This window comes from Diadema setosum, chromosome 17, assembly GCF_964275005.1.
Source record: "Diadema setosum chromosome 17, eeDiaSeto1, whole genome shotgun sequence".
In the NCBI taxonomy this organism is placed as follows: Eukaryota; Metazoa; Echinodermata; class Echinoidea; order Diadematoida; family Diadematidae; genus Diadema; species Diadema setosum.
Window position 1 is genome coordinate 29720979 of NC_092701.1, and position 117388 is coordinate 29838366.

At 39.1% G+C, this 117388-nt stretch overlaps 2 protein-coding genes and 1 non-coding gene across 3 annotated transcripts; 2 read left to right on the forward strand and 1 right to left on the reverse strand.

The window, feature by feature from the left end:
• Positions 1-8793: 8793 nt before the first annotated feature.
• LOC140240976 (serine/threonine-protein kinase N2-like) lies at positions 8794-91995 on the reverse strand. Its single transcript, XM_072320750.1, has 19 exons — positions 91592-91995; positions 86468-86780; positions 62630-62938; positions 36081-36247; positions 32178-32315; positions 28328-28550; positions 25600-25709; positions 23638-23781; positions 21359-21434; positions 17269-17522; positions 16317-16471; positions 15740-15895; positions 14598-14774; positions 13755-13817; positions 12923-13142; positions 12033-12140; positions 11243-11323; positions 10614-10673; positions 8794-9609 (listed from the first exon to the last, which is right to left on the reverse strand). The coding sequence occupies exons 1-19, from the start codon at positions 91622-91624 to the stop codon at positions 9466-9468; spliced, it is 2931 nt and encodes a 976-aa protein (XP_072176851.1). The 5' UTR covers positions 91625-91995; the 3' UTR covers positions 8794-9465.
• A 5665-nt stretch (positions 91996-97660) lies between these two features.
• Positions 97661-97734, forward strand: Trnan-guu (transfer RNA asparagine (anticodon GUU)). The gene has a single exon. It is a non-coding gene; the product is annotated as a tRNA-Asn (tRNA).
• A 1646-nt stretch (positions 97735-99380) lies between these two features.
• On the forward strand, positions 99381-110029 carry LOC140240582 (uncharacterized). Its single transcript, XM_072320342.1, has 6 exons — positions 99381-99512; positions 105230-106150; positions 106753-106841; positions 107095-107289; positions 108448-108517; positions 109659-110029. The coding sequence occupies exons 1-6, from the start codon at positions 99381-99383 to the stop codon at positions 109806-109808; spliced, it is 1557 nt and encodes a 518-aa protein (XP_072176443.1). The 3' UTR covers positions 109809-110029.
• The last annotated feature ends 7359 nt before the right edge of the window (positions 110030-117388 follow it).

Below are 117388 nucleotides of genomic sequence, written 5' to 3' on the forward strand. Positions count from 1 at the left end.
CTCTCTCTGTTGCTGAAATGAACATGCATGCATTTTGCATGACGATATAATGGACTATGTATGGAGTACTGTAAAACATGATATTTTCATGGCATGCAATTTTCGCGAAATTGGAGGCGATGGCCTTTTTCGCGGCATGAAATTTTCGCGAGTTGCCTCTAACATTCAGTGCATATAGTGTAGACAAGAGCTTTCTCGTGCATTTTAATTTCGCGACTCTTGGCTTTCGCGAAATTAAAATGCATGTGAAACATTCCTCGTTTTACAGTATCCAACAAGTTTTTTCTCGATGTTCAACTTGAGTGATGTTTGGTATTTTTTTCTTCCCACCACAACCTCTTCCTATGTACAAGATGTGTTTAAGATGAATTTGACTAGACAGATTATCACTATCATAACCTTTTATTATTATCCCCGTCGTTGTTGTCTTTGTCGTCATCATCTTCAGTATCATCATCATCGTCGTCATAACCATCGCCATCACTTTCGTCATACCACCCCCACAATGCTCATCATCATAATCATCATCAAGAACACACTTCCTCCCCTTCATCATCGTAATCGTCATCTCCGTCATTATCAGTATCCTGTGAGCCCACTGATGTTGTGTAGATAATCAGATGTATTTTAGTGGGCATCACTTTGGCAGAATATGAGATTCCCCCACCCCTAGATTGCTGACTGTAGAAAAAACAAAACAAAACACAACAACAAAAGTGTGACCAGTGGGAACTCATGCAATATATATTTTCGTTTCGAAGACTTGGGTATGTATATAGAAATATTATCAGCGTCATCTGTGTTATACAGTATATACATGCTTGGATATTTTGTGTGAAACTTGACTGTCGGCCGTCACTGTGAATTACATGCCAAATATGTGATCAAATGTATCATACACTTTAACTGTGGTGAAATATATTTATACTGAATGTCGGCACTGCGTGTATGAGATGTAAAACAGAAGTGAAGATAGGGTTTGTATGAAACCGATGCAATGTATAGGCCTACTATTATTTTGGGTGTATGCTCTTTCAGCTCAAACAATGTGTGTACACATACGCCCTGAGAGTCTTTGCATAAGTGTGTATATCTGTGTCTTGTTCGAGATCTTCAGAATCATGGTAGATATTGGAGATAGTCACCTGATGACAAGCAAAAAAGCAAAAATGGATGGTCTTTATCGAAAGAGATGTGTACATAGGTCTATACGGAGTTTGAGGGCCCGTCTGGTTCTGAAGTGATGCAGTCGGATTATTTTATATAGGGCGCTTTGTGTCACACATATTCAATGTATTGCTAGGTGAGATCTTATATTTTCAGAAGTGGCAACATCAAAGTGTATTCTGCTATGCTTTGAACGTACTTCATGTTGTATGTGTGTGTTTGCAAGGACAGTGTAAAAGGGTTGCCATGGTTTCTTGAAAATAATCCAGTGGAAGAGGAGAAGAAGCAGCTGTAACAGTTTGTGTGTTATGATTGCCTCTTCACTGTATGTTGTGAAGGTCTTGGCAGCACAGGAATATAGTCAGTGATGTGTTTTATCAATGGTGGTTGTAGATCACCTTTGTGCAAGTGACATTTCATGTTCATTGGAGCCTGCCCTTGAGGCACATAAGAAAACCAGTGCAGTTTATAGTAGACAAGGCTAAGTGCATGCCGTACTACATACAGACAAACAGATGCACACACCTACACTAAATTTATGAAATGTGTCATGACTCAAATGCTATCATTTAAATACATCTGTATGCATGTTGTACATGAGCCTGGCTAAGTTTGAATGAAATATATCTAAAATGCAAACTGGTTTCAATTGGCCTGTTTTCACCTGACATTGTATGTGACAACTGTAGTCATCATTGTGAACTTTAATGCCAAATTTGTCTTTATTAGGTTGTCTGATTGAAGGAAATGAATTAAAGGATAGGTTCAGATCATATGAATGCTTCTTTCAGTAAATGTGTTGTGATCATTCAGTGCTTTTACACTTGTGTTCTGTAATATGTATCTTGGATGTACACTCTCTTTCATTGCACAGAATGTCGGCGAATATATATTGCACTGTACTTGGTGCATAGATATAACTTGGGGCCCTGCGAAGTAGAACTGTACGTAGCAATTGCTTGCCGAGAGTTATCGGCCCCTGCTCCAACTTGACCTATCAGAATAGAAGATTAGACGATTAGAGATTTGTTGCAATGTGTAGCAGATGATTGCTATGTTTTTACATTGTGGAGACTAGTTTTCAGTCATGTACCACCTCCAAGTCCTCAAGAATTCGCTTCAAATTCATTCTATCTTTTAATCCTTGTTTTATGTGACTGCGTCTCACATTGGGCCAAACAATATGCTTTCTAGCGGTTCTGGATTTGATTTGAATTGTTCTTTTTTTTTATACTTCGTGTACATTTTTGTTTTGATGTTTTGTTTGAAATGCCTTTCTCTGCTTTATGATGCTGGTTTTGATTTCAAGGAATTGTGTTGCAAATATTTCGTTGTGTATTTTTATTTATTTATACCGTATGTTGATTTCCAAACAGGCATTAAATGCTGGCAAATGCTGAACTGTACATCTTGCATCCTGTGTCTCATTTGCTGTAGATAAACTTATCCATACAGATTCACAGTCGAGTAGCTCACGGCTGCATGTATAACCATGTAGTTACAAACTGGTGGCTTCGATCTGGATAATAGCGCAATACAGATGCCTACAGGCATATAATAATGGCAAGGCCCCTCATGCTGGTCAAGCAGTGGCTACCCTGGATAGATAAGACATTACATGTACTTTGTTGTTGTTGTTGTTGTTATTGTTGTTGTTGTTTGTTGTTGCTGATGATGTTGCTGTTGTTGTTGTTATCACAGAGTATTTATTACAGACAAAGATAAATAAACTTGTAAACTTGCCAACATCTATTTTTATAACCCAGGGTACAGGGCTAAAATTAAAAAATAACAAACAATTTAACAAAATGGCCAAATTTTAGTTGTACACTGGGGTACTTAATACCGCATCAAGTATTGAGAATACTAAATCTAGTCATTCACAGATTTCTACTTCCTTCGTTTACTTTAAACCCTATTTCTTTTCTGTTTTCATAGCTTCATATCTACATAATACACTGTACACTCTGACAGCATGTAGGACTATATGTGCCGCTCTCATTTTTTTTTTTTTTTTTTTTTTTTTAACTAGAAACACTAATGCCTGTTAAACAGGGCCTTTACTGTGTGCCAAGAGTGATTGGCACAGACAAGGGTTTTGGCTAATTTCATTGACTTATGCCACGACATCTAAGCCCTTGCAACCCCAATACAGTGTTGAATACACTTTAGAAAGAATTGACTTGACATTCCTTTTTTTTTTCTCTCTCTCTCTCTCTCTTTTTTTAATACACATGGTTGATTAACAGTATTTCCATTTATTTGGTTCATTAAGAATAGCAAACAGCTGGTAATTCTTATATACAACTATTTAAACGTAGAGTTAACAGAAAACAACATGACGCCCCCTGAACCCAAACGGGATGAGCTTTGTAAAAAAAGAAAGTACATTTTCACAATCACTTGTACTGGTTTACACTTTGATATTTTTTTTTTCTGGGTTTTCAATGTGGATGTCACTTTTATACTTTCCTTCCATGTCAATAAGAGCAAATATCAAAACTTTTTTTTTCTTCTTCTTCTTCTTTCTCGTCTTCTTACTGTGAAACCCGTGAGGTACTAAAGTGAGCTCACCTGGTCACCTCGTTGCTCAAACTATAAAACAGAAACTTTGATTTTTTGGATGACTATTCAAACAGCAGCAGCAACAATGACAACACACACACACACACACACATACATACGTACACACACATACACATACATACACACACACACACACACACACACACACACACACAGACACACACACACACAGGCACAGACTCACATAACACACACACACACATAAGAGAGGATCCAAGAGTACTCGCTCTTCTTGTAAGGATACATTACAAAATTTTAATTTCACATCTCTCTTTTTTTTTATACAAGGAAAAAAAGAAGAAATGATTTTCAGTACAAATGCCTAGGGGATTCACCCTCCGTGAAAGGAGATTATCTATTACATATCTGCATTTTACAGACACATACTCTGGACAAGAAATATTTTTATATTTACAATATATATGCAAAAAAAAAAATGAATGCAAATTCAAATGTTTAAATCGGTTCCTACACCAACATTTCATATCTGCACACTCATTCATATATGCTTGTTTCTTCTATGCTGTGTTCTCAATATACATGGTAACCGAAAATATGAATAACACAACAAAATTGAATACAATTTTTCAATAAATAGTGGAACCACACCGCTACAGAATATCGATAGAGCCACTGCCATTTACTTTGACATAGTTGTGATTTGTGCAACTCATCTTTCTTTATTAAGTTGGGACGTGTGGAATCGAGAAATATGAGTATAACTATAATATGCAAAATGACATTCCATTCCACAACTATCATATGCAATAAAATAGGAATGAATAGGGGGAAAAAAAGAAGAATGAATACCCAAGCTACAATTTTAGCTAATAGCCTTCATAGCATTACAAGGAAAGATGTATTTTGAATCTGCAAGTGAATAGAGAAATACACATTGGTCCTTGTCGCAATGTCTCATAATAACAGATTGCCGAAAGTGTGACATCATAGCCATTCGTTGCCATGGAAACTGATTCTACGCAATCTCACTTAGCCTGAATATCTGCAAACACAACGGTTGCTAACCATACTCGTACCCAGACCGCCTGCCCTGAGCCATGTGAAAGGATAACCTGTTTGCACCAGCACTGAGCTACAAGGTAGAGTATTAACACAAGACTGTGACATCATTACTTCTGTACTCCGACTGGCCTTTTCTCTAGTGAAAACGGAAGAAAAAATAAGAAGCAATCTCGTGCCGTGGCCTCCACGAGGAAGCAACCTCAAAGCGCACATATTGAGCAGGCGGAGGTGAGTTTACGGAATACAGGGTAAGTCAGGAGCTGGAGAAATGTTTCTCTTCCGCTTATCTTTGCAGTGTGGACAGCAGGGTATACAAACAAGCAGGTTTCTCTCTGTGGTTTACATTGGTTCTTCTCATGATCCACCATACACTATTAAGCAGACCGCTGTGAAACGTATACACTATGGCCTGAATTCTCAAAGGTGGAATAACTTTATTACACCGCTTATTCCGCCGATTTATTATGCCTCTTATGCAAATCAGGCCCTCATGACGTAAAATGACACAATTTTTTTTCCCCGGAATCTATTGTCAAAGGTGGAATAACTTATTCCCCAGAATAACTATTTCGCGGAATAGTTATTCCAGCTTTGAGAATTCGGGCCTATGGCTTCAATACATGTCATGTCTGAATACCTCCAACAGATTGACACGACCCCCCCCCCCCCTGCAAAACCCCCCCCAAAAAAAAAACAAACAAACAAACAAACAAACAAACAACCAAACAAAACAAAACAATTCGCACAAGATCTGATCGCTACCTTGGAAAAAACAACTCTTGAATATCTACTTTTTGTACATGAATGCACAAATTATTGCCAGATGTTGATTTTTTTTCTTTCTATGATAGACATTTTGCAGTATTCATCACATGCTGACCACGCTTGCTTACGTAGACTTTAATAGGTACATATGAAATCAAAATCAGTAAATAGTCTATGACTGGTGGATACTCACACACAAAATTGATAATGGTTTTACTCCGAACCTTTTACAGATACTTTTCTATTCAATTTCTGCATTGCCCCTTAAAGGCTTGACGCAGTGTAGCAGAAAGAGTATAATACTGGTCCCCCCCCCCCCCCCCCCCCCTCAAAATGTCCATTACAGTTCATGCATGATGGTGCAGTTACACCTACAAATATCAAACAATAGGTTGGAGGATACTTGCTAAAAATTGCAGGTGAAAAAGCAAGGGTATTTTTTTTTTTTCCTGTACAAATTCATAAATCCTCATTTCCCTTGGCCTATCAAATCAACATTTGTACCAAGAAATGCATGGAGGCCAATAGTGGGGTAACATTTGCGTATATATCATTAATTCATTGGTGGGTGCTAGTACTGTCAAAAGGCTACAAAAAGGACTTGACTCCATATATTCATCACTTAGATTATTTTAAAAAAAATGGAAAAAGAAGAAGAAATCTGAAGACTCAACGTCTTTCTGGTGCTCTCTGGACATGACATACGAAGCTGAACAAGAGAAACAGATTTAACAGGGCTGCAGAATTCTCTTCACATTGCAGTCTCTTGTGCAAATGCTTGATACAATATCCATAGTCGGAATATACTAGACATATAAAAAACAAAACATGTCGCCATGTGAGAATAAGAGGGGTCAGCGACCTCCTCTCTCTCTCTCTCTCTCTCTCTACACACAAACATTGTACTGAGGATTCTGTTTTTACACTCTGGTGTGCTAATACTATTTCATCGTTTGCTGGAGATGAATTGAGGTGGTTCGCCATTTATACGTATCATCATCGTCATCAATATCACTAGCCACAAAGAGTGGCTTACATAATAGTGTGTTTAATGGAGGGAAACACCATCTAGCTATGGCCCGCAAAAAATGTGACAGCACAATCACAGTCGCACATTTTTACAGTTTTTGTGTGAACCATGCATATACAACAAATTCACACAGCCCCATAAATACCTTTAAATTCTTCTCTTGTTACCTGCAGGACATGAACAAATGTACAAAAATAATGGAAACTTTTCGTCTGCTACAAAACACTTGCATTTCCTTGTATCTCCCGTTTCTTCACACCTTTCTATACATGTAAGAGTACTGGCAAGTTTGGAGGGATATATAATAATATTATATATATATATGTATATGTGTGTGTGTGTGTGTGTGAGTGTGTATCTATGTGCAAATATAGAAAAACAGAGGACAATGTATGACGGAACTCACACAATCTTCAAATATCAAAGAATTTATGCCTCTAGGCCCAATGTATACACACAACTCCACCAACCAACAGACTGAAAAAAAAAAAATAAAAAAAATTGATATGTACGAAAGGCCTGGAATTGACCTCGGTTGACCCCTATGTTGTGAGAATGCACCGTGCTTAGTGTAATCGCTGCTACAAGCGGCTTCCGACACCAAAGCCCACGTACCAAAGTCTGTGTAACGGAACAGCACACAGCTAGAAACAGACGAGGCATTGTTCTGAATGGTCCATTATTGCCATATACCGCACACACGTTCTAAATTGTGCATACCTGCAAAATAAGGCAACAAAACCCCAAAAAGTTGACCATGTAGGTTCATGACATCTAAAAAAACATGGATTTGAACAAATCAAGAGTTTTTTCTTTTTTATTTTTTGACCACTTGTTAATTTTTCCAGAAAATGAAATCTTCTCAAATCCTCACATTATCTCATTACGCTTAAGTGATGAACAACACATGTCACCTACATTGAATGAGAATGCTGTCATCACTTGTAATCTTGTGGTCCTCTTTGGTCCAGTTTGGGGCAGGAGACTAAACAGTCGCAACCTTGTGCGTGAATGTTCCAGGGACGTAAGTGTAAAAATATTTTCATTTCAAGACTGAAATTTCAAGCTGTAACAAAGAAATTCCTGCTTGGATGCAGGTGGGTGGATATGTCCTATCCTACTCACATTCCAAAACAAAGATTTGAAGCTGAAAGCTATTATAGAAATTCCCTCTCTGCTACAAGCAACTAGCATCTGCCCTGTTCACATTTCAAAATTAAGATTTAAAGCTCAAAACGAAGTTTAAAGCTAAGAAATTCTCTCTCTGATACAAGTGGATAGCCCCTGTACCATTCACATTTCAAAACAAAGATTTAAAGCTTAAAACTAAGAAATTTTCTCTTTGATACAGGTGAATAGCACCTGTCCTGTTCATATTAAAAAAAGAATTGAAGCTCAAAGCTAAGAAATTAACTCTCTGATACATGTGGATAGTGTGGATAGTGTCTGTCCTATCCACATTTCAAAACAAAGATTTGGAGCTTAAAATTAAGAAATAACTCTCTGATACAGTTTGACAGCACCTGCCCCATTCACATTTCAGAACATCAGACCTTAAGCTGCAATGCACATGTTCCTTCCCCTGATACAGGCAGCTTACTCCCATCCTGTGTACATGGAAGCAAATTGGGTGACCCAGTGAGCATATATCTTTGGTTTGTACGAAATGCCCCAGGCAGTACCCTCTACACTTTTCTTTCCCTCATGTTAACCTTCTACAAGCACCCTCCTAGGAATAGATAGCACCGACTACATGCGTCACACATATCAGAGTAACAAAACAAGAAACAAGGAAAAGTGAATATTTAAAAAAAGAAAGAAAACAAATTATAAGTGTGAATTTGCAGCAGTTAGGAGGGCACCAAAGGACGTTCAACAACTCGAAGATGAAGCAATGGCTACAGCAACATACATTCTTGGATAATTTATTTTGTCATGTTTCTGGGCACGTATTTCCTATGATGCTCTACTACAGAAGAATGCACATGGGGCCAGTCTTTGTAAAAATTCCCCATCTACTTGAGAAGAAGAAATCTACCTTGGATAGTTCTGCAGTGTCACATACAATACTAGTAATATTATACCCTTATTGGCTAGATGGAGAAAAGTATGCATATCCACTGCAAAGTAATATCCATCCTTTGTTCAATCTTGTTGCAGGATCCAAACATAACTGCACCAGTGTTGTCTGCCTACATACACGGACTGCCAAACTTTGGTTTTGGCGCTTTGCGGAACAGACTCTTCTGCGAGAGGAAGACGCATAGTGCAGCCTCGGCGAACTTGAAGGGGCAGGTCTGCGCAGATGTGATTCATTCCCAGATGTGAGCTGGCGCGGAGTGGAGGGGTTGTTGGGTCCATACTCGTCAGACACATCGCGGCACCACAGGGCACTGAGAAAGTTCGGACGTCATCTCTCCTAAAAACAGGGACGCATGGGAGGAGGGGGCGAGTTCTTCCCTCGCCAAGCTCTTTAGACCTTGTCACGTTTCCATGACAACATGATGCACCTGTCACGTGTGGAAAAGACGAGGATCACACACACACACGCCTCCTTGATGGATGACAGCTTCTTGAAACTGATTGAATGTCTCAACATGCATTTGCTATGCCCCTGTCACTGGCACACACTTTCACTGACTTATCATCGGCAGAGGCAGCACTAAAGTGAGACCTCTCCCTGTTCATTGAAGTTACTGAAAAAAAGAAGAAAAGAAAAGCAGAAGAGAGATGTCTCTGAGCTGGAAGCATATTTTGTTCACACAAAGTTGTTCAGACGTCCTCTATACAGACACGTCTTCCCAATACCACTTCTCCTCCCGAGTTCTCATCTGCAAGTTCATCATCCCTTCTTTAATAGTATCTTTTCTCTTTTGGGGGTTCATCGTAGTACTTTAGCACCAATCAGCGATGTAGTTGAAATCCTTAAAACACTCCTGCTCCTTGTCGGTCAGCGGCCTCGGGTCCTTGGCTGGCGTCAGGACAGGGTGCTCTGATGTGAACTCCTCGTCAAAGTTGCTCACGTCCTCTGGGTTTTTCTACACGGCACAACACAAAAACACAATTAAGAAAAGACATAAAGAGATCACTGTCCAATCACAAAAATCAATATTTCTGCCACATGCTTGATGATCAACTTTGAATTGAATGTGAAGAATTTGACAAAATTTCATAATCGATTCATCTAGAAAATCCTGCTACATTGCCATAGCACTTTTACTTTAAAAAAAAAGTATATTTCGATGCAAAAATTATCAAGCGTTGACAGTACAGTACAGATGGGTAAGATGCTCAATGATCACAAAAAAAAAAAAAAGGATGGGAACGCTTCTGTCATGTATCATCACAATTTAACTTTGAATTATTCTGGCATATACCTATATCAGTTTAGTTGCTTATGCTTTTAACGCCATGGCTATTGCTCTAAAAAAATATGAAAATCATCATCTCTGTCACTACCCTCTTCATACATTCATCATCGTCATCATCATCATCATCACCATCATCATCACCATCAATGTCATCATCATCATCATCAATATCATCACCACCATCACCATCATAACCATCACCACTACCACCACCATCATCATCATCATCATCACCATCACCATCAATGTCATCATCGTCATCACCGTCATCATCATCATCAATATCATCATAACCATCACCACCACCACCATCGTCATCATCATCATCATCATCATCATCATCACCATCAATGTCATCGTCATCACCGTCATCATCATCATCAATATCATCACCACCATCATCATCATAACCATCACCACCACCACCACCACCACCATCATCATCATCATCATCACCATCATTATCATCATCATTATCATCATCATCACCATCAATGTCATCATCGTCATCACCGTCATCATCATCATCAATATCATCATAACCATCACCACCACCATCATCATCATCATCATCATCATCATCATCATCACCATCATCATCATTACAATGGAAGCAAAGATTCATAGCATTCTTTAAAAAGAGGATGCACTAAGAGGAGGGAGATGCTTACGATCTTGGGGACAAACGGTGGTGTCACACGTCTCATCAGCAGGTCATCCCAGTTCATACTCTATTGGTGGAAAAAAACACAACACAGATAAACGAAATGAATGAACGATCAATGATTAGTGCATATGGATGCCGTGATTACAGAAGCAGGAATAAAATATAATGCACAGTCACAAGAATTTTGAGGATGATGAAAGTGTGGCAATACAAATTTCATCATCCGGTGTAAACTGAGGGGCAAGAAATAGGAGCATTACCTTGCAGCAAGCAATTAAACATAATTTAAGTGTGTGTTCCCTGTTATTTCTATCAGCTTTGAAATTGAGAAGTTTGTGCCTGTTGTTTTCCTCATACTGCTGCTCGTAGTTTTTGAGGCAGATTCAAGTACAGTACTTTTCTTCACACACGACTGATAAAATCATTTCATAATTGGGGAAACAACAACTGGTTTATGACTAAAATACTAAGAGCATTTTCATAACATTCCCAAGTAGGTTACACAAAGGCTGAAATATGTTTTAAAACAACCAATCACAAGCATTGCGAAGGAAGCTAATATGGAAAACTAGAGTTTTATCCCCCTCCCCAACTTTGACCATCACGTGACAGACCCTCTGGTCATCCTCTCACCTTGAAGAATGCCTGACCCTTGATGTCCTCAGCATCTCGCTGGCTTGACCCAAGTCTCCTCATGGGGTTTCTCCTCAGTAACTGTGAAATTGAACAGAGATGAAGGGGATCACATTTGAGAAATCAAAACCATGCTTCCACAACAGACAGGTCTTACCGACACTCTCATATTTCATGCTGACATTTGTGACCAGGTTATCCAGTACTTGTCACATGGTTTGCCTGACATAGTAACATCTATGCATTCAAACTGAATCCTAATCACTGAAATACATGCAGCAGGATCAGGCAGGCTGTTTAGTCTTTGAGGTAAAACATTCACCAGAACGTTTGCATCACATGATAGTAAACCAGCACACCTCTGCTCTTTGGACAGCATTGCTGTTGGGTGGTGTGCTAATCTGCCAATCAGGACCGCACGTTCTCAAACCACAAATATTTTCCCCGTCAATAATCATCCTTCAAAGTAGAGTCTGTGCTCTTTGCACTCACTTAACAAATACTTGCCCACAATGCCCAAGCCGCTTGCCTAATCAAGGGAAGATTTACACAAGCAATATTCACAACAATCTTTTCCTTAAACATAGACCTTAGGAAGAAAACAACAGGTAGGCTGGCACGGTGGTTACTAGGGGTGTGTCAGAGAGACATCTTAGAATCTAAATAAACGTATGTCAGAACCTAGTCTGTTTTTAGCGACTTTTAATGTCCATATGCACGAGGAAAATAACAAGTGAAAGTGCTTTTTTTTTTTTTTTTTTTTTTTGGGGGGGGGGGTTGCTTCACTCACCCTCCTCATGATGGCGATGGCCTCGGTGGAGAGGAACCTCGGATACCGCACCTCATCGTTGACGATGCTGTCGAACACCTCCTCCTCATCGTCCCCTGGGAACGGTGACTGCAAACAAAGGAAGCAAAATGACATTCGAACCCTTTCTGTGCCAAGAACTTTGGAGAGTGCGTAGAGGATATGGGGTTTTCTGTGCCAATCGGCATTCAAAAGCACGCAAAGGGTTAATTGATGACCCAATGCCACGGATCAGATACATTATGCTTATTTCATTCATCCTCTGCAAGTACTCCACTCACTCATTTCTTGCTTTTTTCATTTCCTTTCCTGGAAAAAACAGAGAAAAACCTTGGAAAGACACTTACTCTGTGCAAAGGCTGCGATATTATGGGCTTTCTGATAGAACACATTGTCTGTTGAGAATGAGAAGGGCATTAAGTTGTCTTGAACGCTATGGGTTTAGTGGCAACTTAACGCCCTTATCATTCTCAACAGACGAATTTTGTTGCATCAAATCTAAACTGTTACCTATGATTACTAGTAAGGTACCGATACAGGGTACACACGTTGAAAAGAAATATCAAACTGAAATTTTTTACCGAGCATATTATTTTGCTAAATCTATTCACTTATTTGCTCACTCAATCATTTAATTATTCATTTATTCGCTGACAAATTTGAATTACTGATTCCATTGATGACTTATTCATTCCTTCATCAAACCCTCAATTCACTTACTCATCTATTCATTCAACTATTCCATCACTTACTCAATCACTCAGTCACTCCATCACTAAATCACTCATTCACTCACATACTCATTTTAATATCTATCCATTCATTCATTGATATGACTAAGTCAGTTTGTGGGAGGGGGGATTTGCCCATACCTCTCCAACCAGCATCTCAAATATGAGCACCCCAAGGCCCCACCAGTCCACAGCCCGGGTATAGTAGGGCTCCGTCAGCACCTCGGGAGCCAGAAACTCGGGCGTCCCGCAGAAGGTGCTGGTCCTGTCCCCGTAGCCCATGCCCTCCTTGCAGAGCCCAAAGTCGGCGATCTTCAGGAACCCGTCCTGATCGAGCAGAAGGTTGTCCAGCTTGAGGTCCCTGTGGAAGACGCAGAATTGTTGCGGGGAAGAGAAAAAATATCGTACTTTTGGCCACTCTCCATTACCTATACTCAGGGCTGCACAATAACCCCCCCTTTTTTTTTTGGTGCGACCTGTCTGTCCAACTTGTCTGTCTGTTGGACCAGAAGGTACCCACTTTTTTAAGTTTTAACTGGTCAATTCCTGAAAAATTTACTGGTCAAACAGTGATTTTTACTCATTCTGGACTCTTGGAAAAGTGCAAGTGTGCAGTGTTGCTATATTCTTAAACACCTAATTCTTCTATAGTGTATACAGGCGACTCCTGTTATTATGAAGTCCTCGGGACCAGCAATTTCCTCTTGTTATATCAAAATTTTATTATAGCTGAACAAACTATAAAAATTAAGTTTGTACAGATATAGATATAATAATTTTGGGACCTGAATTTTGTTATAGCCGTATTTGTTCTAATGGGAACACACTGAATCTTCACACACAAAGTTTAAACTATTCTCGTATAGCCTCTTCTACTACAGGAGTAAGACACAAGTTTAAAAATGCTAGTTGTGACCAAAGCTGTGATAAATTGGACCCCTCGATGTTTGGCTCAAACACAAATGGAACTCACCTGTACACAATCTTGTTCTCGTGTAAATATTGCAAGCCCAGGACGACACATGCCGAGTAGAATCTGCAAATGGTTGAGAAGAAGAATAGGGCAAATGCACAAGTGTCACCTGGTATTCTTGAGGAGACGGAAGTCTAGTGTGAAAATTAAAATCTACAGTCCCACATGAATACTTACTAACTGATTACAAGATGATTTCACCAATGCAAGCTATTATGAACCTTATGCGCTGTTGTCAAAAACCATTCTTGCCACGAACCACTCTCTGTCATCACAATTTTGAATAGCTTGGTTGTCACCTCCCAAACACTCTGGGACTTCCTCTGAAGTGTGGTTTATATACCAATGGATAAGAAAACAGCAATGACTGCATGTCGAGGTTTTGAAATTATCCAAGTCATGCCAGGTACCAAATCATCCATTTATTGTAGTTTTCATGTAAGCTGAGGTTTCAGGGCATAAAAAAGGTCTCACTCACCCCTAAGAAAAGGGCTAGGAACTGATGTGATATCAATTTGTCCTGCAAAAACTACAAAAGGATATTTCATTTAGAAAAGAAAAGAGAAATCCGCTGTGAGCAGATGTTCAAGTTCTCGACAAACATACACTCCCATAGTTCTGCATGAACAATGGGGCAGCATGTACTAGAATTTATTGCCATGATATAACACTTGCCATTCAACAGCTGAGGTTTCACACAATACTCACAACTTGTGATTTCAAAACATGTATAACATGTCACATGATACTGATTACATCACATTCAAATAATACGTTGTGAGATCTGTTCAGAATGAACTCATCTCCACAAAATCTCCTACAATGCCCGGTTACTGCACTCACACTGTCCTCGTCTCTGTGAAGACGTCGTTGTGTATGTGCATCATGAGGTCTCCGCCCATGGCGTACTCCATAACAAAGCAGGCGTGGTGTGCCGTCTGGAAGCAGGCGAAGAGGTTGACCAGGAACGGGTGCCGGAGAGAGTTGGCCGCCTCAAATATCCGCTTCTCACACATCAAGCTTCGAAAATAATGTCATAAAATTGGTGAGGAGTCACATCACAAAATATACCGCCTTAAAATACATTGTTCAGTGTTTCTGGATCAATTTCATGTGACAACTACAAAAGCACTTTAAATGCTTATTTAAGCAAAATATAATATAATTATTGACTTTTGATCCCCTCAAAAAGACTCCGCAATGAGGAAGTGCCTTGCCTAGGGGAACAACTACTGCTGCTGGTAGCCTTGAATCAGGAGTCTATTAAGTGCATGTATCCCGATGTTGTGAAAGTAGTCCTGAAAAGTAGATCATTATAGAGCAAAAATACACTGCTACCTTTTCCCTCTCACAGATTTAAATGCTATTTAATCAACAATATTTTAATTATGCTATTTAATTAAAGAATTTTGGGTTAAAGAACAACTTGGCGAATCCTTGCCAGTTCATTTTTATTCAGTTCTTAATTAATCTACCCCTTGCACAATCTGCAATATCATATCTGTATTTTAAAACTTGTAATACATATCTCGAAATGTGCCATCACATCAAGAAAGTCACCTGCCCTTGCTCACACTTCCCTTTCGAGTACAAAGACAACAATGCATCGCAAATATCATATACAGCTGTAGCCCAATAAGAAGTAAGAATCTCTTTCATAAAGCATTACTTCATTCAATTCTCTTAGGGCATAGGAAAAGATTTCATCATCATCTAGGACTATCTCCCCTCTCCCTCCCTCCCCCACCCCCCTCCGATTACTATGGCTGAACAGTAGCTTCTTTCCAAAGAGTTGTGTAAAATAAAAAATCTCTTTCACAAAGTTGCACTTCATTTCATTCTCTTGGAGCATGGGAAAACATTTTGCTCTCTGCTATGACCATTCCCCCATTGCCTGATTACGTTGCTGGCATAAATTCCTTTCAAGAGTTGCGCAATCCTTCATTCAGATGATGGGAAGCATGGAGATGTCCTCTCTCACTCACCTGTCCACCTCTTCCCTCGCCACGACGTCCCGCTTCTTCAGTGCTTTGATCGCAAACAGCTCGCCCGTCGTCTTGTACTCGGTCAGTAGCACCTTGCCGAAGTGGCCGCGGCCGAGGACGCTTATCAACCGGAAGTTGTCCATGGTCATCAGCGTCCTGGGGTGGCACGATGTGGTTTGTTTCGATTTGTTTTGTTTTGGGATGAAAAGAAAGGAGAGATAAATCAGTGGAGGTACAAACTTGTTTAAAAAAAAAGAAAAGAAAAGAATACAAACTCATTTCATCACAGAGTTACTTTCTGCACTGGATATATCATACAACACTGTATTTCAAAGACATCAGTGCTTGTAAGCTTTTACAAAATTTAAGAATTTACAGGAGGAGGAAAAGGAGAAAAGACGAGGAGAAATAAGGGCATACAATGCAAAGGAAAAGAACTTTGAGGGGAAAAAAAAGAGGAGATGAAAAGACAGGAAACGAAGGAAAAGAAAAAGAAGAAAAGAGAAGGAGAAGGAGGAGGAGGAGAAGGAGAAGGAGGAGCCAAGATTCGAAGAAATGCAAATGATAAGCATCTTACCCGTCATCCATGGCTGAGATTTCTTGTCCTTTCCTCCCCTGGCTCTGTGGGGTGAAGGTGGGCGATGACCTGGCATCCGGTGGGGTCATGGGCGTCCCGACCTGCGGTGACCCCGACGGACTGTTGTTGAGGAAGTCGAACGAGGACAGGACATCCTGTTGTTTGGTAAGACAGAGACTGAGGTATTTAGGCATGAACAGTTTGATTTACTGTGTTATATGTCTACAGAACACATCAATTGTCCTCACTTGACAGTACTACATATGCATGCATGTGTGAGACTATTATGAAGACACTGCCGACTACAGCATTGCCAAAATTTCAGAATACATAAGTATAAAAACATGCTATTTACACAGAAAAATGATCAAAAGAAGATTTCTGAAGATGAAAGAGAAGAATAATGAAGAGAAGAAGTTGCAGGAGAAGAAGATACAGAAAATAAAAGAACAAGACAACAAAAAGGAGGAGAAAGTAAAAAAAAAAAAAGAAGAGGAGAAGAAGGAGCAAAAACCTTACGCTGTACCTTAAAGACTAGTCCCGAGTTTACTCGGGCAGGTGTCTATGGGAAACATAACAAAGCTGGGGTGACAAGACCTTGCATCTCAAATTTTGGTGAAAATGACTTTCTTTGATTAAGGGCCAGATAATCAGTTTAGTGATGTCATGTCCAAATCCTATCTTTCTTACCCCAAAAATATAGCCACCATGGCACGTCAAATGAAAAAAAAAAAAAAATTGATATAGTGCTGTGGCTGCCACGTTGCTCTCCTGAACATTTGACAATTTGTACATACAAGGTCTTGTCGCCCCAGCGACGATAAGTTAGAGCAATGTCAGCTCATCCTAAACAGGTAAATGACTAATATTGTAAAAGAATGAAATTATAAATCACGGAAGATGATCCCAAGGGGAGTTGGGTTGGGGTCCTGTGTGGCAGAGCACTACCTACCTGTATTTCCAACCCAGCAGGCCTTTCGTGAGATGGTGACGCAGCCTCCCCCTCGGGCGTGCCGTTCCCTCTCGACCCCGCCGAGTCCCCGTCGCCGAAGCTTAGCCTCTGGATAGGGGGGCGGGGACGGGCCGCCGTCGGTGGCGAGGTGCCCGGGCCCTGGGAAGAGATGTTGGCTGGGATCGCCCGCTTCATGAGGCGCCCCCACGTGGCCACGTTGATGTTCATCTGGCCCGCTCGCAAGAAGTTTTTGCCTGAAGGTGAAGCAATGAACGAGGGAGCTCTTGTTATCAATCTTATTTTGATTGAATTATAATAATAATATATATATATATATATATATATATATATATATATATATATATATATTATTATATAATAATAACAGTGATCCATTTTATGCTTTAGTATATTTGCCCAGTCCCCCTCCTGTACCTGCTCTTCCAACCTCACACCATCCCCCCCCCCACAAAAAAAAACCAATAACAATCTCATCACATCTCCTAGTTAACTCTTATAACATATTAATAACAATACAAATGCCATCTTTATTCTGATCCCTCTGGATCAACAAACCAGGAATGAGAGTATTTTTAATCATAGAATTCTGCAAAAGGTAGAGAACATTGTCAATTTGACACTGCATTATGAAAGCAGACATCACTTGCTCACAAAGCTTATGACAATATATGTCTCTTTAATTACATGGTACTTCATCCTTTAAAGATAGACATCAGTGTGGGATGCACACCTATGTGTGTGTGTGTGTGTGTGTGGTTGGAGGGGGAGGGAGTGTTGGGGTATTGAGAGCCATTGGTCTGCTTCTTGAACTACCTCCACTCACTAACACATCCTTTCACAGAGAATCTCCTTTAGTGGTAAAAAAAATAAAGAAAAGAAGTATCATTCTTGGAAAAGGTTTTCCCTCCCTGTGGCTTTTGTTTTTGTTGTTGTTATTGTGGCTGTTGTTGTTGATGTTGTTGTTTTACTAGAAAATATATCTCTGGCATTCCACCTGAGTGCAATGGCACTTCTTGATCCTTTCCACTTGCTTGCACAAAGGGTGTTACACAAGGGACGGAAGTGAAGCTACTTTAAGATAAAGGCTACGGGGTCAAGAGGTGTCATCGTTACATCATGTGCTCTGCTTCTAGCTCGCAATTCCCCTATGTCATTATACAATATTCCACTTTACAATGCCCCAAGAGAACGTGAGGGACAGAGCGAGAGAGACAGAGAAAGAAACAGGGAGAGATAATGAGAGAGAATGAGAAAGGAAGATTGAAAGAGAAAAATAAAGGAGTGTTACAGAGAGAGAGAGACTGTATCCCAGCTAGCTGCCCCAATTTTCTACAAGCTATCGTCTGCCCCTGTATCAGTCACGTAACGTGACTCTCGAATCAAATTTGCCCTCATCTCGCTTCCCGATCTGCCGACAGCAGATAGAGATCTCGGTTTTGAGGTTGGCCAGCGTCATCTCGAGGTTCCAAATCTCGGGAGTGCTCAGGATAAACCACTCAACTCCACTTCAGCACTGCCCTGGCACAGAGCCATTCTCTGTTACGATTCTCATGGCATGGTTACTCAACAACCCCAACTCACTTCAATGGCATGAGTTTTGTGAAGCCACTCCATTCAAGGAGAATGAAACCCGAGTATACATTTGGACTGAGTGAATGCAGCAATATTAGTAGAACACCGCTGTGAAAGTTTGGGGAAAATCAGAGAGTCCATTCAAAAGTAGAGAACTTTCAGAGTTTTGGTGCAGCTATCATCGCTGGGTGAGAAGACTACTACAGTTTGTGATGTCACATATATGAAGAAAGATATGAAAATGTAAAGAAAATTCAACAAATTTATTCTTTTTTAATGAAAAGTACACATTCCCTCGACTTGTTACTGACATATGTTCAGGGTAACATTATTCACCCTGCTTTCAGAAAAATGTAAATCAAGTGCTCTTTTTTTCTGCAAGAAAAGTGAAATATTTTGATTTTTTTTTTTTTTAATTTTCTTTATATTTTCTTCATATCATTCTTCGTGCATGACCTCACATACTATAGTAGGCTTCTCATCCAGTGATGGCTGCACTAAAAGATTAAAAATTCATATCTTTTGAATGGACTATCCAACTTTCCTCAAACTTTCACTGAGGTATTCTACTAATACTGCTGCATTCACTCGATCCACATTTATATTTGGGTTTCATTCCCCTTAATTCAAGAAGATCTTGAATTAAGAACATTTAAGAGCATCTACGCTTTCACAGAAATGCACATTGCTGCATAAACATTGTGTATCAGGTGCCCTAATGCACAGAGTGGGTACTCATCTGGTAATTTGTAGAAAGTGGGGATGATGTCTCCATGACAACTGAAGATGTCATTCGCAGCTGATTGGCCTTCATTTACCTGCTGCCATAGCAACCGCAAATCACTGTGGCTTGCAACTGCTACCAGTATTTCACTGTGTTCTACTGCCACAGCAACCAAAATCACTGTAGGTGGCAATATTGTTGCGAGTATTGCATAGAGTTTTTATCGAGTGAGAGTCTGACGGCCACCACTCTGCAGCCATATTAGGAAGTACTACACCATCTATCACGACTACAAGAACACTTATGACGACACACTACTCAGAGAGAAAACAAAACCTGATCAAGGAGAAGACAGCATCTCTGAACTTTCACTTTTCATCACATCCCATCGAGAGTACATTTAAGTTTCAATTCTCGCCACAAATTTCTGCACACTATCTAACAACATTGCACTACTTCAGGCATAATCATTTCGTCTGTTGCATTTCCTTGCACTTCTCTGATTTACTTTTACAGTCTTACCCATATGGTGCTACTTCTGTGCTGATAAAAATTGCAGCTTTCAACCTGTGCAATGTTATCGATTTATTGACTGATTGATTGATTGATGGTTTGATTGATTGATTGATTGATTGATTTGATTGACTGAATGATTGATAGATTGACTGATTGATTGATTGATTGATTGATTGATTGATTGATTGATTGATTGATTGATTGATTGATTGATTGATTGATTGATTGGATTGATTGGATTGATTGATTGATTGATTGATTGATTGGTTGATTTGATTGACTGAATGATTGATTGACTGACTGACTGACTGATTGATTGATTGATTGACTGATTCATTGATTTGATAATGATGTCCTATTCAACACCCAAAGACAAGACAGTGTGTATCTTTTTTTTCTTTTTCTTGTCTTCAGACCACACATACGTCTGTTATATGAACATGTCCTGGGTTGGATGAGTACAATGGGAACAAATGGTTTGGCCAGACTTGAAGTGAGACTATGTGTAATGAGGCAAGGAGAGCTGGGTCCAGCCAGCACTGCTACATTACGGCGCACTAAATTGAATCCCCAGCCCCGCCAATTTGGCGACAGGGCACTCTCTTCATGGATTATTGGGTGTCTAAAATCTTCCTCACCAGCAAAACGATAACAGCGCAGTGTATGCTTTACCATTGTATTTTCTCCACTACTAATAATGACTGCTTTTAAAAAAAATTAAACTATTTCCAGTTATGTACTGTTATATACAGTGTATATATTCATATATCACATACATATATTCATACTCGATGCTACTCTGACAGATTCCATTCACTTTCTGCCACCTTATTACTTCCAGATGCAAGTACAGGTATCATTAACAGCTCATAGCAAGCCTCCTTCACCATCTTAACATACAAATATACATGCGGACCATTGAACCCAACAAACAGAACTGGGAGCAAAAGTCCCCCCCCCAAAAAAAAAAAATAAAAAAATAAAAAAAAAAAAATCAAAAAAAAATCTTGCTCAATCTTGGACAATTTATAAACAACAATTGATGTTCACTAAATATCAGAACAGAGCTTCTTCTCTCCTGAAACAGACAGATGTTTCTATGAAATGAGAACAGTCAAGAGGTACGCATGTATGCCAAAGTGGCAGAGTCCCTCTTTTAGCCCTCTGAAACTGCACTATATATATTCAGCCTTGTGTTCAGGTGGCCACTAAGGACAAGTTTGACTGTATAACAGTACTGCAATAAGTTTAGGTTACCTTTGTGCTTGGGGAAGATTTTTCTCTGCCTCCTGAGTTTGGTTTTCCTCTCGATCACCGGCGTTGTGAACGTAATCTGATACAGCAAATCAAAACAAAACTAAAATCATATGAGGGAAAAAACATAAGAGAGAAGATGTTTATGACAAGGAGCAAATATTTTTCCTCAGATTGCTTACAACACAAACATCTCTCCAGCTCCTTTCCTTTTTCCTCTAATCATTGCATGATTAATTGGTAAAACCAGAAATATTCGTGGCATGAAATTTTTGCAAATGAGAGCCATTGGCCTTTTTCGCGGCAAGAAATATCTGCAAAATGCTACTGGCATTCAATGCATATAGTGTAGACAAAAAACTTTTAATGTATTTTAATTCCGTAAAATCTTGGTTCTCGCGAAATTTGCAAAAATTAGAATGCACGTCAAAATTTCTGGTTTTACAGTAACATGATTTGGATTTTACTCTAGAGGTGGCATATTTCGTGGTGTGTGGATTTTCCCACTATCCTAAGTCACCTGATATTCATGAAATGAACAACTCACAAATATTGCAATATCGAGAAAGAGATGCACAGTAATTATCATCACAAATGTTGGGAGTCACGAGTTTTCCCTAAAAAACAGGATACTACTTTTGTATCATTCTGTCACAGCAGTTCTCAATCGTGAATTCAGCTACCAACAAAAGTGTCTTTGTAAGCCCAAGTTTGCAAAATATAATATTTGTAAAATGTACATCATGGATTTGTTCTATCACAGTTGTTCATAAAAATAACAGAACATCTTTAATGACTTAACAAACCTCATTTGTCCGCAGTCTAAACCAACATAAAATTTCGGTTTCAGATTACTTTTAGTGTGAAGATGCCGAGAGTCAAATTTCATCATTTTTACCCATCAATGCATCCAATTTCTCCTGTTCAGGTCTTACATGTCTTATATGCCATGGTTCAGGTAAAAGGGTTCACTTTATAGGGGGAAATTTCTCTTGATGTCAGTGATCATTTTTTAAAATGTGTCACTTGCAACCATGCAAAACTACATTTGAATGCTTCTCTTTAATCATATGTGTGTGTGTGTGTGTGTGTGTGGGGGGGGGGGTGTCAATCGTCAAACAAACAAACACAACAGACACATCAGCACGCATGCAATCCCCTGCGGGTCAGCATAAAGTACAGAAATGAGAACAATAAAAGAAAAGAAGAAGAAGTCCAGCTAAGCTTTCTTATTCATTGATACACACTGGAGTACTCATGACCTCAGTCTCAATGACATAACAACCAAGGATCGTTGTGACGTTGGTTTCTGTTTTCGATTTACAAAGCTCTCGCCCTCATACGAAGGAAGACTGCAGAATGCCAGTGAGAGTCTGCACATTTTTCACTACCATCTCTTTTGAGAGATAATCTCTCACTCTCTCTCTCTCTGTCTTTCTCCAGAAATATTGTTTTCCAATTTCTGGCAGCGGTGAGAGAAAAATCACAGAAAAAATTATTTCCCATATAACAAAAGATGTCACAGAGCACCAAAATCACTACATCAAAAAAGAGTATAACACAATGTTGTACAAAGATTGCTGTTTAGGGATTACTTGAGACTATTTACGATGAGAGAGCCAAGCCCAGTTTAAATACTAAGAGGAAACAAAAAGTCAGCCCATCTCGTCATAACTGCACCAACGGAGATCAGGAGATGCAAACGACATTTTCGATGCAATGACCATCGAAACAAAGATTGTACAGCAATAAAAATTCAATAAAGACTCGCAACCTTACACTATATCTATCCCTTCCCACAGCTGTCAACATTCGCACATCAAAATCACTTAAGGTTACAAAGAGCAATAAAGAAATGTTACATGCATCTAGATAGGCAAAAAGTGATTCCCAATTTCAGGGGGACTTTAGATCCTTTGTGCATGGACATGAAGAAAAAGTTCAATTTTCATTATTATGATTATTATTATGATTATTATGATTATTATTGTTGTTATTATTATTATTGTTGCTGTTGTTGGTGTTGTTATTGCCATTGTCGTTGTTATGATGATTATGGTTATGATTGTTACTATTATTATCATTATTATTATTATGTCATTGTTGTTATCATTATTACTATTATTATTATTATCATTTATTTTTATTTTTTATTTTTTATTTTTTTGGCAGGGAGCCCCCTGCAGGATGGGAAAGACTTGGCACTTGGCAGGCTAACAGAGGAGAGGAGAGATAAAAATTGCAGGAAGAACAGGGGAGACAAAACCGGTGCATCTCCTCACCTCTGCAAAGAAGAGGCCGTCGGGCTCGAGGTGGAGACACATGCCGTGCCGCTGGTTGTCCAGGAAGTCCTCCAGCCGTAGGAACTTGACGGCGCAGAGTGAGCGAGAGTCCTTCCATCTCACGTTGATCTCCAGTTCTCTCGCCTGGCCATGCAAAAAAAAAAAAAAAAAAGAACAAGAAAAAAAAATGAAGGTTTGGGTACCTGCCATACAATATACTTTTGCACCTGCAAACTTTTTTTTATTTCACAAATCAAGGGCATTTCACTTCATTTCATTTACCCATTTTCAACAACAACAACAAAAAAAAAAACATAGATGTACGAAACCTATCATATCATATCATATCATATCATATCATAAAACCTAATACACATATTCTAAATAAGTGAAAATATTGTAATCACACTGTAAGAGGTTGTAAAGCAAAGATGCATGATATTTACTTAAAAATGTTGAAAATGTTTAAAAAGCATTGTATGATTAAATCACACATGATGTCACTGATCACCTTAACACTGTAAAACCTGAGGTTTCCCCTGATGAAAGAGAGAACTTCTTCTGTTCACTGCTCCTCTGCTCTGAGCTAGAACTCTTGTCTCTCTCACTTTCATTCATCTGTTTGGTTTTCTGATAGCAAGTATGGTCAGATGAATTTCACCAGTCAAAGGGAGGTTGTCCCTTTAACTGTCAGACTACAAACCATTATCATGAGACAGAAGTTGTCAATTCTATAAAAGAAAGGAAATGCACCACATCCCTCTGGCTGAATTCAATATTTCACATAATGCTGAGGCCTCACATTGTTATCCTTTCCCTATGTCATTCTCATTCATAAACTTTCAACTGATACAAAACTTTGAAGCATTTTACAGTACCAGTGTTCTGCCATAAAGGATTTCATTAGATAGTCATTGCTGACCTTCAACAGATATAAAGGACTGAATTTTTTTTTTCAACATTTTCATCAGTTATAATGTCTGAGAATTCATATACAAATACTCTGAGTAACATCAGAGATAAATGTTTTCATGCAGAGCTGCATTGCCATCAAAGAGGCATTTTCAGCATTGGAAGCTGCTAGCGATCAAAGAAGTTTTCTCGACACGCATAAAATACCAATTTTCAAGAAAGCATTTGTATCACAGGTATGCCACAAACAAAAAACGTGGGAGGGGGAAAGTGGAGGGGAGACATCTATCATCCTGGAAGAAAAAAGCTTTCAAGGTTACTGACGAGAAGATTAATTTCCTCTCTTGCATCTGAGACCGTATTTTTTCACCGCTAACCTTTGCACAGACTATTGATCGCATCTACGCATACACACATGCACACAGAGGCAATGTCTTCAACTTTGAAAGATCGTGGAAATGAGCCCAGCAATAGCTAGGGTCAATATACTTCTACAGTTGGTCAGCTGCAAGTACATGGCCTCGTGTGCATCGTTACGTGGATTAGATACAACAACTCCATGCCCTTCCCCCTCCTTTCTCTCTCTTTCAGCCAATAAAACATATTTGTTGATGCTTTTTATCCTGTCATTGTATCTGCCTCTATGTGTAACCTGTTCGCCATGTCACTTAAAGTAAATTATATTCCCATGTATCTCTCATGCCAAGACATGGCCTCATCCATCTCTCTCTCATAAATATATTTCTATATTTTGTAGAATATCTTATATCAAACGCGGCACACAAGCACAGGTCTGCCGGTCCTGGACCAGTAAAAATCACTGTCAGATCAGTAACTTTTTCAGGAATGGACCAGTAAAAAAAAGGAAAAACTGCATACCTACTGGTCTGACAGACAAGTCTGACCAGTAGAAAAAATGGGTTAGTGTGCAGTCCTGTTATATCTCATGACTAACTGCATCTCTTCGCTGTGCCGACTGTCTATGTGTGTGTGACATACTTCTAATGAGGCAGTTTCCTTAAGGATACCATCCATTTTTAAAGCACTCACCTTGTCGAGGTGGAGCATGAACTTCTGGTCCCAGCACTGGTTGCTGATGGGCTTGAATGGTGTTTGGCCAACTTGCACATTGTCTAACTTGAGGACAGCACTGATTTCATCTGCAGGGGAAGAAAAAACATGAGGGTCTCCACAAATTTATATCTATGTCCATGCTTTCGGTAAACATCTATGCAACATAACGAACCTTTCTTCTTTTATTTTAAAGACAGAATAGAGAATGACTTTGATGGTCTAATGCCAGTTCCCTGTACTAATACTGAAGATTGGTCTACTTGTCAATATGAACAGACTGTACAAAGTAACTGCCTTGGCAGGATAGAATCTTGTTTTGTAGGGCCGCAACTTAATTTTGGTTCCCATTGGCATATCTTTTGTTGTTTCTGTTTTTTTGTTTTTGTTTTGTTTTTGTTTTTTAGATGTTGCAATAGTCAGGAAACCTGTCATACGCTAAACATGAAAAGGTTAGATATGATGCTTTATGTGACAACTTTTACAGACATCTTTGGGCTGGCATATTGAGGTGGAACAATATGGAAAGCAGGAGGGCACGAAGAGAAATGGAAAAACAGTTGCCAATTTGATGATCAGAGGAGTGAACACACTGATTGACTTCATGCACATTCAGAGGACAAGGTTCTCTTGTTTGATGAAAAGCCACAAGTGCCTTCCATACTTCATTCCACCTCCCTGACTTGGCCTAACAAAAAGTGATGAGGATGAACTTCATGGCCAAGATCTCAAAAACATAAGATGGAAAATTCACAAGTGTCTTGTTTGAGTTGCAATATGGCCAAGATCTCAAAAACATAAGATGGAAAATTCACAAGTGTCTAGTTTGAGTTGCAATATGACATTTTTGCACACACAAACACACACGCACACATGCACACACACAGCTGCCACAGCCAATAATAACAACAAGAGTAGCTGCACACACTTCAACACAGCATAAATAGCATGCTCCATGTGTAGGTAACACCTGTCACTTTTGCGCTCATAGTCATGGCAACATGCCGAAGATCAAATGACAGCCCTTTAAGTAGTCGCATATTAATTTATCACACACTCGAACAAATGACCCCATCATCTTTGTGAGCACATGACAAATAAGGCCTGTCTGTTTAATGTGCACACACTTTGAAGCGCTAATGGAGAGTGACACAGATACAACATTAATGCCAAGACCATGCCCAACAGCTTCCGCTGTCGATAATGATCCATTGCCAATATACAATAATTATAGCTATCAGAGTAATGAAATGAACATATTTAGAAAATTGCTATGACATTAAGCCCTCAAAAAGAACAACACGACTGGCGATTATATGTAGACTTACAGAGTAGGGCACATTGTACAGCTCATTGTATTCACTTTGTGTCTACACGGACAAATACAGGAAAAAATTCTTTTCAAAAGAAATCAAAACTGAGGTTTGAGATGCTGCATGTACAATGTAATTTTGCGTTCTTGATAAAAAAAAAACCCATGCATACGATATCTGTGTATTTAAAAGACGTATGTGATCATTTACTTTCACTAATAACTCATGCTGGAGCAAGAAGAGGTACATGTAGCAAGTGATAGTCTGATGACGACGACACCTCGTCCATTTTCACCACAAAGTATAATTTCGGCGACACTGCGCCCAAGAATGCTCTCGAAATGAACATGAGGGCAATAAGTGTCGCTAGTCCAATCAAATGGCACTCATTAATCACAGCTTTGTGTACCGTGTTCCTTGAGACTGTCACCTTTCTCTTTAATGTCACTTGTGAGGCCGACTTTGCAGACGCCCACTGCATTCCAGTTTTTATGTTCCCGAAACATGTGGTAGGGATACATAAACACAGATTACTTTTTTTTAAGCACTTTCTTGACGAAAACAACAACTGTAAACTGAAAATGGCTCTAACCCCACTGGAGAGCAGGACAGATAAATCACACTAATCGATGCTCGTCTCCAGACATCAAAGGTCATAGGTCACATCAGCGAAAATTGGATACCCCTTTTGAAGACAGTGCGCTGAAGAATCTTCAGATTTCTCTTCTACCATAGGGAATGATATGATAAGAAAAGGTACACTCATGCCCAGTCTATGACTTTAGGATATACAATTTGTCTCTCTCAATTGAAGCTGTAGGCTCCCGAGTTGCTCATTAAGCACTAGCAACAAACACACCCACCCACATACACACACACACCAATACACACATACCGAACATACATAGCATATCAGAGGATAAGACAATGGGCATTGATATCTTCTTGTAAAATAGATGATGATGTTGGCAATCTCCTCACACCGTCAGCTTAACATTAAAAGGAGAGGCTAAGTTGTAAAATATCCATTCTACATTTACGCACACTTTGATAGATAAAGTGAATTCGAACAGACAACGAAGCATAAGTTCCATAAAGTTGATCCATGTGAAAGATATCGTACCTAAACTTTCAAATTTACATATGTGGTTACCTCCCCTCCCCATTGGATTCTAAAATTGCATCTTTATTACTTTCTAATATTATATCTAATTTTGATAAGATTTCTAGCATTACTTTCTAATATTTTATCTAATTTTGATGAGGTTTCTAACATTCTGTTTGATTTTGCATCTATTTGTAAGAGACAACTTGACCATGGTGGGGAACTGCATTCGAAGGGGGGTAATAAAAAAAGGGCGTGCCGGTTGCACGGTACAGTGTATGGCACTCACTTGATAATTCCTCCTTGGTACTTGAGGAGCGGTGGCTGTTTCTGTTGTGGAAGGAGGTCTTGCCCCGCAGGAGGCCCCCCTTGCTGCCGTCGCTGGGGCTGTGGGCCAACGAGATGCTGTTCCTGGCCCGGTTCTGTATGGTCTCCTGCAGGTCCTGGCACCCCATCAGCCGCACCTCCAGGACGCCTGTCAGCGCCGCCGGCTTCGGGAGGGGGTTGTCCGACTGCAAGGGGTCAAGTGAAGGTAAGAGGATTAGAATTGACCTACTACTACTAGTACTGATTGCAATGAAAAGCTAACTACAAACAAACCAACACACACACACATACACAAACATAATGTTCAGTTCCACATATTCAAAACCATGTTAGTACATATCTAATCATGATTTGTTTTATTTGGGGTAGTTTTCTGCTGTAGTTTAATCATGGAGCTACTAACAGAGTAGCTCCATGGTTTAATAGTGGTTTTGTTTTGACTTGTTAACAGTTCATATAGATCAGAGTATGCTGAATACAATGAATATGTACAAAATGTATGTATTCCAAAATTCAGAATAACAAATGCAGTTTTCCCAAAACCTTTCCAAAGAAGATCTTTGCTGCCATGGAATTGAAGGGATTTATTCATTCCTTATCAAAAGTGGCATGGCTTCAAGAAGGGACTCTATGACATTTTTGGTGTTTTTGTTTGGAGGTTCTTTTTTGGTTTATTGGGGTCTCCTGTCCACTTCAATGCCAATGCATCTGACTGATGAGAAGCACATCCCACAGATATGTCCACCTCATTATAGATGTATCCCCTATGAAGAGTACCAGTGATGTAGACTTGTAGAACAGCAGAACTTTACCTCAAAGGATAGTCTTTATCCAAGACTGCACCCAATATATATAATACAGACACTATGCATACAAACAAAATACATACTTGTACAGTGACAACTGCCTGTAGTTACAAACAGAATTGGTAAGGAGAAGACTTCTTACAGCCTTAGACCAAGAAGAATACATAGCATTTATATGGTCTGTACTAATTTAGATGTCACAAGATGGACGATGTGTTCTAGGAATGATTTCGAATGAAAATTGAATTCACTGGCTCATACACGGTGTTTATGTCTCCCTTCAAGACCGCAAGCTCGTATATCTTGAAAATTACACTATCAATATCAAGGTCATGTGCACTTTGTTTTGCTCCATTTAGAGGCAAGCAGAAAAAGAAATGATGCCCCATTTTCTCATGAAGGAATTGCAGACAAGCCAAAGATCACATTCTACACATGTAAGCATGCATCAGACATACAAGACATTATATCACAAAGCATGTCATAGTCATTATCTGAACTGCAATTTTGCTGACAGTCTTTTCCAAACAACCTGTCAGAATTACATCAGGCCAAAATGCCAGGAGGCTAAAAAGGGCTGTAAAGATATTCTCACATTTCCTACCTTAAAAATATTTCAAAAAAAGAAAGAAAAGAAAACCAGGAAATAATTCATAGAAAATGGAAAGATTTGTATGTTTTATTTTATCCTTTAAAAAAATATATAAAAGATATGAATACTGTTTGCATATATATGAACATAGAATATGCACAATGAATAAGATAATTTGTGTTTGCATCATCATGAATGGTTATAATATGGCTCCCTCTTCTTTAAATAGCTGGTATTGATTTACAGCAATCAAAAGTAAGGATCTCAGCATCCAATGTGTATAATGAGACCTCGTGAACTGTCATACATGTGTCACATTTCACCGGTCAGCTGTTGAGTAGGCAGCGAAGCAGCCTCAAAAGCGAAACTTGATCGCACTTCCGCTACGTCGAATGCCAGATAATGTTCGAATCATATGCATCTGCTGTTGCTATTCAGACTGAGCACTCGCTACTGCTCTTTTCAGTGGCCAACAGAGACATATGCAAAGGCAAACGCTTATTTGCAGAAATCGAAATTTCACGCCGACCGAAATAAGTTTGATCAACACCTGCAGATATATTTACAGGACAAAGATATTCCCGACACCGTTTCATTGTTATCGCTAATTACTGTACCAAGAAGATATCCATAGCCAAAGAAATGCTTCTAAGTGGCCATGTGTGCAACACTCTTCATTCATTTCCGAGCACTTTTGCAACATTTTGAGCATATGCTTCATCATTTGACTTCTGCCATTTTTTGCCTTCATTCTGTAATATGAAAAATATTTTGATGCTTTAATGATGACATCAGAGTGTGCAATGAAGCATGTAACACTGCATGATTCAACTCGTCTTTACACTGTGCTGACTTATTTGTGTTTTTTTTTTTTTCACTTTCAATTAGATACTTTACTCCTACACTCACTGGAAATCCTCATTTAGAATTGAGCCGAACAGCCATTTTCATGCTAACAGATAAATGAATATATAGGAATGTATGTGTATATATGGTGTTGATGAACTTCATTCATGAGCAAGAGGGTACTATTCCTTAATTTGTAAACGCAGAAAAAAAACTAGAAATGTCGCTTTGGCGACTGGTATGCCTCCGCCATAATGCATGATTTTCCCAATAGGTCTAGATAGTACATGTGGACAATGTGTGATTACATTTTCACAAAATTGGCAAAATATTGAAATGACAAGTTTGTCACAAATGTGTTGAATGTTCACCTTCCTTGACCTAGGTTTAATTGGATGAATAGGAGAGCATGTATCTAGTGACCCATTCATACATTTAGGCATTGAGTAATTTTCAAGGTACAGGTGTGGAGAAAAAGTGCAATTTCTGAATTGAATAGTAAATTGTTACCATTTTCATCTGGCCCTTGACCCTAAAATTCATAAGATAATCACTTTCAGGTAGAACATGCATAATATGTACTAAGTTTCAAGATAACTTGAGCCACTTCCGAGATATGGAGGAAAAAGTTAGTTCAGCAATTTCACTTGATCTTTGACCTTTGAGGCAAAAAAAGAAGAAGAAAAAAAAAAAACTTTCCAGAGAATTTCTATTAGGTTACACATGTATGCATACACCGAGTGTAAAAAAAAAAAAATAACCCTGCTGGCATTGCATGATAGGAGGGAAATAGTAAAATTTTGAAGTGTTGCACTTGACCTTTGACCCCTGACCTTTGACCCCATGAACCCTACATTTTCTAGATAATCACTTCCAGTACAGTATATGTATATACTATGTTCCATGAAGATACCTTGAACAATTTTCCAAGGTATGGAGAAAAAAAAAAGAAGTTTTAATATCTTTACTTGACCTTTTGACCTTTGACCTTTGACCTCATGACCCAAACTTTCACCTGAGAATCTTAATTGGGTAATACATGTATACACTAAGTTTCAAGAAAATATCTTCAGGCATTCAATAGATATGGTGGAAATAGTGAAATTTTATGTATTTGACCCTGACCTTTTGACCTTTGACCTTTGACCTCATGACCCAAACTTTCACCAAAGAATCTTAATTGGGTAATACATATATACACTAAGTTTCAAGAAAATATCTTCAGGCATTAAATAGATATGGTGGAAATAGTGAAATTTTATGTATTTGACCTTGACCTTTTGACCTTTGACCTTGAGCATGTGTACCCAAAAGTTGATAGGCACAACTTCACCCCCTAATACACATACATGCCAAGTTTCATTAGGATACCTCAACAGGTTTTGATAGTTACCTTGTCCACAAAATTCATTACGGACGGACGGAAGGACGGACGGACGGACGGACGGACGGAAGGACGGACGGACGGACGGACGGACGGACGGACAACCCGAAAACATAATGCCTCCGGCACCACTTCGTGGCGGAGGCATAAAAAGAGAGAAAAGTTTCGTCACAATGAAGCATACCTGAATCTTGCCCGTCTGGAGCTCTTCTTTGATCTGCGTGATCCGCGGCTGGTCAGCCGGTAGTTCCTGGATCCTCTTCTCCAGACTCTCACGCAGGATGTCCAGCTTGTGGCTGGACTCCATTAGACCTTTCTGTGCCTGCAGAAACAAAAATGGATTCAGTCACAATTTTGATCATCGAGAAAGACATTGCAACAAAAACACGGTGAAAACAATCTATTGGACCATTTGCACCAACTGTGAAAAATTGCAACTTAAAAAAACTGATACCTGTAACTACACGCATACCTTAAAATTTGATGAGCTACTACTGTGCTAACAAACCATCTGCGTAATTACAAAATTGCACAACACAGTTCTCCTTGTCTCACTTCAAATATACAAATTGTAGTTGACTGTCATGATTTGAGGAAAAAAGCAGTAACACAGAAATCTTTTACAATTACAGTTGTACCACATGACTTTCATTAGCTAGTGGATTATTTGCTAAAACCAAGGAGGATCAAGAGATGGAGTAACAACAGTGTTATTCCCTTTGATCCATGTTTGAAGCCGCCACTCAAAAATACTTGAAGCATGTGCCAAGCAGAATCTGTCGTGCAGATACGAAGACAATGGACTCGTGTCTCATTGCATAATCACTAGCCACTTTCAAAGGAAGATATGTCTTTGTGATGGTAATTACTTTTCGCTATCCCTTCTTATAAAAGGTAGGTGGTACAGACACGAGGATGCGCGAATAGAAATTGAGCAAAAAATGCTGAAATGAAGGTGAAAATTACTCGACTGGGCATACCTGGGCACTAATCTGATATATCTATCAATAAAGAATTATACTTGAAGATTATTCCATATTATTTTCATTTGTGGAAATTAAGCAGAAAAGTGATGAAAACCGGCTTTCCAGGATGGTACAGTTTTAAACATTTTCACATGATCCAGCTCTGATGTACACTTTTGTGCAAATTTCTGGACGGAATTGACTTTTGTTTCACATGCTTTATCATTAAGTGAAATTTGATTTCATTTAATAAATAAGCAAAATATGGCCAACATTATGATAACGTTCAAAACTAATCTTCAGATTGCTCAGCAAGACGGCGGCGTCGAACACCAATCATCAAAGGCACCTGTTGAATTCTTTTGTACATCAAAACAAATCTGACAACTGTTTGAATAATTACAGTCAGTTGGAACTCCATGTATAAAGCCTCCTTGCTACAGCCGCATGCATCCAGCTACTGTACTGTTTCAGTAACATTTATACAACTGTAGGTGCACAAAGGCTGTTGAGCTAATTGTGCATGTGCAGCACAGTGGCAAGCACTCACATCTTTTTCTTTCTTTTTTTTTTTTTGAGATCAGTAATATTATACGTTTTTATTGCTGTGTGGGTGAAAAGGCCACATCACACATTTTACTGTTAAGATACTTCCCAGCAAGGTTGTGCCTTATGCAAACCAAGTGCTTCTCCATGAGTGCTTCTCCACGATCACACTTCATAACATTTCTGTTCCTAAATTGCAGAACATTATTTGGTCAAAGTAGTGATAGTCAACAAGAAAATTAGAGGCATAGTTTACCATTTGCAGATGAAACAAAAAACCAGCATTTCTAAAATGTGAGTTAAGGATAGAAACAACCACTGTAAAAATCTGAATCCATAAAATTGATGTTAAATATTGTTGAATATACAAAACGTGAACAATAGTTATAATAAAAATGTTTCCAGACTATTCTGTCCACAGTTATTGAGAAAAATACAGATATCTCCTTATAGGCTTATCTTCAAAATTTTACATGATAGGATGTTTTGTGGCCCAACAGACCTACACATATGCATTAAATGTCATATCTTGAAAAATTTTTAAATCACTGTTCCCAAAGGTAAACAGTACCTTTAAGCCATTGCAGGAAATAAGCACAATTTTCCTGTTTATTCATTCATAGGAATCACAGTCGTTCTCAAAGTTGATGTACAAGGACCTCTTCAATCTATTCCTCCAAGCTCTTTCTCTATGAAGACAGGATCTAACAAAACATTTATGGAACTTACACAAGTGTCTTCTGTTCCCACAGTCATCGAGACAAGAAGTGAGTGTAAAATCTGCTCAAAGAGAATAACCCCTTTTTTTTCCCACCAGGACTTGTAACCCCATCTATGCAGTTAATGTTTCAAAAGGTTCTTTCATCTCCCTATTCTACAAATAAGTGCTCTTTTTCAGAGATTGAACCACACTGAACCTTCTTGAGATTGAGTGAGCTAACTGGCATTCATCAAAAAGGCCAAATGTATTGTATATTATCAATGCTAAAAATCACCAACATGCACACAGGACGAAAGATTGCTGTGGTTTCTACAAGTAAACTGGGGATACATGTCGTCTTCATCTTCTTTGGCAGAAAAAGGAAAGAGGAACTAACGAATCAAAAAGCCACCATGTGGAGCCATGCAGGTGATCGCTTGCTTACATATGTCACACTCGTGTGTTTAAGAGAATTTTCACATGCAGAGAGATGTGCAGCAGACTACATCTGTCACATTCCTGAACCCTGTGACCCCAGGTGACCTTTGACCCCTGAAACTCTATCTGCCCTGCACTTTCCAGGGGTGCTCTACATCACTGTCACTGAGTGGAAATATATGGAGCAGACTCCAGGATAAGACTCTGCCACAATGGGTCTAATGAGGCCTGCTGTAGTGCCACACAGATTTCTCTGGCAAACATATTTTTTTATTTTTCATTCAGCTGTAATGTTTCCACTTTCTTTTCTTTTTGTTTGTTTGTTTGAAGGGGGCGTTAATGGTGCACCATTCTCATAAGAATCCCAATCAATTTCTCTTTTACTTCAGAGCTGGTCTGGAATGTGTGTGTGTGTGTGGGGGGGGGGGGGGCAGCGCATTACGTCCAATTCCTCTAAACGACAACAGCATCATTTTCTGATCCTCTGTTTATTGGAAAAGGGGCCCCTCATGTCTGTGCTACCAGCTTACCTACTGAAGCTCACAATATGATGCACTTGGGAACATATCATGCAGACAGCTACATGTATATTGAGAACGTGAACCCCTATATGAAGTGATAACCGACGAGTCGATAAAAATGGAACCTGCTGATCGGAGGACGACTGAGCAAAATCAGATGCATACATAAGAGGGATATCATTTCATGTGTATAGACTACACACTATTCAAACACACAATGATGTATAAAGGGCATCTAAAATGTGGCCTCTTTTGTCATGTGAATAGTGATGCCACTAACACAAAATTCTTAATCTCTTTTATTCTGTTTTGAAAACCCGAACCAAAATTCTAGTTTTGCTTATTTTCTTTTTCCTGATTTGTGCATAGGAATAGACTTTATATGAAAGAAAAGAAACCATAAGACCACAAGATGTTCTTGCTACATATATGCAATAGACAGGGTCTCTTTCTTTCCAAAAAAAAAAACCCAAAAAACTTTCATGACATGTGACATGTCAGGAAATAAAATCACAAATTATTCGATAGATGAAGACAAGCAATGGAAATAGAACTACAATGTACTCAGGTATTTGATGCGTCCATGGAGGCAATGATGAGGTACCCAGACAATGCCACAGGACATTTTGTTTGGATGCTGACAATACCGAAACAGTCATAAACTTCCTCATGAGTCATATAAGTTTTAAAAACAAATTTTGCCCACATTTTGTTTTTAATAGCTCACCTACTGCCTTTTCACTGTCTTTATCTACTAAATGCATTCAATTCTTTGTGAAGACAAAAAACTTTCACATGCATTTTACTTTCATCAATCTTGGCTCCTGGCAAAAAAAACCTCCCCAAACCCCAAAAAGTTTCACACATGCGAAAATGTCTGGTTTTACAGTAAACCGAAATTGATCTCGGGTATTTACCTCAGCCAGCCCCTTTTTGTCAGCAGTCTTGGCATTGTTGTACATCTTCAGGACATTCTTGAAGCCGTCGATGAGGGCCAGCTCCACCTTGTAGTGGTGCCGCAGCTCCTCCACGCGGAATTCGATTGGCGTCAGCTGCAGCTCCACCGCTGACGTCCGCCTGAAACCTGCAAGAAGGAAAAGGAGTACAGAAAAGAGAGAGAGAGAGAGAAACGAGTCAGAATGGCAAAGATTCAGTCGGACGATCTGATTTGCACTCTCATACCCATGATCCACACTGCATCAGAGATCGGCTTTGAAAAATAAAATACAGCTGAAATTAAAAATGGTTTCACTATATTCACCTTTAAACTTTGTGGAATGAATGCATAACAACCTCAGATACAGCATCTGTGCACATTAACAGTTCCCCCTATGTTTTTATGATACAATTTAATATCTTTTTCATAACTGCACAGGATTTATCACAGATTTTACAATAAAGCATGTCTTCCAAAGACCAGGGAAGATGACTCTTTCATTCAAAGTAAAAAAAAAAAAAAAAAATCATTTTCTGATATTTTCACTTTACTTATTAAGCAATGCCATGGTTCCATCATCTAGCAAAAGCTAAGATAAAGGCCATGGATCCCAAAGGTATGTACTTTGCACTCTTGATGTGCACTTTGTGCTGCAAAAAATTTGTGTGCAATTCAAAACTTTTTATTTTCACTTTCATGCAGCATGCAAAACAACCCTTGGTATCCGAAAGTCAAATGGTGGGGGGGGGGGGGGGGGAGAGACCTTGGTTATGATGTCATGTGTGGACAACAATATAAAGAAGATATAAAGGGAATTCCACAAAAATTCATTTTTCACAAAAAATACAAATTCCATCAATTTGATACTGACATATGCTAAGGGTAGTATTTATTTCCCCTGCTTCCTGAAAGCAGTTAGTCAAGTGCTCTTTCTTTATGCAGTGAAAGCATGTTGAATTTTTCTCTATATTTTCTTTATAATTGTTGTCCACACATGATGCCATAAACTCAAGTAGTCTCCTCATCCAGCGGTGCCAACACCAAAATTTAAAAAATTCATAATTTTTACATCAATTGTCTGATTTTGCTCAAATTTTCACTGATGTGTTCTACTAATCAATGTTGCTGCTTTCACTCAATCCACATTTCTCTTTGGGTTTTGATTACCTTTAATGTAGAAATAGGGTAAAAGATATGTATCATAGCAGTACTCATCCATACAATCACAGCAAACAGAAAAGCAATGAAACCCATTAAAATACAAATGCGTTCTCATCAAGCACATAGTTAATCCTCACAATATCAATGAGTGTTTCACTAAGTTCATGTAAAGTTCAGTAAACTGAAGTCAGCTACAAGATACAATGTAGTTCTCCTACATTCTCTTCCAAAGAACAGAAACTGATAACTCTGATGCAGTGTAATATACAATGTAAATTAATCTGGAGACCGCCCACACATTTTAAGCATAATTATTTCGCAGATTGTTTCACATTTTGAAACTAAATCAGCTCTTGAATATAAATCTGCAAGGAGGAAGCAGAAGTGACATTGGTGGTCAAGTGGTGTCCACATTCCTTGGTGTTGATGACTCTCGCTGGAAATACATCATACACGGCCAATAAAGACACTAAACTTCCCTGTTGTAAATGTGCCACTCCCACGTAAATTCTGACAGACAGAACAGCATAAGTTCATACAAATCTGACATAAATGTAAAGTGGGATTGCCTCAGAATTTCAAAGTTTAGCACATTTTCACTATGTTTTGGTTGAAATGAAATAAAAAAAAATTAAATATCATTCATATTTTGTATACAATCATTGCAGAGTTTTAACAAGGTCCATAAACTAAAATAACTCTCTCAGGGGAGGGGTTGCGATTGTTAAATAATTCCACCAAACCATGCATTTTCCATTGTTTTCATTAAAACCAGTTGGAGAGTTGTGAGGCAATTAAAGGTAGCTGTTCAACCTTTGGGAGCAGTGATTTAAAATATATGTATGAGTTATATGTGTACGTCAGTTGTATCACAAAACATGCCACCATATAAATATTTTGCCATAAAGCCTCAAATGTAGTAAAGGAGATATCACTATTTTTCTCAATAAACCATAATTGCAGATGATTTATTCTAGAAACAAGTTCACATTAATTATACTGATTATTACATATTTACATTGGTTTCTTCTAGATCCGTATTAACTCACATTTCAGAACTATTTTGAAACATTAAAGCTGAGTTTTTGTTTCATCTGCAAATAGAAATAATCCCTTTAACTCATCTACTGTAAAAGTGGAAATTTTTGTGGTGCTGAAATTTTCGCGGATTTCGCACAACCCGAAACTAGTGCAAAAATAAAAGCACTGAATATTTTTGCTTGCCATATGTTCCAGTAGTTGATGTCTTTGATTCCACGGAATTAAAAACACGCGAAACTCTTCTTACCCCGCCAAGCGCGAAAAATTAGTCACGTGAAAATATCCACTTTTACAGTATAACCTTTTTTATAATTTTCATATATATATATGAAGTAGTGACTTTGGATATCGCTGTTTTATCCAAGCAAGTGAGTCTATACTCATTCAGTTTAACTTTCTTACTTAATTCAATCAAAGAGCATTTAATCAAAGTGGAGAACGGCGCTATAGAAATTGTATGTATTATTATTATTATTATTATTATTATTATTATTATTATTATTATTATTATTATTACTAATATCCACTGTATGAGAAAAGGGACAATCTGCAATTCCGTTTGTTTCATTCTACTCTACAAAGTATGTGTATGTACGTATCCTTTGCATAGTTTTGTTACACCTAAATAAAATAAAAAAGAAGTTTAACATGTAGGCCCTATCAAATTCAACTGGAAATGGAATTTTACTATCATACAAACGTATATTCAGGTATATAATCCTCCACCCCCCCACCCCCCTCAACCCCTCTAAAAGAAAAACTAAAAGGAAAGAAGGACTTTTTAAGATTGCATTAATAATGGTACTGTAGATGCTTGGAAACCCTGGTTACAAAATTGTCGCAATCACGCTATAACCATGGCCTCCAGGCAGCTCCTACTTCACTGGCAACTCAGAAAGGTCGAGCAATCGATGCCATGGACTGATTTGGCAGCTCTCTTTCTCTCTCACTCTCTCCCCCATCCAGCGGTACACCTCCACTGATCTAACGATCGACGCTGGTGAAATGCCGCACATAAATTGAGCTTGGTACCCCGCTCAGTGTGATGCCACCATCGCAAGCACCCCCAGACTCTTCTTGAAATGTCAGCGGCCAACTCAACAAAACACCCAGCCTAGACATATCGAAGGAGGGGGGGGGGGGGTGTTAGGAGGTGGGAGACACTCACACACACACACACACACAGTATAATACACGTCCAATCCTAATGCTCAGCATGCTGAACATTCCCTTCATAAAGATACTTCAAGCATGCAAAATTCATCTTACCCAACCAAGTGCGAAAGATTACTTGTGCGAAGATGTCAGTAAAATTTTTCAGTAACACTGGAATAACATGTGGCAATCCTAACTGATGGTGTGCATCTGCAGTCTTTAGAAGTAATTTGAGAAGTGTCGAAATGAAACTCTTTTGCCACTAACACACTTAACACCACCCCCCCCCCCCCCCCCCCCCCCACTGCCAAGCTACATACACGTAGATTAGGCTTTGGGGATTAACAGAGAAATAATTAAAAACATACAATGTATACAGCAGACTTTTTGCTCAACTTTTGTCTTCCCTAAAAAGGAGAAGGAAACAAAAATGAACAAATTATAATATGTGAATCATCAACTCGGTAATTACTTTGTCAGCAGACTTAGCTCCAAATTTGATCTACAACTGATTCTTGTAAACTGTAGGCCTATGTATGTGCTTCACTCCTATGGCACAGGCAATCTCTCTACAGTTTGTCTAAACTCAACTTTAGTTTTGGTTTTGTTTGTGTTTTCACTACTGAGTAAAGTGGGCAAAAGGGTCTGTCCTCTGAAGACTGTGTGTGTGTGTGTTTACACTTCACAGTCATTATATAGCATCCCACAGCAGTTGCCAAAACAGCACTGGTGGAAAGGGGGCTAACACTGGAATGCATTGGTGGGACTGAGCAAATCAAATTACCACCATTCTTTCTGCCTGCTGTTTGCTGCTACAGAGGGCTTGTATTCTACAGGGCTCTGAAGATATGCAGTACCAGGTGGACAATTTATAGTCTCCTAAGATAGCCAGCGAAATGAAATAAGCGACACAACTATTTTACGCCGGTCATAACTACCGTGTACTGTTTATTGCAGAAGTTCTCTACCCCCCCCCCCCTAAAAAAAACAACAACAACAAACAAACAACATTTTAAAGAAAGTATATTGCATGGGATGCAAACAAATAAACTTGCTCAAATTTTACATTCTATTAAGCACTGCGTTAAAACTATGTAATTTACAAAAACTGTGCTCAGTTTACACTAGCATGAGATGTCGACGCTTGTATACTCACTGCTGCATGCAACTGCATCAAAGCTCTGAATACAAATTCACAAACAACATGTTTTGGTGGACGTACGTTGTAGACCCTACATCTCACAGTTTGTTGCTCTACAAATAAGAAATCAGATATGATTCACACACTGTGATGTCCTGATTTCTGATGTGTCCCAAAGTCGTCCAAAGTCCATGCTGAGAGTGGCGGCAATAGGTCTGGCACCGGATTATTCAAATACACAATTTTCAACAGCACATACAAATATTTTGACTTTATGTTGACCTATTCAGAGGTCATGTGGGGGTCACATACTGGAGATATCAATTCCTCCTAATGCCCCAGTCACATATAAACACGGATGCGCAAGGATTTACACGGTGATCCGGGGAGATCCGGGGACGTCCGGGGAGATCCGGGATTTCAGTATGACTGTACACACGGTATCAACACGGCAGCTACACGGATAAGGCCGGAAGAGCGCAGCGTCGACACGGACAAACACGGCATCTACACGGATCAACACGGCAGCTACACGGCACACGGCCACACGATATTACTCTGATCATATCGTGAATGGCAAAACCAAGAAACCTGCAAGAGAAGCTGGTATGCTTGATTATGAAGAAATGTAATGTTTTGGGGTTTTAACTGGGGAAAAAGTATCATCTTTTTTTAAAGAAAAATGGATGTAACATCAAGCTCAGATCAAGATAGAGGAACAGTGCAAAAACAAATGTAAAACCTACTGCTGTAATATAATGTACGCATGCAATTTGTGTAATTTTAGCAAACCAGTCTATTCACATTATAAACGATGGAAGGTGGGAAGTGGGGGGGGGGGGGGTCCACAAGAGAGAACACAGAAATCAACACACATGCAACACATAGATTTTACACAGAATTCTAAATTCTGTAGCTGGAGTATCCACCACCTGTTCACAGGAAAGGGAAAGGGGCGTGATGAGGTTACCAAACTCCATTTTATTTTTTTTTTTATTTATTCTATATTCATTCTTTCTTTCTTTCTTTTTTTGGTGGTGGTGGTGGTGGTGGGACAGGCAAAGCATTCAAGATTATGATTTTTGCAGAGTCTCTAGAAGAGAGCTTCCATCTACTGTTCAATTGAGGATTATTCCACTGCCTGCCAAGTTGACAATGAGATGTTATGCCATGAACAGGGTTGGTGGGTAAGTAGGGATTGCCAATTTGCGAAGTTTTTTTTTTTTTTCCCTCCACGAGCTCTAATTAATTTGCTTGAGCCCATCAGGAAAGGACTAATGTAGTGAAAGGCTTGAACAGCAACAACAACAACAAAAACAACAACAAAACCTGTCGAGGACATTTTTCTAATACATTATTTTCCGAACAGGAGAATTTATCAGTGGCATGATGCCATGTGCTCGAAAAAGGTTTGTCGAACTACAATTATTTCCTGACTTGGACGGATCACAACGATCTCACAGGGAGAGAAACAGGAATACATTTATTAGAAATTTTCAATAATCATCATGTGTTTTTTCCATGTTATCCTGTAGTATCATCACCCATACTGCAGAGTCAAATGAAGTATGAATGAACCCCAGTGGGCCAGTGGAAAGGGAAGCGGGCCAGACAAACGTCAAATTATACATGTAGATAGGCTTGCACATAATCGCCCACCAAAGGTAAAAGGAGCCTATTTCTGTGAATGAGGTTTTTCGTAACTTAGAACTCCCTTCTCTTTCAAGGATAGGGAGATAATCTGGTGCAGGATATCACAATGTCATTTGATTACCTGAAACACTGATACATTGTCAGACAAGAATAGCCAGGTTTCAGTATTTGTAAGAGAAAGGACTCCTAAATACATACAAATGTCAGTCCCTACTGTACAGAGAGATACATTCATACATTAAAAGGTACAATCGTGTGGGTGAAGATTAATTTGACAAGGGTGACATTATGTACAGTATTTAGAATCTACAAAATAAATCTCAAGCACTTATTTGTATGTTTTTGTCCCACAAACACTGTACTGCTTAAAGGACAAGTTCACCTTCATAGACATGTGGGCTGAGTGAATGCAGCAATATTAGTAGAACACATCAGTGAAAGTTTGAGGAAAATTGGACAATCCGTTCAAAAGTTATGAATTTTTGAAGTTTCTGTTCAGTCACAGCTGGATGAAAAGACTGCTATAGCTTGTGAGGTCACATGTGAACAACGTTATAAAGAAAGAATAAAGAAAATTCAACATATTTCCATTTTTCTCGCATAGCAAAAGAACACTCGACTTCTCTCTTTCAGAAGGCAGGGGGAATAATATTACCCTTAACATAAGTCAGTTACAAGTCGAAGAAATTTGCACTTTATTCAAAAAGTAATGTTTTGTGAAATTCCTTCTTTATTTTCCTTATATCAACCAGTAGTGACTGCACAGATACTTCAAAAATTCATAACTTTTCAACGGATTGTCCATTTTTCCTCAAACTTTTACTGATGTGTTCTACTAATAGTGCTGCATTTTCTCAATCCTTATGTATTATATGAAGGTGGACTTGTCCTTTAAATGCTTTTAATGTTCAGTGTCAACTCGAATTGGATAGCGACAGTACAACAAAGTCTTCAAATATTGCCAGGCTGTGTCAGAGTAGGAATTCACCAAGTTTTCATGCATTTAACACCTATCTTTAAACAGCTACATTGGCTGCTGGTATGAAAAACAAAAAGGATCAGATTGAAGATCCAGTTTTGTTGTAGAAACATCTACAATGTATTGAAATGGCCTTGCCCTTGTAATTTTGATAGTCTTTTGTCAGGGTGTGTAACTACAAGAAATATCGCAGATCTACTGGCAGTGGCACGCCAATACTGCTGCCTGGAGTCCACTATTCTTTTAAAGGCATAATTTACCATTTGCAGATGAAACAAAAACCCAGCATTAGTGCTTCAAAATAGATCTGAAATGTGAGTTAAGAGATAGAAACAACCAATGTCAAAATTTGAACCAGTATAATCGATCAATGTTTAAATATTGTTAAATATACAAACTGTGAACAATAGTTATTAAATAAAAATGTTTCCAGAGTGAACCATATATAGTTATCATTTATAAAGGAATATAGTGATATCTCCTTAAGGCTTTATTGCAAAAGTTTTATATGGTACGGTAGGATGTTTAGTGATAAAACTGACCTACACACATGTATCAAATGTGTGATATCTTGAACATTTTTAAAATTACTGTTCCCAAAGGTAAACAGGACCTTTAAATTGTGCTATTTAAAACAGCAACTGGTGCACTTGTCTCACATCCATAAAATTATAATATGCCATCCACCGAATGAATTGCAGACTCTCGTTAGTGTTTAAAAGGTTCAAAGGCTAAAGACATATTTGCTCACGCGTCATTCTTAACGTTTCTCTAAGATTTACCCCACACCTAACCTCTTGTATCTCTGAGTAGTTTTTGAAGTGTTGTTAATGTACAAATTGTATTTCCTAAAGTGCTTTGAGTCCTTGAGAGCAGATTTTTTACCCCCATTAACTCTTTCTGTATTAGGGACTCTGGACAGTGTGTACAACACTATGGGGTTTTCTGTGCCAATAGATACTCAACGCACACATAGGGTTAAACAGAACAGCAAAAAAAAAAAAAAAAAAGAAATTTTATGGGAAATGTTAATTAGAAATCAAACCCTGTTAATGGGATTACCCCATTAACCACAGCCCATTATGCTCAAACCATTATATCATCACCATCTCTCTGTAAAATGAAAAGGAATTCATCACTCGGTAATGCTATCACAGCAAGCATAATTCTCATCATCTTTCACATTCCAAACAATGTTTCTGATGTATGAGACCAAAGATACATGGTATGCACTTTGCTGACAAAATGTTAAGCTGTAGACTCTACTGCATACAAGCCAACTATGCTGACTTTAATAAATAAGAAATACATTTGAGTCACCACAGAGAATGAAAAATGTGATAGTTATATGTCACTGATGATGGCAACATGCTAAATTCACTGCTTAATTTCTCTTATTCTTGAACATTTGAGTACGAAACAACAGTCACAAAGTGTGCCACAGAATAAATCATCAGCATGCAAAGAGGCACGAGTTCCAGAACACCTCCTCTGATTTACACATACACAAAGTATTAAAACAGAAACTCAGATGCATATAATAATCAGCACAATAGCATCATTCTTTTCCGATCTGAAGTCTTGCTTTGTGTAGCACAAAGCAGCCCTCTTTTTAAACTCTATAGATATGGAGGTTTCTGTGTGTATATCAAATCAAGTTACTGTCCTCTCCCATGCAACCAAACAGGAAATCGAATGTGGACGTTAACCCAGGTAAGAAGAGAGGAGATCCGCGTTAATGCACTTAGGTAAGGCCCAGCACCCCTGACACAACCCCCCACGGCCCGAGTCAGCCCAAATAGTTCGATCCACATGGAGCAGTCAAGCTCAAGGTATGAAGACGACAAATCCACAGATTATCCCCAGAATGCAGAGAGCAGTGAGTCAGTTTGGCTGGCTGCATTTTCATGTTAGCTCTTCAACAACTTTTCATCGCATAACTCTCTAAAATTGACTAGATTCAGTATGTCCCCCAAAAAAATTATAATCCAATTTCTGCATTGATAACTTTCAAAATAATCTAACAATTTAAATGCTATTTCAGGGAATGAAACTTCAACTTCTTACAGGTCTTTATCTTGCAGATAACCTCTCCAATCTTCCATGAGTTGATAATTTAATATCTTTCCATAATCATTCATTTTTCACACCTTACCAATGCTTGCAAACTCACAAAAATTGTTCCCTTTTTGATGTTATGAATTATTCATTTTGTTAGATGAAAATGAAAAGCAAGCAGTCACTCAGATTTCAAAAGAGACATTTTTGTGCAAGAACACAATGAACAACTGTGTATTTGTATGTTGTGAACACAATGGACAAAACTTTGAGGGAAGGGATTCCTGTATGCTCTACAAAGATCAACATTTCTCTGTACGAAGCGAATCGGATTGGTTTTTCTGTAAAGACGTAGGTAACAAATTATAGTTTCATACCTTGACACTGCATTTTGATTGACTCACAATCAAAGCTACTGTTGCAGAAAGTCTGATTGTATCATGTAAATTCTATTGGGACATATGATGACATAAATGGTATCCCGGGGTACCAACTAAAAATCAGCCATTTTGTTGAATTATTTATTTTTTAAAAAGGTTGTACCCTGGGTGCCAAAAAGAGGAAATTATTTTGGTGCTGGAGTTAGTGCGCGCTAGCCACTGCACTGCACTGCACTGAAGCACACGCTAGTGGTATCGCAGCTTCCATGCACGCATAGTATAACATGCAGTGGCATGGGAATGACTATGTACACGCACACACAGTGCATGCATTTTTCTCTGGCTGTCCTCGAGTGGACGTGAGGTGGCGCTACACAACGCGGTTATCCGGGGTACTGCGGTACCCCGGGGTAACGCGTGATGCATCATATGGGGATGTCATTCAAGTTTAAAGGCAATAGTTCTTTCAGTTCCTTTTTTCTAATTTCTTACCCTTTGATAGAATGATAACCTGATGAAGCTTGGGACAGATGACGGTTATAAGGAGCAGAAACTTAACGAGAAACTACTTGGAGAGTATTAAATGACACCAACAATGGAGGAACAAAACAAAAACAAAAACAAAAACGACAACATCAGTTGAACCTGACTGTGAGCATGAAAGGGTAATCGGATAGGTAGGCCTATACAGGATGCAAAGGATTTGATTGCCAGAGAAGAATTTGACACTGCATGGTGCTGTCAAGTTAGAGTCACCACTTTTGCTGTAAAACATATTCCAATAGTCCCATGCAATGCACTCCTGTACAATGAAGCAAATAAAACTGGGGTATGGTGACCTTTGCTTGACCAGTAGGAGGCAATAAAGAATGGGCATAAACTTTAACATCCATCAAAAGAAGGTCACAAAACATGACAAAACTTATGCTAATTGACAGTATACTCTTTATGCTTCAACACAATTATCATTATTTTGATTGGTGCATTGCGCCAGTGCTTGAATACAATTTTGCAGAATAAATACTCAGAACAGCCATGTCAAAAGAGCAACAAAATAGATAAATCCCATCAAAATTATTGCACACTTTAGACAGAAATCCATATTTTTCTCTCTCTCTTTCTTTTTCTTCTTTGCATCACCTGTTTCCCTTTATTCTCTTTGGCTAGTCTTTGGCAATCTGCTGATTTAATCTCCAACAAATAGGCCCAGAAAGTATGCATCTTGGTGTTTACAAAAAAAATGGTGCGTGTGTTGGGTCTTATGTGTGGGTGTGTGTGTGTGTGGTGTGTGTATGTATGTTTAAAACATCCATTGCTCACAATTTTTTATCACATTTGACAGCAATTAGCCCATTTCTCCAAGGGCACAACTAATAAAAAAAAAAGAGGGGGGGGGGGTCTATATCTGTATTTCTCGTTAACACGTACCACAGACTATTGCGCATACAATGGCATTCTCAGCCTTCCCCCATCATTTGCCTTCTACTTCGCTGAGAATGGCCCAATGATTGGTGTTAGTCTCTCCACCAAATTCTCGCGCTACCGGGCAGCTAGCGGCATCGTTGACGGCAGGGCAGGAGGCGAACGAGCGAGCGATGAGCAATGTCTAGATGGTAATGAGGGCAAATTTGATGCTACCGCAACAGCTTAAGACGCAATTAGGCGACAATGGCGAGCTGCCGTAGCAAATTCACGGGGAAGCGAGTGCCAATGTCATTTGGGACTGGACAACAGACAATACAGTATGATCGCACATACTAAACCACATACACACAATGGTAGACACAAGAAGATATTCATAATGTGAGTCTCAGGTTCACTGAACATCTTCAGGCCTTATTCTACTCCCTTGGTTAAATTGACTTTGATGAAGATAGCAACACCAAACAAAGCAGAGTGAAAGATTCATTCACAAAAGGGAGCATTTTTTTTTTGGAGGTTTCATATTTTCAGGAAACAGAGATTATGAACTGCAATACTAGTGTAGTCACACATTAAAATCATATGATATGATGTCGTGGTCTCACAACTCTGCCATTGGTTAGTCCATGATAATAGGAACAAATCAAAACAAAAATGTTAAAGCTTTGCAAGATATAGTTTCCTTTTAAAGAAACATGCCATCACTGCTAAATCATATTATCTATGTACAGCTGAAACAAAGTCTACTGCTACGAATGCAATTTCTTCTTCCATGACTGAATTTCATTTCTGAAAAGGAATTTCAGGTAAGATGTGTGCAGATAAAAAACAATTAATCATGCAAACATGATTGAAATAAAAATGAATTGCTTACAGCAACTTGTACTGCCATGAAGAATTTTGGCAGTCATTAATTTGTTCTTTAACAGAATAACGTGAATAACATGATGAGTGAGGACTCAATGGCTGGTAAAACAAGAGAAGACTCCATGGGTATTGAACTCTTCCATGAACTTGTAGATGCTATCAATGATTTCTGCTATTAAAGCCTGGAAGAAAAACAAGAATATCTCAGGAAGTCTCAGTTCTCCGTGCGGATGCATGTCTCGTTCTCAGAATTCTAGCTGGAATCTCACCACAAACTGCAGCGGTCAGAGACTCAACCAAACTTCCTGAAGCACCATTTCACAAAACTGAACTTGGGAAGAGAAGAAAAGCAAGCTCTTCCAAACCTTATCCTAGAGCTGTCCCATGGGGCAAGCTAACTTGAAAATACTGATAGTCTCCACAAACATTGTGGATGCCATGGTAACAGGCCACCTCCATAATAATTTTTGTGGATACATGGCTGGGAGCTAGCTTTTGGGCATGAAATATATTACCAGTATTATGTGTAAGAATACTTGTTGGACATGAATAAATGAACAAGTTTCACAGACAACAAATTAAAGAATGTTTAAGCGTGTCTTCATCAGGCCAAAGTTCAAACTAATAGGCTTTTTTTGCGGTTTAGGAAAAACGCCCGATATTATGAATGTGCGTCTTCATCAGCCCAAAGACAGCTCACTTGGGAAATTAGACCGAAGTTGACATGTGCATACTTTGCATCATTAATTGGCTTGACTTGCTCAGCCACATAGAACTCTGTGGGCTCAGTACATGGTTCAAATGATGGGATTGAGAAACTTTAGCGAGTGGTATGATGATGATTGTGAAGTGGTAGCAACACCTACTCACTAATTAATTAAGGTCGGATACACTATAGGAAATGAAGACAACAAGCCACTCTGAGCGTACATTGTAGATTGGATGGTTTATTAGAGGCTCTGCACCAAGTTGTGGGAGCCAGTCACTGATGTGACGACGGTGAAATTGTGATACACTCTGCATTTTTACACAAAGAGCAGTCGGTATTTATACATATACAGGAGGTGACTCACCTCTCTGGTATCAGACAGTGAAACAAGCAAGTGGTCAGTGTTGTCAAGCGGTTACCTTGGAATTGTTTTGAAGAGAACCAGAGGGGAGGATAAATGACCCACGGAGAGAGGAGGAGAGAGAGTGGGAAAGACAGAGAGATCAGAGCGGAGAGAAGGAGATTGAGGAGGAGAGAGAAGCAGAGAAAGTTGAGCTGCTACAGTAGCTCCCCCCTAGTGAGCTTCTCGAAAGGTGGAAGAGAGAGATGGGAACGATAGAAAATGTAAAAGTATGCAGCGAGGCTAGAGCACACATGGAAATTATAAATTGTACTGAATGGTTTGGAAAACGTACATGCACACATTCGTTATGTTGAATTTCGTGAACCGTTGTAAGGCATAAAACGCGCTATGTAATCGTATACAAGACAATGCCAAAGTGAACGTGGTTCGAGAAATGCGAACGGAACAAATGTTAATTATGCTGAACGTTTCAAAGCAATGAACTTGTCAAACTGTATGCGTCGTGTACAGTTAAAATGCATGTAAGGCAATAAACGTATGAACGATAGGAATTGGCACACAATAATTCTGTCAATTTACATGTTTTCGTTTCAAGATGACGATACAAAAATAATCACTGGCAAGTGACGCGTGTCGTTGTAGGCAGTGTTTATAAACCGTGTTATCGCATATCGAAAGGCAACATATAATTTTAGAGAATTAAAGCATGATCATAGTACAATAATTGAAATGTGCAAGGTGATGCTTACTAAGTGTCTTGACAGACATGATATAGTAAACATGATACAAACGGTGAAATGACTGTCCAACACGAATGTCCTGAATATGACTGAGTCTTTTTATCGCTTGCGATTATAACGTGCTCGGGTAAAGTCCGGCCATCGCGGTTGACGAAGACTAACTGTAGTCAGTAGGACGCGGTGTGGACGACGAGAGTCGGGATGAACGGATGGTCGATGTCGATGTCAGATTGTCAGCTATCAACGGTCGCTCGACAGGACAGTGAGTCGCCTGGAGATGTCGTGTTGATAGTTGGCAAGCGCGAGATGGCCAGCGGCAGCAGCGGGTCATGCCGGTAGAAGCCGATGCGCGATGTGTTCGAGGTCGAGCCAAAGTTAGGCGGAGGGCGATCGAGAGTTCGTGATGGGCGATGAGGCAACGGCTGGCGATGTCGAGTCGTATTGTGGCGTTGCGAGAGTTGAGCGATTCGTATCGCGGTGTGTCGTATCGTGTCGAAGCGACAGCTGTTGAGCAATTCGTATCATATCGTGTCGAGAGTTCGAGCGATTCGAATGGCGTTGTGCGGTTGAAGGCGGGTCGATGCTGGCAGGTGTCGGTGTCAGTGCGGCGATTAGGCGGTCGTGGATGTCGATCGTGCGTGCCTGCCGAAGGAACAGTCGAGGCGTGCGGCGGGTGAAGTAGACGGCGGCCGGGCGGCGGCCGGGCGGCATCGTGGCGGGCAAAAACATGCAGCGGGCTTGTTGCGATGGCATGTTCGAAGATGATTGGCGTTGGCACGGCGGGCGATATGTCGTCGCATCGACTGCGTTGTGACGTGCAAAAGATAGGCGTAAGTGCCGGCGTAAGTGGCGAGGTCGTAATCGTCAAATAAATGTCAGTTCGTCATGGGCACAATGAATTTCCCCGGCAGTAAGCATAACATGGTTCAGAGAACCAGTTGAGTCGGGGAGTAGCTCATGACCAGAGAAGCGTGGTTGAAATGTCGATAGGTGTGTCGATGAAATGCGTGCACGAGATCGAGGGAAAGTCCTTTAGGTGAATGTATCGACGGAGTGGCCGCGGGCTGGTCAAGTGCATGTGGCAGCGGCGGGCCGCGGGTGACGAGAAAAAGGAGCAATCCCGTTGATGCAAAGTTGAGTTGTGCATGTCGCAAGGTAGATGACAGAGATGCAGAAAATTGGCTCCGAGAAAGGGGAGATGGACTAGGAAAGTTGGGTCAGATGAGGTCCAACATCCATCTCAAGGTGCAGAGAGGCAGAAGTGTCGGCAGCCATTGTTGAGGCAAGCTCGGGCGTGGTTGGAGTTGACGTCGTGTCAGTCATGATTTGCTGCGTTGTTGTTCGTAATACGGGGTCACCAATTTAGGAAGAGTGGTATGATGATGATTGTGAAGTGGTAGCAACACCTACTCACTAATTAATTAAGGTCGGATACACTATAGGAAATGAAGACAACAAGCCACTCTGAGCGTACATTGTAGATTGGATGGTTTATTAGAGGCTCTGCACCAAGTTGTGGGAGCCAGTCACTGATGTGACGACGGTGAAATTGTGATACACTCTGCATTTTTACACAAAGAGCAGTCGGTATTTATACATATACAGGAGGTGACTCACCTCTCTGGTATCAGACAGTGAAACAAGCAAGTGGTCAGTGTTGTCAAGCGGTTACCTTGGAATTGTTTTGAAGAGAACCAGAGGGGAGGATAAATGACCCACGGAGAGAGGAGGAGAGAGAGTGGGAAAGACAGAGAGATCAGAGCGGAGAGAAGGAGATTGAGGAGGAGAGAGAAGCAGAGAAAGTTGAGCTGCTACAAAACTTTTCAGCTGATGGAGAGGCAACCCACATAGCACGCTGATTCATAAATTAGCATGCTATTTCACAAACGAGACTTAGATTTGGGGGAATATTTTCCCAATCAAATAGCACGCTACCACAAAACAGCACACTATTTTGAAACTTTGGTCTGATAAAGACAGGCCTATTGTGTCGGGCCTACAACTGTAGGTATACAAATGACAAAAATGGGTCCAAGATATTCTACTCTCTCTTCTACAAATCAATTGTTGGCTTCTCGCAAATGATACACCAAGGTCCTTGTAAACAGTTTTGTGCAGAAGTTATATTGCTACGTGTACATGAACTTCAAAGAAAGGGTCACTGATACTCCCCCCCCCCCTTTACGTTAAAAAGGCTGACGTACTGGAGTATGAATTCGGCTCTGAAAATTCACTTTTGTCATGGGGGGGGGGGGGGGGACAGGCACAGGTGCATGAACTTTTCCTAAAGTTATGCATGGCCCTCTCGCATACTCACCGACTACACAGATATACATGATGATCGGCAGTAGCAGTCAGATGTAGAAAGAATAACGATTTGCTGATTTCCTCTGGCTGTAATACCCAAACGACAGAAAAATTCACATCAGAAAGTCATCAGCATGATGAAAGCTTCATCACAGCGGCTTCCGGCATCAATATCAACTTTGCTCGCAACACAAGGGTACAGAAATGATGAAAGATCATTTGAAATGCAGACAGACAGAGAGAGAGAGAGAAGGTTCCAATATTCATCAATATCCTCCAGAAATGATTACGGGGAATCACAAAATGAGAATGACTTTTGGCGGCATCCAATCTGCATCACAGAGCTGGTACCAAGCGCATACAGTGCAGTCAAGTCATCAAACAGCAGGCAAATGAAGAAAAACCGAAAGACACACAAAACTATCCCAGACCTGAGATTGCGTGACAATTACCATCGGCTCCACATCAAGAATGCATGCCGCCAGAGCGCAAGATATGAGAAATTCAAATTCACGCCCTCCAGTTTGACAAGCCTGCGATCTTCTGCGGTATCAAAATGCGGCCACCTTATCCACAGGGAATTCCACCAGCATATGCCAAAGCCGCTGCCATGCCCCAAACATGTGCTCCTCCATATATTTCTCCACAGTAGCTCTCCGCTCTAGGCTTTCATCACAGGGAAATCCACCCAGCTCCCGCTGGTAGTAATACAGCTTGCCTTTGTTTCACACCTGCCCAGCCAGCACTGGTCCATCCTCTGCAGCAACTCAACACCAAATGGAGCCAGAAGATGATGATGCAGAGATGAATCACCAAACACACCAGCTGTACACTAGACCCTTCTCTTCTTCCACATTCCTTTATTCCCTTTGTTTATAGTGGACTGATAAAAAAACAGAGCACAAGGGAGTCATATTAGATCACAACTACTTGGAAAATGACACACATGGGTCCTTTATCAAGGGGGGGGGGGGATGGGTGTGGGGTGTGGGGAAGGAGACCCCGCTATGGTTGTGGTCACCAATGTCAACAAAAGTTCATCCACAAAATGCCCAGTTCTGTTTTCGGTTGCCTCTTGAAATCAGGACAGAGCCTGATAAATGAGACAAGTGTTCAGTCTGGCTGGAGACCTGAATGAAAATCAGAGACTCTCTGTATTTGTGCTGCCTACTTGATGAGCCAATAGTCACACTTTCCCATCAAAGACTGTTTACAGTCAAACTCTCCATGGTAGATATTCCATCATTCTTGCAAGATGCGATGCACTTTCCCCTTCCATTGTGTAGCTCCATCTAGTTTTAACAGTAAACACAGAGTTGTTCACCACAAAGTTGCCAATTCAACAATGACCCCTGTTCTATCACACAGTTGCCACTGCTGACATGTTTGGTGCTTGTTGCAGGTAACTGAGCATGCAGATGCAACATGTTGCAGCAACAGATCTGCAACTGTGCAAGTGGCAGCTGTACATCCACACTCACACTTTTCCACTGCTGTTTATACTGTCTGGAGAGGGTTGATCCACAAGTAGCATTCCTGTGCTCAGTATTTGACGATCAACTTTCAAAACTGTGGAATCAGCTCAGCAGAAAAAAATCAAAACAAAACAAAAATAAAAACATGTTGGAATTTTCAGCATCTCTGTGAAACCGCTGTAATGTCATTATCCCAGTTTGAAAACATTTTTCACTTCAATGCTCGGTAGGAGAGAAAACAAAATCCAGCAGCACAAAACTTACACCGTATGGATCAATTTCAATGATATCACTGTCTGAAAAAAGGGTATGACCACAGTCAGAGGGTTTCAATCCCTGAACAGTGAATGCCTGCAAACTGATCATGAACAGAGAGTCAAGTGTGAGAAGTTGTAATCTGTGATTTGAGCCCTAAATCTGAATATTATTGCCAGGAGGGGTTGAAAAGGTTACGATATTCTCTTGGGTTTAAAGAGGCCAGAAACTACCTCACAAAGAATGCCTTTGTGGGGCTTCATTGTGAATCGAAAGCACACAGTCTTGTGACCTCCAGATTACTAGTCTCTGCCCTGTTGGGCAAGGAATGACCTTTGCCCCAGTACGGCAACAGTACAGCTGTACTTTGACAAGTAGCAGTTTAAAAGTGTGCATTGACTTGGCAGGATTAACCCTCTAGATGCCATCCATTCAGAGTCCCACTCACATTCTATTCAGACAGGTCTATGACTAGTATTGGAAAGCTTAAACTGGGGAGCATCCACTGAATTACACTACTGAACCATTCGTTAAATTTTTCCGTATGTTATGCATGCGGTAAAGTGGGGATATTGTTTATTTACAACTACTGTATCGAAAAGATGTACCGGTACTTAGAAGTTAAGATTCATACTTCCAGAAGTAAACATGTTGGTATCCCGAGGCCCTACAAAGTATAGTAGGGAAGAACCTAATCTTCATTGGATACAGTTGATGTACTTTGGAACTACAAAAAGAATGGGGAATACACTGTAAAAAGTGTGTGACTTTGGCCACAGGACAATATGTAAACAAACTGCAGTGCCTGATAAATGAGACTAACAACCCTTAGGGGCAGACAGTTATCCTGACCCTAAATTGGATCAAAGGTCACAGATTCCCCTCTAGCCATTCTCTGCTCCCCACCCCCCCCCCCCACACACACACACACAGACAGACAGACAGACAGACAGAGAGACACACACACTGGTACACACAGCACACTGATCGATAGGAATGTCATTGACAAGACCATAAATATTTGTGGTGGATCATGCTGAACTTTGTAGTCCAACAAAGAAGCCCCTCCGTCCCCTATGAGTGAATCTCACTTTCGTATTCTTCAAAAAAGTAGAATGCTTTGCAAACAGAATTGGAATGTACAATATTCCTCAGAACTAAATTGCATCAAGTACCAGCAGTTCACAAGTTCAACACCTGACCTAAAAGAAATCCGACCAAAATACCAGGAACAAAAATCGGGCCATTTGAATAGAACCAAATGACATCATCTATAATGAGACATCATACACTGTACAATGTATATGAATGGGCACTACTGACAGTATTTTGCCATTTCTGGTCACATCACAAAACTGATTTGTATTTAACAGGTCTTTTTCCATTGGAAAATAGTGTGCCCGTCATATACAGTTGAACCTCTATTATCCGGCCTCCCTTTATCCGGATCTCTCTATTATCCGGACGCAATCTCGCCGTGATTTTTTTAATCTTTTTTTTAATAATTACGGGAGGAAAGGGGGATTCCCAACGGATACATTTCTTAATAATTATTTAGGTAAATCATCCCAAGAATTTATAAAAGAAAATGATTTCATTCTTGCAAACACGAACCTCTATTTTGGGGTCTGTTACTGTGTGTAACAATGAAAAGGTTGCAGTATACACATTACTACATGTGGTACTACAATGGGCTACATCAGTACATGTGTATGTATATGTAGACTCTACACGTATAAAGCATTGAGTCTCCCGTATCCGGCCAAATCCCTTATCTGGACGAGCCCCGGTCCCGACTTGTCCGGATACGAGAGGTTCAACTGTATATGTTTTTCAACATTTCCCACTGTCTGCGCCAAGACATATTAACCATGATCATTCAGCTCAGTACATACATATCAGCGTTCTTGTCCAATGATAGGTGTACCAAAACTTTTATTCAGTGAAACTTCTGAACAGACTGTCTGATCTTTCACAAACTTCACTGATCTACAATGCTGTTTTCTATTAAAATATTTGTATTCCTGCATCTACTCGATAAAAATGTGTGGGTTTCATTCTCCCTTTAATGCTTGCATAAAACCAATGCAGACCAGAGTATCCCTTGCAGAAATGCAAAACAGATCAACAAATCTTCTTGTTTGCGTAATTCTCTCCTGAAGAAACAAGCCATAAAATACAAATTTATGCATATCATTCTTGTTTTTGTTTGTTTTTTTGAAACTTGAAAATCACACAATAACATCACAAAGTAATGCGCTTCCTCCGAAGTCAAATACTATGCAACGAAAGTCAACTTCATAATGAAAATTTGTAGCATCCAACCATATCAGTATCAGTCTGATGTTTGCAAGTTTATAGAATAATTTTAGCCTCCATTATCCCACAAGTGGGAGGATCTGACCTTACATGGTTTCAAATTATATTTACTCTTCCACAGAAATTCCACACAAATGAACAGCTGTAGCCATGGCAACAAACACTTGTCTGCAGTACACAGTATTGTCCCCTTATAACCACTACCAGACAGAGGTACATTAATCCCCTTAGTGCCAATATCTAAAAATGCCACTGTGAGAGTGTATAGAGCAGACTGGTGATGATAATACTACAAAGGACATGTTTGTTTGAACAAAACCAGAAAATGAAAAAAAAAACCAAAACAAAAACGAAAACAAACCATAGGATAGTGAAAGTTGAACAAAATTTTGATTACAAATAAAAAAAAAAGAAGCCTTTGAAGGTGTAACCAATCAAACAGAAATTGACAGCCACACATGTGAGCTCATTTTCTGTTTGCCCTGTAAACAAAATGAAATAAAACCTATCCTTTTTCTGTTATTGATGACAGAATATACATGCACTTTTTCATGCAGGGATTGCAAAAAGAAAAATAAATATTTACAATGATTGTGTCAAGTGTACATGTATCATTGGAAATATACTTAACGAGAAAAAGACAATTTTTTATTACACAAGCAGTTTTGGCATCTGTACACAATCTTCATTCTGTCCTTGACAACACTTTTGCCTCACGTGATTCATGTTTTGCTCATATTTATTTATAAGTCCTACAGCTTCTAGAGGAGAATCTCATAAAGTACGTTTTTATTGTTCATCATGAAAGCTACGGGGATAAATGGCTATGTTTTCTCTTTGTCAAGTTGAACTTGACAAGAACCAGATTACCAAACAACCTGCGTTTACATCACTCGATATCCCCATCAATACTGCATGAGTCTCAGTACATAGACTGTAATACAGGAAAGCTGTTATTGCAACTCCGTGTTTATTAAAGTAGTTGCCAGTAATCCAAAGGAAACATTACAACCAATTTTACATCTTAGTTGCCCAATCAAGCAACCAAGTCTGCTGGCCTGACATCAATTTTTAGTGGCCCCAAACGACCGCTAATATCGAGCTCTGCTATCATTAGCCATCATCTCCAGATATCTGTGGCTTTAGGTTATCATGCAACATAAAACCAAAAGGTCAACAATGTACATATTGAAGATAGAAATGATTTGCATCTCATTGGGAAATTGTTGAATGCATCATATTATCTCCCCCCACCCCCCAAACTGTTCAGTAGCAACAACCAAGCAGTAGTCTGATTTCAGGCTGCAGGCTGTTTTTCTTCCTATCAGCACTTATTTCAAGCAGAACACTGTGTAGACAATATCTAATACATAGTGTAATGTACTGTACTGTACTGTACATGAAAGAACCAGTGTTTCATGTTTAGGGCAAACATAAACAAAGTTGCCTTGTTGCAAAAGCAAAAATTTCAAGGGGAAGGTGAGTTAACACGGTCTATAACAACAGGAGTGTGAACCAAAGAAGATCTTGTGGGTGCTAGTCATCACTGAGATAACACATTTACTAGTGGGGAACGCAACTATTAGCCTTGGGAAACAGGCTAATATCCACACAGCCACTTCAGCATGAAAGATCCAGAAGAGCACAGATCCCAACACTGAATTGCTGGAAACAATGCCAAATCTTCCTGTAACTATTTACTACTGCTTTGTTATTCTCATGGTCTGATCCCGAAGTCAAACGCTATGGCTGAGTGGAAGTATATATTACACGGTGTTGTGAAAAGCGCACTGAAATCATTGTGAACGGGAACTACTACGGGTGTTGCTAGAACTGTAGCGAGGCCAGTCAATGGTGCTAAGACTGCTACTGCTTTACTTCAGGACAGGATCATGTTTTTCCCCTTGCAGTACATACTGTACAGTGTATCTTTCATTCTGTACATTGCATAAAGTATTATACATCATACATCATGTAAATGAGAAAGAGAGGTTTGAGGGAACACTATGATGTGTTTCAAACAACGCATCATGTAACTTTAATTTGCATGCTCCAGATATTTGTACACAGCAGTACAGGCTGCACACACAAACACACATACATGTACAGCTTCAATGTTCACAAAGTGCAAAGGCCGGATCTACAAACAAATTCTACAAATGATTGCATATTATGCTTGACGTGCAAGCACGCATGACACCTTGGCTTTTGAGTCAATTGCGTAATGTATTCCTCATGAAGGTTACACAGATGGGACCCATATTTCGAAATGGAGTCAAACCATCGTAAGAGAGGCAATTCAAGATTGCAAAGCTGGTAGTGGAGTCAATGTGTGAGATCTCCACAGCTAGTTCACGTTTCCTTTCATGCACTGGTCACATGGGGGGGGGGGGGGGGGAATCATTTGAAACTTTCCAAAACAACGCAAGGCCACCAAGAGTTGGTCAACAGGATATAGACATGCATGTTATGTACATCACAAAACCTTCTTCACGGGAGCCTACAAAGGTAAAGCCCATGGAATATTTGCCCCTCTCATCTCCCCCTCCCCCCTCCCCCCCTCCCCCCTCTTCCCCCCCCCCCCCATCTTTTTCCTCTCCTCTGATTACTTCAAAGGGATGGTATAGTATTGGTGGAGCCTGAGGATTGGGCCTTCAGCTCTTTGCAAGATACCAAGAAACCACGCATTGAATAGTACAGAGCATACCAAAGAGGAATTCAAAGTTTATTTGATGAAAATCGGTTTTGGAATGGCCGAGACTTCCCAAAACAAAGTAAAACAAAGTGATCGTAATTAAAGGTGGGTCCCATCTTTTATTAGGATTGCTCTGTTTTGGGTATCTCAGCCATTTCATAACCAATTTTCATCAAATAAACGTTGACTTCCTCTTGGAATTACATGTACATGCTCTTTTATATTTCATAAAAGGTTTCTCATCATCTCACCCAGAAATACAAACCTGAAGCTAGGTCTCTACCAAAACTATACAATCCCTTTAAACCATTTTTTTGGTGTTTTTTTTTTTTTTTTTTTTTTGCTCAGGGAGAATTCCAGCAGTCAGGGAAGCTAAACAATTTTTGACATTATTTATCATCTCTGCAGGACAGGCCACGCCTCTTGGCAGCAGAATCTTTGCTCCTCACAGAACAGGAATAAATGTTCTTTATTCAACAATTTGCTCACTTCCGACTGTTATATGGGGGAAATTAATTGTGCATACAGGCAAATAATCCAAGAGACTTAGTACAAAACTTGTATAATTTACTCAGTAATGGCTTTACTTTATAGACAGTAGTTGTACCGGCAAATCTCATGAAAGTAGCTATATCTAGATAAACACAGTAGCAACTTTCATTGTACCTGGTAGTTTTACAAAATCAACGACACTGAACCAGACATTGACATAATTTTCATAAGTTAACCAGCAAGTAAATACTGTGCAAACTTTAAAAGCTGCAATAAATCATTCCATAATTTCCCAAGAGACACATTTATGTTTTTTAATCAACAACAAAATCAAATCATCCATTTGACTCCCCCCCCCCTTTTTTGCAGATTAAAGAAAATGCCTGTTCCAACTTACATGCTGTATATGTACTGTAACTGCAAAATGTATTTTACCATGTCATTATTACACATGTGTATTTTCAGGACTACGACCGTTTGCTTTGAGGTATGCGCTTATCAAAATAACAACGCATTAACATCAAAACATGTCGTGTGTTGGTTTCCTCAGTTTACATCTGGCTGACTCGTAGCTGGTGAAACAAGATGTCATCTGCTATAAATATTGTAGTAGTTTGTGTGTTTGTGTGATGATAAAAGCAGCCTCCGTACCAATTCTTGTCTAATGATGAGGATTCCTGTACACGTTTCTCAAGATTTATTCAAACCCCATGACAGTTGTAGGGAAAGACAATCATGTACAATTACAGAAGCATGTAAGAAGGTGGTCTGGAGATGGTTTGAACAAGTTGGTGATACAGCACTTTTTAGGGACAATTTCTTGCAAAAGTTTGTATTTCTGCCAACTGGTGTGGTACCAGTTCCTCAGCCAATTGTGTCAAAGAGTGACTGCCATTGTGGCTATATTTGATGCAATTCACCGAAAGCTGCCATCCAAAAATCAAAACACTGCTATTCTTTCTGACACCCCCGAATGTAAAACATGGACACAAGGTCTTGCAGAGTGAGTACAGTAGGAATGTGATGGCTCAATTACTGTTCAAAGTTGTTTGCACAAAACTTTGCTGACAGGGGGTTACTTGGTATCAAAGTACAAACAGGTCAAATTCCTCTCTTGCTGAATAGTCAGCACCAACTCTTGAGGTAAATGTTGACAACAAATTATGATTGTTTAAGATTATTCTTGATTCCTGCAAATTCAGATTAAATAAGGAAGTACTACCGATCAATGGTCCCTTGCACCATCTGTACACAGGCATTACAAGTGTGAAAACACTTTATTCCCCCTGTGCGAGTTTAATACCCGAATGTAATTTTAATAAACTAAAATATTTTGAAAGCTAATCTTACATTTGAAGTAATCTTAAATTTAAAAAAAAATCGTGTTTTTTTTTTCTTTTTCAGAATGCAAAATGAACACAGTCTTCACACACACACATGCAGGGAATCTTCTAGAAGTATGCAAAAGGAACACAGTTTTATGCAAAGAATCTTCTAGAAGTATGTACTCTGGTATGCTCAGCTCAGCCAAACAATCTTACAACTTTTCTCAAGGCTCCCTTTGAAGCATGCTGAAAGGAATAGTCAGCTCAGAGCCACAGAGTACTGCAGAACTTTCTTGTACAGCAGTCCATTCACTTCACAAAACTCACTAGATGTATCAGAGAAGAGAGACAGACATTTTGGACTATGCAAGTATACTATCTCAATTTCGAGGGAATACTGTAAAAGTGGATATTTTCACGCGACATTTTTTTTCGCGCTCTGCCGGGAAAGAAGAGTTTCGCATGTTTTTAATTCCTCGGAATCAAGACATCAACTACTGATAATGACAAGCAAAAATATTTGTGTGCTTTTATTTTCGCGCTAGTTTCTGGTTGCGTGAAATGCGTGAAAATTTCAACACCGCGAAAATTTCCACCCTTACAGTATTGCATATTCATGATGTCCACCAAGTACAGTGTATGACCACATCAGCCATTTTCAGCGGGATAGTCTATTCTCAGTCATGTAACCATGCCATTCCACAAGATAAGGACCAGAAGGATGTTGAGTCTATGAAGTCAATGAGGTTGATATCTGATCTGTGTATCAGCTGATGACATACACTATAACAAAACTGTCACAAAAGTAAACATGCCCACAATACAAACACATGATATGGTAAATGCACAAACAAGCACACCCTGTATCTACACAAATGAAGAGGCAAATATATTGACAATGGACATAAATATCAACACCTGTTCATGTAGTTTACATGGAAGATAAAGAGGAGACTACAAAGACTTGGCCCCGTTGCATAAAACTCCAACCGGATTTTTTTCCGGTTGAAATCACAAAATTCCGGTTGGAAGCTCCCAACCAGAGTTTTTATGCAACGGATTTTACATTCTTAGATTAGCAACCTTAAAAAATTCTGGTTGGGCAAATTCCAACCAGAATTTTCTAAGGTTGCTAAAAAAGTTTTATGCAACGGGACCAAGAAGGCATATCATCACCATGGAAAATGGGGTGGTCCCAAACACTGTTCATACCCACATATGGACAGGTTAGCGGGGGGGGGGGGGGGGGGGACTGACTTCTTGCTTGCAAGAATTAGATGGGTTTCAGACTTGTCAAAAACTTGATTTGAAGTGTATTTAAATAGAATCATGTTTCTCCCACACGTTTCTCCAAACACATTTCTCAAATCACTTATCAGTGTGGTTTGGAGGCATTTTCCTGTCAAGTTTGCTTGACTCTGGCTGTGAGTGTGCAATCTATACAGTTTGACCTTCACAACACAATTGAGGAGGTGGCATTTATAGCATAACCTTGTTTTCACTTCATCCAAGTGTATGCAACACATTGTAGTGTACATACTACAGCACATAACTTATCAAGAGTTGATTATTTCATTGACAAGCCATGGCAGTTAAAAAGACACAGCTACTGTATGGAATGTCATCAGCACACAACAGTAAGCAAGGAGACTCTTAGCTCGTGGCATGATTAAAGATGTTCTTCAAAAGTGTGCTTACACACCAACAAGATATGTAGACTGAAACCCTCTTGATTTCCATCCATCCATAGAGAACTTCACTCAAAGAGGGTGTGGATGCAGTTACCATGACGATGTCAGTGCATACATGTGTGATTGGCATGCACACTCCTCATTCTCTCTGTATCCCCTCTCCAACAGTCACTACCAAAAGTGACTCCACAATGGAACTATGCTCCTCACCCAAACTCAGCTCCTCAATAAACAAACTCTGCTCCTCAGTAAACAAACTTGGCTCCTCAATAACAAACTCAACTCCTCGAATGCACTCACCCATGTCGGAGACTTCCCCCTGCTCCCTGTCGGAAGCGTTCTGGTGCTGGGCCTGCTGGGCCTTCAGGATCTGCATCCGAATGAACTCAATCTTGGTGCGGCTGTCCTGGAGCATCTGCTGCGCCTCGGCCAGCAGCTTGCGGTCCTTGGTGGGGCCGTTAGAGTACATGTGGATCATGTTCTCCGCCCCTTGCTTCACCTTCATCTCGATGTCCAGCTGCTTGGTCAGGGCGGCGATGCGGCTGTTCTGGGGTGGCTGGCGCAGTGGGGCGTCGTTCTGGTCCGGTGACAGGGGGTCCAGCTCACCACCTGTATAAATGCAGGAAGATGTTAGAAAAGTTCATTAAAGAAGAAAAGATTTGTGATAACCTACATGTATATGGCTCTTGATTTAACAAACTTTGATCTTGATTTTGCATTCAGGAGTACACTTTGCATCCCTTCATTGTTTTCATTGCATTTCTTGTGATATTTCTTGTGAGTTGATAGGTTTACCTTTGCACTGACTGCACATTGCACAGTGAAGACTTTGCTACCTGCTGTGGCTGTGATTTTGTGTTTTGTTGGGTTTTTTTTTTTTTAAGTGCATGTCAGTATTAGTTTTCAACATCATTTCATGTAGTGCTGTGGAAGAGACAGGTTTTGTGACTTCAAAAGATGTCAACAGAGTATAGAAAGATATTCACGACAGCCATAGCAAGACAATCTCCTACATAATCCCTCCTGTGCATATCTCAGTGAGTATTTTTTCCTCCACATGCAACAAGAGCATTGAGAAAGTACTCTGCTAAAGCATTTATTGGATTGGGCGGCTAGATGAATTACAGTGTGTACATTTATTTGCTAAATTACAATTTTTCCTTTGAAAGTCCTGAATGTATCAAATATTTTTTTTGAGACCCAGCTGTGAAATATATACAAAATTATGATGGATTGATTTGGCAATCACACACAAGGTTTGTCTTCATCACAGACAACCATGGCCATCTACGACACATCACATTAAGTGGTGAGTTTCGACAGTTTGCTTTGAACATCTTACTCATTCAATCCCACTTGTGAGGATGATATAATGTTACAAATACCATGCCTCTGCATTGTAGGGACCTACACTGTGTACATGTACATTGTACATGAATTAGGCCTAAACCCTGCAGGATCTGGATGTTCTGTGGCTACGTTCCTGAAAGTAATGACATATCAATCAGTGCAGGGAGAGGTTCCCATGTTGCCACTGTACATGCTCTTCTATGAAGGAGTCGCCAATTCCCTGCGACCGCTTTCCGAAGAGGATAATACGGAGAATGCCCCGAGGGAGTGCGAGTGTACGTAGGAAGCATGCATTTCCACTCGAGGCCATTCTGAAATTGAGGAAATATGTGAGGATGCTTTTGGCTCGCCTTAAGACAGCTTCTTCAGATTCCAATCTCAGATGTTCCGATGTTATCAAAGCATGGAGTGTCTTTCATCAAGGATCTCTGGAGCCCCCCCCCCCCCCCCTTGCCTCACCATATGGGAAGGCGTGTGAGAGGGTGATGGCAATGGATAAAAATGGCAGTATATTTCATTCAAAGTATGATCCTCGGGCAGAGTAGCAAAAACCAGCAGTGGGCTTTAGAAACATTCCCTCTGCCAGCGACCAGCTGCTAGAAAAGGTTGGTGCAAACAAAAAGAGAAATGGGGAATAGGATCATCCCCACATACAACCTGTCCCTCTTTGAATGGAAGGGGCAAAAAGATGGGGCGGGGGGGGGGGGGGGGGGGGACAAGTCTCTATTGTGGCAGGTTCCTTTGAGGTCGGCTTTTTGTCATGGCTCAAAAATGAAAGAAGACCATTGACATGGGCTGGACAGGGCACAGATATGGCTGCCATCAGTGGAAGAAGTTCACAAAAGGGTTTCCCAAATAGTGTCATTCTGGGCATTTATACATTACTTGTCGGCTTGTGTGTCTGTGTGTGTGTGTGTTAGGTCCTCACACCATCTACACTTTGAGAATACAATGTAGGTCGAATCGTACTTCCGACGCTGTGTTCTCAGTGTCTCTACTTGCATACAATATCAGCACACTACACTTGTTGTATCTGTTGTGGAGGAGCTTATTTTGCTACAATAATATTTCCCATAGACACCCACACGAGTATACTCGGGATTACTCTTCAGTGGGTTAATATTAAAGTGCAAACCAACCCTGTATTCACTTCGGCTTTTCGACATAGACTAAAAAAAGTAATAAACCAAAGCAAAGAGCAGTTTCATTAAAATCACAAGAAGCATTAGAAAGTTTGTAAATTTGCAAGATTCCAAGGAAGAAAAATTGTTCATCTGAGCACTTTGATGTTCATACATTTTGTTTTGATTGCAGAAATTTCTAAAGCCACTAGTGAAACTGCTACTAGTACAATACACATCTATCATTGATTTTGAAATGGGCAAGTTGCTGCAATTGTACATGTCAGAAAATAAAAATTCCCATTTCTCTCTCAAACTGGCAAGTTTTTGTCAATTTCTTTCTGACTTTGTATGGATTTGTACAAACAGCTCCACTTGATCTACGGTGTATAACACAAGACAAGCAGTGAAACGCAGTGGTGCTAATTTGATGATGCCATGATGAATATAATTTATGCGGCATACAGTTGTAAGTCCCCTAGGACATGACATCTTAATATGTCATTTTGCCTTTCCACCATCAACTTGACATTTCCCCTCCCAACTTTTCCACACCCTAGGTTAGCAAAACTAATTGATGTTCCTAAATACAGCCCAGATCGTTGCAGGCACTTAATTTCGGGAGCAACCGCAGGACCGTCTCTTCAATTATTGCCTTCAGTGGCCAAAAACCCACACACGAAGAGGTCTATGCTCCTACGTTCTTATTAGCTGGTGGTAAAATAAACTAGCAAATCCTCTTCATCAATGTGGATTATTACAACAAGATTTGCCTGTTCTCACAACTGCCACAAAACTACACAAGTGCACAGAAGTGAATTATATGCATCACATTTTCTTAATATCCAAAAGACAACAATGCATTAAATCGCCTCTCGTTGGTTTTATACCAATTGGCAATATTTTCTCACACTAGCACGATGAAGGATTCTTTTTTTAATAAAAAATAAACTCAAAAGGCAGATAAATATATTTCTAGACCCATAAGGTTCATACTGCCAATACATTTATACGATAAGCCCATTATTTAGGTCACAACACAGCTTTATTGCCATTGCATCTTCTGCAAAATAATATTTCTGTAGCTATTCTTGGCTATCACAAGACTGCATGTGACCTGCAATTTGATAATAAAATATCACATCAAGTTGGCATAAACAGCAGCACTTCTTTGCTTGGTATGAATTACAGTGTACTCCATGAAGTAGCAAATATAATGCGAAAGAACATCACATCCATGTATATTGAAACATAAGAAGTTGCACATGAGCAAGGACGATACATTGTACATCCAGGCCACATCAGATCCCCTTGAAGAATGCCTACTGTACATTTAAGTACAGACATGTATGTACTTCCCTCTATCAATGTCTTCATGTTTAACATCTCTACGAAACAAGGGTTTCTTGAGCACCTTTCACGATTTGAATGTTTCCCCCATGCATTATTCACACCGCCTGATCAATAAAATCTATTATTGACATGTGGACGTTATCCTTTCTGATGGTCAGTTGATCACGCATGGACCGCCAATACTGGCGATTGCGCAAACACGGCACGGCTTGTTTGTGAACATGATTACATTCTTGTATCCTGCATGGATGTGCATTACGGTACATGAATTAAAGTAGATCAACCAGGTAAGGTCAGATTATACAGCATACAGAGATGTGTGTTGGTTTTAATGGCTGCCTCCGGGGCAACACTCTCTGTTATCTCTAGGAATAGAATGGACAAGTATTGATTACAGTTCTTTTGTTTGTTTCTTATAACTGCTTTAATTGGAGTTAATCTGAGAACATCAACAAGATTTTGCCAATCAGCTCTGCTTCCCACATAGAAAATTGTTGTCACGTTATTAATATTTGTAAACCCGCCTGTCTGCTCAAGGAGTGGTTTTGACTACTTTTAACATAAAAGATCCATGTCTAATACTAAACACAGATTCAGAAGCACATGAGGATAAAGATACAATGTACACTTTATCTTTATAGTTAAAGGGTGTACATACAGTTCTGGTCGAGGTGAGGATTTAGCATTTAACGATTTGTGAGATATTCAGAAACCACTCTATGAGATATCAAAGAGCATGCAATTCTAAGGGGTATCAAAAGTTTATTTGATGAAAATCGGTTTTGGAATGGCTGAGATATCCAAAAACAAGGTGAAACAAAGAGATCCTAATAAAAGGCGTGGCCTGTCGCCTTTTATTATTATCACTTTTTTTGATATCTCAGCCATTTGAAAACCAATTTTCATCGAATAAACGTTGAATCCTTCTTAAAATTACATGCTCTTTCATATTTCAGAAGAGGTTTCTCATTATCTCACTTCGGAATGTTCAAAACATGAATCCTCACCTCAACCAGTACTGTACAGTCCCTTTAAAGCCGCTATTTACCATTTGCAGATGAAACAAGAGAATTTGATAGTAGGTACTTTACAGCATATCATGCACTTTTGTTCTGATGTATTGAATGACTAAGAGAGCTATGTGCTCAGAACATGTTCTTCATCATAAAGTCACAAATTAAAAACACACACTTTGTTTAATATTGCAGCCCTACTACAGCATAAGGTGACAAAGTCCAGAACTCTATTAAAGAAAGATTATTCCCCCTGCAGAGAAAACCTTGATCACCAAATATCAATGACAATCTTGCTTGACTGTGGTGGTTTCCCTTCTTGGTATCCTTCAATATCAGCACACAGGATTCCGTAAGGAAAGGGAACAGGATGAATTATATTAAAAAAACTATACAAGTCAGGGGCGGATCCAGGAATTCCGTAAAGAGGGGGCGTGTTTGCAAAATTAAAGGGGGGGCGCACGCACCCCTCCCCCATTTTTTTTTCTTTTTATTTCTTTTGTTTCAACAAAAAATAAAGGGGGGGCGTGCACCGGTTGAGGTCCTCCCTGGATCCGCCCCTGCAAGTGAAATGCCCAAATTTATGGTCCACTGTTTTCCAACCTTCACTACAGATTATGATGTTTCCATCCCTTGAATACCAAAATAAAACCCTCTCTCTCTCACTAAACATTTTTTTTTTTTTTTTTTTTTTTTTAGGACAAAGTTCAATGATCCCTGCCCTGTAGATTCAAGGAGTTGCAAAGATAATGCAATGATCTATAAGTTTGAGGATTTATTAAACAAATTTTGATAACACAATCAAAACATGATTTCAGGAACTGCATACACCTTAATACAGATGTCTGCCATTGAAATGCCTATATCACATATTATCACTGAGGGCAAAATAGGTATTAACAATGTACGTAGGCCTACACATCACACAATTAGCATAAAATGTGAAAAAAAAAAAAACCTGCTTAAGAAAATACCTCAAATAAGCACAGACAATCAACAGTTGTTTAACACAGTATGAATATTCCATGCCATGATATATACTGTAGTTAAATGTATTAAATCAAACATATCATATCCTGAAAAGTATGACAGAGCAGCACAGAAACAAAGTAGTCAACAAAGGGAAGACCACAGATATGTAGAAAAGCACAAATCACAGCATTTTCTTTTCATGAATCATGGTAGGTTGCACATTCAATTGTCAGAAATTTGGCATGCTTTGGGGTTTTGTTTTGTTTTTCTCACGGGGGGGGGGGGGGGAGGGAAGGAAACATGCTTGCACGCATCATATCTTATATTTCTATGGTGATGAAAGATAAGTTTGGCATGCACTTTGTTTCTGAGTTGTTGTTGTTTTTTTTTTCAGGCACTACACTGTGAGCATACTCTATTAACACTGTGCACAGCGTAACTGTGTATTACAGTGCACAGTTAACCAGAAATTTTTGAGCGTATGAAACTTTCACAAAATTCGCGAGGAGCCAGGATTCGGCAAAGAGTAAAATGCGCATGAAAGGTTTGTAGCACAATTCAGTACTTGATAATTTTTTCCACGGTCGCCAATTCAGAAAGTTTTGTGCCACAAATGTTCTGGTTTTACAGTAGGCAAAAGAACAAAGATAGAGGAGTCAATCTATCAAAGGTATATTGTGCCCTGACCCCCTTGTAGTACATGCAGTACTACAGTATGTTTTCTGCGGTGTACAATGTACATTTAAGAGTTTGTACATACAAAATTTGTACACGCTAACTCAGCGAGTGCAATGCTACTGCAAGTTCATACTATTTACTCTGCAAATAGGACTTTTGGGGCCTACTACATTGTACACTGTATATGCAGATTATAGGCCTACACATTTATACATGGTAATTGCATCAAAGGCATGTTGAAATCTGTGTTTCCGCGTCCCATCAGAACAAAACACTATGACTCATGTACAAGAAGATTTCAATTCTTCAAATGTGAGTTTGTACAGATTCTCATGAAATGTCCCCCCCCCCCCCCCCTCTCTGTTCACTCCAACTCAAAAGGGATTCAAATTTTACTGGAGAAAATCTAAAGTTCTGTTGAATCTATTGATAAACTAATGAGGACCATTGTCTTTTATTGTAGATGCTGTTGATGTAGGTCATGAACATGTTGCTGACAGGGCCAGACAGGACTGGTATAATAGGCAGAAAGCATGCATGAAAACCAAACTACATGTCGGCCCTACATTAAGATTAAAAAAATGTTTCCATAACACTCTATATATTGGATCACTACATATCATGAACAGCACAAACAGCAGAATATTTCGATCAATATCTACAATAAATGATGTATACACTGTGGAAATCAGAATGTGACTGTCGTTTTTTTTTTTTTTTTTTAAAATCTTTCTCCCTCCGTCGCCCCCCCCCCCCCCCGATCTCCCGATCTCTCCCTTTCCTACTTGTTTGCACTGTATGACTACGATACCTGACTGCACAACAAATAGTAGCTGGAAGCTTAGTTGTGCTGGAAGCACTGGAACAAGGGACAAAGGCGTTTGTTCTCTGGTAATACCACACAACATGTTTCGTACGGTATGTCCAGTGAGGTCTGAGGGAGTTGCCCCTATGCACCAGTGACTCACTGTTGGCAAATGGTGTCAACAAATGTAAAACTTTGCCCAACTGGCAACTGGGGGGGGGGGGGGGGGAGTCATACATGTACTAATAAAATGGTGTCAACCAAACATGACGATCAGTATGTGTTTTCATTGACATCCCATATTTGACTCAAGTGGTCTGGTATGCTAACTTTATTCATATGACAGGAATTTTGAAAATGATGGTGGCAGGATGTTGAATTGACACACACACACACTGTATGTGTGTTAGAGCATTATGCCCTGCTGATGTCAGAATATACGGTGCTGGCAAAATGGGAGGATTCCACAAGTGAGGTTTGCTTTCACATTACCCTACCTGATTCAAATAAAAAACTATAATGTAGGCCTACGTCACGTGTACACATGCACCGTACAATATTTGTACATGTAAGGCCTACATTTGTACTTACTACTTTATATGCACTTGAGTTAATACTGGATTAATAGTTACGGCCTGGTGGAAAAAGTCAGCGGATTAATTTTTTTTTTCCGCACTGGACGAATGTTAGCAAACTTCTCTTGTTTATCGTTTCCTGAATGAGAATATTTTAGTACATATCCTCATAATAAAAATATTTGTGTGCGGCTACTGTAAAAGTGGATATTTTTGCGCACCTAATTTTTCCCGCTCGTTGCACCTTGCACAGACAAAACTTTTCCAAATGGGACTATTTTGAACAGCACATATACCTGTTCTTGTGTTTGAAGTGTAAATTCCTTCTCTGGGAATGGTATTCATTATCATTACTGCATTAAAGGTGTCTTCATGGTATATATTGTACACGGTTTGTAGGTGTAATCATTGTTACTAAACCTACAGTACATTAAGAAAGAGCTACTAAACTGTACATACTACAACTGCATCAAACAAGTTCTATGCTTAGAAATATAGTTTATTGTTTTGCAATAATTGAAAAGCTTTATTAAATATCTGAAAGCCAGTCATGTCTTTCAAGTTTTACTGTGTATATGAAGCTGCTGCCAAAACCATCGACAATTTTGTCTACTTGAACACCCAGTACAACAAACATTCATGTTTGTATGTAATCTACATTTACATAGAATGGTATAATCCCTACCAATGCATGTAAGAATAGAAAAAGGGACCTTCATTTTATTGTGAGCACTTTACTGTAACCGCAGTACATTGTATATAGGCCTAGTTATCAATTTCTGTGCAATGCTAGAAAAAAAAAAAAAAGGTTTCATGCAGGAGAAGCACATTTTTTGCCATCCACAATGCATTTTGACAACTAAATGACACATAAATGGAATTCCCCATAAAACTGTCACGATCATGATCACTCAAGTAATTTCCTACCCATCTGAACCCAGTGACTAATTGCGCCGATATTTCCTACAGTTGACGGCAAAGGTGAAGAGTGCGTGTTCAGCGTCAATACCACCCACACAGGCATCATGATCGACAGGGTTTGTGTGATACACATTTGCGCATAGATGTCATGCCCATTCTTAATCTGCTTTTTATTTGTACTCAAAAGGGGGCAAGCACTACTACTGTACAAAAAGCAAATACTGTAAATAAACAAATCAGTCAAATGAGATTTATGGGAATAAAAAAAAAAAGCATGGCAGTACAATACTTTCTAGCCAGGGAATTACATGATATTGGACTCTGCAGACCGAGAAAGAAACACAAGTTCCTCTACATCAATATGCAGGCCATGCTATCATTGACAACTGTATCAATGTACTGTACACGTACGTATACAACATGTATGTGCCCTACCATTGGGGAAAAGGCAAGCTCAACTACTACATTGTACCATATTTGTATTAAACTGACATGGTTGCATAAACACTGATGTTGTGTTGACAATACTGTGGGTAGCCATCCTCATAAACTGCTACAGTACGGTGCTATTGACATTTCTTTAAATGTTGCGGTTTGACTGGTGTAGAATTTCTTCATTTGTGCCGAGCCATTGTGGGAATCGGCACTGATGCAAGGACGGAGAACAGACACAATGTACGTTCTGGAAGCATGTTTGAGCTTTCTTGTGACAGGGTGTAATATAGCGCAGTGTGATCGAATGTGTAGTCCCACCTGTGCATATCTGTGTGTGAAAGTTTAGAGCCACTACAGGCAATGAAGTGATGACTTTTCTATAAAAAACAACAACACACAAAACAAATAAACAAACAAACAAACTCCAGAACACACACATACAAAAGGGAGAAAAAGATCTGTGCATTGTAATTCACTCCATTGGGCTAATGCACTGGAGTTAAATCACACACAGCTTCTACAGCTTCTAGTGTCAAAACCATACAGTGTTGTACATTCTTTATGATATGAAACCATAAAAAAAAACAGCCATTAATCAATGTTTGGCTTTACAGTTCAAGTTTACATCATTAAAATTCATTTAAAAGATGCTTTCACTTCTCTATAGATGCTATTAACCACAAGATGGAAGTACTTTCCTAACATGGCAAAGATCAAAATAGCAAATGAGAGTTCAACACAACCAGACTTTATGAGGCATGAGGAAGATACAGTATTCATCGCATAATCGGGACAGGTTGGGAGTAGCAAACACAGCCCCTTTAAGCGGGGTGCCCGATTTCGCGATGAGCACTCACCATACACTAACGGCATACGACATGTACATTATGTAGTGCACACACACACATGCATACTGACGTACTGTACATGTACATGATATATATGAATACACAACCACGCTACCCCTCGGTGCGACCCTCTAGCTGTCCCTGCATTCTCGCAATGATGTAGAGTAATCGCAACCGGGTTCTTCTTCTGTCACCTCTCTTCGAACACAAAATATGTGGATTAAAAGCTAGCACTTTCTTAAACATTCGTAGAATTCTTGGGCACGTAGGGCGTTCTGTATCCACATATCCACAACCATGGGAAATGATTACCCAAAACTGATGTGGGAACGTCAATGAAAAGTCCTTCAATCATTCAATCATCACGGCTTGATTGTTTACTTGCTGCGATCAGTGCACTGTACATGTGTTGTAGCGATCTAGCTCGCCATATACACATGTACAGAAAAGCGAAGGCGGGCAGCGAGCTGAAATGTACGTGTACTGGATGGACGGAGGTCAAAACACACCAGTCCGAAGCTTGCTTTGTAAGTTTGATGTAAACGACAACTGATAGGGAATCTTTGAAATATTGTTGTGGTATTTTGGTAGATTTTTTTGTGTAAAATTTCAACAAAATCAAAGATCGCTTGAAGAAAAATTGTCCCGTTTATCAGAGGTCCCCGCCCGATTATCCAGTGAAAATAACGTGCATTTGAAATGTTTCTGGGAAGCGTATGTCATTTAAGCGAGGTTCCCGATTATCAGATGCCCGATTATGCGATGAATACTGTATAAAGTCTATCCTGATCAACCCAACAAATTACAGTAAACACCTCAGGAATTCATAACAAAACATGCACAAATTTTACAGCTGAATTCCATGTTATATACGCCCACTAACATAGAGAAGACTAGCTACAGCTGTATGGGATCTACAAATTTGTACCTACAGCGCTGTACCACAACAGTCAATACAATGTGTACACTACTGTACTACATATCAAAGAGTACCAGGATGTAGCTTCAAGAGCATTCTACAAACTGGTATGTACACTGTACATGTATACATCTAAAGACAGATTGTTCAACTGGATACTTTCCACGACAGAGAAATCAGACATGCATGTAGGTGCCTATGTTTATTATTAAAATACTGACTACACTGTACCAGATCAGAGAGAACACAATTAGCCAGATACTTGTGTTAAATTTGTTTACTCTCCTAGTGGTTAATCTGCAGGATCACACAATATTGAATGCATACTGCCTGTAAATACCAGCACCATACCAAATTTACAGTGTGCTTTCCAACACCCTTCCATGTTTACTAGCACAAAAAGTATGTAGATTACTCATGCTGTATGTGGCCCTCAGATGTCACATTGGTATCTAAACTATTATTCTGTCATGGCGATAAAATTGCTTCACAACCTTCATTATAGAGCGCCTCGCTCTACTTATAGCATGGGTGTGTATCGGCACCTCATTAAAAGACATAAAAACCAGCCTGGTAATGCAATTAAGCTCACTCTTTTCCCCTCAATATGAGCCTCCCAGGCTGCTTTGTTGCGTGTGATTAGCCGCCATGATAGGCTGAGGACTAATTAATTAGTTCCAGGACCAATGTCAACACCACTTCCTGCCAATCAATCTCTGTTGCACATCATCAGGATATGATCAGCTGCTCAATAGCATACCAGAGTATGGGATCCTCTAATCTCTCCAAGGTCTGTTACAACACATGTGGCTTCACATCAGATGCATAGCTAGTCCCACCTGGATCAATTCAAGTTTGTGCCAACCCGTAGGATGGGGGCTAAAAATACCCTTTTTAATACATGAACATCTTTTGTCCTCTGGCATAGGATGGGAAGGGGAGGAAGGGGAAGGGGGGGGGGGGAGGAAGGGGAAGGGGGGGGGGGATTTGAGCTGAGCCCTGCCTTACAGGTTGCCTATAGATCCACTTCCATTGCCCTATCTTTTCAGCTAGGATTACTGACAATGTGGCATGATGAGAACGCACCTTTGATGAGTGCACACCTTTTGAAGATTTGCTCTGGGCCTTTGGTTGCAACCCTTAGGACAGGGATTAGGGGATTTGAACACAATCCTTTCACTACCACAGCCCAGGCTTTACTACTACACTGTACACAATGGTGCCCTGAGAGCTATCCAACCACATTTGGAACCAGCTGCAGCAGCTCTGTGATCAAGAGATCCAGCAAAAGGGGAGGGGACATGTGAGAAAGAGGTTTATGTGAAGTATGAGAGTGAAACCTGCATACTGTACGTATGTACAATGTACATTAATTTTGTTGTGGCCATTCAGGGGAAGCATGAAAGGTGGTCATTGTATACAGGTGACCACTGAACACAGGTTAGTGGTCATCTTGATTATATCACATGACAATCTTTTAATACCTCTCAAATGCTTGTCTCCCATACAAAAGATTATAAAACATCATCAATAGTTAGGCCTACATAAAATCTTAAAAAAAAAAAATGCATGCCACACATTGTACTAGTACATTGTAGTGGTATCATTTTCAGTTTCCTGAATTCTCATAACCTGTGTGGATGCTGGCCTTTCACAAATGATTGTTCCTGTGTGATGCAGAAAAGTCTAGGAAGAATGAAAATTAATTTTTAATAGTTCACTACAGACAGGAATGGGACCCATAGAGTCTGTGGCCATTACATTATCTACACTAAGATACTACTGTATCGTACATGTACTTAAGTAGATTGTGATAAGTTCAGCAAAAAAAAAAAAAAAAATGTCACTAAAGTAATGCAAGTGAACACATTTTGTATGGGATACAGTAGCACTGCTGTATGGCCAGGAAGCTTTGAATCACATGCTAATACAAACTTTTTATCATATAAATTACAGTGTACAGTCTACTCTGGATATTTACCATGTTTAAAGATAATAAAAAGTTTTGGTACCTCAAAAGCTTCCCTGAATTTCCTTGTCTTGGTTTGTGTTTCAGGTTAAAGTACGTTGTCTGTGAGAATTACTCGCCCCAAAGTGCTCTCATGTCTTAGTAATCATGCAATAATGATTTCGTACCAGAGCCAACGCTGTCCAGCGTCGATAAATATTGTACGAAACCACTGACTGCGACCAGCAGCGTGCAGCCCATTGTACGCATAGCTAACTGCGACCAGCAACCCCATACGCATAGCGTAATGGGGCTTCGCATTGTAGCATTCAGGATCATGACAGAATTAGTATCGCGGGTAAATGTCAACTTAAAATCCAATAATTTCTTCGATTTGAAGACTTACCAATTAAGTTGAAGTATTGAAAACAGGCTTCGAATAACGTTTGGTTCTGCCAATAGCCCCTTTTCTGTTCGAATTGATGACTGAATGTGACTCGGTCGAGAGGACCTTGGGAGAGCTACTAGTACATACACTGGATACCATGGCCAGCGCATGCGCACACAAACATCTTATCCGTTCATGGATTTGAAATTTGTGTGCATGTGATGTGTTCGCATGCACTGGCTGTAGTATTCAGTGTACTGTACGTAGCTCTCCTAAGGTCCTGTCGACCGAGTCACATTCAGTCATCAATTCGAACAGAAAGGGACTATAGGCAGAACCAAACGTTGCCCGAAGCCTGTTTTCAATACTTCAACTTAATTGGTAAGTCTTCAAATTGAAGAATTTATGGGATTTTAAGTTGACATTTACCCTGCGATACTAAATCTGTCATGATCCTGAATGCTACAATGCGAAGCCCGATTACGCTATACGTATGGGACTGCTGGTCGCTATGCGTATGGGGCTGCTGGTCGCAGTTAATTGCATGATTACTAAGACATGAGAGCACTTTGGGGCGAGTAAGTCTCACAGTGTTAGTTATATGAAATGTACTTTAACCTGAAACACAAACTAAGACAAGGAAATTCAAGGACACTTTTGAGGTACCAAAACTTTTTATTATCTTTAATGTAGGATGGTACGCACCATGAACATAGTAACATCAACATCTTTTTGTTGTTGTTGTTTTGTTTTGTATTGTTTATAAGAAATTCCAACAATGTCAATTAGTATGAACCCCTTCCCCTATTATCTAGCTAAATTCTGAAATGAGGGTACACCGATAGGCCTGCAGCATATATGAGGCATGAAAAGTAACCACACAAAAATGATAAAAGAAAACTCCTCAAAAAGGGCCATCAACATACATGTAAGAATCAATGCAATCGCAAATAAGAATTGAAAAGTTAATGGATCTAAAAGAATGGGGGAAAGAGAAGGGGGGGGGATGGGGTGAGGACACACCAACAGTGCAGCCCTATTTAAAATTGATGGCTGCACTCTAAAAATGCATTACATGTCTGGTTTCAGAAACCACAGACTCCTCATTTCAGAGAAAAATGTGAATTTGAGACGGCGGACATTCTTTCTCCACAATCTACCATCATCACCCCTCACAAACCATCCCTCCCTCCCCACTCCCCCTCTTCCCATTCCCCGAATTAGAACAGAAAAACAAAACAAAACCCTGGAGTGCTCAAGTTCAATCTAATTCTCATCCACCTGTAAGGGCACAATATAATATGGCAAGGAAAATTTATGATCGGGGGTGGGGTGATGGGAGAATAGTCTCGAAACTTGCGCATGGTCTTCTTCTTCCGACATATTTCCCCGTTGACGAGGCAGGGGACAATAATCCTTCCACAGTGCCAAAGAATTCATGTGAGATGATGATGGGAGTCGAACAAGATTCCAATCTTCCCCGACTCCCCCTGGAGATCTTCCATCGGGGTGATGAATGACTCATGCTCCACCAAACTGGCCCCGATGATGCAAGAGTCTCCATCTAAACCCACTATACTGTATGTGAGTGTCAAGTTGAAGGTAAGAGAGAGAAAGAGACAAACCTCTTTGTCTGATGCACACTTCCATGACACTCGGCCAGTCTACGCAGAATGGATGGCTTTCTTTCAATTCAAAGGATAGGGGAAATTATGTGTTCAAAAATTTATATACATACTATTTTAGTATTTATTGTGATTGTATACTGTACACTGTAAGTTGCAATTGATCTCTGCTTGCAATGCACAACATATGTTCGAAGATACAATGTTTTATGGTACAACCTGTTAAAATACATCGTATATCTTGGCAAGACTCTTGTTATGACAGGTATACTTTGTCTACAAATTTTCTTTTCCGTGTGAGCAAACACAGTAGTCATAAAAAGTCTAAATGATGTATGGATAATGAACTATGTAAGTTTGTGCTAATATGCAACCACTGGCTGACTGCCAAGGACAACACAGTGTATATTTTGCACTATGTTGTATGTCTGAAGTGTGTCTAGAATATCATGTCACTTCAATCTGTTTAACATTATACAGTGTAATGTACACTTTTACGGAATGATAGGCCTACATAATGCATATTAGACATACCGCTGTGTATACAGTACATAATGCATATTAGGCATACTGTAGGCAAATCCCCTCACTGCATGAGGAGACTGCTGGAGGTTTTATGACGTCATGTGTGGACGACAAAGAAAATATAAAGGTAATTCCACAAAAATTTGGTATACATTACTAGTGTACCGACTTTCATTTTTGATATCACAATATTCCAAAACAACTCATCATCCCGGCTTGTCGCGTCAGCCAGGAACAGTGTACAACACTGTACGTTTCTTGGTAGACTCTTACTGTATGATATTGCAAGCAAATATGAAATGGTGCAAGACCAGTTCTCAAGCCAATACCAGAACTACAATGCATGTTTTCACTTTAATAGCACCATCTCAGCTGACAGACCATGACACTCACACTGAGAGGACTTTCTAACACTACAATATGTAGTCTAAGACCCCGTTTACAGTGCGAGGCTCGGCTGCGGCTCGGCTGCGGCTGAGCCCGCCTTCATTTCAGTGTAAACATGCAAAAGGCCAAATGCGGGGCCAAAATTGGCTGCGCATTTGGCCACGCTCTGGAGGTAGTCCGCCGCTCTGCCGCAGCAGAGCCCGGCCTCTTCTTAGTGTAAACGCAAACTGGGCCAAATGCGCGGCCAATTTTAGTCTGGCTTCCAGACTCTCTGCCCGTACTATTTCGCTATTCAGGATATTAACCCCCTCAACGTCGAAAACTAGTACTGTAAAATGAGGAATGTTCGCGTGCATTTTAATTTCGCGAGTTTCGCGAGAGCCAAGATTCGCGAAATTAAAATGCACGCGAAATTTCTTGTCTTCACTATATGCACTGAACGCCAGTAGCAATTCGCGAAAATTTCATGCCACGAAAAAGGCTGTCGGCTCCAATTCGCGAAAATTTTGTGCCACGAATATGTTTTACAGTATAGTTTAAGGTGGTTTTGTCCTGCAAAGGATTTTTCCTTCCGCAAAGGCCTTTGCCCGAACGGCGACGAACACGGAATCCAGTTGGCAAAGGGTCTGAAAACCAGACTATACCAAATTGCGTTTGTTTACAAGCAGAGCGCCACTATGACAAAATATTGAAAGATTTGAATTAAAAGCGCGGCCGAGCCCTGCAGTGTAAACGGACAAAATTGCGGGGCTCGGCCCCGCAATTGAGGCTGGGCTCGGCCGCGGCTCGGCCCAGCCCTGCACTGTAAACGGGGTCTAAATTTCCAAGTAAAGTCTGGTTGCATTTAAACTTTCTAACACTAGTCTAACTTTCCAAGTAAAATCTTGCTGCGTTTAAAATCAAACTTGAGAAAGAGAATCCCATTTCAAAACGAGTTTGGAATGGTGTTTGCGAACATGGTTTGAAAAATGATCCTCAGGGTGCAGAGTTTAACTACACTGTAACCATCATACCATTGCAATTCAAGTGTTGTCACTGTACAGCTGCTTTGTGCTGTTTGACGTGAGAAGTAAAGGTCAACTGCGTACTACCAAACATGCTTCATCATTCACACACAAATCATGGGCAGAGAACACAACTGGAAACAGCCGGGATTTGACCTTGAGATATAAAACATGTTTCAAAACAGCATTGCATTTCAACTACATGTACTCGCAGAAAGACAATCATGGTCTGAAATGCATTTCAAAAACGCCTTTAAATGGCATTTAAAATTGACGTTTCTAGACACATTTGAAAACACGGCTGCGTTCATCTAACCAAAAAAATGCCTCAAACGCATAATTTAGGATCATGATTCTACCTACAATTTCTTTATTTCTTTCTTCTTTTTTTTTAAGATAAACACAGCTTCTTTCTGCTAATACACTGATGCTGCTCTAGATTTTTATCCAGAGATCTCAACATCTCATCTCTTTTCATTATGGTAATAATATTCTCTGCAAATGCAGTGTATCTTTTGCAACATGGTACTTGCAGCCACATTTTAATACTATACAGTACACTATAAAATGGACACCCAGGTAGTACATGTACTTACATTGTACACAATAAGTATGATAAAATTCCATTTATATGACATTGTCTAATGTCTGCTTACATGCCTCTAAAACACCATGATTGAGGACTTGCATCATACCTGCACATTTTGCACAGACACAAACACAACTTTACAGCTTGTGTTTGATATTTATACATTGCCCCTTTGTGCTATGAGAACTGCCGTGCATTTCAGGCACCAAGTGCAGCTGTACACTGGGCACTTTAACTGCAAGCTGGTGGGTCATGCTACATTAAATCCAGTAAATAAGTCAGATTCAATGCTCAAACCTCCACACAAAGTATACCAATCTCTGCCCCAGCCCACTGATATTGAATTAGTGTGTGACGTACATGTACTTCAATCCTGCTGAACTTGTTTACCCGAATCTCCAGCCTTTCTTTCTTTCTTTTTTTTTTTTTTTAATAGACGAGCAAAAGAGATTGCTTGTGTTTAGCAGTATGTGCATACAATTCACTGTAGATACATGCTCCATGCTACTGGAAGTAACTGGTGTTTTTCCAAGTCTTATTTCCAAGTCTTAAAGTAGCAAATTTGAGTCAAATTCCTCCAAAAATACATTTCTTAAAATCATTGGCAAATCATCGTACCGCATCTTGTGGCTGTCAATGCTGTGGATGTACATGTTACTGTAAAGGGTTTGACCTCTATGTCAACCCTTCCTGTGTCTGGGACTTTGGACAGTGTGCACAACACTGTGGGATTTTCTGTGCCAATCAACACTCACAGCACTCAAAGGGTTAATACAACATGTTTGAGGAGGTAAAGCACAGCCTGACCTTCATTCACTTCCGCTAACAAGCCACACACTTTTGTGACAGGACCTCTCATCTTATTTGCTGTACAATGCCTGCATGTGTACAATGTACATTTTAGTACACTGGACACATTATACTCTCATGTGTTTGTGTACAAGGAAGAGCTCCATCTTTGATTGACCAGCCTTGGGGTGAATTAACTTTTACAGTTTACAGTTAACACAGAGAGACTAATTTTGGTCTGCATAAACAATCCATAACTCTTTTACATTGGTATACAATGTACAATCGTGTACCTACATGTAAAAAAGCAAGTGAACTAGGCATATTTATGTACACCGTACATTGATATTGAGCCTACTGTACACAAATTGTCGAATTTCACTTTGAATACCAGTAAAGTGCATTAATTATAACAACTGTGGTGATTTCTGCTGCAAAATACATGGGACTACTAGGCTTGAACCATACTGTGCCTATCATTTAATTTGTGCTCCTTTTCACGAGTTGGTTTCTCCATTGCCTGTCTGAGCAATGTTGTAAAGCTGGCAGAAAGCACATTTCCAGTCTTTTCTTTGTGGACAATAAAAAATATTTGAAATTCAGTTCAATTTAGAAATAATGCACTGAGGCCTACAAGTTGATATGGTTAGTGTAAAAAGATGACAAAAACATACAAACTTTGTACCATGCAGTCTGAGGTGGTGTTAACATGAGAATTCTCTCTCTTTTGTTTTCATTTTTGAATGTACAATATGATATCAGGACATAAAGTTAACATGCATCATTATATGCATTGATGTATTATTATTTGTATAAAGGTAACTGATCTGAGAAAACATTCTTGATTTTTAAAACAGACAATATCTTGCACCATGGGTATGTAAAATTGTACATTCCTGTATTGAGATCTAACTACTTACACCAATGTTTGTACTTTGTATGCATGTATACACATTCTCTAATCAGGAAAACTGTTTTTCAAGCGTGTGGTACAGGTTGCATTGCAAGTTTTCCTTGTTTGGTTCCTTCTTGGTCAATGCTGTATCACGGGTAAGAAGGCTCAGAAGAGTATAATGATATCAAGTGCACAAACAAGTATCTTCATTTCTCCATTATACCACATCCACCTACACAGACAAAACAAAATGAGAATCACTACAGTACGTTGTACTTTCGAGTTATCTTTAAGACACGAGTGTCATTTAAAGTACAGCTGGGACAATAATGATGCATCGGCAACATTAAAATTGGTTTTTGTTTTCATTGCAGAGGCACACTTACGCATTGATCACCAGGTAGTTGTACTATCACTTTGAAATCAAGCATCAGAGGTACAATGTACATCTGTACACTTGAGCAATATTTGTATTTTGGCAAATCATGGGATAGTTGAAATGTGTTATTATGCATTTAATGGTATTATGCATTTTCATTGTGATACCAGGGTTCAACACTAACTTTTTTGCTTCATGGCCCGTTCAGGCCACCTAACTCTGAAATTTTGGTGGCCCGAAGAACAGATGTAGTGGCCCGAAATAAAGCCAATTTAACAATCCATTTTGAATCCTAGTTGCCTGATTTGGCTGCCAAAAGATAACTTTGGTGGCCTGACACCAATTTTTAGTAGCCCAGGGCCACTGGCTACCACTATGTTGAGCACTGGATACTCAAATGAAACAAGAGTGAATTGCTCTCCCTTACCAAGAAAACCGTACTGTACAGCACCACATATTGTACATGTACCCTTAGGTAGTTGGCGCTGCTCAGTGGCGACACGTTTCAAGTAATCATTACCACTTGATTCATGACGAGTTTCCATTTTATGGACAATAAATAACATGTAAATGAAACAAAAATGAAATGAAATGAAAATGTAAGCATCAGAGCTAGATCCTTGAAGTTCCTGTGTGTACATTGATGCAGATTTGGCTAGGAGAGGACATTTGTATGTCATGCCTGTGATATTTACTGTAGCATTCAAAGAATTTGAACAAAAACATAAACATAATAATGTTACCAGTGGAATTGTAGTGGAAAATTTACTCATTCATGTTGTTGATTAATACAGTACACATATGTAAAGCGTACACTGCAAAAGGAACAGCTTCTGTACATTTCATTAGTTGTGCGTGACTTGCACAATATCTGCAAGTTGAATGCTTTTAATATAGGAAACAGAATTTCTTGTGATTTTCATATTCTAAAAGTCTCGTTTCAACTCGACTTTAATACCATTGCTCAAAGTCTTTCATCCTAAATGATAAAAACCTAATAGATTGTACATAACAAAACCAAAATAATGATAAATGAAGGGTGTTTTTGACGACAATATCTGAGCAATTCATTGAGCCAAGTGCTATCTAGTCGCTATCAACACAGACCGCCTTTGACCCGTGAAGTGAAGGACGCTACACGAAAGAGCCATATGTTATCCAGTCAGTAATGCAAAGGCTTACATGTACACTGTACCTGGCCAGACTAGTGTGAAATTATGAAACAGCAAGCGATACAGCAGAGCAAATTTAAAGCATGACGGACATTGGATGAAGTCAAATTAATTGTTCAGCCGGCAATCACACTCCACTCAGTCTCCCGATACTGAAGGATGCAATCTTAACCATAATCCCTCTACCTCCATCTCCCTCATGTATGGATTTAAATTTTTCAGTCATTGGGTAACTATTGCTTGTTGGGAAGGTTTTGATTATTGTCCAACATGTATTTACTGTAACTTATACAGTATGCATCATAAAAGCAAACATTTAAATGGCATCATGAAACAGAATGATCCCTACTGACAAAACTTAAATGGTTATGACCATGATTTCCAAAACAAAATGAATGACAGGTACCTTGCATGCAACATGTAATCACATTTTTTGCTTTTTAAATATCCTCACACACACACAAAAAAAATGACTTGTACGGTAATCATATTCAAAGGCTACAAGTTTCTCCAGCATAAAATGCACCTAAATTGCTTGAAATATATATCTTGATGATTATACGTCACTCTAATTTCAATTCAATTACTCCTTGGAACATGCAGTGCCAATATCTTTGGTCAGTGAAGCCTGGTTTACCCTGTCGATTTGGGCGATGCGTACCGACAGCTCAGCTCTTGAATCTTCTTGAAGTTCTGTCCAGGGTCAAGTTTCAATTTAAAAACTAGAAATGTCGCTTTGGCGACTGGTATGCCTCCGCCATAATGCATGATTTTCCCAATAGGTCTAGATAGTACATGTGGACAATGTGTGATTACATTTTCACAAAATTGGCAAAATATTGAAATGACAAGTTTGTCACAAATGTGTTGAATGTTCACCTTCCTTGACCTAGGTTTAATTGGATGAATAGGAGAGCATGTATCTAGGGATTTAAGGACTTTAACTCGACTTTGACCCATTCATACATTTAGGCATTGAGTAATTTTCAAGGTACAGGTGTGGAGAAAAAGTGCAATTTCTGAATTGAATAGTAAATTGTTACCATTTTCATCTGGCCCTTGACCCTAAAATTCATAAGATAATCACTTTCAGGTAGAACATGCATAATATGTACTAAGTTTCAAGATAACTTGAGCCACTTCCGAGATATGGAGGAAAAAGTTAGTTCAGCACTTTCACTTGATCTTTGACCTTTTGACCTTTGAGGCAAAAAAAGAAGAAAAAAAAAACTTTCCAGAGAATTTCTATTAGGTTACACATGTATGCATACACCAAGTGTAAAAACAATAACCCTGCTGGCATTGCATGATAGGAGGGAAATAGTAAAATTTTGAAGTGTTGCACTTGACCTTTCACCCCTGACCTTTGACCCCATGAACCCTACATTCTCTAGATAATCACTTCCAGTCAGTATATGTATATACTATGTTCCATGAAGATACCTTGAACAATTTTCCAAGTATGGAAAAAAAAAAGTTTTAATATTTTTACTTGACCTTTTGACCTTTGACCTTTGACCTCATGACCCAAACTTTCACCAGAGAATCTTAATTGGGTAATACATGTATACACTAAGTTTCAAGAAAATATCTTCAGGCATTCAATAGATACGGTGGAAATAGTGAAATTTTATGTATTTGACCCTGACCTTTTGACCTTTGACCTTTGACCTCATGACCCAAACTTTCACCAGAGAATCTTAATTGGGTAATACATGTATACACTAAGTTTCAAGAAAATATCTTCAGGCATTCAATAGATATGGTGGAAATAGTGAAATTTTATGTATTTGACCTTGACCTTTTGACCTTTGACCTTGAGCATGTGCACCCAAATGTTGATAGGCACAACTTCACCCCATAATACACATACATGCCAAGTTTCATTAGGATACCTCAACAGGTTTTGATAGTTACCTTGTCCACAAAATTCATTACGGACGGACGGAAGGACGGACGGACGGACGGACGGACGGACAACCCGAAAACATAATGCCTCCGGCACCACTTCGTGGCGGAGGCATAAAAAAGAAAGACAGAAATCAGAGGGAGGGGGGGGGGGGGAAGTGTGTAGATCGACCTTCTCTCGCGTCATCCGGTTTGACAAACTCAGGAATCCCTGTCCGGTCCCCCCTGAAGAGAGTGCAGCTGGCAGTAGCTTCCCATCAGTGATTGCCATGGCCCTGGCTCTTGTGCTGCCTGCTTGATTTGTGACGAGTTATTACAGGCTGGATGAGGGTGCTGACTGATGTGAGCTCTTCAGCGACCACATTTGGAAGCCTTATCACATAGGTTGGATGTTTTCCTTCAAGCGAGTTATTGCATTTTATCAATAGCTACATCCAGCAAAGACATGGTACATTCACCAGACAGTGAAAATGTTGTGTATGACATTGTACTGCACATTGTAACTGTACAGTTGACAGAAGAGCTACAAATTGTACTTCAGCAGTCTCAAATGTCAGGGGTTCTGATTTACAAAGCACACAGTGATTGAATAACAGATGCATGAAAGAGCAGAGAGATATGTTACTCCTTATACACAAAGTTTGACAAGGCAGCTGTGAAACCAAAACCAAACTTTCATAACAGTGAAATTGGATGCAAAATCTTCCCTCAATCACATCTTCTTCAAAGAACATGGATTCTTGACGCTGCATTTCTACCCACACTGAATGGGAGAGGGTACAAAATTCTGTGGTTGTTATGTCATGTTTATTACTCAAGCATGTGAAGAGGTACAGATACCGCTACAAGAGAAATGACATCCCCAAGCAAAGCATAGTTGTAATCAATGCCTGTGCACTGTGCCAAATCTAGCAAGATACACATGTGTACAACGCATGTACGTACATGTAGGTCTTCTTCAAAGAAACAGTACCTGGGGATTACCTTCAAGGTCTGTGTATAGTACATGACCGTCTATACAGTACTGTAGGGCGTGCCCCGCCTTTGGAGCTTGTCAAGAAATTAAAAAAAAAAAAAAAAAATCACACAAATTTCCCTCCAAATCTTGTGTCTCATAAATGTTATCTCTGCTCAAAATTTTCCTAGAACGCTGCATGTACGGTTGTATTTGCCCTATTATTATGGTAGTGTTGAAATTTCTTACGTCCATCAGCAAATCGCAGTGTGTGAGCATGGGAGTTGTGGCCACCCATAAGTGCACACATGTACCTGTATGTAAAGTACAAAACATTGCATGATATCCTGTGTGTGTGCATGGGTGGGGGGGGGGGGGGGGCTGTTGCTTACAGTTTATCCACGTCTCACATCCATTTTTACTGGTTTGTGTGTGTACACTGCACGCATTTATGTGTTCATGTCTGCATAAACCTGTCTGTGTGTGTGAACTTGAATATATGTTTCTTTGTTTCTCTTCCAGCACATAGAAGTATATGCATACAAACAATATGTGTGCGTAAACACGAGGCTACACGAACTCACCAGGGCTGGGGCCGGTGTTGTCTGTGTTCACCACGATGCGGGCGTTGAGCTCATTCAGCTCCTGCTGCAACTCCTGCAGCCGGGCGTTGGCCTGCTTGACCATGTTGTTGACATTGGCCAGACTCTTCTTGTCTGTGGTCACCTTGCGCATGTTCTCCGCCCCCTCCTTGATTTTCAGCTCCTTGCGGATCTCCTTGCGGATCTGGTCCTTCATCTGCTCGAGTCGGTACTGGATGCTGGCATCCGACAGGTCCAGGAACTCATTGCTGCCATACTGCTGCTCCACATAATTCCCCAATGTATCTCCATGGGGCTGCAAAAGAGAAAAGAACCACACCCTCAATTAATGGCCCAGAAGAATTCTGATTTCAGATAATATCTGTTGGCATACATGTAACTATACACAGCCCTGTCGCTGTGGACACTACGTAATCTCAGGATTCCGGGGCGCCGACTCGATTTTGAATTTACTGCACCATATTTGTTACTAAGACTAAATAAGGTGAAAACTTTATCTATTTAGCTACCGTTTTCAGCTATTGATATTGATATACTTAGTTTACAACTTACCAAAAATTGCACCTTTTTTAATCCTGTACGCCGCAGAAATCGTAGAAATCGCAGAAATGATTCGAAATGTCGGCGCAGCACTGGGCAAAGAGGGCGCTGTCGACTTCGCGGGCGTACAAACTCTAGCAGCACAATTTGCATCGTTCAAAGCTGGGAAAGTTTATTTTGAATGGCCCAGCGATGATCACAGCGTTCCGGGTTAAGATTGGACTTTTCGCTCAGTGTATAGTGTGTGAGGGCTCACTATGGACTGAAATACCATGCTCATAGTCTAAGCATCTCAATTCACGTGAGTGATTCGTAAAATTTGAGATAAGAATGTAGAAATTTTCAACAGTTTTGTTGTTGTGTGGCCGTGTTCGAGGGGTTTAGTATGTGTATGGGGTTTCGTAGATATGTGTATCACACACCGTCAGACGCTGTGCTAGCGCTAGCGCACGGCGTCTGGTCGGGCTAACATGTATGATACATTGTACTTAATCTTTCTCCAATGAAACTCATTTTAATGTTTGCTTTTGACTCAAAAATTACTGCTTATGGAGCTAGCCAAAATACTGATTCTATGTGAATAACAAACAATGAAAGAAATGATTGAAAAACTGTAATGCAACCATGAATATATGAACACTTCATGTCAGCTACAGCTGTACTGTACATGTACATCTACTACGACAGCTATCATAAAGGTAGAATTGACTGTACTCCTGAAACAGTACAATGTATTGTGTACGAGTATCTGAAACTTTTTCATTGCATGATTTCAAGTTCGGGGCTAGAGCTAGTGCTAGTTAGTGCTATTTTCCAAACTGCCTTAAATCAAGCTTGAACACCAAAAGTCAGATAGATTAATGCAATGACACCAACCACAATTAATGATCCCTAGCACTACATTGTAGGTTTTGGCATCAAACCACCCAACATCAGCTGGTTTCAAATTCGGTTTTATCGCCAGCGCTAGTGCTGAGATAGCACTAGCACCACCTTCGACCTTGAAATCACCCATTGTTACACTGTATACTCATCTATGTACTATCACTCTCTCCTTTGATCATCTCATGATATGACCAAGTGGTTTTGATTTTGTGCAAGTTACATGGACAACACACACCGTGTACCATTGTTCTTCAGGGAAAAGGCTCCAATGACACTGATCAGCTGAAGGTAATCGCTGCATGCAAATCATATGATCATGTTGTCAAAGGTGTCATGATACCCTATATGCTATAATATACTGTACGAGCTGGTTCAGCTCGTACAGTAAATGCTGTATCTACAATTGTAAGGAGATATACAGTAATTCTTCTATCACTCGTTGCTATCAAACATGCCATAAGGTAGAATAGAACAGAAACTTCCCTTTCAAACAAGTGTACGGTCATATACAGTACTTGCATACAAATTTGTACATATATGCATGTACACAGTGTACATATGTATCCTATCACTTGCAGAACTACAAATGTAGCACAAGCTTCTAAAATGGTACAATGCTTCCTATAACTCATCCTTCATTTGGTGATAAATTTTGTACATTAGGAGAATACAAAACAACATGTTTTCAACTCACACTGGCAATTTCTTAATGCGCAATATATATTTCTGAATTTGTGCTATTTCACATGATCTTTTTCCAACATACAATTGTACTGTACAAGTAGGACACAGTATACAAGTGTATATGCACTAAAAATTCAGAATTGCCGACACAAGGCAAAGATGGTAGTTTGTGCCACAAAATTACCCTGAGCATTGATGGTTACATACACTGCACACTGTGACATAGTATATTTTAAGGAATTTTCAATTTTTGTCCATTTTTGCAAGACAATCAATAATAAAATTTGTCAATATATTTGCAAATTAACAACTTATGAAAACACTGCTACCTGCAACAAAAGTGCATTGCATGATAGTATGATGATGATGATAACAATAACAATTATAATGATAATTACTTAGTAATAATGATAAAATATCTAATACTACTACTAATAATACACGTACAACCGTACATTGCATGTACAGTGTATTATGTGTAAAATGGGATATTGTTAATTTTTCATATGAAAACACATGTACACTGTAGATAGACAACTAAAGGACAAGTTCACCTTCATAGACATGTGGATTGAGTGATTGCAGCAATATTAGTAGGAGGCTGGATAATCGAGGTCGAACTGTACATGTGCATCTATCCATGCATATTCAAAGGCAGTGTATGCAACATGATGTACATGGAAAAATCAGTGGGGGGGGGGGGGGGTGGTGAGGTGGGAGGACATGTACAAATGTACCATACTATGTACAAGTGTACAGTTGTAAGAAGTCTTTCAGCCATACACAGTACACTGAAATCATATGCACACACTAAAAATTGACAACCAAGAAGTTTGAAGTACATGTAATAATGATGCTAAAAAACAAGTACAACAAATACAATGTACACAGAAAAATCCATCTGTCCGGATCGGAGGAGTCTTTTATTCTTTTTTCCTTTTTTCTTTTTTAACTTACACATGGATCTCCTCAGGCTCAGGATTAAATCCTTTGAATGGCCCTCTACAAGTTTTCAACTTTAACTGGGCGTCATCGTAGGTAGATTCTAATTCAGGTAATTCAGGCAATAACCTACACAGTACACTAACTACATACAGCTCTTCTCGTATCGGACTCCGGAGGGAGGGGATTCCATCCCAGACGTAGTGTCTGCGGAACATACATGTATCACCCACGACAAGATACAGACCGATCTTTTGGTCAAGTGCAACATCAGATGGAGATCTACTCTGCATTGAATTGCATGGAATGGAAGATGACCCATCAACTGGATGAGGGATGATACTCGATAGGAAGTAGAGCGCGTACAGTATGGTTGAGGGGTCTAGATATCGCGCACGTAAATTTGAAATGCTCTTATAATAGAAGTTATTCTATAATCGTACCTGAATTTCTCAATGAATATCACGAAAAAGCAGAAAAATCACCTCCCAGAATCTCCTGATGATACGATGACGGAGTAGTGCGCTGTCGCCGTTTGTATGTCGGACTTTCTTTTATGCGTTCAATTTCTCGGGGTATGTAAAGATCGCGCAGCTGCCCTCTGTAGTTTCATGCGTGAAAGTGTCTGCCCCTCTGCGGCTGTAACGTGCTCCGGCTTTCGTAGAATATTTTTTCACTTGATATTAAATTTGTCCCTGTTATAAGCAACAGCAGTTTTACCTAACTTTTGTATATTATTGTTATTATTATTATTATATGTGTTATTATTATAATCATTATTATTATTATTATTGTTATTATTATTATCATCATTATTACTATTATCACCACCACCATCATCGATCATCATAATCATCATCATCATTATCATTTTCATTATTATTATTATCACTTCCACCACCATCATTTTATCGTTCTTATTATCATTATTTCTATCATTGATATTTTCATAATCGTTAATGATTTTCATTTATAAAGTTTTCTTACAATATTTCTAATCACTTTAACCAATAATATACACGTAATATAAAATGGAAAAAAGTAAAATATGAACATATACTTTGTGTGTGTGTGTGTTAGTGTTTGTGTGTGTGCTTACCCATTCGTCACCCTCTCATTTTCGTCACCCATTTGTCACACTCTCATCTAATTTGTTTTCTTCATATTATGGCCCTCCCCTGTCACCAATATATCACAAGTTAGCGCAAGAAATCACAAGCAAATTCAAATTGAAATCACACTTCAACTTCGATAGACTGAAATATTTATTCCTTTGTAATATTATAATCGTTGTGTTAAAATTTGACTTAAAACAACATTTATTAACAGTATTTCAGCGTAGCTGGCAGCATACATTGTTCTTGTGTATGATGACGTCACGTGGTAAACGATCGATCGAACAAATTACGAATTCTATCGACTACGAACGAGACAAGCGAGACGACACGTCTAGGCTACAACATCCTTAGAACAGATTTTAAGGGAAGGTAGGTTTGCACAAGGTAAAAAATTGGAAATTTAGTGGAAAATTCGTTGGAAATCAAAATTTCTTACCTGCTTCCTTCTCATGTTGAGCGGTAAGTCAGGTATGTTTATTCCATGGGCGTATCGGCAAATTTTGCGCTTAGTCCTACGCGTAATATCGCTTGCTATACGCAGTTACGCTATGCGCGATCATTAGGTCCCTGCGCGAGACCTAGTACCCTACTATACTGGTCAGTAGTAGGGCCTATGAACAGTGACAAACATGACAGTCTACATGTACCTATTTGTACTCTCGGCAGAAAAAAAAAAAAAAAAGGTAACAGATAACAGATCTAAGTCGTTAGAGCTCATTCAGACCAGTGCCGTGTCCTGTGGCAGTGGCCAGTGGCCGTAGTGGAGTAACACTTCCACAGTAAACATGAGGAATGTGAATGTGTGTCGAAACGGGTCTACTGTGTGTAGTCACCTAACGTTAGTGCCGTTTGTTCATCGAAATCATTCTCATGCGAAACTCTTGAAAATGGTTCTGGCAAATTAAAAGAAAATACCATGTCATAAGTGAACATGTACCTGGGCTAAAACAGCACTAGAATCGGCAGCCATGATGTTGTTTGTTCCGTCCCTTCTCTGCTGGTCGCCGCTGACTGACCCAACACACAGCTCCCAACGAATCCCTTGGCCTCGCCTCGCTCGCGTTACAGTTTATTCAATGTACCCTGAACCCCCTGCCGCGAGCCCGGGCGTTAACGTGCGACAGAAGATGGGCTGGTGTCGAATGCGAACACCGAACGATCGATCTTGTAAGCCGACGTTTCTTTCTGCCACACAAAACTGCAATCCCCAATCATTTATAATCCTGAAGAGGCGATACTACTCCTTGAAAATACATTACTCCCAGATCCTGGCATGCGATGACAACCGAGTTTAGAAACAATCTCTATGAGATTCACGTTCCCGTTATTCGGTTTTCTGTGTGCACCTAACCTGTGCTGCTATGTAAAGCGTAATAAGAGCTCATCATTCAAACGATCCGAAGTGTTGCATGCACAGAGCATATAGCAAAGCGTGTGTGTAATACGTACTTACGCACGGGTGATACTACTACGGTACGTACGAAGTCACGTGATCAAATCTTCTTCTTCTTCTTCTTCTTCTTGGCTTCTTTTTCTTCTTCTTCTTCTTCTTCTTCAGGGGCGGATCTAGCTTTTTATAAAGGAGGGGGTTGGGGCGGTATGCGAGGGAGCGTAGTGACCGAGCCCGAGCGAACGGAGCGAGCGGGGGAGGGGGGGGGGGGGGGGGAGGGTGTGGGAGGGGGGTGTCCCCCCCCTTCCAACAGTAGGGAGAATTTTTGAAAATCTGTGTGTGAAAATGGCGTTTTCTTGCATCTAAAACACCATTATTTTGGGTATAGAGCTCATTGCCATAAATAGAAAAAAAAATTAAGATTAAAAAAAATTGTCCCCGGTTTTTTTTTTTTTTTTTTTTTTTTTTTTTTGGGGGGGGGGTTGCAACCCCCCAACCCCCCCTCTAGATCCGCTTCTGTTCTTCATCTTCTTCTTCTCCTTTTTCTTCTTTTTCCCTCCTTCTTTCCTTTCTTCCTTCTTTTTTTTTTTTTTTCTTTCTACGAGCGAAGTACCCATTCGCAACCATTCGCGTTACGTTATTCGGCCTATTTTAGATTATTATGATATCGAAGTCGGGTACGGTAAAGGTAGTGGCAAAAACCGATGTCAATGATGTGGCTCAATCACAGCGGTGGTTTTGTGGGGGAGGGGGGGGGGGGAGGGAGGAGGTAGCCGGGGGTGTACATCTCGAACTCAGAGTAACTCATAACATAAGGCGAGTCTTTAGAAGCGAAACACCCATTTCCAAAATTACGGAAGAAGTGCACATTTTTAGGCAGAGCTAGTAAAACCTGCATCCACAGAAATTTAATCGCGAACTTTCCCCTTCTTTCTTCTACCCTTTCTCTTTCTTCTCACACTCTCTCTTTCTCAATTTCACTTTCTTTCACACGCACGTTTACACTTTTCCCCAATATTTTATCTTTTTTAATTTCCATTCCATTCATTGATAAATCTAGGCCTATATTATAATGTGCGAAAAATATACAAAACATGACATTCATGTCAAAGAATACAATGAGATGTGACTCTATTAAAACCATGACTCCCCTCCTACAAGTGCCCTATACTACTCAAAGTTTTAGAAATAGGCTATCAAAGGAATTCCTATAAAATTTCATTGATGATACGAAGAAACATGTGATTGAAATATTCAATTTCAAAGTAAGAATTGAAAACAGCAAACAAAAATTGAGCAAGTTATGAGAATCAATATTTCAATTCAATTCAATTCAAATTCAAATTGAATTTTATTTCCAATACTAGTAATACATGTTTGTTGTACAAATTCAATGAAAACAAAATGTACAATGTATTACAAAACAAACGAGAATCTTCCCCTTAACAGTAGTAATTCCTCTCTCTACTTTTACCAATCCCTTGTTATTATGCCCTCCTTACATACCCTTCTGCCGCCGTCCTCCTCACACCCCCCCCCCCCAAACAAATCATGTAATGAGCGGGTTCGAGACCATAGAAGAAATTGGACTATGAACAGTAATGACTTTATCGCGCCCAATGTGTTATGAAGGTTTGACCGAGAAAGCTATTCATGCGATCTGTATACCTATATGAGTATATATAGATCGTTTAAATAATACTTCAGCACAATCATCTTGATGTCAGTCTAAGCGAATGTTTTGTTTTGACACATCCGTATATAGTGCATGATTTAGATAATACTAAATAAATACACAGACAATGATGATAATGATTATGATGACAATACAGTGATAGTATAATGATAATGATTATGATGACAATTATAGTGATAATGATAATGATAATGACACTGATAATGATAATGATACCAATTAAAATTCAATCTTTATTTCCGATTCAATATATAGATATAATATACATGTAAATATGAGCACGTTGTACAAAAGTGTACATATAAAAACAATGAAAACACTGACAAAACAGGGAAAGATTATGAAAAAGAGAGAAATAGGGAAAACAGATAGCATATATAGGTACATAAAGAACACAAGCTCATTAACATTGTGTGTGCAGTTAATCAGAAAATGGTATGTGCGTAAAAAGCCAGAATAGGCTTGTTATGTTGCAGATCCGCATACCCCACGATATAATCATTATAAAATATAACTAAAAAATGATATGTATATAATCACAACTAGAAATAAAACAACATCATAAAAATAAAAAGAAGACCAATTATCCATATCCAAAATATCAATACGTACTAATCAACATTTTCTTATACTGTCTTTTAAAAATATTATTAAACTGTATATCAAGTTTGCTCATGACTTCGATCATACCAAAGAAGAAGAAGATCGCATGTTTGTTTGTGCGTGTTTTTTGTTTTTGTTTTGTTTTTTGTTTTTGCGCAGGGATGACAGTCCTCACCTAGGAACGGATCCAGGAATTCTGTAAGGGGGGGGGGGGGGGACAAATATTTCTGATGCCACTTCCGGGTTTCATTTCATTTCTTTCTTTTTATTTCTTTTGTTTTTAACGAAAAATAAAGGGGGGCGCGCGCCCGGTGCGCCCCCTCTGGATTCGCCACTGGTCCTCCAATGTAGACACTAACTTCTGCCATTCACTTTATGCACTCTCCATCGCAGAGCATGCATGATTCGAACTCAGAGGCTACAGTTCATATCACACAGATCCAACACTGACCACTACAATACAGTGTCAGAATATTTACAGCCGATTTGATGGACACATCATAACTTCACCTCTTACGTCACCTCATGTGTAATATCATATTCATTGATAGGAGCTATCTCTCTTGAGATCCCGAGAACGTTGGCGTACCAAGCAAAGGTGCTAAATTTTTCAGCTCTATACTAATGAAGAGAATCCACTCCAATATTTTGCCAATTTCTTTAGGAAAGAGAAAAATATCCCTGCAGAACAGTGGAAAAATGATCAAACTCGGAAAAAAAATAACGAAGTTATGACATTCTGAAATTTCAAAAAATTCGGAAACACTTCTTGACCAGTCGATATGAATATTCAAATCAGCAAGTTGATGTTGTCATGGTCTCACAATATTTCTTATTCATTTCATATTATACAGAAATAACAAATATTAATGATTATCTTCAGCTGTAGAGATACAAAACTTGCCTCAAAACCAGGCCAACATAAAGAAGAGCAAACGTTACCTCTTTTGTATGGGAATATGTTTTTACCTGTATTAGTATATATATATATATATATATATATATATATATATATATATATATATATATATATATATATATGTATATTTTAAATTTCATTTTAACAAATGAAAAATTGTGAGGGCATGACTATATAGTCAAGGAATGTTTTCCGGAAAAAAAAAGTGAAATATCACAGTCATGCTATCTTCCTTATTTCTTGTCCGATTTTTGTCACTTTGGGAACGTTCTCTGGGGACTTTTTCTTCTCTTTCCTATGGAGTTCATTTATTTTGGGGCGGATTTCCTGTTTAATGTCTCGATATTGAGAAAGATGAAGAAAGGAAATCTAATGTTATCATTATATATACTGAATGTTACCATTACATTGGAAAATGTTTAGTGCACGCATGCTCAGAGTATTGATTAGCGCGTGCAAATAATGTATTCATGCACTTTTGTTGGGACCCATCTCTATTATAAGTCGAACTTGATGCCCCTTGTCAATGCCATTAGAGTCCCGGATCGTGTCCCTGTCTTAAATTGTTTCTGTTATTGTCTAAATATGTCTCTGTCTCTGTCTTTGTCCTTCACGGTTTTGGGATGATGATGCATAATACTGTCTGGAATGTAATATTCATCTCTTTTTTTTTTTTTAATGTTGAGGGCACACTCGTCACAAGTTTTGTACTTCTAGAGATGTGCCCCAAGCATGTGCAAACTGACAGCACAGAGTTATCTTGTACTAAAACTATATAAGTTTATATATATATATATATATCTATATATATATATATATATATATATATATATATATATATATATATATATATATATAATACATATATATATGTATATATATATATATATATATATATATATATATATATATATATAATACATATATATATTCATATTTGCTGGAAAAATATCATTAACCCTCTCTGTGCCAGTGAATCAAATGTGCATATATTTCACACACAAACCTATGGACTTCAAATAACCGTGGCACACAAAGGGTTGAACTTAAATTTGAACATGTTGTGGGCAAGTCTTGTGACTGCAATCTTGTATGATAGTAATATACCAGCACTTACTATAACAACAAAATTAATGTAATATCGTAAATACTGCTTGGCGGAAGTCAGCTTTAGTGAATGTCATGCACTGGATTTTGTATTCTCCACTTATCTACATGACCTTGTAGTTATTGTTTCTTTCGTATAGAGTTCGGATGCAAGAGCATGTAATACAAACTTAATCTACATAAATCGAGGAGGTCCTAGTTCGTACCCCTTACATTTCATATAGATTATTTCGGGATTCAAATTCTCTGATCTCTATGTAACTAGATTCGCTGATCTCAAACCAGAGATCAGTCGGTGCAGGGAGGTGTAAGAAAAGGAGAGACAACTCGTTCGTTATTCATGCAAACACAATTGGTTTCAAAGCGTTACAATGGGGTGTCTATCATTCCACTCAGTGAATACGCTTTGAAGTCGTGCTCTGCACCGCTCTAGTTGCAAGGCGAAGTTCGGAGACAGGAACACATTTCACCTTTCGTTGAATTACAAGCTTTATTCCCCCATAAGATTTAAATGAAATAGTCGAATTGATTAAGAGTAGTTTAGGAAAGAATTCAATATTATAAACGTGTATTTCTAGTTTCTTCGTAATGCGCAAATCGAAATGAAATGAAAATTAGGCCGTCTTAAAAACCTAATATTTTTCTATAATGCGCACATTTCCGCATGTTAGTTTTCTATCCTTTAATTTGGGATAATATCTTGATCATTCAAATAAACTCCGCTAAAGCGTGCTCCAGCGTGCTTTTGAACTATTTACTGTTAAAATATTGTCAGTTTTACACTGCATTTTGATTCGTTGCTCCAATTCAAGGTACACAAATTCATTGTTGCCATCACATTGAAAGAGAGAGAGCGAAATGCAGTAGGGGCAAGTATTCTATTATAGATGTGAGAGCGCTAGTCCCGATTATTGATGCTCTCTTTTGTCAAAGCACCTGCTTTCCACCTGTAGTTAAGCGCATAACTTTTCTGCGGTGCCGCGCATCCTTCAAAGGAGAGCAGGAGTTGTCTCTCCTTTTCTTACACCTCCCTGGGGCATTTAATGAAGCATTTTGTCAGATATTTCGTCTGACAAAATGTTAAAACTACTGAAATCCTTGCATCTGATTGGCTGAGAGCAAATTTGTCCGACATGCTTCATGAAATGCCCCCCTGGTCGGTGGTTTCCACAGAACTCTTGTGGTAGGTTTCACTGCTAACAAAAAAGAAAGAAAGAAAAATCCTAAACAGAGAGGGCGCTAAACACTTTTGAAAATACTGTACCGTTGCGACCCTCATGAGAGCTATCCAGCTTCTGTGGCGCAATTGGTTAGCGCGTTCGGCTGTTAACCGAAAGGTTGGTGGTTCGAGCCCACCCAGGAGCGCAACTTCCATTTTTTTTTTTCAAAATCACTTTTTGTATGGTTGTGAGCAATTTTATTTTCATTCTTGCACTTGTAAAAGCAAAGTAATTCGATGTTAAGGCTTTGTAGCCACATAATGTTAGCTACATTATTGTCTGAATATAGATTAGAATATAGTTGGCCTTATGCCAAAGGGGCACTTATAGTGTTCAAAGTCTTTAACTTTTGGCATAACAGTGGAAGTGGTTTAAGGCCCTTTGGGCATAAGGCCAACGAGTATATATTACATATATATATATATATATATATATATATATATATATAAATTGTTTTGGCACATCCAGTTAACATAGATTTTTTCTTCTTCTTCTTCCAGGTAGAGTGCAGCTTCAAGTTTTGAAGATTATCGCACTGTGAAATGTGTGTGAGTGTGTGGACCCGTGACACATCTAAGACAGGATATTGTAGCTTTTGAAGCTGCACTCTACCTGGAAGAAGAAGAAGAAAAAATCTATGTTAACTGGATGTGCCAAAACAATTTATATATATATAATATATATATGTATATATATATATATATATATATATATATATATATATATATATATATATATATAAATTGTTTTGGCACATCCAGTTAACATAGATTTTTTCTTCTTCTTCTTCCAGGTAGAGTGCAGCTTCAAGTTTTGAAGATTATCGCACTGTGAAATGTGTGTGAGTGTGTGGACCCGTGACACATCTAAGACAGGATATTGTAGCTTTTGTGCAAGTGCGTATATACAACGTGTGTGTCCTCTGGAGACAAAACTATTTCTGCTTCCCACTCAAGACAAGCCGGAAGGCGTCGAGAGAAGAAGAAGAAGCTGGGTCCTCTTGGAGGCTGTTCCAGTCCTTACAGGTCCTTTCATAATAATGCATATCATTTCCCTACTCTGGTGCATCGTTTCACCTAGTAAAAAAAAAAAAAAGAAAAATATCAAATTCAGAGAACGACAGGAAAAAAAAAAAGGTTTGTGATATACCAATGTTTAGAAAAATATCTTCTATGTGCTTATATTTCTGGAATAAATAAGGAGGTAGGGCCTATAGGCCTGCAGAGTACATCTTTTTACCACCTTCCTAATATCTTGATACAACTGACCAGTAGGATCAAGTACTTGTATTACTCGTATACATTCGTATGAATTGTATATCTTTTCATATTTTCGTCTTCTTGCTCTTTTTCTTTGCCTTTCTTCTTCTTCTTCTTCTTCTTCTTCTTCTTCTTCTTCTTCTTCTTTTTCTTCTTCTTCTTCTTCTTCTTCTTCTTCTTCTTTTTCTTCTTCTTCTTCTTCTTCGTCTTCTTCTTCTTCATCTTCTTCTTCTTCTCCTTCTTCTCCTTCTTAATTCTTCTTTCTCCTCCTTTTCATCCACATGATAATCTATGGTTCTAGCTGGTTCTATTACTAGTATGTGCTGCATGCAACGGCGGCAGCTAGCTGCTCATAAACACGAACGCATTTTGCACATCATCGCACCGCGCACCGCACTGCTCACCTCCACACTGCGTACCGCTCGCCGCCGGCCGCGTCGCGAATATAATGCACGTAAAAGTGTACACAGCTCAACCCGTGTAGTAGAAAATTCTTACGACAATCCATCGAAGAGAAGAGTGGTGTATTAAAATGTCACCTTACATCAAACCCTCCAAGGTTTGCTTTCATCAGTTCTCCTTATTTATACGCAGAGTATGGGCCTCGAACTCCGGCTGTGCTTGTCGTCGTGTGTCCGACAGATCTTCTAGGTCAGATCGAAAGGTAAGGAAATTGGCTAGTACCCGCTTAACAGTCCCACATATTTATTCCGATGTTAGGAATCAATTCATTTCAATTTCAGTTAGAATCTATTTAAATGTAGGCCCATGTCCCTAGACTAGTTCTAATCGGTTAGGCTCTAGGCCCTATGTATTTTCTCAAGTCATTCACGGCATACTCGTGAAATAGGCCCCACCACTTGACTAATTTAATGGCCAATTTAACCATAAATACAACCCTACCTAACCCTAAACCCTAACCCTAACCTAACCATGCTAACCTTGCTAAGTAGCTTGCTAACGCACGGGTGCACGCGCACTGCGGTGGGGCCTATTTCACGATTTTGCCTCATTCACATGTAACACAAACATGTACATTGTTTCGTATATTATAATTACAAAAATTGAACCAAGTTGATGGATACATGGATGGAATGCATGTTAGTTATGTGGGACCTTGAAAAAGCACAGCTTGTAAACAAGCCAGCAGGTTCCCAGCCCCCCCCCCCCAAAAAAAGAATACCAGTACCCTGTTTGGCCTATACATGTATGTATGCTGTGTCTTTATGTTGATCTACATACAGATTAGTGAAAATAATATGTAATGTATTGCAAAATGAAGGACTGAGATGAGAAACAAAAACATTAGGGAGGTGTGGAAGGAAGAGAAGAACGAAAAAATGGAGGGAGTTGAAGTTGTGACATACAGTGCAAGTAAACTTTAGGCCTAAATACGCACAGTGCTCATTTTATTGGTCATTTGATAAACTGACGATCATATTAATTTTGCAGTCCTCACAAAAATTGATCTAGATTTCTAGACCTTGCAAGTGTGGTCACATCATGGGCATACATTGTAGCAGTGATTTGAGGTTGATATTGATTTCATCGACAGTTTACTTAAAATGAATGAAGCTAGATCTAGGCATAATTTATATTCATTTAAATAAAGTGTTCGATTCATGGAAGCGGTCGAATCATGGGTAACATATTTTACAAAGCCATCCATATCCATCCACCACATCCTTGGCATGGCCTGGGCATTGCCATCATGGCGGTACAGGGACACATTAAAAGACTCTGAGAATTCTGAATTGTATACTGGACCGTCCAGACATTGTTTAACTGTTGTAGTATGTAGTGCTGTTATATTTACTTGTCAAAGTTAAAGGGACTGTACAGTACTGGTTGAGGTGGGAATTCATGTTTTGAACATTCCTAAGTGAGATAATGAGAAACCTCCTATGAAATATGAAAGCGCATGTAATTTTAAGAAGGATTCAACTTTTATTTGATGAAAATTGGTTTTCGAATGGCTAAGATATCCACAAAAAAAAAGTGATAATAATAAAAGGCGACAGGCCACGCCCTTTATTAGGATCTCTTTGTTTCACCTTGTTTTTGGATATCTCGGCCATTTCAAAACCGATTTTCATCAAATAAACTTTTGATATCCCTTAGAATAACATGCTCTTTGACATCTCACAGAATGGTTTCTGAATACAGTCAACTTCGGATACCTCGACGTCGGATAAGCCAAATATCACTTACCTCGGGGGCAACATGAAAGTCCCGATTGTTCCTATGGAGTTTGCGTGTATTAAAATTCGCGTAGCTCGAAGAAATAACTCGAAGTTCGGTTACCTCGAAGTGAAATCTACTGCCCCGATGTTAATTAACTTATTGTTTTTCCCAGCATGTAGCTCGAATCGAATTGCAACATCACTCGGCATCTCCGATTAAGCGCGCGTGGACAGCGAAAAAGACGTCACAAATCTTTTCACACTCGACTGTAAATATTCCCGACCAGAACAATCGCGCGCCCAAAGAAATACCTGGTACACAGCTGACAAGAAAAATCCCCAACACCTACCTACATACGTACACGGTATGCACATAGCACCCTTGCCAATGGAGTGCTTACGATAGCACTATGCTCTGCCCATCATCTTCTTTTCTTTAACCACTGTGTTTTAATTCTTGATCATGATAGTCATACCGCGCGCGTAGATTTCTAAACCGTCGTGGCGCACCTGCGTAGGAGTTGGGTGTTGACAGTTATATCTTTGGCATTAATCACGGTCCACTGTCCAAACATCGATCTCCTGCGTAGTGCCCTTTTTTAACTTTTTTTTTTTAACTTTCACGAAGTATGTTTCATTTATTCTTCCCCGAGAACGCAAGCACTGATTTTTTTTTTCCAGCAATGCGATTATGAAAATATTGTGGAATATGATGTGGAAGTATAGGCCGAGCATAATGAAGAATAGAATAGACAGGGCTCCACACTAACTTTAATTACGGGCCACCAGTATCACTGATTTTTATTTTTTGGTGGTCGAATTTACTCGAAATTAAAATCAGAGAATCCAATCATCTTATTTTGTGTTTTAAGATTTAGCAAATAGGCATATAGATTATTATAAAAGTTGATACCTAAAAATTTAGGAGGTCAAAACTTACGTTTGAAATGAAAAAGTGGGAGCATTTGCCGACATCTGTTAGCATCCGACATTTGTTTTAGCATTGTAAAGAGCCGAAAGTTACCGTTATTCATTTCTTATTGTAAAAGCAATCATCCAACATTTATTAGTCTGTTAGCACCTTACGGAGCCGAATATTACCGTTAATCATTTTTAAATGTAAAAGCAAACAACCGACATTCATTTTAGCATCCTACGGAGCTGAATGCTATCCTTATCCATTTCCAAACGTGAAAGCAAACATCCGCTATTTGTTTCAGCATCTAACTGAGCGGATTAATACTGTTAATCATTTCCAAATGTAAAAGCAACAATCTGTCATTTATTTTTGCATCGTACGAAGCAGAATATTACCGTTATTCATTTCAAACATACGACATTTATTTTATCATCGTACGGAGCCGAATTTTACTGCTGTCCACTTCCGAAAGTTAAATGAATCATTCTGACAATATTATTTTATCATCGTGCGGAGCCGAATGTTACTGTTTTTCATTTTTGAACGTCGAAGCTGACATCAGACGTTTATTTTACCATCAAACGTAGCTGAATATTACCGTAATTCATTTCGAAATGTAATAGCAAATATCCGATACTTTTTTTTTAGTATCATATGGGGCAGAATATTACTGCTATTCACTTTCAAACATGCCAAACGTAAAAGCAATATGTATTTTAGCATCTTCCGGAGCTGAATGTTATTGCCATTTACTTTCGATCGTAAAAGCAAACATCCAGCATTTATTTTATCATCGTAAAGAGTTGAATGTTATTGTTACTCATTTCCGAACGTCAAAGCAAACATCAAACATTAATTTTACCATTGAACGCAGCTGAATGTTACTGTTATTCATTTCGAAATTTAAAAGCAAACATCAGACAGCTATTTTAGCATCGTATGGAGCAGAATGTTACTGGAACTTCCGAACATAAAAGCGATCATCTGACATTTATTTCAGCATCTTCCGGAGCCGAATGTTATTGTTATTTCCTTTCGAAAGTATAAGGAAACATCCGACACTTATCTAACCATCGTACGGAGTTGAATATTGATTTTCATTTCCGAACGTCAAAGCAAATATTCAACATTTATTTCAGCGTCTTCCGGAGCCGAATGTTGTCCTTAATCATTTCCGAACGCAAAATCAAATATCTGACGTTAGTTTTAGCACCATACGGAGCTGAGTCTTATCGTTTTTCATTTCCAAAAGTATGAGCAAACATCCGACATTTATTATAGTATCTTACGGAGCCGCGATTTTTACCGCTGTTCATTTTCAAAAGTAAAGGCAAGCATCCGACTTTTTTTGGTGGCGCGATAGGGCCACCAAAATCTTCATTTCTGACATTTTGATTTCAATTTCGATTTTCATTCAATTCATTCACATAAAAGTCGATTCAATTCCAATTGACAAGCATGCAAACAATCGGTAGGCACTATAACAGATACCATGTTGAACATCGATAAACGTCGGATAAGTCGAAGAAAATTCGACGTACGTACGCGTACCTCGAATTTCGCGTACCTCGAATTTCACGTACCTCGAACCATTTTCTTCGGTCCCGACGAATTCGAGGTATCCGAAGTTGACTGTATCTCGCAAAACGTTAAATGCTAAATCCTCACCTCGACCAGAACTGTACACACCCTATTAATGTTAAAAAAAAAAAGAAGAGAAAATTTATAAAAATTAATGTACTTCTATGCCAATGCGGCATTATCGTGAAATGGTCCCCACTCCATTCACCGCCATTCATATCGTCATAGCCGGGGACTTCTTTCAACCTCCATAGACTTTGCACATAGTAGAGACGCACACGCAGAACGAGAGGGGACCGATATCACAATTTGGCTGCCAGTGCAATAGTATCTCTGTGACTTTCCTTTTGTCCCGCCCCCGATAAACTATCAATGGTGCATTGATTATTTACATTATTGCCTAATATTCTATTACTCTGCTAAGGGCATAGCTTTGACTACACTTTCTGCTTCACACTCGGTCAGTACTGTAGATCTTTTGATGTCAAAATCTTATACCCCTTTCCCGCTGAAGAAAATCTTTCCCGGGGGCACCTGGGGGCACCCGGGGAACTCCGCAGTGTGAAAGGTCACTCGGTTGAAACCTAGGGGAAGCCTAGGTGAAACACCGATGAAATTTTAGGCAATTTTTACCCGAGAAGCATCCTGGGTAAACACCGATAGTTCAACGGGAAATCACCCGGTGGTTCACCGAGAGCGCCCAGCGTGAAAGGTTGTCTCGGTGAAACACCGGGGAAAATATGCAGATTATGTCAAAGGTCATGTCTTGTTTCTGGTCATGCACACATTTTCAGCTAACTAGCGCGCACTCAACCTCCCAAATCCACACGTACAGGGTACTAGTAATTCGTGTTTGTAAACATACACACGACACTACATAGTATGTCGTTTCGTGTGCAATGTGGCGTTCACAGTGCGACAGCATTGTTTTCCATCGTGCTGTGCATTGTATTGTTTAATTAGCACGCCGTGTATACAAAGCTGATATAGGTTTACAATGTACTTGACGCTTTGATGCTTCCTCCTTCTTCGTCTTCCTCTAGTGTCTAGCTCTTAACTCTTCCAGTAAAGTCTGATAGTGATACACTGGTCCGCCTCTTGCTTGATTTTTTTCGTATTTTGTGCTTTTCTCGTCAAGTGCTGGGTTTACAGTGTGCAGGAGAAATCCGTTGACGTTTTGTACTCTTGATATTTAAGGGAATTTTGCAAATGGCTGGAGCGTGGACCAAAGACGAAGAGAGATTGTTACTTCAATTACGTAGCGAGGCAGCAGTGAACGAAGAACTGAGCGGGACGTCGGCTGACGCTGGCACCGCGTACGAGTCCCTCCTCCGAAAACTTACTGAACATGGGATCGAAAAAACCAAATCGCAGATGCACAACAAACTGAAGTACATAAGATCACCCACGTTGCGAGCAGAAAACCCGTCTAGGGGAAAGTTTCACCGAGAGCAGTGTGAAACGACGGCACTGAAACTTTCACCGAGAGGTTCCCCGGTGAATTCACCGGGGAACCTCTCGGTGGTTCACCGAGACGGGCAGCGGGAAAGGGGTATAAATTGCAATGCGATTCAGCAGTTAATATGAGTGAGAGCATGAGTATTAAGTCTCCCCCCTTTTTTTTTGAAGTAGTCTCTTGTTTGCCATGATTCTATTTTGTAGATTCTATGTTGTGCATTCTTCTGCTTTCTTCTGCAGTTACATCAAGGCTATCGTGAACAGCGCCAGGGCTATGCTGCTGCTCCAGAGCAGGTGGTATCTGAACCTGTGAAACTCAGCATATTGCGTCTCGCCAGTGGCAAGCTCGAGCTCATCTCCGCAAGCCACAAGGGTAGTCTGCTGGAGCAAGATAGGCCTTGGTGTCAAGATACTCTCACGACTAGGAGTTCCAAGTACTCGCTGGTACTAGCAGTGAAAGAGGAACCAACAAGTGTTATTGTTTATGAGAATGGTGGTGACATGCACCTTGACTTACATTTGAATTCACATTGCCAATCTCAAGAAAAAACAACACACCCACATTTTAAGAAAGGATGTGAGGGTCCAGAGAAAAATGTGATTAAAGAGCCACCTATTCTTTTCTCACCGGAGAGTACTAGCTATCAACAAGCCCTTGACATCATCTCTGCGGCGAAGGAGGCAGGAAGTCTCTGCAGTTCGGCCTCAGCGCGACTGAAGGAGCTTTGCCATTCTATGCACATGGAGAATGTGATCAGGTCTGCAGCAAGACCATGCGATGAGTGCGCCGATGACATCATAATCAGGAGAGATGATGCTGCGAGTCGGTCAAACCTCGACGATGACATGCACGTCAATGATGGTGGCGGCAATCGGAGCGCGTCCCCGACTTTGGCATCGAGTGGTTCCGAAGCAAGGCACAACCGCTCGCTTCCCTGTATTCATCACACGCAGCCACATGTAAAGCCTGTGGCTTTGGGTGACCTCGCTGGAATGGATGTGCTGATGAGTGGAGCGCATGCGATGTGCTCAGCCAACCCAACAGAAGATGTTCTGTGTGCAGCAGGAGATGAGCGGTCTTTACAACAAGATGAAGCTTCCAACTCTGATGGCCCTAGCAAAGAACAGTTGGCCTACATGCATCTTCGCCTGTCAGAAGAAGTGTGTACAGCTTTACTCAAAATAAGTTCCTGTTTTGATCTTGTGTCTCTGTGTGTGTGTAATAGTGTCATCAAGCTGCTGTGATTAGCCTGTAGCAAGTGCTATTAGTAATAGAAGCATTTTGTCTTCGTCAATAACTTCAATGTGATCAACAAGAATATGACCTACATGTATATAGGCTTTGATTACCTACTACACAACTGCATGTTTGTAACCAGTTACAAATATGAAACAAGCAAGTGTTAGGAATGTTCCAGAATCTCCTCCTTTGAATTACCAAAGTGCTATTTCTTTCTTTTGTTATTAATAATAATAATTAAAAAAAATCTTTACTTGATGAACATCAAGGCATGGTTCTACATGATCCTTTGAAATCTTACCTGCCTTTCTGTAGGTTTTTTGGTAGTATTTGCTAGAAATATGTCAAAAGGGGCATAATCCAATATGTTACTGATATCACCAATGTTTCGATGTTCCACTTCCAAAGCTGGCAGTTCTATGTGATTAATTTCCTACACCAAAATACTTTGTCACAGTTTTGTAATTATTTACTTTTTTTGTTTCATTTCTTTCATTTTATTCCAATGTTATGTGTTGAACAGATGCCAAAATTCTTTGAGCAGTCACATGACTATGGACTGTATGCAGACCATATTCACTTTGATAACCGCATCATGAAAGTCAGCACAAGGTTTGTATCTTTGACATTTGTCTTCGTGCATACACAGTAGTGTTATGAATGTAAATGTACATGTATATTTGCTGCAACCTCTGTTCCCCAATTGTTACTTGATTTCATTTTCTTCTTCTTCTTTTTTTTTTCCTGTGGTGGCAAAATGTGATCATTTGTTTAAATTTCAAATGATTTACTGGCATTAACATAGGAGAGCTTGGCAAAGTTTATCCTATGAGCACATTTTGAATTTTCTTTATCTGATACACAGAGGCCTGCCAGCATACAAGGCTACTGTCCAGTCGCTCAAATACCTTAGCACAGCCTACTTGCTGAAAACCCAGATGGAGGTGCTGCGCATCACCATGGAGACAGAGCAAGGATGCGTGCAGGCGAGATGGCGGATGAAGGGCGTGCCCCTGCACAGCTATGCCCTGAGGCCTTGGAGCAAGTCACATAATTACAGGTGAGCAGAGCAGCCAAAATGGGGCTGTTCTGGCTAGGCTTTGAATTATCTTTGATATCGAATGTGACAGTCACAGATATGGTTGCCAGAGAGTGGTTTAAGTTTGTGGATGTTACTCTGTACTTGCTGTTGAAAAAAATAAGATATGAATACTGAATATACCTATCGTTGAACTTTTGTGTGTAATGAACAAGGTCAAGTCTAATAAGTTATGAATACCCGGTACTTGCCCGCACTTGGACCAGTGTTAGTTAGTTGTTATTTGTTAGTTGAATGTAATTCCCCATTTAGGGCCATCTCCCATAGCCGTAAATGTTTCATTAGAAATACTATATTGACAAGAATTTAATGTTTGAATGATAATGATAGCCCAAAATATTTCTAGAGCATAATATGCAAAATACGTATTTAACTTACTTTGGATGCATCGAGCGCCCAAAGATAATGAACTACAAGGAAATTAAAAAATAGAATCAAGTACAGTCAGCATTGTTTGAAAAAAAAGGTAATGTAATGAGTAGAACAAAACTGCTTTACAAAATAATTTTATTTCTGCCATTATTGTTTGTCATAATAGAGTTTATCTCATGCAGTATTCAAGTGGAACACGATTATGAAACAGCCATGAAGATTGCGCTAGTTGATAATGTAAAAGTGGATATTTTCAAGCGACTAATTTTTCCCACTCGGCCCGGTAAGAAGAGTTTTGTGTGTTTTTAATTCCGCTGAATCAAGACAGTAAGTACTGGAACATATGGCAAGCAAAAATATTCCCATGCTTTTATTTTCCCGCTAGTTTCTGGTTGTGCAAAGTGCGTGAAAATTTCCACTTGTACTGTAGTCAGTGGCAATGTATATTCTATCATAGGCTTTCCTTTTCTTGAACGCATGGGTACATACACTATGTGTGTAATTATGCACTATGTAAGTGTTCTTAATTATTGTCATTATATTATTATTATTATTATCATTATTATTATTATTATTGTTATTATTATTGTTATTATTATTATTATTATTATCATTATTATTATATTTTTTTTTCTTCTTCTTCTTTTCTTTTTTTTTAATTATTTACCAAAGAAAAAAGATAAGAAAAGACCCTTGTTAGGATTCCTTTAATGTTACACTGACTGTGTTATCATTTAATTGTTGCAGATACTTTGATGCTTTCTCTACATTTCACATTGGGAATGATGGCCTGATTCATACTCATGTGTTGGACAAGGTAAGAAGACAGATTGGCCCGAATTCACGAAGGTGGTACAAATAAAACCATGGTTTAAACCATGGACAAAAACCATGGAGCGCCAAGTGTGGCATGGAATATTTCGTTACGAAATCAGTCATTTCATCGGTGAAATGATTATTTTGTAACGAAATGACAACATTTTGTAACTAAATGAACATTTCGTCCACGAAATGATAATTTCGTTAACGAAACGGTCATTTTGTCGACGAAATGACCAATTTCGTAACGAAATATTCCGTGCGACACTTGGCGCATCATGGTTTTTGTCCATGGTTTAAACCATGGTTTCATTTGTACCACCTTCGTGAATTCGGGCCATTGAGTTCCTTAAATGTACTCTACATATTTTTCAATTAAACTGTTTTAATGTCCAGCTCGTATGCTATTGCAGATGCATTTTCTCTTCTCGTCCTCTTTTTTGTTTTCAGTGTTCAATATCAAGATGCTCCGGTCTGTGCATTTTTGAGTTTTTGTCCATTGCAGAAACTCATTTGTGTGATGGAAAAAAAATGAAGAAATACTTGCCTGACTTTTGTAATCACAAAGAAAATGTTGAAGATGTATTTTACTATTAAAGAGGTGTTTCAGCTGCAGAGATGGGCAAGATTGCTCAAGTGTCTAATCCACCACACTGGTATGGAATACAGGGATAATCCTTAGAATCACTTACGTGGTTGAGCAAGGGTGGGACTGCACAAGAGATTATCAATCAGAATATCTGAACAATACTTTAGTATCATCAGTTGAAATAAACTTTTCTATGCTGCAGCTGTAGCTGAATCTTTTGTAAGCTAAATACCTGTTACTCATGAGGGAAGAAACATTGTATTGTTATCAAAGGGGAATATAAAAATTAAGGAAGTAAAATGAGTTGGGAACCTTGTTCACAGCTGACTAGCCAAATGCAGTACAAGTAACTATAGTTTTTTGGACACACACATTATGTGTTGATTAGCATGTTCACAAAGTGCATGTTCACAAAGTAAATTTGCATGACCAACGTCGTGTATGATACTAAGCACAGGTAAGCGACATATATGCCAATTTGCATGGTTTAATAGTGACAGTTGCACAACCATAATTTTTGTTTCTTTCTGTATAACTGTGTGTCTGCCAGGTGGTTCCTAGTTCTGAGAACAAGGTGCGTGTCTCGTCCTGGGCGGTCAAGCTGGGCATTGCCCTGGGCCTGGTCCGACCTCCTGCCTTTGACCCCGATGTCATGAAAACCAGCGCCCTCATGAAGGTTCTCTTTGGTTTCGGAAAGTGAGGGGGAGGGGGCAGTGCTGTGGTTTTCAGTCAGCAGGCTTTCATCACCGCAGTTACACTGTCAAAATATGTTTTGTCCTGGCTGTGGTCGAAACTTTCCTATAAAAATGAAGCTTTTGAATGGTAATGCATACACCTCCCTTTGTCACTTCTCAAAAAACAAACAAACAAACAAAAACTAAAACTAAAGAACAACTTCAATCAATGTAAAATTCCTAATGCATAGACAATGTCTCACAGATATTTGTTTATTCAAGTCATCACTACATAGAAGGAAATTAAATGTTTCCATGTTGTGAGACAGTGACACTGTCCTCCACACAGCAAGATTGTGGCTTAAGTGATTTCTCAACTACAGTTAAACTCGCCTAAGTCGACATCGCATATGTCGAATAATCGCGCAAGTCGATAATTTTAAAAAGTCCCGATTTTTCCCCATTGACTTACGTGTATTAATTCACTCATAAGTCGAATTTTTTAAGTCGAATACTCGCTTAAGTCGATGAAATTCCAAGAACACTTTCACGGAAAAACCATTGAATTCACTGTGCCTAAGTCGAATAAGATTTTATTGTGTAATAAATCACTGTCAAAATCACGAGACGCCAGTTTTTGTTTACATACAGTATATACCAAAAGAAACTGCGTAAATAAACATTAACGTTTCATTAACGCAAGCGGTTTCACCTGAATCGTTAGTAACGCAAACTAACGATCGGGAAAATTAACGTTTGTAGCAACGATGAGTAACGATCCCTAGCGCAAATTAACGATGTTTCGTTAACATTAACGATAGGTAACGCAAGAACTCACGTGAGATTTTGGTTTTGCAACGAGACCTGGTGAAAGGACGACGTAGCCCCTGCCGAGTGTAGCGATCTATGCCTTATATTTAGCGGAGTCTTTTCGCGAATCGAATCACGATTTCGCGAATGGTTAATTTGCGACCGGGGTCACCAAAAACGCACGCCGGGCCACCAAAAAAGCCGAATGTTTGCCTTCAGTTTTGGAAATGAAGCGGTAACAATCGGTTCCATAAGATGCTGAATAAATGTCAGATGTTTGCTCTTTTAATTTTGGAAATGAATAACGGTAATATTCGATTCTGTATAATACTAAAATAAATGTCGGATGTTTGCTTATACTTTTGGAATGTCAGAGATTTGATTTTGCGTTCAGAAATGAATAAGGATAAAAAAAGTATCCGGAAGATGCTGAAATAAATGTCGAATGTTTGCTTTGACGTTCGGATATGAAAAATAATGATATTCAACTCCATACGATGATAAAATAAATGCCGGATGTTTACTTTTACGTTCGAAAGTAAATAACAATTACATTCAGCTCCGGAAGATGCTAAAGTAAATGTCGAATTATCCCTTTGACGTTCGGAAATGAATAACAATAATAATCAACTTCGTACGATGATGAAATAAATGTCGGATGTTTACTTTTACGTTCGAAAGTAAATAACATTAACATTCAGCTCCGGAAGATGCTAAAGTAAATGTCGAATTATCCCTTTGACGTTCGGAAATGAATAACAATAATAATCAACTTCGTAAGACGATGAGATAAATGTCGGGTGTTTGCTTTTACTTTCGAAAGTAAATAGCAATAACATTCGGCTCCAGAAGATGCTAAAATAAATGTCAGATGATTGTTTTTACGTTAGGAAGTGAATAGCAATAATATTCTTCTCCATACGATGCTAAATAACTGTCGGATGTTTGCTTTTAAATTTCGAAATGAATAACAGTAACATTGAGCTGCGTTTGATGGTAAAGTTAATGTTTGATATTTGCTTTAACGTTCGGAAATGAATAACAATAGTATTCAACTCCGTCCGATGATAAAATGAATGTCTTATGTTTGCTTTTATGTTCGAAAGTAAATAGCAATAACATTCAGCTCCGGAAGATGCTAAAATAAATGTTGAATGTTTGCTTTGGCGTTCGGAAATGAATAACTATAGTATTCAACTCAGTACGATGATAAAATAATTGCCGAAAGTTCGCTTTTACGTTCGAAAGTAAATAGCATGTAACATTCGACTCCTGAAGATGCCAAAATAAATGTCAGATGATTCATTTCACTTTCGGAAGTGGACAGCAGTAACATTCGGCTCCTTACGATCATAAAGTAAATGTCGGGTGTTTGCTTTTGAATTTGGAGATCGAATAACGGTAATATTCTGCTCCGTACGATGCTAAAATAAGTAACAGATTGTTTCTTTTACATTTGGAAATGATTAACGGTATCAATCGGCTCATTTAGATGATGAAACAAAAAGCGGATGTTTGCTTTCACGTTCGGAAATGAATAAGGATGATATTCAGCTCCGTAAGATCCTAGAATGATTGTCGGTTGCTTGTTTTTACATTTGAAAATGATTAACGGCAACATTCGGCTCCGGAATTTGTTAAAATACTTGTAAATGGTGGATGATTGCTTTTACAATCAGAAATAAATAACGGTAACTTTCGGACCGAACGTAGGACCGATTTAGTTTTGCTTGTTTTTTTTTTTTTTTTTTTTGTTCGGGCCACCAAAAAATAAAAATCAATCATTTGGGAGCCACCAAAATAAAAGTTAGTGTGGAGCCCTGGCCTGCATCAATGTGGATAAAGTGTCTTGCTGAAGGGCAAATATCGGGCACACCGCTCCAGCTCTCGGCTCCAGAGTAGACAACATACATGTACATTATACATATGTACGTGTGGTGTAACTTTAAGTCGATTTTTTTTCGACTTACGTACAAGTCGAAACTCGCCTAAGTCGATGTGTTTTGCTCAGTCCCGAGAAGATCGACTTATGCGAGTTTAACTGTATATTATCTGCGGACTGCCTGCTATACTTGGAACAAGCTCTGAGCAAGTAAGTCACATACATGTTGTTACAGCAATATCTTGAAGAATGAATTAAACATATATATATATATACACACACATGTATATATATTCAAGGTTATATTGATGAGTAGACTATGAATAGATTCATGCTGGTGGACACATTATACCTACTAGTATTTGAAAAAAATCATTCAACCGGTAATTTGCAATATACAATGTATATAAAGACCAGAGTGACATCAACTTCAGCCAAAATTATTTAAGGCGTTTTTTTTTTTCCTCAAAAGGGAAGCCTTTTAGGATGCAACTGTCAACCACACCCAATTCATCAATTTACATGATGTAAATGTGTCAAATATGGTTTTATAAGTGTAATATATATTTGTAATTGTTTCCTATTCTTGGCTAAGAAATCACCCTACTAATATCTACATAAATATGTTCCCAGGTAAATCAAGGATCCTGTATCGGTCATCATTACTGTTGTTGTATTCATGAGGTGGTGTTTATTGATGAAATCTTGCAGTGAGAACAAGTGTACTATTCATGCCAAAATATTCTTTGTGGAGTAAAATTTGCTTGCTGTCATGTGAAGTGGATTTCATTTACGACATCGAACGTAATAGTTACGCAGGATTTTATGACTGTACCAAGAGATTTCTGAATCGTCTGGAAAATAAAGGTCAGAAAACTAAGTATGGGCGGGTGGTTGTATTAATACTGGACCTTTACACGTTGTACATCCAAGGATTTTACTTCCCACCCTCATTCTTTTTCTTCAGCAGAAAGTGATAAGGGTTTTGTCAGAGTGTGAGTGGTTTAGAATTTTATTTTTTTTAACCCTCACAGAACCACTACAGAAAAATTTCAGTGTTATAGTCCACAATAATCTTGCCTGTGGGTCTGAAAGGCTCAACCTGAACAGTAGGAGTACTCAATTTTGCTCTCTAACTTTGCAATACTCCAATTATCAATGCCCACAAAGATTGCAAAACTTAGTGCATTAAAAAAAAAAAAAATGGTTGCTTGTTGTAAAGAAACTCAGAAATGTAAGGGACTTGGTCTTTGAGCTTTTTGGCTATAAGAAGCAATAATAGCTAAGCCTATGAGCCATTGGCTAAGCAGTAAAGCATACATAATGTTTGTAGTGCAGCATGCATGCTGGCTAAGGCAGTATGAGTTACGAGTCAAGTCATATGGCTGGAATGTGACTTTAATATCAAGGGGTGCGCATAGAAATATGGAACATTATGATATTCTAAAGTTACCCCAGAGAGTTGCATAATTGGTATAATAGCTGTCATAATTGATACTTTAAAATGTGAAAAGCTACAGAGGAACGGTAATACTGAGTTCAACATATTAGTCATAACGTGGAATGATGCATTGGTATGATTATTGTTATCAGCTATGGACTATAATAGAAACAAAAATGTTGTTCTGTAACCAGTGGACACAAGGCAACTGGTAATTTGCAATAAATTATGTTTCAGATGTGCTATGCATGTTTCACTCTAGTATGGGTCACTGCCTCATATATCAATAGATCTTACTTTATTAATTTGCTGGGTTTGACTCCTTTTTATTCTTTTTTTTTTTGTACTGAGTAGCAGAGATTATATGGTTTAAGACCACCAACAAAATTTATGTTTGATATACTGCTCTGTACGTACTGATGTGTACCTTGTATCTTTGAAATTATATTTGTATTTGAGTTTACATATAATAAGTAAATAAAGCCTATTAAACTTGACTTTGTAATGTTTATGATAATCAAGTTGTGTTTGTAAAATATATATACAGTTATGTATCAAATAGAGTGATATGGTGTGTATACAGTGAAGCCACACAGACCTTTTCTGTGATAGGAATGTGTTGTTGTGCTGCATTGGGTTTATGCTATGGCCAGAGTAAAAGATCAACAGGAATTTGTAGTTATGTGTACTGTATATGGCATATATTTTGCAATGTTTTCATTATCACAGATTTCACAAAATTATTAACTCTAACATCAATACGAATGCAACATGCATACATACATTTCTCCATTACTGTATTCCACGATCGCGAATTAACCCCTCACGAAATTGTCGGAAAGACTCAATGTGCAAAAAATGAGTCGTGCTAAATATATGGCATATAGACAGCAGGCCTACATTGTGTGTGCAAGTGTGTGCCAGTTTTTCCTAGCGTGTGCTTGTATGTGTGTAAAAACATATTGGCCCGAATTCACGAAGGTGGTACAAATGAAACCATGGTTTAAACCATGGACAAAAACCATGGAGCGCCAAGTGTCGCATGGAATATTTCGTTACGAAATCAGTCGTTTCGTCGATGAAATGATTATTTTGTAACGAAATGACATTTTGTAACTAAATGAACATTTCGTCCACGAAATGATAATTTTGTTAACGCAAAGGTCATTTTGTCTATGAAATTACTAATTTAGTAATGAAATATTCAGTGCAACACTTGGCGCTCCATGGTATTTGTCCATGGTATAAACCATGGTTTCATTTGAACCACCTTTGTGTATTCGGGCCATGGTGTCTAAATCTAGGGACATGACTGAGAAAGTGCAAATGTCATACTAGTCCTAAATGATGGTTTGCCTTTCTTATTGAAGTGATCTCTTTATTGTTTTCCTCTTCATACTGGGCCTGTAGTTTGGCAAAAAGAACAGAGCATAAATAGAAATGTCTTAGCACAGGTGTGTGTTAATTGTGGGAAACATGGTATGCATACATGTGCGCTTTATATTAGCTTTGTGGTGAAGAAAGCAATTCAAAAGGATGTCTAAAAGAACAGACATTTGTCATTAGCATGAATTTCAGAAAGGTGACATGCTTTTTGTTTTGCTACTTTTTTACCAATATCCTGAAAACATGTATTAGCTAATACTGACAGGTCTAAAAAATATGTCCAGGCTTGGTTTGATAGATGCTTTAAAAACCACATAGTGCTTGATGAAGTTTTGATAACATGCAGATAGAAACCTTACCTCAAAATGGTGAATGATTTATTTTTTTTTTTTTGTCTATTGCTGTGAACATGATCTGTAAATATCAAGCTTTTTGTAATGTGTAATATTTGAGTATATCATAAGCTAGTATTGAAAATGCTTTATACATCATGTTTTCATCTGTTAAGAATTTTATATTGCCAATAATTTATCACTGTTGATTTTCTAGTGTGGTAGCTGACTTGTTCTCATGTCTCTAATGGTATTAAAGACTGGATGTTGAATTATGTCCTGATATCCTGCGCATGTGGTATACCACTACTTGTTTAATCGTTAATGATGTCGGTGAAACAAATAGGAGAATGCTTCAATGATATTGGATGACTGCCAAGACAGTCATCACCTCCTGAATGTAGGCAAGTAGTCTGACTGAGCATGATCCATTCATCACAGTATTGTTTTGAGTCATAGGACCATAACTTTGCTTGCAGAGTAACTTCCTCTTTATTGTGTGAATAAGAAGAACAGCAACCAACAAAAAGGCATCATAAGTATTTCCTTTTATTGAAGGTGACATAATCTTGATGACTCTGGTCACAATATTTCTACCACAATACAGGCCCCCGCACATGCATTAAAAGCATAATTTACCACTTGCAGATGAAACAAAAACCCGGCATTAGTGCTTTAAAATAGATCCAAAATGTGAGTTTGGGATAGAAACAACCACTGTAAAAATTTGAATCGGTATAATCAATATTAAGTATTTTTAAATAGACAAAATGTGAACAATAATTATAATAAGAATGTTGCTAGACTAAACCATCTACAGTTATGGTTTAATAAGAAAAATACTGATGTATCTCCTTATACTTTAGGCTTTATTGCAAAAATTTTAGATGGTAGGATGTTTTGTGATACAACAGACCTACACATACCCGTATGCACCAAATGTGATATCTTAAATTTTTTTTTTTTTTTTTAATCGCTGTTCCCAAAGGTAAACAGGACCTTTAAAGACAGAAGAATCTGTTCAACAGCCTTCAACCCCCCCCCCCCCCCCAAAAAAAAAAAAAAAATGGGAAAAAAACCCCCAACAACAATGAATCATGCATTGCTTTTTGGTATTAGTCAAAACCCTCCCCAGAAAACAGAACTACCCCCCCCCCCCACCAAAAACAAAATGCAAAAGAGCAAGACAAACATTGTCATGTTGGTCAAATAGCTGTGACAACTAATCTGATACGGATGCCCTCTGGATACTGCACCAGAAAACATATACGCCAACATTCAAATATCTGTAATGATATTCCCACTGTGAAATTAGCCTTAAATTTTTTTTTTCTCTCATCTATTTAATTTGTTTCATGGCATACTTGACCCATACAGAGTTTGTCATACATTACCCTCCTGTGATAGGCTGTGACTGCAATGTGAAGGTGTCAGTGACCGGTCATAGCAAAACTAAGTGGTCAGGCAAAATAGACATCTGGTCGCATGTACGCTCTCAACCAGTCATTTCGTTAGGATCTGCTGCCTTCTTTTATAACATCACCTGCTGAGATACGTGTGATCCAGAAGTATCTCCTGTACAGCTCTTTGAATCCTTCCCGAGTTCAGTGTTTTGAGTTTTGGCAGCCCCAGGACAAGGGGAAGGTCATACTAAAGCTGAATTGCTGGTTATGAAGGGGGAATTTATTTTACTGGAATGTCAACAAGTTACCAGACACTCATGGTTGGTGTGCAGTTGCCGCATGGTCTAGTCAT

What these genes read in the sequence shown, in the direction of transcription:
- LOC140240976 (XM_072320750.1), bottom strand. Translation starts at nt 91,624, where the DNA reads ATGGCTGCCGATTCTAGTGCTGTTTTAGCCCAG. An exon ending in CAACACCGGCCCCAGCCCTG is followed by an intron (nt 62,939 to 86,467) that starts GTGAGTTCGTGT and finishes GCATTTATACAG; the next exon opens with GTGGTGAGCTGGACCCCCTG. An exon ending in CTGCTGGGTTGGAAATACAG is followed by an intron (nt 16,472 to 17,268) that starts GTAGGTAGTGCT and finishes ACCAAACAACAG; the next exon opens with GATGTCCTGTCCTCGTTCGA.
- LOC140240582 (XM_072320342.1), top strand. Translation starts at nt 99,381, where the DNA reads ATGTCACCTTACATCAAACCCTCCAAGGTTTGCTTTCATCAGTTCTCC. An exon ending in CTTCTAGGTCAGATCGAAAG is followed by an intron (nt 99,513 to 105,229) that starts GTAAGGAAATTG and finishes TTTCTTCTGCAG; the next exon opens with TTACATCAAGGCTATCGTGA. An exon ending in ATCTTCGCCTGTCAGAAGAA is followed by an intron (nt 106,151 to 106,752) that starts GTGTGTACAGCT and finishes TGTGTTGAACAG; the next exon opens with ATGCCAAAATTCTTTGAGCA.